Consider the following 144,179-nt stretch of genomic DNA (forward strand, 5'->3'; position numbering starts at 1 on the left):
CCTTCATAATGAGCTAACTGCTCAGTCAAATCCCCAAGCCATTGCCATTTAAGTTTCATTGGGCCACATTTCCCCATTGTAGAAACCGGCAGACTTACATATAATTAAAATACACACAGCATACTCTAGGTACTGGGTTCAATCTCCAGCACCAAAACCATTTTCTTTAAAGGACACTGAAATACAAAAGTGCACACACTCTCAAGAAAATACACCGGGGTTGAGGCAGAACGTAGTATAGTGGTAGAGACTTACCTAGCATGCTGAAGGCCCTGAGTTCAGTTCTGAAGTAGGAGGTGTATACGGGTAGGATGCAGAGCTATGAGAGAGTGATAGATGATGGAAAAGCCCTCAAACAAAGCAAACAAAAGAATGACGTTATCCATGTGCTTGTGAGGCTCACCTTCCATCAACAAAAACCCAAACACAAATATTTTGTGAAGATGGATTTGGAGACCAAGGTGCGATACTTTCTATTATCTATAATTATGCTTATTCTGTTGGAACCAGCCTGTTTCCCAACCTTTGGAACCTCTTTGGATCTTGATTGTTAACCTTTTAAGCTATGTGTCTTCTAGAGCTAAGGGAAGCTGGGTTCCTGCATCCTCTTATGAGTTGGTGATTAAAATGTTTCTCAGGGCAGAGCCTCCTTTAGACAATTGAAGATTTTTGTTCATCAAATCGGTGATTGATTAGCCACCATATGGTATTCTCTTCTTGAAACTATCTGCACTATACTAGAAAAGCTACTAAGAATCAGGAGCCTGGTGAGTTAGTTATATGGCCCAGAAGTCAAAGCACTTGCTACACATGCCTGAGAACTAGAGTCAGTCCCTGGAAGCCATGATAGCGAGAGAGAAATGGTTCACCAACATTGTCCTCTGATCGCTGCACGTGTGCCAATAACAACAATAATAAAAGTTACTATCAATCAGAATAAAGACTCAGAGGATCTGAATGTGAAAACCCAAAGGCCAACTCTCAAACGTCCCATAGACTAGTGACAGAACTATAAAGATCCTTCAAATAAATCTGAGAGAGCCAGATGCATATCACCAGAGCTGCTTTCATGATCGAATGCCTAACCATTGCCTGTTGGCCACTGAGCTTCATAGGAAACTTCCCATTGGAGTTTTGACCTGATTTTTCAACCTGATTGCAGAACGAAGTAGTTGTAAATTTTGACTTTAGCATTTGGGGGACAGGTTGCCAGAGACTTTCCCAGCCATTTTTTAAAAGAAATCTTTCTTTATTACATTTATGTATTTGTGTGTAATAAATTTATGTATTTGTGTGTGTGTGTGTGTGTGTGTGTGTGTGTGTGTGTGTGTGTAAGAGAGAGAGAGAGACAGAGAGGGGAGTGAGAGAGATTCTATGTGATGCATGTGCCATGGCACACAGATGAAGGTCAGAGGACAACTTGCAGGAGTTAGTTCTCTCCGGCTACCTTGCAGGTCCCAGGAGTCAAACTCAAACCATCAGACACGGTGCTGAGTACCTTTACTACCCTCTGAGCCATCTTACAACCTCCAATTCCTTGTCTTGTGGGATTAGCTCTACCTCCTATGTAGAATATTCAAAATATTACCCTTAATAATTTGTAATTTTTCCATGAAAGATAGCTAGGTATATGAATTCAGGGTAGGCTTTCAGACAATTGTAGCAAGTTTTCCATCTCTGCTGAAAAATGTGGTTAGAGGGAGGAATCTCAAAGAAAAATCTAATTGACTATTAACATCTCTCTAGATAATAGATGTACTATTTTCAAAATCATGAAGTCTTCAGTACTACCATGATTTAGTTTCCCTGTCCCTTTACCCTCTTCATAATTGATTTTTTTCCCTCATGGGGTAAATGAAAACATTTTAAAATCATCACCTCTAACCTTGTCAGTTAAAAGGACCTTTCTAATTTCTTCCCTTTCCCCTTAAAGTTGCAACATCTCAAATCACTATGGAGTCCAATGCTACCTGCCAACTCAGCCGTGGCTCAACTTTAAATTCTCAAGAGAAGATGGGGGGGGGGGTGCGCGACAGACTAGGCAGTTTGGGGCTGAGCAAGCTGAGAACATTTTTTAGGCCAACCTTTCCCTCCTGCAGGGTGAATGAACAGAGCATGGCCTTGTGGCATTCGTTAGAGTCAGCTACAGGCAGTTGACAGCCTCATGTGGTTTTTAAGGACATGAGAGCTGAGAGACTGAAAACTATGCTTAGACTAGAGGACAGCAAGGGAATGCAGGTGGGTGCCAGAGAGGAACAGGATAACATGGTGTCGAGAACACTGCTTTTCCATTTCTTGAAACCTGTGGTCTTCTACTTCACTAACACCATAATTATGGACCATTTGGTAGAAAGCCCCCCCCCCCCCGGTTTCTTCACCCTAGCATACCTAAGAGGCTTGGTAGTATAGCCTAGTGGTAGAGCTCTTTCCTAGCACAATCAGGGCCCCAAGTTCTCGAACTAGTACCTCAAAAGAAAACAGAAAAATCACACGGCTAAGAGTATTCTGTGGAGAGAGGGGCTGTTTCTTCAGTTTTACACATGGAAAATCTCAGGCAAGGAGAGACCGAGCACTTTCTCCTTTCTCTGAGGCTTCATTTCTCACTGCTGAAGATGGGCTCATCAAATGGTTCTCTATGGATACCCAGGGCTGCCTGGACTGGGGGGGTAAATAACTGGTAGCTCATGTCACCTGAACAGCTCGTGCCCACTAGCTCTGTGTTAGTAACAGAATGATGTTCTACTTTTTGTCCCAGGAATTCTGGAATTTATCAGCTTGGCTGTGGGGCTGATTAGCATCCGGGGAGTAGACTCTGGCCTGTATCTAGGAATGAACGAGCGAGGAGAGCTATTTGGATCGGTAAGTTCCAGCTTTTCTATTTATCAGATGCTATGACCACCAATGTTTGGACAGCCGAAGGCAAAGAATAAAATTGTTTATCAAGCACTTGAGAGCCCTTTTATGACCATAAAGGATTGGAGTCTTCTTGTTCCTGGCTGCTCAGGGCCTTGCTCCGTTATACTGCTTCACTTGTTCAGGCCTCCATCCAAACAAGGTTTTCTGGAATCCATTTGCTTTCACCATTTCCATTAGAGGGCCTACTGGTGCCATGATAAGAGGAAGCCATTCTGGCTTGTCAGTAGATGCTCTCGGGGTTCGGGGTATTAAGTCATCTAAAGAGCACATCTTAGTTTTAATGGATACCCATGAACAGTAGCTGGTGAGTAGGCACAAAAGAACATACAGTGAAAATGCCAGCCTTCCAGCAAGGGTTCTGAAGTTAATAACCCAGCCTCTGGTTTCCAGATTACTTCAGCTGAGCCCCAAAAGCCAAATAACACCAACAAATGAAGAATGAGGGTTCCAGGGTGTAGTGACAGCCCCAACCCCGAGCAAGGAATGGGCTGGCTGCAATACATTTTTTTTTTTTTTTTTTTTTTTTTTTTTTTGTGTTCTGGAAGCTGGCCCGGCACTGGGACATAACTTCACTGGCCTTAACCCTTCAGGAGATCCCAGTATTCTGGCTCAGACTTTTGAGTCACATAGCATGCTTACTGGCTGGCTACACCCCATGAAATCAGAACACATTTTTCCCTGACACCTAGAAGATAGTCCTGTCCCCAGCACTCAGCATCGGGCACCACAGAAAACAGTATGGCAGCCTGATCAACTCTGAGAAGGGCCAGAAGCAGAAGACACAGGAGCTGCCAGCTTGAAGTAGCCAGATTGGAGGAGCTTTTTCAAGCAGATATTCTCTGAGCTTTCCAACTGACAGGCCGCTCATTAGGAGAGATCACGGCTCACCTCCCATGCAGCTTTATATAGACCCATGGCCTTTGCCTGCCAGTTGATGTGGGTGACTGTAATCTCAATGCAGTCGAACATTATTAGCCCCAAGTAGGAAGTGAGCTCAGTGGGTGCCAGAGGGGCATTGGAAGGCCATAATGAAAATTCTAGGGTTTAAAGAGCCAGCCAAGCCAAGATATTTTTATTTGGCTTCCGAAGGATGAAGAAGATACGCCCAGGAGGGGTTTGTGCTGCTTGGGGAAAAAAAAAAAAAAAAGACACCTTGGTCACATAGGAAGACAGGACTGAAATTTTCTAATCTCAGTGTGCTGTTGCTATTTCAGGGTTTCTCCACCAGCACGCTGGGATGGGAGGAACAGTCATGTAATGGGCTCTGCTTTATTTTCTCACCCTCACAGAAGAAACTCACACGTGAATGTGTTTTCCGGGAACAGTTTGAAGAAAACTGGTACAACACCTATGCCTCCACCTTGTACAAACACTCGGACTCGGAGAGACAGTATTATGTGGCCCTGAATAAAGACGGCTCACCCCGGGAGGGATACAGGACTAAACGACACCAGAAATTCACTCACTTTTTACCCAGGCCAGTAGATCCCTCTAAGTTGCCCTCCATGTCCAGAGACCTCTTCCGCTATAGGTAATGGACCTCTGGTACCACCTCTGTGACCCATGTACTCTGTGACCATGGTTGGCTCTGCAAACACTATACTCATAGCTTTTCAATCCTTCCTTCCTATCAATTAGATAACAAAGAAGCACTTACTGTTCAACATGACCCAGCTGTCCCCTTGTTCAAAGTGTATATCAAGCTTGGGTTATTTTGGGGAGGGAAGTGGGGGGAGGGCTTGTTCCAAGGGAATCTTGTATATACTTTTTGTTTTACTCACGTTCTTTCCCATGAGGTAGCATGACAAAGAACAAGGGCCCCCACTAAGGGACAAGGCCGTCTTGCTTCACAATCTACCCAGATACCTTGAGATGGGGTACAAATGAAAGACCAAGGAATCTGCCACAGATGCTACCTAAAGAGTTTCGGGAAAGTGTCATTTGGAAAATCCTAGGGGCTCCAACCCTGCTGCCAGCCATCCCTACCCTGGCTCTGCAGATCTCTCATTCATCCTGACAGGCAGTTTTCCTGCCACCAGAAGTGGGAGATATGGGGTAGGTTGTAAGGAAATGATATTAAAATATAAGCATGGATACTGTGCATAAGGACAAACTATTTATGAAATGTATATGCTATTTATTTTATATATTTATTTATTTCAAAATAATTTTATTTTTAATGAGAGATGCTATGACTGGATTTTCTTCAGAAAGAATAAGGTCCTACTGAAACAGGAAAAATGAGTTATTAAAGGCTTTTATTTGGCAATAAAAATTGTCTTTATGTTATAAAACCAGTGTCTACTTCTATTGCTTTCTACATCCAGTAGAATGAATAGGCTGGCCAGCTCTTTTTCTCCAGATAAAATCCCCAATGGCAGGCTCATACAGCTTAAGCTGGGTGACTTCATCATCCAGTGTCATAGCATTATCCAGGATCCCCCTTCAAGACCTAGTGCTCTTTTCTGGTCCCATGACTTATAGGAGCTTTAAGAAGACCTCAACTAACAGCTCTTACTGAAGCTCCCATTTGTAACTCTTAGGATTTGGCATAGAGGAACCTTTCTTGGGGATGTGAGGGCCCAGAGCTCTCTTCTAAGAGCAGAGACCTAATCAGTGGATCTTTATTTCAGATGTGAAGGTGAAGCAATTTAAAATAGTAGTCAGCAAAGAGAGGAGTTTTTGAGCCAGGCAACTTCTCTGCTAGAAGACATCATCCTATTGGCTGTGACCATCCCCAGCATCCTTTACCAGGGCTTCTCCTAGAGGATTCTGTGAAACTCTCAGCACATACCTTCAGAGCAGCTCTTGCCCAGCACCATCACCTGGAAACAGCTCAAGGATAGAAATCAGCAGAAACTTGGTTCAGGGCCAGGGCACTTTGCATGGTACCAAGCTTTTCAGAGAATCCATAAGCACATCACATGATACATGTGATCCCTAAGCACATCATGATAGATTTTTGTTAATGGTTTTTTTTTTTTTTTTTTTTTTTGCAGCCAAATGGTTCATAAGTGAATTGGTGTCTATGTGTTAGTCCAGAGAATGAAGGAGAACTAGTTTCATACCTCAGAGCTCTCCCTCTCTGAGATCAGCCCTAAGGTATCTTGGCTTCAAATCCATGGACTCTTGACTGGTATTTCCAGAAGTAGGGGTGCAAGAGGTTGGCATCAAAGTGATAACAGTCTTGTTGAGCACACCAGCAGTATGAAAAGGCCTGAAAGGCAAAGGTTTGGAATCTAGGATAGTTCTTCCTCATCCAGCCCATCATGTAGGCATTTTTCTAACTAATTAATTGTAGCTGTGAGTCAGACAGACACCAGCTCACATGCAAAGCAAACCCAGTGGTATAGATACAGATCAATGGTGAAGTGCTTCTTAGCATGGGACAGGCCCTAGATTCCATCCCTCCAACACCACAAAAAAAGCAAAACCAAAAGAGCTATTAAAGCTCACCCCAATTTAAGTACCCAAGAAATAAATCAGACATGTAGGGATACTTACCTGGAATACCAAATAAGACTGTGGTGTGAGCTAAATTGAGGGCTGGGACTATAGCTCACTGGAAGAGCACTTGCCTTCCATACATGGCTCAGTTCTTGGTGCTGCAAGAAATAAGTAAATAAAGACAAGAACTAATGAACAAAACGTGGTCATTGGCTAGCATGCTGACTGGAAGAATTCCCCCAGGTCGACATTTCAGTGGGCTAGGCTTAGTAGGTTATTTTCCAGTGGAGATAATGTTTGCTTTGAAGAACCAACAGGATTAAGGAAGGCAAAACATTGTTTATGTTGAGCTATGGAAAACAGACGTTGTCTGTAAAATTCTCCAAAATGAAAAACCCGCTACAGAAAAAAAAAATGTTATGTACTTTTGAAACAGGTTGTCTCTGTGTATCTCAGGCTGGCCTAGAAACTTTCTATGTATCCCAGGCTGGCTTCAAACTTATGATCCTTCAGCATCAGCCTCCTGAGTGCTGACTTTATAGGTATGTACCAGACCATGTGGATTATCATGTCAGCGGTGAGCATCAGACCTCGATGGAGGTTTTGTTTGTCTGTTTAGTTGTTTTCGTTTTCATTTTTATTTTTTGTTTTGAGATGGGCCTTTGCTATGTTGTCTTCAGACACTTTTGATCAAATCATCTTTCCTGCTTCAGCCTCCTGAGCATTAAGACCACAAATGTGGGGCTGGAGAGATGGCTCAGTGGTTAAGAGCACTGAGTGCTCTTCCAGAGGTCCTGAGTTCAAATCCCAGCAACCACATGGTGGCTCACAACCATCTGGAATGAGATCTGATGCCCTATTCTGGTGTGTCTGGAAGACAGCTATAGTGTACTCATATACATAAAATAAATAAATATATTTTAAAAGACCACAGATGTGAAATACCACACCCAGTTTACACCTTCATAATTGTGATTTTTGTTATTGGTTTCGGTTGTTAGGTTAGGTTTGGTTTGGTTTTCTTAAGACAGCTCTTTATATAACCCAGGCTTGCCTTGAATTTGATTTACGGCTGAGGGTGACTTTGAATATTTGACCCTCATTTCTCTATTTCACAAGTGCTGAGATTATAGGCATGCACCATCATGGCTGGCTGCACCTTGATTTTATTTTTTAATTTTAATGGTTGTATGCTTTTATTATTTTTTAAATTTAGTGGTTGCACGCATGCATGTGTTTCTGTCTGTCTTCAGGCATGCACGTACTATGTGTGGAAGTCAGAGGACAATTTTCGGGACTCAGTTCTCTTAATTCTTTCACGTGGGGCCTGGCTGGGGATTGAATTAAAATTGTCAGGCTAGACAGCAAGAACCTTTACCCCTGAGTTATCTCATTTACCCCTGAGTTATCTCACTGGCCCTAAAACCAAAACATTACCAAGGTATCTATCGGTGTTACCTAGAACTTTTGATACCCCGACACAATTTGTGAGGCCTTATGAGATACACGAAATATGCTGTAGCCAATAAGAAAATGACAGCTCTCTGCAAGCAAGTCCACTGTTACTTAAATGGGCCCATTAGCTCTGGCTTGGAAAGACCACAGGCACCGTCATTGCACGGCAGGATGTGCAAGAAGAATGCCATAGCAGTGACACAGGGAAAACCCTAAATGTCAAGTCAGTCCTTCTTCCCTCTGGATAGAAAGAAATGAAGGAGACAAGACTAGAAGAATGCGCCAGTTTCTGCCTGTGCCTGGAGCTGACCCTGTGCTACAGCTCTCTATATCCAGAGCCCGCTGGGAGAGAGCTGGTCCCCCAGAAGTGCTGACACACCTGGGAGCACAGGTAAGACCACCATTTCTGCTCCGAGGGTTCTGCCCTGAGCCCTCAAGACACAGGAACCAAGGAGCAGTCTGGGACTGGATCCTTCCAGTTTCCACCTATGCCTGGAGCTGACCTGGTGCCAGAGCACTCTGTACCCAGACCCTTGATGGGAGAGAGCCGGTCTCATGGGAGTGCTGACACACCTGAGAGCACAGGTAAGTCCACCACTGCTGCTCTGAGGGACCCACCCGGAGCCTTCAGGACACAGGAATTGAGAATTAGTTTGGGACAGGATCCTCCAGTTTCTGTCTGCACCCTGTGTCACAGTTCTCTCTACCCAGATCCTGCTGGGAGAGAGCTGGTCCCCCCCATAGTGCTGACACACAGGCTTGCAGGAGGGTCAAGCCACTGTCAGAATCAACAAGAATAGCTAATACCAGAGATAAGCAGATGTGAGAGGCAAGGTCCAAAACATAAGCAACAGAAACCAAGGCCACTTAGCATCATCAGAACCCAGTTCCCCCACTACAGCAAAGCCCACAGGCTCACGGGCTCCAGTCAGAGACAGCAAGACCAACTAACATTACAGAAAACAAAATGGCAAGAGGCAAGCACAAGAACCTAAACAACAGAAATCAAGACAACTTGGCATCATCAGAACCTAGTTCCCCTGCCACATGTTGGATACAACACACCAGAAAAGCAAAATTCTGACTTAAAATCACAACTCATGATGGTGTTAGAGGACTTTAAGAAGGTCATAAATAACTCCCTTAAAGAAATACCAGAAGAATGACACAGCAGGGGGCTTGCTCTTGCTGATGAACTCAGGATAGCAATCAATGCAGCATGTGGCAATAGACTAGTAATCCCAACTATTCTCATTTTTAGAAAGAGGGATAAATTCTGGAAATGAATGTCAGATGCATGAGCTAGTACCACTTATGTCAATCAACAGCAGACTGGCAGTGTATTACCAAAGTGCTAAAGCAATGGGTTATGTTGCACCAACCTAAAGAGAATTCTAGAAAAGTAAGCTCTGCAGCTCTGGCCTTGGATGAACCTGTGTATTTTAGTCATTTTTGCATTCCTTCCCCATGTTTAGACTATTTCTGGAGCAAGACAGGCTTTTGGGAAGTCTTGAATAAATGCTAATTGGTTGAAAGAATGAATGAATAATTGGGTAAATAGGCAGAGCCATACATGTTTCTTGTCGTGTATACTTGTCTCTGTATATATGCATACAAATGCTCCAAATCCTGGATGAGGAAGTTCTTAGGTATTATATAATAGAATAATCTAGAGTGCTATGTCAAGTTCAAAGTATACCTGAAGGGGATTGAGACAAACCTCAGTGAGTCAGCAGAAAGAAAATGAGTTCCCTGTCACTATAAGTGTTTAGGCAGAGTCTACAAAGCACATGACAAGAATATTGTGTCATTTAGTATAAACAAGGTAATACTAGATAAATGGTAGGGTGTAGCTATTAACTTACCACCTATATATTCTGCAAGGCTTCCAGAATTCTCCTGAACACCAACGGTGATCCTAGAAAGAATACACAAGACCTAAAAGTGCTGCCAAATTGCTGTATGTGCTAAGGAAAATGGTGATAGTCAGAGATCAACCTGGGGGTTCATGAGGTTTATAATAATCCAAAGGAGACCACCTGGGCATGAACTTTCCCAAATAATATGTGAACCTATACATATATTTGGTCCTAGAAACATCCTTCAAGATCTAGAGATGACCATCTTAAGAGTTTCTACAGCCAGAAAGCATCTGGCATAAGAACTGGTGGCCACTGTCATGCCATGTGAAAATGCTAATAAAATGATGGCTGCTTGCTTACCCCCAAAGACATGGGTCTTACTTATCTCTGGTCCTCTGAAGGAGAACTTCAAGTTTGACAAGAAGTTACAAGGCATGGAGGACAAAGCCAGCCCTGGTAGCAATGTTCCACTCATTTTATTGTCCCCTACTTTCAATGTCCTTAATGTCTTGCTCTGATTTTTTTCTCTCAGCTTTTAATTATTAGTTTTTAAGTGTTTTTTATATACATGCTTTGCCTGTATGTATGTGTGTACCTGGTGGCCTAGGAACTCAGAAGAGGGTGTCGGATCTCATATAGCTGAAGTTACAGTTGGTCGTGAGACACCATGTGGGGGGCTGGGAATCAAAGCCAAGTCCTCTGGAAGAGCAGCTGTAGTAACAATTGCAGTATTTTGGTTTCTTTAAAAAATACAGAAATATTCTAAGAGTGAGTTTTTGTATTAATCCCAGGTGTGAAATACGGGGCTGCTAGGGATCGCCCTCACAGCTGACGCTGATTTGCCTGGTGCTTTAGCGGAGGCATGGTTTGCTAGCTGCAGAGAGTTTCTGCGATTGTATAATGTTTGGAACTCTGGAAAATTTTCAGAGGGTATATAAGTGCAAGAGCCCAGAGAGGCAGGTCTGGTGCTTGGTGGCAGTTAGTTAGTAGTCCTGCTCAAAGAAGAAACAGAAGGAACGCAATTAGGTTCAGATCTCTCCCCCCACCTTCCCTCTCTCCTCTATACTTCTTTCTCTCCTATCTAGTGATGTGGGTAAAACTGGGGAGATAAAGGGTGGGTAAAAGAACCCACAAAGAAGTAGCAAAGCCCAGCTACAAGCAGCCAGTGCTCTTAACTACTAAACCATCTCTCTGTCTCCTCTTGCTCTATTATCAATTGCAATAACTGGACCAGAGACTAATTTATAAAAAATAAATATTTACTTGGCCTAGGGTTCTGAAGGCTAAGGAATTCATAATCAGATAGCTGTGTCTGGAGGCCCTCTACACTGGCAGGAACTGTAGGCAGAATCCTAAGTGACACAGAGCATCACAGTGCAAGACAGAAGCCATCTTCATTAGTGCTTTGCCCTTAACATCTCCTTAGCCTTAATCACCTCCATGCCACAACTGCCACCACCACGCTCCCACCTCACCCTACCCCACTGCCACCAGATACCACAATCAGATCAAGTTTCCAACTTCCATTTGTTAGTTTGAAAGACCCTTGCTGTATAGTCCAGGATGACCTCAAACTCTAAATCCACCTGCCTCAGTCCCCAGATGGCTGAAATGACAAGTATACACCAACATAGCTAGTGAGTAACTTCTTAACATCTCAAAGTGAGATTTAAACATCTCAAAGCCACATGGCAGAGGCTTCCCAAGGGAACTTAGTCAAAGAACATGAAAAAAAAAAAAGACCTGAATTGCTCTTACCTCCAAGTCTCTGCAGTGTGCACCACCAAATCCACGGGAGCACAGAGATAAACACGGCAGGCTCAGGACTTACGATTGGGCCGGGCTCAGTCCAAGTAGTCTGGAGGGCAACCTAGCCTTCTTCTTCCTCAAAAGGTTAGTTCTCTGCCTTCCTCCTCTCCTAAATAGCTAGAACTACTGAACCTTCCCCAGCTCTTCATAAGCTCAGATTCATCAAGGAGGACCAGGGAGGCAGGGGAAAGAGAAGCAGACAGGAGAGGCTGAACACCCACTACTAGGAAGATACTAAGAGTCTGGTGCATCATAGAGGGAGGGGACAGGAATGTGACTCAGAGAAGAAAGCAGTAGAGCAGATCTGCAAGAATGTGTTGTGTCCTTCCATTGCCCAACCCACCAGCCTAAAGCCCACCATGCATCCCAGGTCTCTTTTCAAGCTGTATCCTATAAGTTTCCTCAGCTTCCCCCCTTTGGTTATTATGTCCAGATCCCAGAGGTGCCTGAATTCTTCCCCCCATATAACCCAGGAGAAAGCCTCTCAGTGGACAACCTGAATGTCAGCCATATGTATACAGTACAAGGTGACTTTATAAGCCCCATCTAAGCCCAAGTTGTTTACTGTACCTACTTTCTCTTTCTGTCCTTGCACTGCTAGACACAGTTCATCAAACACTCACTACCCACACAATAGCTCCAGGGGACCAGCTGTTTTCTGCCTGACAGTCCTGGTTCCTCCAGTTTTAGTTCCATCTGGTAACCATAAACGTTCCTAGCATTTGAACACCTTTACATTGACTCAGCACTAAGCATCCTCCGTAAGTACCTGGTACAATTGTCCCAAAATAGTCCAGGGCCCCAAGAAAGACATCTTAAATCAAAATGTCCACATTTGCTCTTGGACAAAACATGAAGAAGCCATCTAAATTACAAATTGCAATTAAAATGATTGTTTTTCTCTCTTGATAGTTCTCAAGTTTTTGTTCTCAGAAACCCTTGCACCCTCAAAAATTACTTGGAGAACTGTGAGTAGTGGTATATGCCTGTAAGTTCTATAAAATAATGAAATGATATTCAGTAATATAAGTAATATTTAATAAAATGACTATATTCTCAATAATTCAATTGAGAGTGATAGCATTCTACATTTTTCATTCTTTAATGTCTGTCTTTTCTTTTATCAAGAGGTGTGTTTGTGTGTGTGTGTTTTATATGTGATACATGTATGTGTATATATATTCATTTTGAAGAAGGCACACAGGTGGCATAGAGCTACTTTTCAGGAGTCATTTCTATCCTTCCATCTTGTTTTGAGGCAGAGTCTTTCTTATTTCTATTGCATTGCGTGTTTTAGGCTAGCTAACTCCCAGCTAATTCTATCTCTGCCTCCCATCTCACCACAGAAGTACCAGAATCACGAATGTACACCATCAAAAGCAGCTTTTTACAATAGTTCTAGAGACTGAACTCAAGTCATTAGGCTTGCTGAGCATTCACCTTTACCCACTGAGCCAGCTGCCCCCTTGGGCCCACAACAGATATTTTAATGTTTTTTTTTTTTTTTAACATTTTGATGATTGCTTAGATGGCCCAGGTTAGATCCCATAGGCCACAAAACAGAATGGAAAGGCATGGCCATTGTAAAGAAAGGGGGTTTGATGGGTGGGTGAGAGACAAAAGAGGGTAGGAGGTAAGAGGAACCAGAATGCCTTATGCGAATGTGAAATTGTCAGAGAAGTCATTAATTTTAAAAACCTTTCCTCATTGGACATTTGATGGAATGTTCTTGTGTGACATAATCTTTAGAGGGAACTGAGCTGTACAAGTTGTAGATGCTAAGGCACCCATGGACATGCACCCTTTTCTCCTGCCAAGTCTCAGTTCTGCAATGGTCTCAGCAGCCAATAGACAGTTTCCACTTTAACCAAAAGTCATAGCATTACAAAAGTTTACAGAGCACCCATCTTCCATCATCTTGTTAAACTGAAAAATTAGAGTGGCAGAATTGAATAGAATTCAATCTCTTACTATCTGTTCTTTTGGCTGAAACATAGAAAAACAATCCAGCTAGTTTCAGAGCTATGTGACTGGAAACTACAGGGCCTCATTGAGCCCCAGGACTCCTTGGACAGTACTTTGAGAATCAGTGATCTGAATGGTTAACAAGTCCCCAAGTGATTCTTATCATGAGAATGGGGCATAAACACAGCATTAGTTCAGCCTCATTTGTCTTGAGCTCAGCTGCTGCCTGTTCTGGATCAGAACTCTGGTCTCTGAGGATGAGCCTCCCTCAAGTTTCACTGAAGTCAAAAGCCATCCAATGGGAGTTTCCTATCAATCATTATTTGTGTGTGTGTGTGTGTGTGTGTGTGTGTGTGTGTGTGTGTATGTGTGTGTGTGTGCGCACGCGCACACACACGAGTGCTAATTTTGGTTTTATTTTTTCTTTAATTAAAAATAATTTTATTGTGATAAAACATACATAGCAAAATCTGCCGTTTTAACCATTTAAAAATATATGCACTATAATATTAATTATACTTTCAGTATTGTGCAACTGACACCATGATACTTCCAGAAGCTTTTCCTCACCACAAGCAAAAACCTCTGAAACCATTAAGCAACATCTACTCATTACCCTCTTCTTCCAGCCAGCCCCTGGTAACCCCTAATCTACTTTCTGTCTCTATGGATTTTTTCACTTCGGATATTTCATATAAATTGAATTTTAAAATGTGCAGTCTTTCATGACTGGCTACTTCTCTGTAACACAATGATGTGAAGGTACATCCATTTGTTGCACGTATTAACACTGCATTCCTTTTTATGGTTGAATAGTATTCCTTTCTAAGAATGTACCGCATTTTACCAGTTGCTAGGGATTTAGGTTAGTTTCTAATTTGTTGCATATGGAAAATAATGCTGCTATAAATATTTATATACAAGTGTGTGAGGATGATTTCATTCTCTTAGGTATATATCTTGTCACGTTCAGCTCCAAGAGGAGCAGCTTTGTTTGCAACACTACTCCATTTTGCACTTATACCAACAATACACAAGAGTTCCAGTTCTTTCTTTTGTTTGTTTTTACCCCTTATTTTTTTTTTTTTTGAGACAAGATCTCACTATATGGCCTTGAACTCACAGTCCTCAACCTTCCCAGTGGTGGGATTACAGGCTTATACCAGCACACCCTGCTGGCTTCTAACACCTCTAAGGCCATTTGTTTCCCATCATTCTCACAGTCATACAGTTAGGTGTGAACTAGTACCTTGTTACAGTATTTTGAATTAGTACTAGTTTTAACTGACAAATTAGAGTTGCATATATTTATAAAATGTAATATGAAAATTTGATATTCGTGTACATTGCTGGATGATTGACTACGAGTAATCGACATATTAAATGCCACACTTGTTTTGTAGTGAGACTTAACATATAATGTTATTTTGATTGTTTTTAGGTCGATTTGTGTATTTTCTGTGTATCAGTGTTTACCTGCATGTATCTGTGTACATCACGTGCGTGCCTGGTGCCTGAGGAGATCAAAGGGGGCATCTGATACCTTGGAACTGGAGTTATGGATGGTTCTGAGCCACCATGTAAGTGCTGAAAAGCCAACTCAATGAGTGACCTTAACTGGTGAGCCACCTCTCCAGTTCCAAGTGTTGTCCTGAAATACACATCGGTGTTTGTGATCATCGTCCCTACTGTATCATAGATTTCAAAAGGTCCACTGGAATGTTTCTATCCTTACATCAAGTCCCCATACTCCACCCCCATTCCTGATAACTGTCATCTTCTTTTCACCTTGAAGCTTGAATTTTTTTTTTTTTTTGGAAGATGGTACATATAAGCAAAAGCAGATTTCTCTGTTTGCCTGCCTAGTGTACTTAGCACAGGTTCCTCATGTTGTCACAAACATCAAGATTTCTTTTTAAGGCCAGACGTGATGGTGCATGCCTTTAAATCTCAGCATTTTCGAGGCAGAGGAAGGCAGGTAGATATAAGAATTTTAGGCCAGCCTGGTCTATGTAGCTAGTTCTAGGCAGTCAAGCTACACAGTGAAATCCTGTTCACAAACAAACAAAATGCCCCTCCTAAAAAAGATAATTTTTTTTCCAAACTAATATTCTTGGATATTAATTGAGAATGTGGGTCAGGTAATAAACTGACAGGGAATGCTCCTTCACATGAAGCCAGGTGAGGTGATTTGAGCTGGAGGGAGATGGAGGCAGGATTTCCAGAGCGAATCTCTAGCTTGGCTATTGCTGCTAGTGCTACAGTGAACTCAGAAGTGCGGGTGTGTTTGTCTATCAATTTTACATTCTTTTGTTTCTCTTGGATAGACTTCTGATAGCAAGATTCCTGACTATCGTGTGTGTGTGTGTGTGTGTGTGTGTGTGTGTGTGTGTGTGTGTGTGTGTGTCTGTCTGTCTGTCTGCCTGTCTGTGTATTTGTGTATGTTTGTGTCTCTCAGTTTGAGAAACAGCCTTGCCAGATAGCCTACGTTATTCTCAAATTCATATTCTTCCTGCTGTAATTTCCTATATGTTGGTCTTACAGTTGTGGCACACCACACACAGCCAGCAATTCCATTTTAATTGTTGCTGTTAATGTTTTGAGACAGGGTCTCACTGTATAGTCCTGGCTGGCCTGAAACTCACTATGTAGACCAAGCTGATCTCAAGCTCACAGAGATCTGCCTGCCTCTGCTTACTGAGTGCTAGAATTAAAGGTCTGTTTTAAGGGTTCAGAATACTGCTTTAACTAATAGCTATACTAATGTGCATTCCAACCAATAGTGTACCATGTACAATGATTCGTTTTCTTCACATCCTCAGTAGCACTTAGTCTGGTGTATGTGCATGTTCTTATGGGTGTGTACCATGTATGCACATACATCTGGAGACCAAGGGCTGACCAATGGCTTCCTCAGACACTCTCCATCTTATTTCTTTTTTTGAGACAGTGTCTATCACAAAACCTCTACTCACCAATTAGGCTAGGGTGACTGGCAAAGGTGACTCTCTGTTTCTCCAGTGTTGGGATTACCAGTGGGGCAGCCTATTGTTTTAAATGTGGGTGCTAGAGATACAAACTTAGTTTTCATGCTTGCAGCCATATCTAAGTCATCTCACCCAGCCCACCTCACTTGTATTGGTATAGAGTCCAGGGGAGACTTACTCTTTTTCATATCCATTGTACTGTGGCCAGATACATGGTGGTTTTTAGGTTACTATTTGCATTCCCTGAGAGTTAGTGATGGTCAGCTCAGCATTTTCTAATACCTTCTGGCATATAGTCTTCTGAGATGCACTTGTCCATCTGGTCAACCCTTTCCCCTTTCTTTTGCTTCCTTTTGTTTGGCAATGCCAGAAATGGAGCCCAAAACCTTTTGCTCTAATAGCTATAATAATTTTATCCCTGAGCTATTCCCTCTCCCACTTTGTTCGTGTTTTAATTGAATTGTTTATTTTACTCCTATTGAGTTGTTTGCGTTCCTTACATGTTTTGCATATTAACCTTTTAGCATAAAAATTGTTTGCAAATGTTTTCTTTTACTCCATATGGTACAATTCTTTCTTGGTTTCTCCTGTCCTTCTTTCATTGCTCCCCACTTTCTTTTCTTTCATTCTTTTTTAATGAAGTCTCAAGCAGCCCAAGCTGACCTTGAACGAACTATATAGTTGAGGATGATATTAAACTCCTATTGACTTTTTAGTTTTGGAGGGGACAAACCTCACCATGACATACTTGATCCAATTGCTAGAGTAACAATCCCCTCCCTCCTTTTTCTCTCTTTTCTCTGTGGATCCCGTGCTTTCTGAATCATATCCAAAGAACCCTTGCCCTGTTCAATGTGAAATGTTTCTTCTATGTTTTCCTATAGTAATTTTACAGTTTCAAGTCATATAGTTACATTTTTAATATATTTTGAGTTGATTTTGCAGATAGTATGAACTAAAGACCAGATTTCTTTCTTTTGTATGTGAATATGCAATTTCTCCCACACTATTTATTGAAGGGATTATCCTTTCTCCAACATGTATTCTTGGCAACCTTTTTGAAAACAAATTAACCATCAGTCCATGGATTTATTCCTGGACTTTCAAATCCTGTTCCAGTGGTCAGTGTGTCTGTTTTTATGCCAGTTCAATGCTGTTTCAATTATAATTCCCTTATAATAGATCTTGAAATCAAGGAGTGTTATGTCTTCAACTTTGTTCTTTTTGTCAAAATTGCTTTGGCTTCAGGGAGTAGAGATATAGTTTAGTGATACAGCATTTGCCTAGCATGAACAAGGCACTGGATTCTATCCCTAGTACATCTATCTATCTATCTGTCTATCTATCTATCTATCTATCTATCTATCTATCTATCTATCTATCTAATCTATCTATCATACCTACCTAACTACCATCAACCTATCTCTGCCATTTAAATTTTTTAGTGATTCCATACACATCCAAGAATTTATTTTACTCTTAAAAAAAGCATTTTGTCCTAGCACTTGGGAGGCAAAAGCAGGAAAATCTCTGTGAGTTTGTGGCCAGCCTACGTACATAGTGAATTCCAAGACAGGCAGGACTACACAGTAAGACCATATCTCAAAAACCAAAAAGGTAGAAGTAGAATTTGGGTAGGGGTTACACTGCATATATAGATCTCTTTGAGTAATTGTGGCAGTTTAACATATTCTTCCAATCTATGGGCATAGGATATATGTACACTTCTTTGTATTTTCCTTATTTTTCCCCAGTAACTTGATGTGATCACTCTCAAGTAATTTCATTGCTGTTACTTGTAGAAATGTCTTTTGAGGTCCTTTTCTAGATTGCTATGAGTATATAGAAATGTTACTGTTTTTTATCTGGTTTTCAAAGACAAGGTTTCACTATGTAGTATATGGTAGGCTCAAATTTGTGACCCTCCTACCTATGTCTCTGATTGCAAGTGTGGGCCAACCTCAGTCAGCTTTTGGTGCATTTTTAAGTGGGTTTGTCTTTTGTTATTTATATAGTCTTGGTTTTTGAGACAAGGTCTCATTATGTAGGCTGGCCTGGCCTTGAGCTCACAATTCTCTGGACTCAACCTCCAGAGTAGTAGGTGTAAACCTGTCTTCTAGTCATGTAAATCCAGTATTAGGTATATAATTTGTTCTTCAGTGTCTGTCTCTCTCTCTCTCTCTCTCTCTCTCTCTCTCTCTCTCTCTCTCTCTCTCTTTCTCTCTCTCTCCCTTTCCCTTCCTCTCTTTCCTATCACTCTCTTCCTTTTCTCCTCACCCCATATCAAATTCAAGGCTTTGCACTTGCCAGCAAGTACTCTGCCACAAAGCTAAATCCCCAAAACCATCATTTTCTTGATAGTGTCATTTATGGAGGCAATGCTTAAAACAGAATCCTTCAATGTAGCACAGGCTGTCCTGGAACTCACTCTGTATGCCAGGATAGCCTTAGATTTGTGGCAATCTTCATGTCATGTCCACTCATATGTTAGTTAGGTTTACAGGTGTGAGCCATAATACTTGGCCTAAACAGTATTATGTAGTACACAAAAGTTTTAATTTTAATGATATGCAGTTTATTTTCTTCTCCTTATGGCTTGTATTTTTGGTATTTTATATAAGGCACTGTAAGTTAACCCAAGGTCTTCTAACTTTACAGTTATATCTTATATTCAGCTCATTGATCATTTCGGGCAGATTTTTGTATATAGTGTGAGGTAGAGAAGCAACTTCCTTATATTGTATTGTGTGTGTGTGTGTGTGTGTCCAGATGTTTCTGCAACATGTGTTGAAAAACCTCTCCCATTAATTAGTAGTGGCATCCTTATAAACAAGATGATAAGAACTCAGTTGTAGAGCATTTGCTTAGCATGCCTAAGATTATCCACACAGTCCCCAGCAACACACACACAAATCAGTGGAACAGGGACTAGACTCTACTTCCTGCTCTTGTATACATGCAAGTAAAACACCCATATACATACCATACAAATAAATACATCTTTTAGGAATTCAACTGACCAAAGATATATACATGTGAGATTGTAATTGTGATTATCTTTGCCCCCACATATGATTGCCATAGATACCCTCCCTCTTAACACCAATATCCTTTTCCTGTGCGTCTACACATAATTCTTGTACTTTCCTTATGGTGTGTTCAGCTTTCTCTCCAGTTGCAGTGGTTTGAATAAGAATGGCTCCCATAGGCTCATATATTTAAATGCTTGGTCACCTGGGAGTGACACTGTTAGAAAAGGATCAGGAAGTATGATGTTGTTGGGGGGAGGAAGTGTGGTCTTGTTTGAGGAAGTGTGTCACTGGGGGTAGGGATGAGGCGCTTTTATGTTTATAAAGCTCATGCCAGTAGCTCTGGCTCTGCATACAGGTCAGGATCTAGCTCTCAGCTATTGCTCCAGCACCTGCATGGATGCTGCCATGCTCCCTGCCACGATGATAATGGACTATGCCTCGGGAACTGTAAGCCAGCCCCAGTCAAATGTTTCCTTTCATGAGTTGCCTTCATTATGGTGTCTCTTCACAGCAAAAGAACAGTGACTAAGACACTGGTTATTGCAGAACTTACTAAATATGTCATCAAAGGATAAAAACACCAAGAAAACATTAAGAAGTTCGACACTGCTAGATATAAAAAGTAACAAAATAAAAAGGTAAAAGAAACATGGTGAGACATATGCCACAAAATAAAAAAGTTACTTTTGACATGCAGAATATAGGACTCATACACATCTATAATACAAGCTATGCTTCCAAAACAAAGCACAGAAACATTTTACCAAAGGAGATATGTAATTTATTTTAAACATATGCTCCAAACAAAACAATTAATAAAGTATGAAAAATGAGGCAAAGCTTTTCCATAACATTAAAAAAGTTTTGGTGTTCTCTTTTTGGAACTTTTTTTCAAAAAGTCTGGTTGTTTAGCTCAAGCTGGTCTCAAACTCCTGATCCTCCTGTCTCAACCTCCTAAGCATTAGCATGGCAGGTATGTGGTGCCATGTTAAGCTCAAACCTTTCTTTTCCACAATTATTTATCTCAGGTATTTTGTCATGATGATTGGAAGTAGACTGTTGCAATCCTTAAAATCAATGAAGATATGAAGAACTAAATAAGCAAAATCATGTTTGGAACAAATACATATAGTCATATATATGCATATAAATGCAAATACATATACATACTTAGGCATATATAATGCATACACATATACATACACACTGGTCCAGTAACTACCTACATGCTGCATTGCTCCTCACCATGATGATAATAGACTGTGCCTCGGAAACTGTAAGCCAGCCACCAGTTACTTTCTTTTGTAAGAGTTATCTTAGAACTGCAGACATAACCCAGGAGGAGAGTATCTACTTACTATTCCGGAGACCCTGAGTTCAAGCTCAAGCACTGGGGAGGGGGGAGGAAGAGCTTAAAATGATTGTCTTTTAACCAGTAAATCTACATCTGAGAATGCAGATTCATAGTCTTATTGAAACACTGTGCATAAAACTCCACATTAACTTTCAACAGCAGAAAAAATAGCTGCAAGTCATGGTATATCACTATAACCAATTATCTCTCTGTTTGTTTAGTTAATTAGTTTTAGAGTCAAGTATCACAGTTTTGTTGGGGATTGTATTCATGTGTATCCAAAGATGTGCTTATGTGTGGGCACGTGGAGGTCACAGGCTAACCTTGAGCATCATTTCTTGCTTTTTTAATTAATCATTTTATTTGTTTACATTTCAAATGTTATCCCCTTTCTTGGTTGCCCCTCCGGAATCCTCCTACCCCATCCCCCTCCCCCTGCCTCTATGAGAGTGTTCCCCCACACCTCCACCCACTCCCTCCCACCTCCCTGCCCTGGCATTCCCCTATGCTGGGGCATCAAGCCTCCACAGGACCAAGAGTTTTTCCTCTCATCGATGCCAGAAGGCTATATATAGATATATCTTCTATATATATAGCTGAAGCCATGGGTCTCTCCATGTATATTCTTTGGTTAGTTTAGTCCCTGAGAGCTCTGGGTGGTCCAGTTGGTTGATATTCTTTGTATGGGGCTGCAATCCCCTTCAGCTCCTTCAGTTCTTCCCCTAGCTCTTCCATTGGGGACCCTGTGCTTAGGCTGATGGCTGGCTGTGAGTATCCGCATCTGCATTGGTCAGGCTCTGGCAAAGCCTCTCAGCGAACAGCCATATCAGGCTTGTGTCAGCATGCACTTCTTGGCATCAGCAATAGTGTCTGTGTTTGGTGGCTGCAGATGAGATGGATCCCCAGGTGGGGCAGTCTCTGGATGGCCTTTCCTTCAGTCTCTGCTCCACACCTTGTCCTTGTATTTCCTTTTGACAGAGACAATTCTGGGTTTAAAAATTTGAGCTGGGTGGGTGGCCCCGTCGCTCAAAAGGGGGCCGCGACTGGAGGTGATCTCTACAGGTTCTATCTCCCCTTTGTTGCGTATTTCCGCTAGTCATCACCATTGGGCCCTGGCAACGACTTTAAAGGAAACACTTGGCAAAAAAGAAGTGAATGGAACTCAGGTGGCTATCAGCTGACTTTCAGATGGAGGAGAGTGTTCTAGCTTGTCTCAGTGGGTCTATCTACCTTCCGTCTGTTCATTTTAATTGTAACAATCTTACCGCATTTTTAACAATAAGAGCCACAAAATCATATGAATAAATGTTTCAAATTGTTGCTAACTACAGAAGAAACCTTAAAGGAAAACAAAACAAACAAGCACCACTGAATTACCTTCTCAACCTCTGACATCTTTGATCATTCCTAGTTGGAAACTCTTTGTAGCAGAGTAATAGGTATTCCTTTGCAGCACTATGTGACCCCATTGTTTGACTTCATTATAGAGTGACCCTCTTCTGCATCGTCTAGTATGAAGATCATGGACCCATCAAAACCAATAATCTACCCCTCTGTCCACTTATTCACTGCCTCATAGAGCCATAGTTGAATGTGAGTTATATTTTTGCAAGTGTATGAAGATGAGGTTGATTCTGTTCCAATACCTTCTGGTCCTGAGGCGGAAATCACAAAGGCCATAAAAAGGAGAAGCTGCCTTGTTTTGGGGGTGTCTTAGTCTGGGTTTCTATTCCTGCACAAACATCATGACCAAGAAGCAAGTTGGGGAGAAAAGGGTTTATTCAGCTTACACTTCCACATTGCTGTTCATCACCAAAGGAAGTCAGGACTGGAACCCAAGCAGGTCAGGAAGCAGGAGCTGACATGGAGGGATGTTACTTACTGGTTTGTTTCCCCTGGCTTGCTCAACCTGCTTTCTTATAGAACCCAGGTCTACCAGCCCAGGGATGGCACCATCCACAATGGGCTGGGCCCTCCCCCCTTTGATCACTAGTTGAGAAAATGCCTCACAGCTGGATCTCATGGAGGCATTTCCTCAACTGAATCTCCTTTCTCTGGGTTAACTCCAACTTATATCAAGTTGACACAAAACCAGCCAGTACAGGGAGAATCTGCAACTTGCCAGCTCCAGGGATCCACCTGGTATCACCTCCCTAGGACTGGGACTAAGTGTGTTCACTGTCCCTGGCACATTATGTGGGTACCATATATTGCTTATAATAATGAAAAAGAAGACAAGGACTAAGTGGACCGCTCAGCTGGTAAAGAATTTGCCTTGAAAAAAAGGAGATTTGAGTGCAGTCTCCAGATTCCATATAGAATAGGTAGATGTGTTGGCACAGACCTTTCATAGCACTTAGGAGGCAGAGGCAGGAGGATCATAGCAAGCCCCAGGCCAGCTATGGCCCCAATAGTGAGGTCCTATCTCCAAAGAAAAGAATTTAAATGCTACTACAAAGCCATGTGTGATGGCCTATGCCTATAACCCTGCACCAAAAAGGCTAGGCAAGAGTATTGCCATCTTTGAGGCTAGCTTGAGCTACATAGAGTTCCTGTAGACCTGACCAATACAGTATGACCTTGTCTAAAAAAAAAACCAAAGTTTAAAATGAGATCCATGAATATATTGAATGACACTGGATTAGCCCGGGATAATTTAAAGGGGAAGCAAGAGGAAATTGTGTTGCACTATCATTTTAATCATGTCCCTATACAAATACAAGCAGACAGGAATAGGAAAGAATAGTAGTAAAAAGGACAAAGGTTAGAGGTTGTCAGCAATAAATCCTTATCTTCTGCACTTGTCTGCCTCCATTTTCAAGTGCTTTTGTGATTCTTTAGAGCCATGTAGACAAGCTGGGCTGCCCACCTCCATCTCAGAGTCAACCTGCACCCATAGTCCCATCCACAGCCTGAATTCTTTCTTGCCTTGTAAAATAACATATTTGGCAGTAGGCTTGTGCTGCAGATTGCCATGCTGCCTGGACCACCATTTAATTACACATGCTGCACCGAGGCAACTACTGGCTTAGTGGGGGCTGTGATCTTTTGTGCATAACAGTCGGCCATTTTTTAGAAGAAGCCTATTTTGAGTTCTGTTCTTTGATGCCTGCATGTGTTTTATTGCCTCCCTTGTTCTTAATCTCTGTGTGTTCCTGTTCTAGATGCCACCCTGACTGTCTTTGTTTGGACTGTGGGAAGGGAACCTGTTGTGCTAGACCAGTGCTCTGCAACTCCATGACAGTTGGAGCCCTCTACTTAGCTGTTTTCTTAATTAATTTAGGTTTTTGAGGCAGGCTGTTTCTGCGTACCCCTGGCTGTCCTGGAACTCACTCTGTAGACCAGGCTGGCCTTAAACTCTTGATATCCACCTGCCTCTGCCTCCCCAGTGCTAGAATTAAAGGTATGTTCTACCACCCAGCAATTTATTTGAATTTTTATTAAAGTTTGCATTTGTGTGGATCTATTTTAAGGTTCTTTCTTTTGTTTTACAGACCCAGCCAGTGGTCTTTTTATGAATGTCCTTTGTTTACACTAATTTGAGCTGAATATTTATTCCTAGTAACTGAATTTAAATTATTCATTTTAACAAGTTTGTGTGTGTGTGTGTGCGTGCGTGCGTGCGCACGCGAGCACACACAGATTCCAGCCAGCGACCAGAAGAGATTAACTTGAAATTAAAGTATGCCACCTAAGTTGAAGACTGGGAACCAAACCCAGATCTCCTGTGAGCACAGTATGTGCTCTTAACTTTGGAGCCATCTCTGCAGCCCAGTCTGCAGTTTTGGAGTCTTGTTCTGTAGTCAGGCTGGTCTACGAACTCATGGTATCCTGCTTCACTCTCTACAGTGAATACAGGCCTCTCACAAGAGTAATCTTTACTGGGTAGAACCAGTAATAACCAATTTGTTCAGAACACTTGACTCTTTAGGCTTCTCAAACAGTGACTAATGGAGTTCATGAGGAAGTATTAAACACTGGCAGAAAGATTACTTAAACCCAGGAGCTCAAGACTAGCCTGGGCAACGTAGTAAGACTTCTATGTCCAAAACACTGAGTTGTGACATGTGGGGATGCTTTACTCTTCCTTTTTGCTTTTTTAGACACCTGTTTTGATCAAGGAAGGAAATGAAGGGAGAAAAGCAGCACCCCCCCAACACTCTGTGCTGCTTGCAGGGGGCCCCCCCAGGAGACCCTGAAAACACCCCTAGGGAGGGAGATTCTAATTTGTTTCAGATAAAAGATCAAAGGTAAAGGACTGTGAATAGCTTTCAGAGGTAGTAGTGCCAGGAAATATTTCTGTCTTGCTCAGCCACAAAGTTAGCCATGCGCTCTGAAACCTGCCTCAGTTATCATGGCACTGTGTAAAATTCTATTATTTTAAACCCATTTCCTCACCTGTAAAACAAGAAAAGCAAAAGGCAACCGAACATATTGGCTGTGATGTTCACAGCATTCAGTAAAGCCTGCTTGCTGTGCGAGAGAAGAGTCTGAGCCATGACATGATGAAAGAACTCGTTGGGGGGTGATTGTAGCATATTAAAATTGTTTTGCAGTCTAAGTTCTTTACAAATATGTAAGCCATTCATGGTTATTACAGCACATGTCTATTAACACAAGAATAGCGCTGCATATTCTGATATTTTTTTAGATTAAGTTAATATGCAGAATGTTTCACCTGCATAAATGTATGTGCAGCATATGTGCCTGGTGCCCACAGGGATCAGAAGACGATGTCACATCACTTGAAACTAGAGTTTCAGACGATTGTGAACCACCATATGGCTGCTAGCAATATAAGCCCAATCCTCGGCTTTAAACCACTGAGCCAACTCTGTAGCCCAATAGAGATTTTTCTTAACGAAGAGCCTGCATTTGTCCCTGTAACTACATCAACATTTCTGAGGTCTTTGCTACAAAAACCTGCCAGGCCTGAAGAAGGCGGAGTGACTCCATCCTGGGCACCCAACACAGAGATGCACAAAACTATCAGATCCTATCAGTTTAGCCCATGCTAAGCGTGGCGAAAGAACAACCTTTTAAGCAAATTAAGTATCCCTCTGAAACTAAATCCTGAGGCCAGTGGGCTGGATGCCAAATTAAAGGCTTAGGGGGTGTGCCGGTGTCCCCCCTTCATGGCCGTGTAGTGTTTGCTGTTCACACCCCTGCCCCTTCATTCTGGTTCACGGGTTTTCCCACTTCCAAAGGGCAGTGCTCATTTGAAATGTTTAGTTCAATAAAATTGACTCTGAAAATGAATCTAATATTGTCTTGAATAGACCGGAAAAAAAATGAACCACGTGGAATTAAATGTAGTATTAAGTGTAGTAAACACATCTGAAGGGAGTCAAAAATGAACTGCAATGGGAAAAAGACATAGGTGTGGCAGGTGCCATGTTCCCTTCCTTCGTTTCCCTGCTTATAAAAGGTGAAGCTGAACTACTACCGTTCCATCCAGCATACTTTGATTCTAAGAGAAGGCCTCATGTGGGGGAATACAGTATGGAGAAGTAAAGGGTAAAGCCTGGAGGCACACACTTGGTTTCAGCTTAGCACATCCAGGAGCAAGAGGTGAGAAAAGAGGCAAGAACCAAGGGTGGAAAATTGTTTCCTTTGCTGAGGATTCACTCCAAGCAGCACTACTCCACTAAAGCCTTTGAAACCGAGCCCCTCCCAGCTGTATTGTTGTAAACCTCAGAGCAGGGGATGAATTAACAAGAACTCTGGTGGATCTAAAGCACAGTTCAAGTCTCCTTTTCCTAAGTTTAGTTTTGTTTTCATTGAAATTTATTCAGCAGGCTCAACACAGGCTTTTACCTGCTTTCCTGCAGGCATGCCAGGACAAGCATCTACAGAAAAAAAAAAAAAAAACACCATTTATATTCTATTAGTTTGTTTCGTGTTTGGTGCACGACTGGACTATGAGCCTACACCTCAAAAAAGGTACATGCTGTTAATATCAATGTAAACATTGCCTGTAGCTCACTATAAACTCTATCCAGACAGGACCGTTTATATGCAATTGCTCTAAGCTGGACTCCTTTTTTTTTTCAGTTGTGAACAATGGAATGGGAAGTTACCAATTATTTGCTTTAAAAGCTGGCTTTGCAAAGGCCCATTTACATTTACCTCAATATTTTCTCACACTCATTCCAACCACGAAGCTTGGATCTAAGAATCAACCCCTGGGAAACATGTTTTTTCCATTTTCTGCAATGAGTTCCAGAGGCGGTGAGAAGCACACAGCTCTGGGAGTGCCTCTGGGCAAAAGATAAAGGTTACAGCTGGTGGAAGCAGTAATTAGAGCCAATTACAACGTGACTTATCTACTTTGTCATTAAAATGCCTGTCAGACCTCTCATTTTTCTAAACAAGAGGAAAAGAAAAGGTATAGCTTAGTGGGGGAGAGGGTTAGCCAAAGGGAAAGGATTTCTAATGCTGTTCACAAACTCACCCTGTAACCTTAGACAAACAGCCTTTTTGGCTTCACAATGCTTTGCTCACTGTTTAACTCTGAGAGTTGAAAGGAACTTGGGAAATCACGTGGTCCAACCCCTTGCCTTCTGGCAGGTATTATAGCCCCGCCCTTTCCAAATGAGACAAGGATCCAGACTTTAACTGGAATGGCTCTTGTGCTTCCTATGTGCAACAGATTTGACTTTGGTCTCTTTTTAGTTTGTAATGAGAACTATGGAATTCTTTCCTTCACAACTTCCATAGTTTAACAAATGCTAACCACAAAGTACATTCAAAATCTTCAGAGAAACATTTTTAAGTATGCATGTATGAGAGATTGTCAGAAACACCCCTCGAGGTAAATAGATGAGTTTTCTGAAGAATTGGCTTGATGCTGGGCATGACAACTCACTTGTAACCCCTGTACTTAGAAGGCTGAGACAAGAGGATTGCTGTTTTGGGGTGAGCCAGGGGTGTATGTATACTGAGACCCTGTACCTGAAGACCAAAAGCAAACTTGAGAAAAGCTTTCTACTGGGGAGCAAAGATCTCATTAATAGACATAAAATTTTAAAAGAATAAACAGCATGTGAAATCTTACATGCAAAGCTGGAATTCCTGACATCTGGACTGACAGGTAAAAGGAAGCAGTAGGTTTTTCTTACACTGTTTGTCTCTATCCTATAGAATGCTTAAAGCTGGGTTCCCGTTGTCCTTCAAATTATCTGTAGTCTGGTCACTGAGTACCAGGACTCATTATCTTCTACTCTCCAATCTTTCTGCACATTGCATTCTAACCCTTTCAAATGACCCCACCCTAAATCTCCATCTTTACCAGCTTTACAGAGCCTAGTTATCCTGTATTAAATTATCCCAAGGCCTTCAATTTACTTGTGCATCTTTCTCCGTCCATGCTGACCTTTGATCCCTTTGTTTCAATACACGTTCTCCCACCAACTCGCCATCTGATAAGCCCATCGTGGTTGTAGGCCAACACCTATTTAATCAGGACTGTAGGGGTAGAGCTGGGCACTCCAGGCCAAGTAAAGGTCTCTTGGTAGTAGTCATCTGGTCCTTCAGAGATGACAACCAAACTCCGGCCCTTTCCTGGTTCCTCTGCCAGGGAAGGGCAGCACAGGAGCACACCACACACTGTCCAAGCAAAGGGAAAGCACAGACTCACTCAGCACACTGCGATGTAACCTGAGAATTAAGGTTGTTTTCCTACTCTTCCATTATGAGCTCTCTTCCTTGATAAAGGAATGTGCAGAATGGTCACTAAGGGTGATTCCCTTCACTGAGAATTCTGGTGTCAGGTAATTCCAGAGAGGAATAGGTATCCTGAATATATTTGTGGCAGTGCAGACCCTGAATATAGACACTCTTGCGATATTACCCCATGCTTAGATCCAACACTAGTGATACTGAGTTTAATTACTTGGCAGATATTAAGCATTGAATTTTAAAATCGTGTGTGTGTGTGTTGAAAACATTTCTGTAACCTGGTAACTTTTCTGGGAGTGGATCAGTTAGACTTTAGGAGTGAGGCAGGGAGAGGAATGGTGAATTTACTTCTCTGAGAATGGGTTTGATTTTGAGGACCGTCAAAAGTTACGTGAGATTAAGTCTGGTGATACTGGACTGGTTATGACCTGAAACATAACTTTGAAACAAAAATGTAAAAGAACTAACCTATTTTGCTTGAAGAATCACAAACATGTGGTGCCTTCTTTCTGAGGAAATCCTTATTAATTGCTTTTAAAGTTTTGTCTGAAAAAATACTGCATTGGGCTAGAGAGATGGCTTGGTAGTCAAGAGCAGTGACTGCTCTTCCAGAGGTCCTGAGTTCAATTCCCAGTGGCTCACAACCACCTATAATGGAATCTAATGCCCTCTTCTGGTGTATCTGAAGACATCCATGTGTACCCATACATTAAATAAATAAATACAATTTAAAAATACTGAGATTATGCAAAAAAGTGGATTGTGGTGGGCAATGATCAGCAAGTCTAAAAACTGTTTTGACTTCTCTAGAGGTTCTGTGCATACACTAGGACTTATGGGCAGCAATCACTCAAAACAAAATTGGGAAGTGGCCCTGTTTGACATGAATGGCACAGCTTCGGAGAAGCAAGGAATGTTGCTGGATTTCCAGAGACAACCAAAACTCAAACGACACAAACAAGGCTTCCTGGTATGCAAATTCTTTTTGAGGTTAGATATCTCCTTTTACAGAATTTAGTATATAACAGATTCAAAAACCAAACTTCTTTACCTCCCAAATAGTAAACAACTAAATGTGCAAAAGAACCACCATTAAACAGGACATCAAAAGCTATACATTTCCTATGAAACAGTATGTGCACAGATTTTTCAAAGCTGTGAACATGCAATAAAGAGCACAACACATTTTGGTCACTTTATTAAATGACATTAAATAGTTTAAGTTTCAACTACTAAACAGCACTTTGAATGGTGAAAACACATATAGTATATTGTCATACTTGAATGCTTTTCTTTAAAAACACAATTCCAGTCCTTATATATATTACAAAACAGCCTTAAAGGAAGAAGTGACATCTTTTCTACAGTACTTAAGATACTCAATACAGAACCAAAAAGCAGTCTAACAGAATTAAAGGCAAGTCTTCACAGCTGTATGATTTCAGCAGCCAAAGCTGGATGATGGACTGAAACATTACTATACAACTGGGACGAAACATATACAATAGCACAAGTCTAGGCCAAACGCTTTACACCCAAAGAAATAAAACAGGTTACAAAATGTGGAGAATTTAGCAGGCAAAACTGTATTACAAGCAACATTTTAAATCGTCATTTAAGCCATTGCAACTATTTAAAACATCTAAAACAAATATAAAATGAGCCTTTTAGTATCTTATGTGATTTTTTTGTCTTTATTTGTTAAAACTTGATGTTATACTCAAAGTACATATATCATGTTGCTAAAATATCAAGTGAGAAGAGTGTATGCAAGTGGTCCAAGATCTATTCAAACTCTCTGATTTCCAATGAGTCCTTCTAATTACTGTTTTTCAAGTTATAGTTTCATCCATTGTAAAAATGGACTATAACGTTGCCTAAAATTTTCACATCTATGTCTTTGAGTAAATAATTAGACCATGTAAAAATTCCCATGTCTAGTAAATCAAGTATTCTGCTAACAGTTGGCCAGAGCATACTGCTTTCAAATATTTATCTCACAAGTCTTGCTTCTTTCATTTCTTACAAAGTAAATGCACATCTGCTCCCTACCCCAATTAAATAAGCTTGATATGGCTGGCACAATATCCAAATACATGGAGTCATTAGTGTATTTCATTATGGGAAGGTGGAGCCACCACACTTCACTTATTCTTGTTCCAGTGTGTGTGGCTATTTTAACCACTAGTTCTTACAAGATGAAAATGGAAATCTTTTATTATTCAAACAACTTAAACCATTTTAAGCACATGTTCAATTCAATCTCAATCAAGTCCAGTGATGCCTAGAACAAATACTGCACCCAGCCTTTCTTTAGCTGCTTCTACTACTTGCTTTACATCATTATTTCAAAAATGATGTCGCCACGATGAGTTGAACCATAGTCAGACACAATCTTCTTACTGAAGAAATTTAAAATAATCAAATTGAACATGAATGAAATTAAAGGTTTTTTCACAATCCTGGATCTAGGAAAAGAAATACACTAATTTTTCTATTTAAAAACAAACAAAACAACAAAAAATAAAACCTCTCTTAAGAATAGTAGGTGAGTTAATTTTATCCAAGAGGAGAGGAGGAAGAGGAGAAAGATGATGAGGAGGAATGAAAAGAAAGGAAACCAACTCAGAGATCAAAACAGGGTGGGGGGATCAAACTGGAAAACAATTTACTAAACTGTAAAGGAACTTGGATGAGGGAAGAAGGTGGTGAGTGAAAAGAGCGTAGAAGCTAGTGATCCATATCTTTAAGAGGAATTATTTCACAATACTGACAGTACTGGAGACTATTAAAGCACATTCCTCATAAGAACTTAAAGTCAGTAAAGGTTCTGCCATTTTGATGTTGTTTATAAAACAGGGTGTGAGCCTAAAACCACAATTTCAGCGCAACTCTTCAAGCGCTCGAACTTGGTTTTCTTAGTTTGCATCCCACTGCCAGCAACAGGATGAAGCACCAGCACTGGCACCATGGCGAACAGACGGACGTCCATTGGTGCCAGGAGGAAACTCATATGCAGAGGATAATCCACAACCCTGAAATCTTACTAGTAATTATTTCAGCACATACAACTGAAAATTCTTAAAAAATGGCAGAAAGACTAAAAAAGAAAAGGAATTTTCTCGTCTTAGACTGTACTTAAGGCTGTTTATACAATGCTAAGATGCAAGGCTCCTCCAACTTTAGAGTAGTAGTATTTAAGAATATTGCACACGCTTTTAATCACAGAGACAGTATTTAGCAGGAGCCCAGTTTCAAACTTCAGTCAAAGAATATTAAGACCATTTCAATCACTCTAATCAAGAAATGGAATTAGTACAAAAGTATTTTATAACTTGAGGAATCAACTCTAAGAACTCAGCTGTGTGTTTTTATATGTAAAGAGCGAATATATAAATCTTTATTAATTTCTAAATTCATTAATTTTATGACAATTTTATGGTTGCTAAAAGCAGGCATAAAAATTTAGAGAGGAAATCTGTGGAACTGTAATGGAAGGATTTGTTTTCACTGAAAACAATTTGAAATATCTTCTGTACTCAATGTGTGTAAGAAGATTGCAGGCAACATCACTGACAAATGTCAGAGAGAAATGGTATGCCCTATTTAAAAAAAAATTTAAACTAATATCGAAGATTGGCATTTAAGGGGTCCAAACTATTTATACAGTTGAGTTCTGTTAAGTCATTGATTCCTAAAAAAATAAAAGATCTTTCTATGATTTTAATAATCCTTTAAACTTTTAGTGCAAAATCACATTGATTTCCCTGGGGGAGGTCCTGGATTTTTGCTTCTCATTGGGGGCGGTGCACGCTGTAAGGGTGGTGGTTGATACATTCCTCTCATATCAATCTGCTGGTAGCTAGAAGGAGTCATGATTAAATTTGGAGGCTTTGGCATCATGAGGTGACTCAGTGTTGCTTGCTGATAAGTCAATTGTTGCTGTTGCTGCTGACTGTATTGCTGCTGGAGCCGTCTGTTCATAAGTATTCGCTGAACACAGCTGATTAACTGGAGAGAGAAAAGGGAGCTGTATATATACACAAGTGTTATGTCCTGCCTCAAAGAGGCAAGTATCAAGTTTTGAGTTAAAATCAATTCGCTAAGGGAGTACCATACCAAAAGGAAAACACATTACTGTTATCACCATTACTAATTTGATGGCATTCACAGGACCATTACTGTAGAAACCAGTTAGTAACACCATTTAGTACTAAATTCTCTTAATGACTTGACTATTGTATTGCAGACAGCATATAGGCTAGTTGCCATAGTAACCTGTCCTGCACTGTGATTAGTCTCAAGTATTAGTTACAGCACTTTTTGTCAGGTCTCCTTTCTTTGTCATTCTTTTGAATATTTCACATGATGACAAATATTTTAGTGATGAACACCAAGGGGAAAATCATTTTAATAGGAATAATTCCTACCTAAAGGTCTCAAATTCCCTAAGACAATTTAAAAGCGCAGGAAGCTACAGTGCTTCCTAGTAAAATCATGCCACAGAAACTGATTCCCTGGTGACAAGATTGTGCTGGGAAAGATGACCAGGATCATGGAATATGGATGGCAGTGTTCAGAAGATGCAGGCCATTTAGTAGGTACTTATACATTATTCAGGACAGTCTCCAAACAAATACATCGAAATGTCTACTTTGAGAAGATATTACACTGTGACAGAAGTAAAATCTTAAGACAGTTCTAAATGTCCAGAAGAGAGAAAAAATAAAATTATAAAGAAACACATCCTATAAAACCATCAGAGAGAACAGGTTGTAGCATCGCTCGTGCAGCCAAATCTCTCCTAATACTACTAGTTTTTAGCAAAACCTGAGAATAATCTATGATCATTCATCCTGTATGGTTATTCCACTCATACCAACTCATGCAAACAGAAGAAAATCCAACAGAGCCTAGAGACGGAGTTCTCACCATCTGCTGCTTTGTCAATACATCGTTGTAGATTGCTTCTCTTCGTTTCACATCAAGCTCCTGGCTGGCTTGTCTACTTAATGCCAGTGCTTGCACTTGGGCCTCAGAGAGATTCATGTTTTCTTTCCACTAAAAGAAAGATATTTCTATTTACTCCATATAACTGCACAACTGAGAGGAAATCATTAAGGTGCTTAGTATGTTCTGGATTTTTCAAACCCCATTCCTTCTTTCCTTTATTCATTTCTAAAGAAGCCAACATTAGGAGAACAGGGTGCTAAGCTGTCCATTGGTGTATATGGGCTGGCTTCCTCTGGAGGAAGAACTGTTTGAGTTTAACATTGTGGAAACAATGCATACATTTGTTACTATGCTTGATGATGCAATTCTTGTAATTTACCCATTCTTTCTTATGTCATCATTTATGTGAAATGGATAAAGGACAGTTTCAGACAGTTACACAGCTTACTGGTATTTTACTATTTTGAATCAAGTTATACGTATTATGAGATTTTTCCTACAGAAAGTACAAAAGTGACCAGAAGTTAAAACAAAGGCTGTGACATGCACATAGACTGCAGGTTGAAATAAGGTAACTATTGTTGGCTTACTACAGTTGAAATGATGTCTTCAAGAGGCTGAATCCTGACCGCTGTCACACTGTTCGTAGCTTCTACAACTTTTTCTCTTCCTTGATTAATAAGGTCCTAGAAGGATATAAGAAATAAGGTACATGGGGCATAGCCTTCCTCCTGCCACTTTATAGCACTAGATCTACAACCTAAGCAATCTGTAAATGGAGTAAAACTCAATGTGTAAGACGTTTTAGGAAGATACAAATTAGGGATTTGTGGATACAATTAATTTAAATAAAATCCACAGGTAAATTTTAAAAATGAAACCACAGATTCAATTAAATTATTAACCCACTGATAACATTCTAAATATTTCCTATTTAATACACATTTTAGTCCAGTTTTAAATCACACACTTCATCATGGAAGACATACACCTACCAGTAGCATACAGCACCTCCACCTTGCAAGTAGACTCACAGATAAATTCAACCTACTTGCAAACATTAAGCAAGTACATTTCCTTTTCTGGGTATTTTATAAGTGATCAAAATGCTATTTCCCTAGCCATTCAGCTGCCCTATTATCCCTTAATTAAAGTAATTCAAACTATATTAATTCAAAAATTGATTCCTTTGTGCTCTGCAAAACATCCATTTTACTATATTAGGTTGGTCCAAAAGGTCAACAAATAAAAGAAAAATGTCTTGATCTATTCAAGGTAATCTTTTAGGGAATGGGCTATTCCTACATAGGGAACCTGCGACAAGGCAGCTGGAACTGCCTTTAATTCTCATCCAACCACCTTTGTCCCTTAGAACTCACCTCCAGCTGCTGATTACTCATTGCAGACAGGGCTCCCAAATTGAAAGGAATATAAGGAGTTTGAGAGGTGAAAGTGACAGGGGGTAAATTGGTCCCAGTCGGTATGTTGAAACGCATGGTCAGTCCCTAAAACAAAATATGCACTTTCACATTGTGATTAAAACTTGCAGTTCTACATCACCTACTGGTTTAGTAAAGAATCTACTTTCTCAGATCTAGGAAATTATTAACACTCTTCCACACACAAACAAAACACCCTTTTTACCTGAAACCAAGATCTTCTTACATGGAAAGGTTTAACCCCTAAAGGTGTATTCTTTTTTTCTTAGCTATTACCCCACCCTGAGGGGACTCAGTGAATTCTGATGAGACTCAAACATCATATTAACATTAAAGAAGCTTGGTACCGTGAGTTAGGGGTTTGAAAATAATTCAGATTCTAAGATAAGGTTTTCTATATTCAGGCAAATTTTTGCTCAAGTGGGCTATAATTTAAAACAGATACAAATTATTTTAAATAAAGTTGCTGGTGGAACCTGGCATTAAATGTACAGTTTTTAATTCAACAAGGGCTAAGCAAAAAAATAAGCATTTTTCTTTGAAGTATAACCTATGATCTTCTCCCTATTCTACTACTGAGTACAGCCAAACCCTTAAACTGAGATTTCTAACTAGGGAGTCTATACCTGAGGACCTATTACTTTAATATGTCTTCCTTCAAATATGATACCTCTCATACTTCATGGCTGTCCAATGGCTAACATAAAAACAGAAACCAATAAACTATTTTGTTTCTACTCTGTTAACCAGATCCGTCTCCAAATGTTCTCCCTTTCCCTAACATCTGTCTCCAGGGAAAAGGCATTTTGACCGAAATACCTTCTTTTCTGCTTCATATTCAGCCCAAGCTGCTTTTCTTTCTTCTTCAGTCAGCTCTTCTTCTTCTTTGTGGTCCAAAAGAGAATCATGTTCATGATATCCTACAATGTGCTCTTTATGTATCTGAAGAAGTTCTGCAAGTATGGTATCCTGTTTGTTGAAAGTGAAATCATAATTATTTTCCCCTTCTGGGACATATCTTCCTAGTTCTAGATAGTTAAAAGTATAAACTTTTTCACATTTCCAGTGTATACTATAAGTTACCTGGAAAACAGACCTCACATCAAGATTTCATGTTAACTTAGACTGGCCTCTAATTGCTATGTAGCAAAGGATGACCTGATCCAGCTATCTGTTGTCTCCAAGAAACACAGACTAATAGCTAAAGTCAGTCTATCAAATGAGCAAGAAATAAGCTGCAGTAGCTATTTCTGATATCTGAGAAAGTAGAATTTATTTTTTTAATTGAACAACTTTATTTTAAAAAACAAAGATAAATGTACAGATTTTAAGCATTTTTGCATAAAAGTATACAAATACATTTAAAGGTTTGATAGTGTACATTAAGAACTTACTAGTTACCATGAGCATAAAGTACATGTAAAACAAGATGTAACCTGGAATTAGTCAAAGTTTTCTTGGTGTGTAAGGATTGAGCATAATGGTTTTTTCATTTCTTTATTTGTCCTTTGTTTTTTCTTGAACTTCACAGTCTGTGAGTTGTTTCTGGGGGTGTTCAGAGCTTTCTGGGGTTAGTATCCAATTATCAGTGACTGCATATTATGTCTGTTATTTTGTGACTGGGTTACCTCACTCAGGATGATATTCTCTAGATGCATCCATTTTCCTAGGAATTTCATAAGGTCATTGTTTCTGATAGCTGAGTAGTACTCCATTGTGTAAATGTACCACAATTTTTGTATCCATTTATCTACTGAAGGACATTTGGGTTCTTTCCAGCTTCTGGCTATTATAAATAGGGCTGCTATGAACATGGTGGAGCATGTGTCCTTATTGGACACTAGCCCCAGAAAGCTCTGAATACCCAAAAAACAACTCACAGACCATATGAAGCTCAAAAAGAAGGAAGGGCAAAATGTGGAAGCCTCGGTCTTTCTTAGAAGAAAAAACTAAGTGTATAGCACCCTCTCAGAGTATGGTGCACCTATACCTTAAATCATTAATAACTCAAGAGCTAAGAATGTAGCCTTGTGGCCATTATTGGTATTTAAAAATCACTGTTTCATCTCTTTACACACCAAGAAAACTTTGATTATTTCTATGTTATGTTTTGTTTTACATGTACTTTATGCTCATTGTAACTAGTAAGATTTCAATGTATACTATCAAACCTTTAAAAAAAATCAAGTACTGACAAAAATGTATTCATATAGTTTTATGCAAAAATGCTTTTAAAATCTGTACATTTATCTTTGTTTTTAAAAATGAAGTTGTTTAATTAAAAAAAACCCATCATGTCAACTCAGTATGTTCATTTCTCAAGCATAACACAATTCAAACATTACTTGTTTACTGTAGTGCAGCTTTTCCAGAAATGTGTATGTGTGTATACACACAGCAAGTTTTAGCAGGTTAGTCCCTTAGCATCCTATAATTTCAATCCAAACTTGCTGACTTGAAATTAGGAGAAGTTGAGGACCAGGCAAGTGACTCTTCCAATTACACAAGGGATGAGCTGGGACAAGCAACTGAATATCCCAACTCTTATCCAATAATTATTATTATATCACACTGCAGAAAATGCTTGCTTTCATGAGGTTTGGCTCCTGTTTCCTAGGGCTATACGCTTTAAGGTTAAAAAACAATCTCTTGAAGGATTCTTGGAAAGAGAGAAACAGCATAAGGTCTTTCATTTTTCTTTACTTTTAACTTTTTTGAGCTTTCTTTTCCTTAACAACTATATGTTAATGTTTTAAACATTACCTGGAATTGAAATTATAGATGGTTTTAAGCCACCATGTGACTGGATACTTAGAATTGAACCTAGGTCCCTTATAACAACCAATGTGATCCCTCAATAGCCTCTGTGTAAGTGAATTTAATGAAAGAAAACATAAAAATCAAAGCAAAAATCCCCAACTTGTTAAAGGCTAGTTCATGCTCATACTAAAGCTGACATGCACTATTTTCATTCCAGATTCAAGATTTATTTTATCAAAATGAAACATGATCACCTAATTAAGGTCAGGTAATAGTGAAAATTCAGCCTCTGTCCAAACAATACTGTCCCTCCTTTTGATTTATAGCCAACTGAAATAGCAGTAAGTTACAGGAAAAGTTCACATAATTTGATTTCTACAATTAATAAAATCTGGAGCCTTACTAACATAGTCCATTGAGCTAAAATTCAAAAACAAAAACAAACTAAAAATTCCTTACATTTCTCTAATGAATGGGATAATTTCTCTTTTCAAATAAATTAATGAAAGTAATACTAATATCTAACTATATAACCTGAAGACAACTGTCAATAACATGTTATATATTCCTCCACATATGTATACATGCAGCTTTTCACAAAAGTGGAACTATGTTATCCTTAGCTGAAATGTACATTTCTTCCTTGATATCTTTGTACTTTACACCAAATACAAACCATTGTTTTTGATGGATGCACAGAACCTAGATTATATTAGTGGTTTTCAACCTGGGTGTTGTAACCCTTTGGCAAGCCTATATCTCCAAAAATATTTACCTTACAATTCATAACAGTAGAAAAAGGACAGTTATGAAGTAACAAAAAAATAATTTTATGGCTGAAGATCACTACAACATAGAGAATTGTATTAAAAGTCTGCAGCATTAGGAATGTTGAAGAGTCAGTAAGTACACTGTATAGAAAAACCTTCATCAACCGTTCCCTTTAAAAACATTAAAATTGTTTTCATGTGCTGATTATTATGACACCTGCAATGGAATGAATTAGTGGATATACTTTAATAATATCCTCATATATTGATTATGCTGATAATACTCAAGCCCTTGGACACACACATGTGCTTTAATCATCATTTTAAGATCCTAGAGAGGTGACTGTTTTGGTAATGTGCTTTACTTGCAAGCATGAGACCTCAAGTTGAGATTTGTATTTGGTTGATGGCCCTGGGAGGCCCACTCTTTTCTGAGGGGAGGTGGTTCTGAGGGAAGGAGAGGAGGGAGAAAGGCTGGGGAGGTGAGGGGAGGGGAAACTGCAGTTGAGATGTAATATATAAGAGAAGAGGAAATGAAAAAAATTAAAAAGAAAAAAAAAAGCCTTGGAAAAAGGAGCCAGGAAGGGGGCTAGGCATTTCTGTAAACCCAGGACTAAGGAAGAGAAAGGAGGAACGATAGGGCGCACTGGCCAGCAAGCTTAGTGCGCCAGCTAGCTTAGTCAAATCTGTTAGCTCCAAGTTCAGAAAGAGACCCTGTCTCAAAAAAAAAAAAAAAAAAAAAAAAAAAAATCAATATGCAAAGGGTCGACCTCTGGTCAGATGAGCAGTCACCTGCACAAATTCATGCATGTAACTCCCTGTACTCTTCTGTGTTTTAATAAAAATACAATGCGCACAAAGTAAGCCCTGCTTTAAAAATAGAAAATAATATAATTCAGAAGGAAGGCAGCAGACACCATTCCCATATCTTTGGCTTTTAAATTAATTGTAGCATTCAATCTATATAAGAAACGAATAATGAGATTAGGAAAGCCAAAAAGTATTTGTAACAGGATCCTCCGACTACTTCTTTAGAAAAAACAATCCTGCAAATCCAGAATAAACTATGAAAGTTAAAGTTTTCATCCCATGTAAGATACAATCAGTAGAATGGTTTTTGTTTTCCTCCTTTAAAGCAGCATTTATATTTGTTACTATAGTAACACTATTATTGAAAACAATACTGGAACAGAATCTATAATCACTAAGCCAACAGTCATCAAAATGAGGTTTAAATTACATCCAAATGTGTACCTTTGCTTGTCTTTGTTTAAACTTTACTTTTTCTTAAATACGGTTTTTTTTTTTAAGATGCCTACAAACCGAAAAAACTGTGGTCTGTATTTCAGCTAACCACCTAAATTAGTTTAAGCTTTAAAAGTGACTAGTTCAATTAATAAAACAAAAATAATGATAAATTAAAAGTTTAAATTAATTTATTTAGAAGTTTAAAGTATTTGGCAAGCTGACAAAAATCGCATCTAATTAATTCTGAAGTCCAACCTTGAAAATAAAATTGTTAAAAAATAATCAAGGCTTTGCCTGGGGGTAGGGTAGGAAGGTTTGCCATATTTCAAAAATATTTTGCTTACCATCACTTTGAATTTGAATTTTATAAAATCTGGAAGTAAAAGGTCACTAGAATATTTAACTGCCATATGACCCACTAAAAACAACTATGAAAAAAGTACCTTTTATTACTTGAAGAAGTCTAGCATTTTAGTGAAGTCCTGCTCCAAAAGCTTTTACTTTCACATTTGAAGTCAGTTTCTTTCCCCAGACTGCAGTAGGAGAAAAACTGTAGTGTGGAGTAAGTAGAGAGCTAACTGAATGAACCTGATACGTTTGTGTCTGTGTTTGAAGTACATAACCTGTGCTAAATAAAGAGCATTAGAAACAGGCCCAGATGCCCAGAGTATTGGTGTGAATTATTAACAACCATAGAATTTGTCACTTTCATGTCTGCCAAGCTGACATTAGCAGAGGGCAAAGTTTTTTGGTAAAAATGTTTCTTCTTTAACATTTAAAGAACCAGATACTATATTTAACATGTAAACCTCAAAAAATGGTTGTTGGGTTATAATGATTACATGTGCTCGAGTATGAGATGGAGAGATGTCATCATAGATTTCCTATGACAACAATAGTTCTAGAAAGTACAGTTTTCCAAGAAAATAATAAAATGATATAAACACTTAAAAACATAAATAAGGTGATCTAATTCTTATACCAAGCAAATAAATCTCCTCTGCACCTTCTGTTCTTTTAAGGGTTCAAAATAATAAATGTAATACAAAAGATTAGCCATATAATCTAGTAATGCCTCTAATTTATGTTCTACTTGGAATACATAGCAGTTGGTCATGGTAACTACAGATTGTTTTATGGATATTACATTTTTCTGGCTTAAAAATTTTCATAAGCCAGGTGCCATCATGCAAATATTTAATCCTAGCACTTGGGAGGTAGAAATAAGCAGATCTGTGGGCTAAAAATAAAGTTCACAAAGGGAAGATATTCAAAATTAACATATTAATATATAATTAATATATATTGCAGTAAGGGAGACAAAACACCAGACTGTCAAAGGGAATTTTGGGAAACCTTGATCTCTAAGAGTGGGTCAATATATTTACTCCATGAGCCATATTTTAGCATATCAGAATAGTATAGTGTTATAAATTTGACATGTGGACCTATGATGACCCACTGTAGAATTTTCTGAGCTAAACAGAATGTGTGCCTGTGTGGCAGCAGTATTCCAAGAATGTCACATGGAACATCCAATGTTTATATCTCTAGGAAGACTGTATATGATTAGACCCATATTAAGGATCACACTTCAGAAATGAACCAGCATGGGCCTTGAGCTTGCAACTGTCTTGCCTCAGCCTCTCAAACTAGGATCATAAGCATACATCATCAGGCTTAGCAAGTGGTAAATATTTGTATGGTATCAAACTCACCATAAGGAAACAATTTCTGAAGTCCAACTCAATCATTCCCCAATAGAATCTTGCAAAACACCCTGCTAAGCAAGGATACATTATATATGATGCAATTTACACTGCCAATACTTTCTAAGGCAGTGTAGCTTGTCAGAATTTGGGAATATGTTGTCTGGAGGAAACACTGGCACCACAAGCCCTGTTACCTAAAGAAAAGACTTGGCTTCTTACTAGAATTTCTTGTTTAAAAAAAAGAGAAGAAAGAAAAATCAAAAAACAAACAAAAACCACACTAAAACAGCAATAGTAGCCAAGCATCTTTTGTGTAGTTTGTAGAAGGATACCAGAAGTACTTTATTTTAAAAACTCACTGCAAAGCTACTTGAAAACTGAGATTTTTTATTAAATATGATAATTTAAATACCAAAACCCAAATGCTACAGAAACATTAGACAGCTAAAAGGTAGTTCTTCTCATATATTGTGTAAGGGGGAAAGAAAACCCTTAGTTATTGGGAAGTGTGTTCATTCCCTGACAAGTCCATACAGATTCACCGAGTGAGTATCAGTACTTAGTAATTACTATTAGTATTCTGATACCTGGTACAATTCATCTCTAAGGAAACTCAAGCCTTAAATTGTTTCTTCCACAGTGTGCCCAGGATTATTTCCTTTGTCCCCTGAATGTTTTTATTCATACAGCAAACTTTGATCTTATAAGGATAAATATCTCATAGGAAGTTTCTTTCAAAATTTATATTGCTTTCAGAGAAATTAATTTAGCAAAATGGTGATACTGTAACAACTATTGAAAGGAAACTCTCAGTGAACATTGGTACAGTTACTGTGTGTGTCTATGAGATCTCTGTGAGGTGTAGGTATTGTTATTTCTTGAGAATTTTGAGGATCAAAAAGTTTCCTTAAAAGCATTCCCTATGAGCCAGGCGTGGCAATCCATCGCTGCCATCCCAGCACTGTAGAGACTAAGGCAGGAGGAATGCCATGAAATTTATGCCAGTCTAGTCTACATAGTGACTTGCATGATAGCCTCAAAACAAACACAGGGCTAGTGAGATAGCTCAGTCAGCAAAGGTGCAGCAGCGCAATCCAACTCCTCCAAGTTGTCCAAATACTGTGGTGTCTCCCCGCAACAAGCAAATATATTTTAAAGAGTATTTAGCAGAAGACCTAACACAAAACAAGACACAAATCAGCTATTCCTTCTACCTGGCATCAACTATCCAAACAAACACCAAATAGATTTTAATAACCTACAAACTACTGATATAACTGAAATAATGTCTCGTAAACTTGTATTTTTTACTATTCTATTTTTCCCAAGCCAGGGTTTGTTTCTCTGTGTAGCATTGACAGTCCTGGAACTCACTCTGTAGACCAGTCTGACCTCGAACTCACTAAGATCTGCATGCCCGTGCCTTAAAAGTGCTGGGATTAAAAGCAGGTACACCAAACACCCAACCAACTAATATAATAGTATTATATTACTATTCAGATAGAACTTTTGTACCAGAAAACCTGTATGAATGAATAATACTAGACTTTGCTTTATTAAACACAAAGGTGACTAAACACATAATAATAGAGGCAGAGAAGTAACAGCTGACATTAAACTTCATATTTCAATTATAAATGTGGCTTCTTAATAGATGTCAGCAAAAACTGGACTCATGTGCCACCATACTCAGAGAAAGTTTTATGCATACTCAGAGAAAGTTCCTGAAATAAGCTCATTAGCTATTTCATGCTTTACATCAAATTATTTTAATGGTATTCTACTCTAGTGTTAAGAATGACAAACATAAAACCTTACTTTATTGTATGCTACCTAATAAAACTGTACAATAACATCTGTGTTCAGTAAACTATGCTTCGAGATATTAGAGCTTGCATAAAGGACTGAAGTCTAGGGAGAAAATTGCACACAGAATCAGGGTGGAGAAAGCCAACCTAGAGCCTCACTTAGGGTACTTTAGCTTAAATCCCCATTTTGTCTTCCCTACAATTACCAACATGCAGTCCACACTTAAAGAGACATAAGTGGCACAGTGCTGGAAAAGGGAAATGCAGAAACGCTTCTATGCCAGTTGTACTGACTTTTGTTTTCTTAATAAAGGGTGCGGAACCCAGGCTGTGTACACTGTACTTAAGAGGAACAAAACACCTACTTAAGTGTAGTATGAAATGTGGCCCTGGCAAAGCTCAGCTCACTAAAAATCTATGCAATCTATAAATTTATTGCCAGAATATTTATATATGTGTTAACAAAGGTGATATTAATATTTAAGAGACAAATAGTTGAGAATCAGTCACCAACTCAGTAAGATTTGGTGAAGAACATTACTCTGAAAAATTAAAAGGATGAATAGAACCTAGTATCTCAATTATTTTTTAGTGTGTGTGTCAACTTGACACAAGTTAGAGTTATTCGGGACAAAGTACCTGAATAGAGAAAATGAGAAAATGAATCCTCCGTTAGACTGCCAGGAGACAAGTCTAGTCTGTATGGCATTTCTTCACTGATGACTGATGTGGACTGGGCCAACCACGGTGGGGGAAGAGTGCCACTCCTGAGCAAGTGGTTCAGGGGTATATGAGAAAGCAAACTGAGCAGACCAGAGTGAGCCAGTAACCAGCACTCCTTCTCAGTCTCTGTTTCAGTTCCTGTATCTCAGTCTCTGCCTTGAGTTATTGCCTTGACTTCCCCAGATGAGGGACTCTACTAAACCCAGAAACTAAATAACCCTTTCCTCCCCAAGTTGCTTTTGGTCATAATGTTTTATCAATGCAAAAGAAACCCTAACAAGAAAGCTGGGTATTATGGATGATTCGTACAGGATGCTGAAGCAGGAGGACTGCTAGATAGATGTTCAAGGACACCCTAAGCTACAAAGTGAATTCAAGGTGAACCCAACCTATACAGCAAGACTCTGTATCAAAAAGCAAAAAACAGATCAAAAGAGATGAAGAGACACTTGGCAGACATGATTCAGAAGATATTAAATTTAATTCATTAAAGTCTGGCTCCTGCTCTCACAGCCACTGCAGTACGTTGAGCTCTATGGTGACAGCGCCGGGGCAAGTGATAACCAGGCAGGCACTGGGCGACTCTGTGCCTTGCAGAGGAAAGTCACCTAAACATGGGCAAAGGAGATCCTAAGAAGCCGAGAGGCAAAATGTCCTCATATGCACTCTTTGTGCAAGCTGGCCAGGAGGCTACTTTCAACTTCTCAGAATCCTCCAAGAAGTGCTCAGAGAGGTGGAAGACCATTTCTGCTAAAGAAAAGGGGAAATTTGAAGATATGGCAACGGCTGACAAGGTTCGTTATGAAAGACAAATGAAAACCTACATCCCCCACAATCATATGAAGAACTAATGTGCTTTACAAGTGACTGAAGTCACTCGGGTGTAGTGCATGGTACCTAACTATCTACTTTCACAACTGTCTCAATCAAGATTATAAGAAAAGGTGCATGTATACATAGTCTTCTTGAGGATCAGAATGGGACTTGTAGATATGGACACACCCACGAAAGAAAGTCTCACTAGCATCAATGTTATAACCCATTACTTCTAAAACCTCCATCCTCTCTACTGCTGCTATCTTTTGATGGTAAGATCACTTTTAAGATTTACTCTGCAGGCAACATAAATCTGTAACATATAATACAACTCTAGAAGGAATTTATCTTGCCCGATTGAAGCTTTGTGTCCTTTGACCAAAAGGTGCCCATTTTACGCATTCCCTAGCAACTACCACTTATTTCTCTGTGAGTCAACAAAACAGGATATTTTAGAAAGCTCATAAGGGGAATCATCTTACATCTGGTGTATTTTAATTTGCATAATGTCCTTTATATTGTTGTGAATAGTAGGATTCTGTTACTGTTCAAAGTGGGATAATATTTGATAGTAAATATTTATGCGTTTAGATTTCTTTCATAGCTAATTACTGTGACTAAGGCCGCAGTAAGCACAAAACCAGTATTTAAGATAGCTCAGTATCCAAACGTTTGATTTCTTTTGATATATCTAGAAATGACACTGTTGGAATATATGGTAATTGTATTATAATTTTTTAAAAGAACATCCATACCGTTTTGAGTTGTGGCTGCACTAATATGCACTCAGACCAAAAGTGCATAAGGGTTTCCTTTATCCACATTGTCACCAATACTTACTACCTTTTATTCCTTTAATAGCAACAGGCACAAGGGAGTATCAATCTCACTATGGTTTTGATTTACAGTTGCCTCATAATTAGGGATGCTAGGTAATTTCATGGACCAATTTGCTGATTCTTAATTGCCCTATCACAGAAAAGAAGGTAAAGAAGAGACAGCCAACTTACTAGTACAGTTAATTAAATACGCATGCGCTCAACTAGAAGCATAAGAAAATACAGTCTTCATGATTTCTACTCAGTATCTATCTGCTCAGATTTCTTTTTCTTTCTGGGAGCTAGGAATGGTATTTATATTTAACATAGAGCGTGCTTTTCAGAAATACTATCTTTTATAGTGCCTATGGAGAAGCAATCAGGCACCCTGGCAATTATGATATAGATTAAAGCTTAGTAAATATAAATTAATCTCTGAAAATATGTGAAGTATGGTCTGTAGTAGTACAGTTTTCCTTGGTCCCTGTTAGCATTTCGTTTGTTAATTAACCTAATAATCTGAATAAACATACCTTCGGCAGCATGGGGGTATCCCTTTTCTTCTTCTTTTCTGAATTAGGATCATCTAATAAGTCTGGCTCAAAAGTATAAAGTTCAGTAAGCTCATTCATGGTAAAATGCCGTTCAACCTGCTGTTGATCAACAACTCGGAAAGATAGTGACTGCTTTGTTACCTGCCGATCATAAATCTTATCTTCCATGGTTCCCTTTGTTAAAAAAAGAAAAAGTAATTATACAAATAAGGAAATTTGGTCTACAGGAAACTTCAGATAAATGTAATTACTGATCAATATAAGAAGGTGACAATTCAAGGTCATGTGCTGCCATAAGGAATACCTAGCAGCGTTGCTCCAGTCATGACAGAGCTCATCTGGTTAAGAAAACTTACCATCTAATTTATCATCAAATTAAGAAAAGTAGGCTATGGAGAGTCATTCTAAATTATCTAACCAAAATGGATCTGTGTGCTGAACGGATCTGTGTACTGCCTTGAGGTATTTCTGTACTTGGTGAAAGCAGGCAGGTATCAGGACACACAGAAGAGGTACATGAAAGAAAATTTAGATGTACACTGAAATTAGAATGCAAGAAAGCAGGTTTCTGTGTAATAAATAAAAAGCTAACAATAAGCAAAATGTCTCTTATATCAAATGTTACTTTCTTTAACCCAGATCAAGCTAGCATATTGACATATAGTATTCATTGCCTATAAACTAAAATATACAGAAACTGTACATTTAAATAATAGAAAAGAGATAATACCCTATGCTACACTGAGGAAGACCAAGTAAGGATCTGCCAGTAAAACCAAGGCTGTAATTGTGAAAAGACTCACTTAGGTGCAGGTGGAGTGTACGTCACACCTGAGGCAGGCATGCTACCAGTTAAAAAGTACAATTTAACTCTACAAATATAAATGAACTTGAAATACACAATTTTCAATTTTATTTTCTTACTTCTGAATTCTGAAGAGGAGTTGATTTTGTTTATACACAGGTCACTATGGAAACTACCAATTTCCTGCCTGCACATCCTATGTGTTAGAATCACAGCTGTGTGCCAACATGTCTGGCTGTTAAGGCTAACTTGACTTCTGCTTTATTTACAGAATAAATTTCTGTAACATTTAATAAATTTACCGTATTAAAAGGTTCTGTACTTTTCGAATATTATTAGCTTCATCCAACACTTTAATATCAAAGAAATGTAAATGGCAAACCTACCTGAGCTAAGAACCTATACACATAAACAGGCTTAGTTTGTCCAAAGCGATAAACTCTGAATATACTCTGGATGTCATATGATGGATTCCAAGAAGCATCAAATATAATCACTCTATTAGCAGCTACCAGGTTAATGCCAAGAGATCCTGCTTTAGTGGAAATGATAAATAATCGCCCTCTAAAAGTGAAAATATAAAATAAATGCTTAGCTATGATATGACTAACATTATAACAGTACACAAGCAGAACATACTTTATCTACAGTGGTTTAAGTAGGATGAATCATCTTTCCAAAACAAAAATCAGAAATTACTAATTGTGTTCATTATTACACTAATTATAACAATATTATTAACTTTAAAACTTCCAATAATTTATAATTATAGAGGACTTAAAGATTCAGAAGATTTGGGAGAAGGAAAAGAATATAATCAAAATAGATGTCAAATTATTTAAAATAAAAAATTACCAATACACATGTAAGTCTGTATGATTTATGATTGGGGAAAAGCAAATTAAAAATCACATTAAGATTATTTCTCAGCCTTTTGGCTAAAATCAAGTGTAGTGTGTTAGCAGTGTAATATCCGATGTATGCTCTATTCAAGGCCAGTATGTTACACAGATTTTTGAAGCTAAAAGATGGAATAGGAGCAGTTTCTGTTCACTCCATGCATCGACCTGGTATTTCAGTTCCTCCAGGAACGGTGCACCACCTTTGGAGAATGTGAATGAATGAATAAACAAACTAGCTTTGGAAAAAAACTTGACATTAGTAAAAGCCAAGAAGATTGCAGAACTGGAACTTTCCTACACTGCTGGGAGGAATACAAGGCCATAGAGCCACTTTGGAAAACTGACAATAAACGTAATCATACAAACAAACCAGCATTGAAGGTCCTAAGAATTACAATAAGGAAAATACTGATGATGACAAAAACTTGTACAAGAACATTTAGAATAGTTTAAATTTTAATTCCAAAACCTGGGAACAATTCAAATGATGCTGAGAAGGCAATGGCTATGATGCGCCAGAACTCAATAAAAGAAAGGAAGCATGAATCACAAATAATCTCAAGACAGAATCTTACAGTGTTGCCCTTGTTGGAGTACAATTTACTATGTAGACCAGGCTGGCACTGACCTTACAAAGATCCACTTGCCTCTGCTTCCCAAAAGCTGGAATTGAAGCATGTGCTACCCTTTTTGCTCCAATCTATTTAGTAAGTGATGCATGTAGATGGAAGGCTCAAATGGCTACAATTTATTAAAATAACAAATTTTACTGAACCTAAATTTAAAATAGCTATACATGCATAAAATGCTTCCTACCTCACATTGGTTTCATCATTAAATTCTTCAGCCCACTTCTTCCTTGACTGTGCATTAGTAGAACCATCCAAGCGGTAATAGTCAATATTTCGGAGCCACTTTCCTTCACCTGAAAATGTAGTAAGAAAACTCAAAAAGGAATTTCATGTGTTACTCTTTTATAATTATAGATTTCCTTTCTTGAGTACCACTTAAAGGCAAGAAGGGGTAAAGGTTCCTGCCAAAAAGCTTGACAACCTGATTTTGCTCCCCAGGACCTATAAGGTCGAAGGAGAAAGCTGTCCCCCGAAGTTGTTATCCCACTCATATGCCCAAACATCTACACACACACACACACACACACACACACACTAAGTAAACTTAGTAAGAAAGATTTTAGTAAGAAAGGTGATAAGCCAGGTGAAATAGTACATGCAACACAAGGACTCATGGATCCTTGGTACGAAATCAAACCAAATGCAGTACAGGTTGTATGCACACAATTCTGGCACTACTTGGGAGGTAGGGGCAGGAAGATCAGAACTTTAAGACCACGATCAGATACAGCGTGTATTTAAGACTATACTTAGGAACAGAAACTAAATGTTAGTTTGTGGGTAAATGGCTCAGCGCCTACTTTGCAAATATGAGGACCTGGGTTCAGATTGGGCATGGTGGTAGGCACCAGAAGCTAGGGACTCACTAGCTGTCAGCCTAGCTGAAACTGTGAATTCTAGTTCAGGGAGACCAAGATGACTGAGAAAGAGACCTCTGGCTTCCATGTACTCAGAGGTCCATGTGTACTTACAGGCACAAAGACACACACATATAACAACCGAAACTGAAAGGTGGTTTGTATTACTGGAGAGAACTCAGTAACGAACTCAGCTAGCATGTGCCAAGCCCTGTGAGTCCATCTAAAATAAACAGAAATGGGGTCTGTATATTCATTTTGTCAAAAATGTATTCTCTTATCACTTTTCAGTGTTTTCTTGAGGGACAGTTTCACTCCATAGCCAGGGTTGCCAACTGAGCACGAGTTATATGACTCTGCTACTGAACAAAGCGGAAAAAAATAGTCCTTCTTAAACAAGGGATAATGAATTACACCAGGAATTAATTTACCACACCGCCTCATGCCTGTAATCCCAGTACCTTATGTAAATAAAAGGTGGAAAGTTCCAGAGAAATGGCTTTCAAGGCTGTCCTCTACCCACCCTAGCCTGGGACTTTGCCAAAATGGTCAGCACCTAAAACTCCCAAGATTTGGGAATGCTCTGAATTCTGGCATACTGCAGAAACTACTAGATAATAATTCCTAATCTGAGTCTGATAGCCTTAATTAAAATCCACACTGTTCCAAATTCTGATACTTCCCCAATACACAGTGGCAGTCCTAGCAATAGTAATAATAGTTACTTAGAAGATTTCATTGGTAGTTAAAGCCAATGCTTGAAAACACAACTTGTAAAAGTATAAACTGATAAAAACAAAAACAGTTCAAGTTTACTAGTGAGCAGAAGAATAGAAATTAACCAAGTATGGTGGTACATAGATAGCATCACCTGGTAAGACACTAAGTAAGAGCACCTCCCCCAAGGAGGCGGAGTAAAATGGTGATATATACGCTATCTCTGAAATAGGAAGGAAGAATCAGAGTAACCAAGGGCTTCATTCTGAAGAGAGAGGGAGGGAAAGCATCAAAAACCATGAAAGAGTAGGCAGGATGGCTGAAAATCATAGAGGAAAGAGGAAGGCTACACAGAAAATTTGAGGAAGTAACTCAGAACCTGAACTCACAGCTCAGCCTCCAGAGATGCCTCCCCTATGCCCAAACAAGCTGCTTTTCTGTTTCTTGTGGTCATAAGGCTGAAACTGAAGGCTTTGTACATCCAAGTTAAGGACTCATTGAAGTAGATCTCCAGAGACTTCAATGAGGTTAGCAAAGAATCACTCTATAGAAATTACTCTACAGTCTGTAATTCTGTTCAAAAGCTCAACATTTACAACAGTCTGGATGTGAAAATGTCCCCATTATTAAATGAATGACTGACCAAAATATAAAATCAGACACAGGGGAATATTAGATCATAAAGAAGAGTAACATAATAATGTCAGCCACAAATATGTTAACACTGAAATTAGTTCATAAAGTGAAATAAGCCAGTAACAAAAAGGCTATGTATTATAAATTCCCACAGTAGGCCAAAATAAGTCATTCAGAGAAGGCATGTAGATTTCTGGTTACTTAGCTGTACAGAAGCTAAGGAGTGGGTGGGATAGGGAAATAATAATTGAAGAATATAGGGCTTCATACAAAAGTGATTAAAATAGTTAAAATTTGACTATGGTATTAGTTTCACACACCTAAATATTCAAAACCAGTATATTTTTCACATCAAGTAAAATGTTAAGATATAAATTAAGTATTCATAAACTTATTTCGATGATAAATTAAATTGCCTATCATTGTAATGTTAGTTATTAGTTTTTCTTAAATGACAAGAATACCAATAGGATGAGTGACACATTAATGCACCAAAATGTAGTCGCTGATTTCCTATTTGTTCCCAGTGTCACCCTGCAGACCCCAAAAGTACACAAGAGAGGTGTAAACAAGTGGAAAAAAATACAAGCCAAGCACATTAGCCACTGTGTAATCCCACCATGAGAGACCATGAATTTGGCCATCTTAGCGAAATGTCATGACCCTGCATCAAAAATGGGGATTTGGGGGTGGAGATAAATAGAGACAGAATGACCAGATAGATGTCTGTAGATAAGACAAGAAGAAAATACAGAATATTTTGAGATGACAGGGTGGTGAGATACTGGGTTATTTTGTTTTCTTTATCTTTAAAATGTTCATTATGTTCAAGTGAGTGTTTTAAAAGTTATAAGATGATATGCTTATACCTTACCTTTATAAATAAGAGGTTTATCTTTATCTTCTGTTTTCTCCCTACTAGCCAATTCAAGAAAATCTTCAATCAAGTCCAGAGATATGAGCGACTGGCTAAAAACAAGACTTAAAAAAAAAGATTGGTATTCATGGATTAGAAGATCAATCCTATAAAGCTATTACTTTTCCTAATAATCTATGAACTTAACATAAAACTGTATAATCAAAATCCAAAAGCCTCAACAAGATATACTTTGCAGAAATGAACCATCTGAATGTAAGATGTTCTGAGGACAACAACAGTACAAACAACCAACACAAAAAGGCAAATCAATTCTATCTGGTAGTATATCACTGAAGGAACAGGAGATCAATGCAACAGGGTCTAGACACAGCCATAGCAACACTTAAGTTGTCTCAGTTGCCTTCCCCAGAATCAAACAAACTTCAGTGAAGTCACTCAAACAATTAATTACGAACTATAAACTTCAGGACTTTAAGTTCCTAGAAATACTACTTAATTGATATTGATACAAAATTTGGACTATTAAGCTGGAAAAGAAGTCAACTAAATCAATTAGCAATTAAGACTAGTCTAGAATCACTGAGCTATATGTATCATGCAAAGAAATTAAGAGTCATTGTGAACAAATGTCAATATACTAATGTCTTCTACTTACAAAGAAAAGTTGATCAATGATTGATAAAAATACTCTTACCTGAATAAGCTATTTTGGTTTCCCCTGCTTTATTAGCATTTCACATGAAATTATAAAAAGCAATACAAGGCTGGCAAGATGGCTCAGTGAGTAAAGGTGCCACCAGGTCAGGGAGCTTGAATTCAACCTCAGGATCCCACATGGAAGGATAAAACCATCTCCTAAATTTCTTTTGTGACTTCCCCACATGTGCCATGGCACTGGGAACACACACACATGTAGTTAGAAACTTTTTAAATCAATACTTGCAGAAACCGATGGCTGGGGTAGATGAGCTTTATCTACTTCCTGGGGTCTGTGAACAATGGCTGCTTCATATTCCCTCTACCATGTCTACTTCTTTTGGAAAGATAAACTAAACTCCCTCTGCAACCATAAGCCAGAGTAAACCTCTCTTCTTTTAAGTTGTTTCTATTGAGTGTTTTGTTACAATGATCAGAAAGTAACTAATAAAGATCATATGCAAATAAAAAATTGAAGGTGCTAACAATCAAACCTTGTACACACTAGGCAAGTACTCTACCACTAAGCTACAAACATCATCTGAACTCTCAAATTTTAAATTGTACAAATTGATAACGAAAACAAACAACAAACATGTATAAGAATCATTTTTCCCCTTATAGGAGATTTAAACTCAAATATCTAGTTCCTACTTTTCATCTTTCAAGAACATGTAATTCAAACTTAGACTGGCCCAAAGAAAATGCTATATTTCTTCTTCTTTTTTTTTTTTAAATATTTATTTATTTATTATATATAAGTACACTGTTATTTCCTCAGACACCAGAAGAGGGCATCAGATCTCATTACAGATGGCTGTGAGCCACCATGTGGTTGCTGGGAATTGAACTCAGGACATCTGGAAGAGCAGTCAGTGCTCTTAACCGCTAAGCCATCTCTCCAGCCCGCTATATTTCTTCTAATACTATAATGTACTAGTCATTGAAGTTACAGAGCTAGCAGTCACTCTGATTATTTATTGCCTGTATTTAATCTACCAATTCCTATTTTTCTGCTACAAAACATTTTTACCAATTAATCCCAGTAGCTGTGAAGCAGAGGCAGAAAGACTGCTGAGTTTAAGACCACCCTAAACTGTACAGTGCAAACTTCAAGCACCAGAGAAAAAACTTGATTATATACTTAGAAACAGCCGCTTATGAGGAGGGTAGCTGGTTGTACTGGCATGACAGTGTAATAATCAAAGAAATTACAACTTATCATGGGAAGAAAACATATCAGACTTGTTTAAATAAACTCTATAAACAATAGTATGGTTACCAAAAAGTTAAGTTATAAAACAGATATTAAAAAAGCTTACACTTTATCCCCAATTTCTTCTGCCATTCGAAGAATTTCAAAGAGAAGCACCATTTTTCCAGAATGTTCTAAAACCTCAGCATCAGCATCTGTAACAAAATCTTTGTACCAATCTGGAGCTGGGCTACTTGGGTTAGAAGTGGAAGCAGTTTTACCTAAATAAAATAAACAAGATATAAGTAAGTACAATAATCAGCAAAAACAAAACAAAACAAAACAAAAAACCTGAATGAAAGCAAACAAGCTAGAATAAAAAAGCTAAAAGACTGATAGCTACTTAGGACAGAGGAAGGGAAAGGACAGCGGATGAACATAGAGAGAGAGATGCCATCACAGGACAAAGAGCTCTACACTGAGAGCAAGGCATAGAATGGAGAAATGAAGGCACAGTGAAATACAAGATGACAGCAAGCAGAAGACTGATTCTGACAGAGTGCAAGACAGACCCTACAAGCAGGGCTGAGGAGCTCAGAAAGAGACCAATAAAGAGATGCAAATCCCCCAGACCTCAAAAAACTAAATCCCTGAAAATATACTGTAAGAGACACAAAGTAACAGAGACAGAGAGATCAAGGAAGAAAATCTCTTCACTGGGCTACTAAACCCAAAGTCTGATCTGAAAAAATGATATCACCCAATCATACTGAACTATTTTGTTATTATTTTAACAAAAAATTTGACCATAAAGTAAAATATATAAGAAGTAGTCTATTAGATAATGTAAACATAATGTGAATCAAAGTAAAAAAAATAATATGCTTAAAAGGCTTCTACATTTTCTCACAATTGTCTTCCATTGAAAAGTATTTAAATTTTTAATGTTATAAAAAGCAGGGTATAATATACAGCTCTGCCTCCATATATCATGCTAATCATAACTGAAAACTCTACTTGATGCAGGTAAAGTCTAAAGGTGGTCTATTCTCTCTTTTTCTAAGGCCTAGCCAATACCCTACTTTTATATAAATTTGTCATTTCTATTTCACTGCAAGTACATCCCTAAATTACACACCCATGGCATTTTAGGCCATGCACAAATACTAACATACTGTTTATACCATACTTAAAATTTTGTTCAGTACGGTTTTTCACTCACTCAGATATTCTGCAATGTACTATACCACTACATGATTACATAATCATTACAATGAATATATGTACATATGCTTATTGGTATGTTTCCTAGCTACCATACATTTTTACCTGTTTTAAATTTTACAACACAAAGATATGATTTTTACTGTAATTCGACATACTGATTTCACAGACTTTATACAATGTTTACATAATCTCATTTTCTTGAGAATCTAACCCTGTTGTTTGTTTTGTGAGCTAACTTTCCTCAGGCTGTTTACTAGTATTTTTTGTCACTACATTTTTCTAAAGTTGCTTATTTCTAGTATTTTACAAGTATCTTTGTTTTAAAAAAATCAAAAGTGTATTTACTATTGTATATAATTGGGGGGGCACACACGTGAAAGGCAGAAGCCAACTGTGCAGTCTTTTCCTCCTTTCACCTTCATGTGGGAACATGTGGTAATTGGATGTTAGAGAAATTCGTTCTAGAGGTCTCCATAGGTAGTTTAGAAGTTTCTTCTGGACTTTACTGCTTGTGCCTTTTCTCTTGGTTGACTTTCTGTTGTAACTTTTGACTATAATAAATTGTAGTCTTGAATATGTCTATACCCTGAAACATCAATTTCTACCTTGAACATAATCTTAAGAACCCTGGCACATAACTTACTAAACAAATGTTAACTAAACCTTTTATAATTAGTCACCTGGAAAACAGCCAATGCTTCTGGAGAATAGTGCACAAAAATAATTTAATATGGCTGAAGAGTGGTACTGCATGCCTTTAATCACAGCACTCTGGAGGCAGAGGCAGGCAGGTCTCTGAAATTGGGGCCAGCAAGGTCTACAGGGATAATTTCAGGACAGCCAGAGCTACAAAGAGAAACCCTGTCTTGAAAAACCATGAGGAGTCATTGTTGTCATCATCATCAATATCAGAACTGAAAAATGCCAGCAGAGAGTAAAAATGTGAAGTTAAATATAAAATGCCTAAGTTAAGAATCTGTGATAATTTCTATGCAAATGTAATAGATTCCACTCTTGGTGCATGGCTAGGGAATCCAATCCAGGGAATCCTGAGTGCTGAATATGTAGCCTACCAATGACCTATTACTGTAGCCCTTCCATTCTACTTTTGATCCTACTAAGTATAATAACAACTTCCAGTAAAATCTAAAAGAGCAAAATGTAGAACTGGAACTGTAGCTCGTTTGGTAAAATGCTTCTATAGCATTAAACTCTGGATTTTATCCCCAGCACTGCAAAAATCAAAGTATTGTGGGATATATCTATAATCCTAAAATTCTGAAGGAGGAACAAAAGTTCAGGTTTTACTCAGCTATATAACTTGGACTACATGAGAACATTTCTTTAAAATAAATAATCCAGAAACCTGTGGGCTATTTCAATTACTATATACTCTAGCCAGGCTGCTGAACCTTGTCTACAATCCCAGTAGTATGGAAGCTAACGAAGGCCTATCTCAAGCTCAAGGCCATCCTATATTACTTATCAAGTTCAAGACTAGTTTGACTACACAGAAACCTTGTCTGAAAAAAACAAATCCTTAGCAGTGTATGATATTAAAATTTGCAATCAAATATTTATGCTGACTTTTCTGATTTTATCATCCATATACATTAATTATAACTTCTGTTACAATTCTGTGCTGTGTGTGTTAAAAACAACTAAATGTATCCAACTACGACTTTATATACATTCTGGACCCCACAAGAATCTTAGAAGACACAAAATATAATTTGAAAGCAATATGCTCACTTCTTGATGTCTTCTATATTTAAATAACTAGATTACTGCTACATTTGGAATAACATAAAATGTACATTTTAAAGGGGAAAAGGCATAACTTGTTTCCAAAACATCTGTACATATAAAATAAATAATAGAGAAAGGAAGGAGAAAAGAGACAAGAAATAAGCAGGAAGTTTGTGTGTGTGTGTGGGGGGGGTGTGTAGAAAAAGCAAAGCAACAACAGTGTGGTGCTGTGAATTGGAACATGATTCGTCTTCACTAAAACACACGTTAAATTTTGATTCTCAAGAGATGATCAGGTTGTTAAGGGAGAATAAGTTGTCTTCACAAAGGTGCACTCCCTTCTAATCCCTCTCTCCACCCCACTGCCTTGGCATTCCCCTACATTGGGAAAACATGCCATCTCTGGAACAAAAGCCTCTTCTCACATTGATGCCAGACACTGCTATCTTCAGCTACATACGCAAATGGATCAAAAGGTTTCTCAATGTGTGCACAAAGGTTGGTGTTTTACTCCATGGGAGTTTTGGTTGGTTAATAATGTTCTTCCCATGATGTTGCAACCCCTTTAAGGTCCTTAGGTCTTTTCTTTAGCAACCTCATTGGGATCCCCAAGTTCAGACCAATGGTTAGCTGCAAACATGCTCAGCTGTATCTATACGACATTAGCATAGTCCCCAAGGAGGCATCTCTATTTGGTTCTTGCCAGTAAGTACTTTTTGGCATCAGCTATAGTGCTTGGATTTGGTAGCTGCATATGCGGGGGACCCCAAGATGAGGCAGCTTCTAAGTAAAAAACTACTTCACACAAGCTTTAAAAAGCAAAAGCCCTAGATTGCCAGTCAACGTATGACTTTTTCAACCTTATCAAGCACACAACACACAACATCTACACCTTGGCCCAATACTTTCCAAGCCCTTCACAGTATCACAACTGAGGACACTATAGATAGCACACCAGAAAAAATGGGACAGCTAAGTATTCTAGAAGCAATGCAGCTACACATCCCACCTACACTTCCTGATAATAAAAGGGATGTCAAATTTTAAAACTGATTAATAGTTTATTCCTTGAGAATTTCATACATACATCAAATTTACCCCTTACTGCCTCCCCTTCAACTGCTCCCCATTCCTCTGACTTGCATACAATTTATTTACAGAACTGAACATATTCTTTCTTTGCATCCCTAACAGAAGAAAAGAAATTCAGTAAGACTACTGAAATATAATAGATCTTCCCACAAACACACATATACAGGGAGAGCCTGCAGAACTGTAAGTAGAAAGGGTGGAAGAGAGCACAGGAGGAGATAGCGAAGCTTTTCATTGCTTTAACTCTATAATCACAGTTTTCGCTGTGTTGATGAAATACTCTTTAATTCGACTTGAAAGATGAATGCTGATAAAGCTGCTTTAATGAATGGAGTAGCCAAAGAGAAGAAGAAAGAGGGAAATTTTGTAGTTTAAATTTCATGACTCCCCTGATTTGGAGAATCCAGGGTTTGTAGTTAGGCTGCCACCTGTCTACTCCACAGAGGTACTGAAAAGAGAAGCGTTTATAGAGGAATCACTGTGTTAGTCAGCTGCAGACCTGAGCTCAAACAAGATCATTCAGCTGCCACCCACATTGCTTTCCTCCTCACAGATGGTTAACTGTTTTGCTCTATAACACCCCAATGCCAAATATTCAGAGCCATTTAGAAGTAAGATATTTGACATATTCGGATCTTTGGTCCCAGCTTTAAAGCTCCTAAACACAGTCAGCTCGTTCTAAGAATATAGAATGGCTGAGTACCAACTCTTAAGCATATATAAAGGAAGAAAAACTGAAGCCACTGGACAGTAAACTTTTACTTTCATATAAAAGAGAAAAAACAGAAAAATGAATTGTACATGCTTTAAGGGGAACCAAAGCACGTAATTATAGATTATGAAGAAATAGAAAAGAAAAAGTCTAAATGATTAAAATTCATTCTACTGTATACATTTACTACTTGAAATGCTTAGAGTTTTTCTATGTACTTACATGAATGCCTACAGACCTGTTAAGATTAGACGTTCTAGCATGAATTCCAGTTCTAACATTCATTTATAAAACTAGATTTACCATCTTCACCTCAATAACACTAAAGAACGACACATAAAAGCTATATGCAGCAAAGTCAGATATAGTTGGATGAGGGCATACACATTTAAATAAACAATTAGCTTTCCATTTCCTTTCCTCCAAATTACCACACAGAGCAAATTGACTTGCCTACAATAAAGCATCAATGATTTGTTCTAACTCCTCATGCTCTCAATACCCCAGCAAAGAAATTCCTTTGCTTCAGTTCTCTAGGATAACAGGACAAAGCAAACATGGACGACCTGATTTGTTCTCAGCCAATGGACTACAATGAATGTTCAGGACACTCACTTTCATCTAGCTTCAGAGAAACTGAAGGGTTGTTTCCCGTCTCATCCAAATTTCCTTCTCCACCTCCTCTAGATCTTGAATTCCAGACTTTTATGACTTCAACATCGTTGTCACTGCCACTCCCGCTTGAGCTACTGTCCTTCTTCCCCTTCTTTCCCTTTGTTTTCTTCTTTCTAAAATGAAAAGGGGAAGGGGGGGGAGGAAGGGAGGGAATGAGGGAGGGAAAGAGAGAGAGAACTTTGTTAGGAAAGTATATTAAGTAAGACTATAAAGCCAACTATCAGAAGACCACCCACAAGTACAGGCTTTTAAATGTACCAGCATAGGTAACAAAAGGACTCAATTTACTTTGCATACTCATCTGAGCTTATACTCATAGAGGTTTCATCAGAATCTGAAGCTATAAATTCATCCATACTATCTTCATCAAAATAACCCTAGACAAAAGAAGACATGTTTTAGTAGCCCGTTTCAACATATATTGGAAAGTCAAATATTTCATTTCACTTAAGTGATATAAAAAGAATTGGGTCTAAGGAAGTATAGAAAATTCAAAGAGATAATGGTGATTTAACAATATTATAAAACAGGAAGTCTTAAATGGGATGAAGAAAATGTGAAAAGAAAGCAATGCAAACAAAGTTTAGTGTATTGTACCAAAGTAAACTTATTGTCTCTGATAAGTTACTATGACCATATGTGATATAAAAATTAAGAGAAAGTGAATTAAAATACGAGGCTGGAGAGATGGCTCAGTGGTTAAGAGCACTGGCTGCTCGTCCAGAGGTCCAGAGTTCAATTCCCAGCAATCACATGGTGGCTCATAACCATGTGTAATGGTATCAGATGCCCTCTTCTGGTGTGTCTGAGGACAGCTATAGTGTACTCATATAAAATATGAATAATCTTGAGTCATTTTTCTATAAGCATAAAATTGCATCAAACTAAAGGAATAATTAAGACAAGTTCTCAGCAAAGGTTGACCTGACCTCCCAAGGCTGGATACCTCCACCCTTCCAGTGCTGAGATTACACATGTGTGTTAACACACCCAGCTCAGATCCTCTTACTTCCAACCTCCCAAGTGCTAGGATTATATATAGATATATGTCACTTTGCCTGATTTGTGTGGTCCTGGAGACCAAACACAGTATATCACATATGCTAGATACTGTATCTACTGAACTGCATCCCTAGCCCAATTTTTAAATTTTTACATTATTTTCACTGTGTGTGCTCAGGTCACTGGAAATCTAAACTAAGGGTCTTGTGCCTACTAGGCAAACATTCAATTAGTGAGTCACCCCTCGAAAAAGTTAAAGGAGCTCAATACAAGAACATTTAAAACTGGGGGTGTAGGCCCCTTGGGTTCAAATTCCAGCACATAAACAAACATTTAACGACCCTATAAGCATAATGAACTCAAGATACAGAAATAAGCAAGGCATGGTGGCATACACCTATAATGCCAACATTCAGAAGGTAAAGGGAAGAAGAAGGACAAAAGCTGGAGGTTAACACGGACTACACAGTAAGTTTCATGCCACCTAAGGATACAGAGTAAGTACTCATCTCAATGACAACAAAGAGATGAGTGATGTGTGTGTGAACTAAAAATAAAAGAAGCTGAATTAATGAAATAGAAAGTTGCTTCAGGTATAAAGAATATAAAAAGTAGAATTTAAACAATTTGAGGTACTTGCTTTACCTTATTTTCTTTGCTAATATAGTCCAGTTGCAAACACCAAGGATGAGTCCAGATTCTACTTAGCATCTGGAAATCTTGGAAGAGCTTTGCACCTGCCTTTCCTCTTCCACCTTCAGTGCTATTGCCCACACCTGACCAAAAGAAACTATAGTTGAAGCCACAAGAAATCTCCATTTCTACCATGGTGATTCTGTATTAGATTATCTATGACACACATGCTTTTCAAAGTATCAAAAGTCTTATAAAATCATTTTTTAGTAATAGTTTGAAACACATGCAAGGAGGGTTAAAAAATACATCCTAGAAAGCACAAAAAATTAAGCATTATACAACAAACCCAAAAGAAGAGAATCATACACACAAAATTCTACCTCCAACAACAAAAATAACAGGATTTAACAATTATCTGTCGTTAATATGTCTCAACATCAATGAACTCAACTCCCCAATAAAAAGACACAGGCTAACAGACTGGATACATAAACAGAATTCAGCATTTTCCTACATACAAAATATACACCTCAGTAACAATCAGTCACTACCTCAAAGGAAAAGCTGAGAAAAAGTTTTCCAAGTAAATGGTCCCAAGAAACAAGCAGGAGTTGCAATTCTAATTTTCAATAAAATTGACTTACATCTCAAATGAGATGGGGGGGGAAAAACTTCATATGCATCAAAGGAAAATTCCACCAAGAAGAAGAAGTGTCAATGCTGAACATTCAAAGACCAAGTGCAAGGGCACCCACATTCATAAAAGAAACTTTACTAAAGCTCAAAAACCACATTGAACCCCACACAATCATAGTGGGGGACTTCAACACTGCACTGTCACCAATGGACAGATCATTGAGACAGAAACTCAACACAGACACACTGAAACTAATAGATGTTATGAACCAAATGGATTTAGTAGACACCTACAGAAGATTTCACCCAAAACAAGAGGGTAGTGAGCACCTCGTGGAATCTCCAAAATTGACCGTGTAATTGGACATAAAACAAACCTTAACAAATACAAGAAGATTAAAATAATCTCATGCAGTCTATCAGATCACCACAGAATAAATAAGGCTGGTTTTCAATAACAACAAAAACAACAGAAAGCCTACATATTCATGGAAACTAATCAACTCTGTCCTGGATGCAATACAGAAACCAAGAACATTATACAATTCAATGAAAATTAAGACAATCATACTGAAATGCATGACAGAATGAAAGCAGTGTTAATAAGAAAATTCATAGCACTAGTGCCTTCATTAAGAAATTGGAAAGATCCTATATAAGCAACTTAACAGCACACCTGAAAGCTCTAGAACAGAAAGAAGCAAACACAACCAAGGAGTAGAAGGAAAGAAATACTCAAACCGAGAGGTGAAATCACCAAGTAGAAACAAAGAGAACTAGACAAAGAATCATCAAAACTGAGAACTAAATCTTTAAGAAAATCAGTAAGATAACCCTTTAGCCAAACTAAAAGGTACAAAGATAATATCCAAATTAACAAAATCAGAAATGATAAGGGAGAGATATAAAAAGAACCTGAAGAAAATTAAAAACTTGTCAGAACCTACTACAAAAGCCTATACACTACAAAACTGGTTAGACAAAAATAGATGATTTTCTAGACTGATGCCACGTACCAAAGTCTAAATCAAGAATAGGTAAACTATTTAAACAGTACCATAACCCCTAAAGAAATAGAAATAGTCATCAAAAACCTCAAAACCAAAAAGTCCAGGACCAGATAATTTTAGTGCAGAATTCTACCACAACTTCAAAGAAGACCTGAAACCAATATTCCTCAAAGTATTCCACAAAACAGAAACAGAAGAAGCATTATCTAATTCACTCTGTGACACTGCAATTACTGACACCTAAACCACACAAAGACTCAGGAAAGTAAGAGAACTTCAAACCAATTTTGTTTATGAATATCGATGCAAAACTACTCAATAACATTCTCACAAACTGAATCCAAGAAGAACACATCAAAATGATCATCCATCACGATCAAGTAGGCTTCATCCCAAGGAAATATATATATGAAATCCATCAACATAATATACTATCTAAACAAACTGAAGGAAAAAAAAACATATAAACATCTCATTTAGATGCTGAAAAAAACTTTTATAAAACACAACACCCCTTCACATTAAAAGTCTTAGAGAGAGATCATGAATTCATGGCAAATACCTAAATATAATAAAAGCAATATATAGCAAACCAACAGTCAACATCAAATTAAAATGGAGAGAAACTTAAAGTAATCCCATTAAAATATAAGAGAAGAAAACGGTAGCGCATTCTCTATTTATTAAGAAGAACTCACAAAGTTATAACTAGAGAAGTAAGACAACAAAAGGATATCGAGGGGATAAAAATTATTAAGGAAGAAGTCAAAGTATCACAGTTTGTAGATGATCTAATAGTATATATAAGCGACCCCTTTATTATTTAATGTATATGAGTACAGTATGGCTGTCTACAGATACACCAGAAGAGGGAACCAGACCCCATTCCAGATGGTTGTGAGCCACCATGTGGTTACTGGGATTCGAACTCAGTACCTCTGGAAGAGCAGTCAATGCTCTTAACCACTGAGCCATCTCTCCAGTCCTTGCCTTGTATTTTACCTTCAAACTTTGTGAACTTCATGGATTTAATCTATGTACTTTTCAAAAACAATGTAGCTGAATATTGTAAAGACTACTCTGGAATTTTATTCTTCCTCTATTGCATATCCTTCAGAAATACTCCTTTGTCTCTTTTGTTCAAGACAGGGTTTGTCTGTATAGGCCTGGCTGTCCTGGAACTCACTGTGTAGCCTACCCTAGCCTGGAATTCAAAGAGCCTCGGGCTGCTACTGGAATAAAAGGCATGTACCATCATACTTGGCATAACCTAGTTCTTTTTCATTTTTTTAATAAATAACTTAATTTTTCATTTTATGCACCTTGGTGTTCTGCCTGCATATATGTCTGTGAGGGTGTCAGATTCCCTGGAACGAGAATTACAGACAGTTTTGAGATGCCATGTGGGTGTTGAGAACTGAACCTGGGTCCTCTGGAATAAAGGCTATTTTTAATCACTGGAACATCTCTCAAACCACACCCCCACACCCCCACCCCCGGTAAACTATTCTTAACAAATTAAAGGCTTAGTTACAAATTATACAGAGAGATTTATGGGTATTTTCTTGTGTATTTGGAAAAGAGGGGGCTGCAAAAAGTCAAGTTAGGTCCCATATGTACAGGGTAAGGGCACTTCTACTAAGCAGTATTTCATTAGCCAGGGGATAGTAATGTAGTCAGGGCTACACAAAGCAAGCAAACAGAAAACATTATTGCTTTAAGTTTGTCCTTTGAGTTTAGCATTCATAGCAATTTTAACAATAAACATTGCAACTTTAGCCATATTTTGTTCAAATAGAAAACTAAAAAAAAAAAGAAAGAAAAAAACATGGAAAACTACTAAGACCGTATTTTTCAGAGAAAGAACATACTCATACAGATTAAAACAACTGAATGTATTTGTTACCTGTTAAATGATCTAAGTAGTACTGATAAAGCTTGCACTGAATAGCAGTCATTCTCACAGCTAACACATATTCATGTTTTGGAGGCAAGAACTTTGTTAATGCTGTGTAATCTTTCCTCTGCAATTAACAAGACAAAAAATGCAAATCAATGATCTAACTATTATGTAACCAGAATGAACTGCTTGAAGAACTGTGGGTTTTAGGGCTGAAAGACACAGTCAATATTTTCTTAAGAATAGTTTCCCTCTCAATTCATAACAGAGACCACATATACTTATATGTCTCACATGACTAGATGATAGGTTACATTGGTAAAAAAGATACTGCAACACGGCCATCGGGTTTTAAATTCAAGTATCATATGATCACTTTTTTAAAAAAATGCAAGTTTTCAAGATATCTGTCTTCTTTATATTTAAAAACAATGGCAAAAATTTGGTGATGTCACAAGTCATGTGAAAAGCAATACTGTCAAAAGTAACATGGTTTTCACATAGGAAACCATAAGAATAAGTTCCACATAGTCAAGTGTTGAAGTACATCCCTATGATCCTAAAACTTGAGAGGCTTAGGCAGGAGCATCGAGGGTTCCAGGCCAGCCTAGACTACATAAAAGAAAACCCTTCTCAGAGGAGAAAAAAAAAAACGGAATGAAAAACCCAACATTCAAAATTCTAATGCAACCTGAGTTGTATGCCAAACAATAACTTCTGAGGCAATGTTTGTACTCTCTGAGAAAATAAGACATGTACAAAACACTAATGAAATAATTTTATTAGAGACAGAAAAATTCACAAATACTAATACTTATTAAATGCAAATATCTACTTATTAAATTTTCCATAATGATTTTATATTGCAATAAAAATACTCTGGATATACTGGGTTAAAGGTATTAAGTTTACCCTTACTTAGATAACATTTTGGAATGATTATGGGAACACTTTCAATCACACATATGGCTTAACCTGAAACCTGGCCTCTGAGGACCCTGGTGCGAATGAGATGAGGAGCCCCCGTGCCTGTTTCCCTGGACAAATAACTACTTAAACAGAAAAACCAACTTACTGCTCGGGTAATAATGGGAATACAGAAGAGTACCGCTTAATAGTATATATAGTCAACATATCAGACACGATTCTCTGCTATGACAGCACTATTATCATACTCGGGGCCAGCCTTTTATGTCCCTATAGAACATTTTTGTAACTACCTTTACTGGTCTAGTATCTTAAGAGAGAATATAGATCTTGAAATCACTGAATAGCTCCATCTCTACATACTTACCTAGATCTGTACATTTAGATTCACGGACAGTCTTATTTTAAATAACATTATTAACCTGTTCAGTATATCAAGTAATAAAACTGGTGTATGTACAAGTGCATGCATGTGTCTGTGAAAGGATATATGAACAAAGTGTGGATGACTGTATGAACTGTGTGTGTGTGTGTGTCACAGCACCCATGTAGAACCCAGAGGACGACTCTGATAGAGCAGGTTTTTCTCTTTTCAATTTTACATGGATTCCAGAAATTAAACTTGGGTTGCCAGACTTGTTAGACAAGGACCTTAACCCACTAAGCTTTGTTGCCAACCTCTAAAACTGTTTCTCAGCAATCACGTTAAAAATAGGTCCTTTCTTAGGTCAGTCACACTAGCCTCTATGACAGCTATTCAAACAGTGAAGCTCTGAACATCATGTCAAGTATACAGAATTTCTTAACCATAACATTTGTGCTGGTCTTCAGAGCCCCCTGCTCTAAGAATGTGAACCTAAACATGAACACAGCAAAATATAAGAAAGTGTATAGATCAATTATGTTCTTAAACTGTGAAAGGTACTACAAATGTCAATAACTGGTGAATTTTTAAATCAATGCAAAAAGTTATAATTATTAAATTTAAAAACGAAAATGAAACGAAGTAGCTCAAGGCTAAAGTCAAAAGCTGATTTGGGACTCCATTATCTCAGTTGCTGTGGAGCATCTCTGTACCTGAACACATCCGGCTAACATCTCATAGAGAATATGAGCACGTTTTTTCATCACTCTCACATCTACCATGGTAGAATCTGCACACTGTCCGTTTTGGATTGGATTTATAAATCTATTCCTGAATTCCTTGATGGATCCAAGCAAATTTTCCTTGATAAAGTTAACCATGCAATGATCTAAGAGACAAGATATTAATTCATTAATAACGTTAATAATAGAAAGACCCAGAAAAACTCTCCAAAATATTCCTAATGCTAAATGCTAATCTTATAGAAGTATTATCAGGAAGGGAAGTGAGAGGCAGTAAGGAGACAAGGGGGGAATCTACGCTTAGGATGAAATCCAGTTGCAAATCTGTTCTAGAACTAGATAAATCATATAAGAAACAGAAAGGATCATCCATAAATCCTACACCTATTTATATAAAACAGTTGATTCTAAATTACTATTCATAACATGTAAAGCATAAAACAAATATATGTAGCTGTAATGTATACATAACTGCAATAATGATCTTATGGTCAGTGAGAGCATTTTGCAATGAAAATATTAGTACCACATAAAAATAATACAAATAGAGGACAAGCTACTGTGGCTAAGTTATACAGCTAATTCAGTTCTTGATTCAGCTGAGGAAGTCTTTAAATATGTCATCAACTATCCTATAAGAAGCACAATCAATGTAAACCAGCATTTCTGTAAAGGGAGAATAGGAAAATAGAAAAAAAAACAAATAAAGGTCTAACACACTAAAAAATGTGCAATGCAATGATGCCAATTGCAATTTGCTAAATAAGCACATGACAGTGAGGGAACTTCACAAGGCACTGCTCTGTTTTTCCTTTGTCTTCAGTCTGAGTAAATGCTACTCAAAAAAAGATTTACTGGAAGTTCTTTGTATTCTTCATCTCCACTTTCCGAAATGTTCGCAATTGCCATGTCTTTTTTATTTGATTTTTGCAGGGGGAGACAAAGTCTCACTATTGGCTATTCTTGAACTTACAGAGATCAACCTGCCTCTGCCTCCTGGGATTAGAGATATACACTATCTAAGCGAGACTCTTTGTGTCCTTATTGGTACTTCCTTCAAACTGTATATCTATCCCTATTAGACTTTTTCAATAATACATACACATTTGTATATTTTGACGCAATCGCTAAAGAATTCTTATACTTTTTAAGTATTTCTAGTCCCTTATTCATATCTAAGCAATGACAATGGCACATGTCTTGACAGTGGTTTGCTTCCCATACAAAGTATTTCACTTGAAAAGCATTCTAGAAAAGAATTAACTATACTCTATGGTCACAAACTACAATAAAAAAATGGTCAAATTTATAAAAATATATGAGTCAATGGCAACATTCTACAGCAGAATGATGTAATATTAATTAACTCACACTCAATTAGGTTATTTTGAAGTGGTGTTCCTGTTAAAATAATCCTCCTCCTCGATTTTATAGAGTTCATAGCCTTTGAAACAGCAGATGCTTCATTTTTTAGAATATGGCCTTCATCACAAACAACAAAATCAGGACCTACAAAATCATGTATAAAAACAACACTTAATTAAAATGACACTAAAACAACAAAGCTAAAAACGTTGCTCAAGGACGTGTATTTGGTGCATCACTTTACACTGCTGATCTTGAAAGATAAAGCAGTATCATTAGAAACACATTCATTTTCTATGTGCCACTGTGCATGACTGAAAAGGCACTAGTTAGCATTTAATCAAGACGACATAACCAAATATTAAAGTACTTCTAAAGACCTACAAACCCTGTGAAGAACAGAGCCTAAAACTGTTACCAAGACAGCCAAGCACGGTAGTACAAGCACCTAACACTAGTACTTAGGAGACAGAGGCAGACTTGTTCCACGGGGTTCCAGGAGAGCCAGGGCTAGTAGAGAAAGCCTGTGTCAAAAAAACAAAAACAAAATGGAGAATAAAATACTAGTAAAAGATTATCCTCAACAGATTTGGGTACTTCATAAAGGAAATATCTTTTAAGGGATTTTAAAAAACTTTAGAACTAAGATATGTTACAATGATTATATAACAGCATAACAATTAGAAGGAAAATATATTTAAAGCAATATTGTCGCATTAGATTAAAGAGTTTGAATATACCAGAAAAGAAAAATATCAAATGCTCTAAATAATATAGGGCTGAATGAAGATGTGGATCAGTGCTTATAAGAACGTGTTCTTCCATAGGATCTAGGTTCCACCTCGAACAGAATATGAAGTAGAATCTCATTTGTATTAAGCCGGCTCAGAATCCACTAAATACAGGACATGACTTGATTACTGGTCTTCCTGCCACCCCCTCCCAAGTCCTCGGATTGTAGATACGTGCCACTAAACCCAGTGTTGAAGTTTGTACTTTTAGGCAGTCTCTTGCTGAGCATCAGCAGCCACAAAAAATTTCTAAATTTGGAGTACAGTTCCTACTGAATACATGACTTTCACACAATTACCAAGTCAGAAAGAAAATGAACCCAACAAAAGCCATTCCAAGTCTGTAACTATTTAAACTATGAAAATCACTTGCATACAAAAACCTCAGATTGGTTGAAAGGCCAATACTACTTCACTGTTAAAATGCATGAACACTTAGGGGTGTGGGTGTGGAAATGTTGAAAATGATTGATTACTATAGAGACCTCCAATTTCCTGTCTTTCCATGGAACCATGAAAAATGAAAGAAACAGGCAGTATTACTAAAATACAACAGTGCTTTGAATATTGTTCATACATATACATGTATGATTTTGTCTTCTGAAGCTAAAAGTATCCTTCTAAAATCACTAAAATAAGAGAACTACACCAGACCAATTTAAGTAAATAGAAAAACACTTTTCAAAGTCAATTAAGGGCCAAATAAATGTATCATTCCAGTGTTTCTTTTTCAAAATGGTACAATGCCACCTATTGGTATTATTTTGAAAATTCAGAACCAAGGCTAGAGATGTAATGCAGCGGTACTACCCTACTGTTCCCTAGGTTCAATCCTCACCATCAAAAGCAATAGTGAAATGACTATAGTCACTTGTAGAAATGATTAAATACCAATCCAAAGCCATTAGACCAGTGAACCCACCTGAGATTGGCTTCCCAATAAACCTGCCTTTATATAATTAAAAAAAAAAACATACTCATTGCAATACAAATAGTTTGAGACTACAAGCCATTTCTAATCTTCAGAAAAGGGGACAGGAGAAAAGGATCAAAAATTCAAAGCCAGCCTAGGCAACACAGAAATCCCCTGTCACAAACAAAATACAATGTAACAGAACAATAATGAAGACACCAAAGTATTGTTGAAGTCACAATGAAGATAAGTTTGGTAGATAACTTCTAAAACTATCAAGTGAGAAGACTAAAGAGATGGCTCAAAGGCTAAGGGCACATACTGCTTTCACAAAGGGCGGACATTCAATTCCTACAACCTATATGGCAGGTCCTAACTATCTGTAATTTCACTCATGGGAGATCTAATTCCCTCTTCAGGGACCAGGCACACACATGGTGCACAGATATACATGCACACAAAACAGTTATTTAAAACTTTTCTTAAAAATAACTTAAAAATAAACTAAATAAGTACATTTTAAAATAAAATTAGCACTGTATCAGATAAAACCATATATAGAATTTTATTAAAGATTCACCATAACTTAGTTTTAGGCTACATCAAAACCAAAAACAAGCAAACAAACTTAAAAAAAAAAAATACCCACACACATTCATTTCAGATCATGCTGAATACTATACACCTAGCCTGGTTGGACTAATGCCTGGAACTATTCTCAGTGAAGCTAAATAATGATGTATTTAAATCTACAGAAGGCTTAGAACAGAAGGCATTTACATGGCTAACCAGTTCTTCCTGCTCCCATGCTCCTAAGAACTCTGTCTGTCCTCTGAATTCCTACTAGCTTCTCATAGGACTTTTGTCTTTTTTTTTTTTTTTTTATCTTCCTTTTATGGTGATCTGTCTCTTGGCCTCCAGTCTCAATCACATAATACTAAGTCTTGTTCCTGAATGTTTTGGGTGCCTCCTCTTAGGTCTGCCTTCTCTAAAAGTGAGGTGACATCTTTGGTGATTAGAAAGATTAGAAGAGGTTACTGATAAGTGGCAGCAAAGGAAGAATGTGCTCACAAGTTAAACGAATTAATAACTAAATTATTAGCCAAGATGCACGGTTAGGAACCAAAGACCACGCTGAAGAACATAAAAGTAATGAAGGCAGAAATATATGAGAAGTCCATGCTAGCCTCCAGTTTCCAACAGTATCAGAACTACTCTCTGTGATATTTTATAAAGTAAAAGAGGGCCAGAGAGATGATTCAACACGTCAAAGTGTTCATGCCCTGTTGCAAATCCTGAGCTCTATACCAGCCAGAGACACAAGGGTGGAACAAAACTGCCAAAATTTGTGTTCTGGTCTCTACGCATGCACACACCCCAGGACACAGATATTCGTTATTTATGCACTCACTCTGCTCATTCCCCCACACACTCCCACACTCACACTGCACTTAAAAAACTAAGATGAAATGTAAAAATACAAGAAATAAAGGCATCTTAAACTGACTCTGGAATCAACTCTCTTCTTGTGTCATGGATTCCAGACACTGAACCCAAATCATCAGGCACACACAGTTAACAGCTACTCACTAATCTACCTTGGTACACGCCCCTTTGTGTTTGAGATACACATGATTTCCCTGCCTTCATATCAGGAGTGATAGGATTACAGAAATGACTCCAGAGATAACTCCAGAAATGACTCATCAAGTCCACCATCTATATCTGTAAAGAATAAATGAAGGGCTGTGATGTGACCCAGCATGCATGAGGGTTGGGCTCACTCTTGTTTTACCACATCGCCCCGTGAATGAGATGTCACGGCATATGCCTGTACTTCCATCACTCAGGAAATGGAGGCAGAAGGACCAGAGGGTTATGACATATGAGACATGGTCAAATAGGATTGTCTACAATTATAAGCACACACCACCGTGCCTGGTTTTGAAAACTATTGTTTGAAACCGTTTCCCAGAAATCCTGTAAGAAAAAAAAATCTGCTGAAATGATGATACTATTCACTAGTTTAAGATTTCCTAATAACACATCAACCACAGATCCCAAAACACTGAGCTTCTGAACAATTAGTAGCATGAAGGATAGTTTTATATTATTTAAATTATCAATATTAATAATAAAAATAAAACCCCAAGGACATAGGAAACTAGCACCCAGCTACTTAGTAAGTGCTCGGTTATTTGTAATTTTTATGTCTGTTTAACACAGGGTTTCTCTGTGTATCTCTAGCTGTCCTGAAACTTGTTCTGTAGACAAGGTTGACAGCAAACTCAGAGATCTGCCCACCTCCGCTTCCACGGTGCTAGGATTAAAGGTGTGGTCCAGAATGCCTGGCTCAGAATTGGTAGTAACTTACCTGGATCAACTAAAGCTTTATTAAATATTTCTTTAAGTTTCCGGCTCTTCACATTCCTTCCTTGAGCAAGATTCCTGTACATTTCATACCCTATGATCATAACACCACCATCTTCTTGCCATCTCTGGAGCATATAACTTCTCTCCTGAGGACGCTTCACTGTTGCCAATTCAGAGACCTTTAAAAATAAAGATGTTTAACAATGGCTATTAAAATGAATTGACTTCTAAATAGTCCCATTCAAATATATTATAAATTAAAGACTCTTCTTTCCATATATGATTCTCATGCTATGCTTTCAATAGGAAACATTTCTAAATGTTACCTCAAGCTTTTCATCATCATTTAATCCCTCCTGCCACTTCTCAAATTCATTCATCCAATTCAAAGCAGTGTTAAGAGGACAAACGACTAAAGCTGTACTGAAATCCAATTTGTCACACAAAAGAACTGTGTGAAGAAAACTCACCACCTATAAGAAAGCAAATAAAGTTACATTTTCATAAGTATCCACAAAAATTTTTTTAAATCAAACAATTATGACTTAATAGTTTTACTTTAAACAATAAGCCAGCCAGCTGATGACCATAACTCCCAACACACACCAGAGAAAATATAATATTAAATCCAACACAAGAAATGAAGCAGTTTTAGTTTTACAACTAAGACTTTACATTTCTATTACAAGCACAGACTATTGAAAGTTGAAAGATTAGTTAAATTCACATATCCTTGAAGTGGTAGGCCGCCATCCCTCCAACCATGCTGCTTCAATGACATCAGCATCTTTGCACGACCATCACCTCTTTGTACTGCTATCATGAATGTTTGTGAGGTACTTTTTCTTTCACTTGACATTATGATACACTTGTATCATTTCCTTCTTTCCTCTGAATTTTCACATACACTTTTCTTTGTTCTCTTTCCAATCCATGGTCTTTTACCCATGAATGGTTATTAAGTATATATGTATGTATGTATGTATGTGCACACAATTACCGCCTCTTTAAAGATGCTTGCCCTTCTCAGTCCTCCCCTTTAAACACAGTATCAGGAAATACATTTTTAAAAACTCATTCTCCACCACAATATTCAATAATTAAAAGGGAATCGTGTCACTCTTCTTTACTGCTGAATCTCCACAACCTACCTAAGACACAGCATAATCCAATATATGTGCGAAAAATGGAAAGGTTTATTTCCTATAGTTCTTACCTGTAGGGTCTTACCAAGGCCCATGCAGTGGGCAAGAATACATCCTGAACCTGGAGATTTCTTTGTCTTTTTCACAGACTCACAGCAGCAATCCCACATAAACTGAACACCTAAAAATGAGAAATTAAAACTTCCAAGAAACACCAGAGTTGTATTTTTTTGAAAGATTTATTTTAAGGCCTCTGAACCACTGAGCCATTTTTGAAAGATTTATTTTAAGGCCTCTGAACCACTGAGCCATCTCTCCAGCACCTAAGAAACAGCATTCAAAAAACACTTGGAGCTAAAGAAATTCTTAAATCCAATTAGAATTGATTTTTCTCTTTAAATAAATCAGAAATAAAACAGAAGCAGACAAAATAAGGGTGTCTGTTCCGTTATCCTAAACTATCAAATTACATTTCCCTATATCTTAGAATGGCTGACAGAGGCAGAAGAATACTTAAAAACAGAAACCGTCCAGTAGTAGAAACTGAATAAGTATTGGTAATTCAAAAAGCAAAAACTGTTTTGAAGTAGTTCTATGCTAGTATGGCAGACAGTAGGGCAGTTGAATAATTTTTTAATACAAATGTATGAAAACTAATTAAACACTTACTTGAAAATGTTGAAATGTCATTTCCCAAAGAAATCTTTTTGTTAACTGTGTTTACACTTAAGTGCTCTAGCCAAGCACTATGTAGTACAACTCCACCTGCTATACAGATTCTCACTTGGAAGTAGTACCTCTTGCCTACTTAAAACACTATGCTTGCAGATACCCAAACTTGTTCTTCCTTACTTCCTTGTAAGACTTGTAACAGCTGGACTCATATTATTTTTGGTCAACAATGTATCTCCAGTGATTGGCAAAATGCTAGGCAAAAACAAAACAAAATATAGGTAAAATTTAGCTAAAAGTGATTGAATCATTTAATAGCTTCTTACCATCTACTTGATGGGGTTTCAATTTTATAACCATGTTTCTATGAACCTGCACTAACGGTTCTTTGGTTTCTTCATCTTCATCTAAAACCAATTTGGTTGTTATTGGACACTTAGTAGGTGAAGCATCCTCGATTTCTATTACCTACAAAAAAAAAAAAAAAAAAAAAAAAAAAAAAAGAGTCATTGATAGTTAAGCTCATTTAGATTTCTTTCAAGCAATGGTGGTATATCAATCTTAACAAGATAGATTCCCAAAACACAGGCTTAACTATTCCTACAGCCAATGAGTAAGTCCAGTTTTATGTTTTCCAGAAGTGAAAATCTATGTAGACCTGAAATCACTATAGTAATGTCAGAAATTACCTTTGACCCAGGATACCACCAAGAACAGTTGTATTAGGTAGACATTTGAGTAACTAGTTCTCTCAGTCAGTACAGTACTTGCTGTGCAAGCACATGGACCTGAGTCCAATGCCCAGAATACATGGAGAAGGGGGGGGGCTGGAGAAGGGAGGAAAAAATTAACAGTAGATTCCTATGACTCAGTGGGTAATTTGCATAGCCAAAAAACTGGCTCCAAAAAACTGAGAGTCTCTGTCTCAAAAGTAAAGTTGATGGTTCTTGAGGAATGTGACTCAAGTGTGAATTCTAGCCTCTATATACATATGTACCTTACACAAACAAATATACACTAACAAAAATATAAATGGACAAACACATACAAGTATAGTTATATACTTAGTTGTTTTAATTCTAATTGACAACTTATAGATGGGAACAAAGGGATAGATTTAGACCTAGAGAGGTGCTTCCATATATAGCCCATGATATTAAGCAAAAACAATACTGTTTTAACAAATGAAATGTTTGTGTGGATAGTGTTATTGCTTATGCAAAAAGAAAACCAAAACAAATATTCTTGATTTCAAAATTGTCAGGCTGAGGTATGGTTTGGTAATAGAGAACTTGCCTAACATGTGCCAGGCAAATGTGTTCAAATCTCTAACAGAGAAAACAAAACTTTAAGTGCCAGACATGGTCACACAAGCCTATACTATCACAACTTGGAAGGTGAAGACAGGAAAATCAGGAATTCCAGGACAGACGAAACTATATATTGAGTTCATGACCAAGCTGTGTTACATGAGACTGTGGCTCTAAAAACTGAAAAACTAAAAATTGTAAAGTGATAATCTATCTCCCCCGATCCTAAATGATTCTGAAGCAAACATAAGCTATGCAATTTCGTGAATTAAAGGTTGTCAGGGTCTCTTTAAAGAGATAACTTTAAAAAATCATGTCACCAAATCTGAAAATTACAATGAAATCACAAGTTTTTAATAAATTCTATGGATACTAATTTTACAAGACATTTGAACTGAAAAACACAGCTAGGATACTAGTGGGAGACAACATAGTTGAGAAAAACTACCGCAGGAATTTTATTACACTACGTAAATTTTCTTAGCTTTCATTTCTATACTTGAAAATATGACCTTAAATCATTAATAATCCAAGAGCTAAGATAATAAATAACCTTGTGGCAATTTTTGGTATTCCAAAATCATTATGCTTAATCTATACCCAAAAAGAACTGTTTCCATGTTACATTCTGTCCTACATGTACTTCATGCTTATGGTAACTAGTGGGATTTCAATGCATGCTATCAAACCTCTAAAAGTATTAAGTACTGACAAAAATGTTCATATAGTGTTATGCCAAAATGCCTTTAAAAATCTGTATATGTATCCCTATTTATTTAAAATAAAGTTGTAAGAAAATATGACAAGTATTTCAAGAGCCCTCAGGAGCACTGTAGGAAATAAATAAAGCAGCACACATTAAGAACTTAACACACTTGAAGAACTCACTAGTTAGTTTGTCCTAGCACAGATGATATAAAAGGCCACTAGAAAAAAAGTGAAATTTCCTAAAGGTCTTTGGCCTGCTTACATGATATGGTACACAGAATATTAATATGGTACCAGGATTCTTACATTTTGTTATAAGCACCTTGTATAATCGGCCTTCCTTGAGTCTATGCTGAGACCTATATATACCATGATATTGTTCCCAGATTTGAATACTCATAATAATTAGATTTGAATTAGGCTTAATCAAAACATACTAGAAGTGACCTTGAGGTATTCAAATGCTCTCCTATGGGCAGCAAAAGAGAAAGCAAAGTGCCATACAGTAGAAAAGGCCATGAATTGGAGGTAAGTGGCTACAGATTCTGATAAGCTAAAATAGTCTGTCACTAGGTAAGTTGTAAAATAATACAAACTTATAATTTCTTAAACATAGTGAAACACTGAACAGAGAATCAAGTAGTGCCATAGCCAACTTCTTTAATAATTGTAAGAGGTTAAGTGTGTGCTAACTTGTTCATAGAAGGGCGAAGCAACCCCACTCGCTCAGGCAGATCTGAAGTCACTGAAAGCAGTAAGTAATATATCAGGGTACTCCCCTCTACCACAGTGCTTTGCACGTTCCCACCCTGCAAACAGGACACACAGCACAGAGGGAGCACTCTTCACTTCAGAACTTTGCAATCCCTGCAGGCAAACAGGAACTGGACACTGGAGGAAGAACTTACCCAGCCCATAGTAGAAATGCTTACTGTGGCCATGAGCAGCACCATCTATTTAAAAACAGGAAGTTCTTTTCTTTCCTGTAGTAAGCTTTGTCTCTTTCTAAATTTATTCATTAATAATTACTTGTACATTAATTTTAACTTCATAGCTTACTCTAAATCATTCCTTGTGCTTCTTTTCTTCCTGTGGTTCTTGGTGGAGTGGTAGTTGGCTTAAACATTTTTGGAGACAGTTTCTGTCTAAGTGCTTGGATTAAACTTGTGTTTTTTAATTTGTTGCTTCAACAAATTTAAAAAGTATTCCTATACTCGTTTGATTTTGTGTTGATTAACTGGTCTCTGAGTGTTACTAAGGAATGAGCTCACCAGAAGGCCACTCACAAAGACCCCTGTAGAAAGCAAACAAGGGTATCCATCTCAAGAGATGTACAATCATAACACAAAAAAGTTAGAGTCATGAAAATGCAAAGCAAGACAACTTTAAAAACTTCCTCAAAATCCTATTACTTGAAGGAATAATGTTTAATATCATCTTGTACTAATGGGTAAAAGATCTGTCTATAATGCTATAATCTTAACTATTGATAAAAGATGATGCCATTGCTGGGAACTATCCCAAAATAATCTATAACTAAGTAAGTATATTAATCAAATCTAGCACTGTGAATATGCATGAAGCAGAGATAATAGAGAGATGACTCAGAAGTTAACAGCACATACTGATCTTGCACTGAGTCCCTAGCACACTTGGCTGGTAGCTTTAATGCCTACGCATTAGCATTCCAGGATATCTGACATCATAGTTGGGCCTTAATGGGCAAATACCCACACATATGAAACAAACACATGCAGACAGAGAGACAGACACACACGTATATGTAATTAAAACTAATGTTAAAAAATAAAAATATTTAATAAATATACAAAGGAATGTCAGGGATGGCCAGATAGCTCAGCAGAAAAAGGTACTAAGGTACTCTCTCTATATAAAGCTAACAACTGAGTTAGATCTAAGGATCTACATAAAGACAAAAAAAGGAGATAATTAATCACAAAGTACCCTCTGATACACATATGGGCATCATGGCACATATGTACAACCACATATACAATTTTAAAAATTAAAAGAAAATTTTAAAAAATATGTTCCTAACTAATTATACTACAATAAAGTTGGTGACAAGAGTCATACAAGAGTCTCAAGTGTTTCCAAGTACCTAATTATACATAGACTAAAAGGCAAACCATATTAGCACTGGTGAAAAGAATTTTCGCTAGAAATCTGTAGTTTATTATGACACTCAACTCTTGAAAATCTGTCTGCATCTATGGCACATGTCGATGAAAGTTACTTACTTCTCTTAATTTCTCTCTTTCACGTTCCCTCTCAGCAATACGTTTTCGTCTCTCTTCCTCTTCTTTAAGGGCATTCTGTGTTTCGGTTCTTAGTTTATCATCTTTAAGAATCTTCCGAATTTTCTTTCTGCCTTTTCCAGGTGACTTAGAATCATCATTTTCATCTTCTTCCTCCTCGTCTTCCTCATCATCATCATCTTCCTTCCTTTCTTCCTCAGAATGGCTCTGTAAAATTGAAACATATAAACAAAGAGTAGAAATGTTCTACTGCATTCAGTTGGTGTTCTGCTATGTAATGCTCCAACAGGAGGTAGAAGAAAAGCTTTCTTAATTAGATCTAGAAATAAAGAAGTATTACAAATCTCAAATAAACCTTGACAAAGGAAAGCAATGAGGGCAAAGGAGTCAGATAGGTATTTATTTTTAAAATGTACACAAGTGACCACCAAAACATGAAAAGTAGTTCAGGTCAACAAAAAAATAAAATTCAAGACTACAATAAGATACCATTTTATACTCATTACAATGTTATTAAATAAAAAAAGAAAATGTATTCATTCCAAAAAGAAACATTTGAATGGTCATCTCAGAATCTGATGAGTCAAAACAATTAAAAAGAAAAAAGCCATTAAGGATTATGGGGCTAAAAAAAAAAAAAAATCAAGAAAAAAAGACTCTTTCTACAAGTTTTAAAGGTAAATAAAATCCAATGTAATTACTGAATGAAATTCAGAGAAAATAGTGAATTTACTATTACTAAGTGTGTGAATCATAATTGAAGCAAACAATAAACATCATAAACCCTTTCTTTCTAAAAATAAATGGCATTCTACCTTATTTTCACTGGAAGAATCCTCTTGAACCTTAATGCGTCGTCTTTTCTTCTTCTGTTTATAACTCCGCTGATTTTCTTCCAATTCTGCTTTCTTTGCAGACCTGAAGAAAAATTTAAATGTAAAAGAAAATGCTTCCATGAGTTTCCTCAAATGAGTTATGTACTACTTCGGAAATAGTACATGCCATGAAATGTACAAAGCTCACTTGCCAGCTTAACATTTCCTAAGTGTATAATTTAGTAGTGTTAAGAACACTGACCATGTGGGAGCTGCTCAATATATATATATATAGCATGTGCAGAGCATGCATAAAACCATGAGGTCTCATTCCCATTACTACAAAATCTAGCAATTAAAAAAGTACTGAGGGGTTAGGAATGTAGTTTATGTAGTAAAACTATAGGGGACAGAGCCCTAGTTCCAACACCTACCATAGCATACACTGGGTATGGTGGGAAACTCAAGAAGTGAAATAAGAGTAATGATATTTGGGGCTGAGATGAATCAGTGGTTAAGAGCACTGACTGCTCTTCCAGAGGTCCTGAGTTCAAATCCCACCAACCACATGGTGGCTCAAACCATCTATAATGAGATATGGTACCCTCTTCTGGTGTGTTTGAAGACAGCTACAGTGTAACTCACCATATACATAAAATATATAAATAATTCTTAGAGAAATTTGAAAAAAGAGTAAAGTAACTTAATTCAAGGTCATCATGAAAACAGTAATAAGTTCAAGGCAACATGGAATAAGATCAAGGCCAGAAGGAAGGGGGGGAGGGAGGGAGGGAGGGAAGGAGGAAGGAAGGAAGGAAGGAAGGAAGGAAGGAAGGAAGGAAGGAAGGAAGGAAGGAAGGAAGGACTGAAAAAGAGGCTAATGATGATGGCTTGGGTCTGTACCTCAAACAGTACATTCTTTGCGAAGAACTAAATAAAAAGTATAACCGTTTTCTCAGTGTTTATCAATATCTATTCATCTGTACAATGTTTTGGATCTCAATTCATAGGGACATTTTTATTAAAGCATATCATGTACTCTGACCAAATTCATTCCCCATCCTTCTCCTGCTGTCTTTATTGGGTTTGTGTGTATGTACATATGTCAATTCTCTTTCCATCCAAACAGTCCCAAGGATCAGGCTTATCAGCAAGTATCTTTACCCAGTGAGCTTTCTCACTGGCACTGCTTTCTCTTTTATAAATTAACTTCAAATCAAAATATTATATTGTGTTCACTTAACTTTATTTGCAAGCATAGCTACTTTCAAAAATTTGAAAATAGAGTCAATTCATGTTAATTCTTAATATTATGCAGAAGAAGAGACCACAGCAAATAAGAGGAAAATGCAGCAGGAATTGGTTGTCAGCTTTACTTACTGGGCCATTTCTCAATGGCCCAATCTCTAACATTGAAAAATAAAGCAAACCAAAGAAAAAAATAATACTAACCTTGTTCTAGGCCGCTGTTCATCCTCAGATTCACTGACTTCTTCACTAACTCCTGACTCCTGAAAGTCAGTGTCTTCTGAATCCTCGCTGCTCACTTAAATTTAGAAAAAAATAAACCACTAAATATTTTTCAAAAGAAACGGACTCCACTTAGCAATTTCACATTTAAACATTAGGGAATTGCAGAAAGACCATCAGGAGGGGGAGGGAGGGAGGGAGGGAGGGAGGGGGAGGGAGAGAAAGGGGGAGGGATATGAATGCTCATTACAAAAAATAAGTGCCATTCAAGCATACTGCAGTGGCGCACACCTTTAATCCCAGCACCCAGGAGGTAGAGGCAGGCAGATCTCAAGTTGAAGACCAGCCTGGTCTACAGAGTAAGTTTCATGACAGCCAGAGGTTTATAGTGAAACCTTGTCTTGGAAAAAAAAGTAGGAACCAGATTGATTTGTTTGAAGTTGGCACATTGGGAAGAGTGTCAGAGAGATCCAGCATGCGTGGCCATACTGAGTGATCTCCTTTCTCCGCTGCTCCATTGATTGTTTTAACCTCTACATTTATTTAACATGTATGTACAAGTGTTTTGCCTGCATGTCTGTTTATGCACCATGTGCATGCAGTGCCAGAAGAGGGTGTCGGATCCCCGGGACTGCAGTGACAGAGAGTTATCCTCTGAAAGATGTAGTCCTCTGAAAGAGCGACCAACAGGCTTAACCAGGGAGCCATCCCTACAGCCTCTCTGTGTCTGATCAGAAGATCTAAAAAGTACTCCAAAATCTGAAGCCCATGATAAGGATATAACTATAAGCTATATACATGTGGTGTAGATGACACATTAATCAAGGTTGTGTTTTGACATGGATCCCTTCCCCAAGATCTCTCATTATGTACATACCAGTCTTTCACACAGACGTGCACAGACACATGCACACAAAAACCAAAGCATTTCTGGTTTTAACCAGAGCAGATAAGGTATATTAAATCTGTATTTATACATTCCTTCCAGACATAATTATTCTTCCACATTGAAATACAACTGTTTGGTAATATATGAATTCACAAAATGAGAATTAGCCATACATAAAATATGTAAGTGATAGCCAAGGGTAAGTTAATCAAAAATAAATGTGGCTACTCAAAACAAGTAAAGTAGGCTGCTGTAGATAAGTAAGACTATAAACTCTCTGGCAATGAAGAGAATTACAAAAACACTGCAGAACATAGAAATCAATGACCTAAGGACTCTAAAAGGAAAGCATTAACAGGTAGATTGGACATTGAAATCAAGACCTAATGACTATTCTATAAGGGGAGGACGACAGAAAACAGAAAAGCAGGTGAGTGTCATGGGTCATCACTTTCTTCCTGTCTTATTGGTTGTTTGGTTGTTTGGTTGGTTGTTTGGTTGGTTGTTTGGTTGGTTGGTTGGTTGGTTGGTTTGACAACTTGACATAAGTTTGAATCACTTGGGGAAAAAAGGACCCCAACTGAGAAAACATTCTCACTAGACTGGCCTGTGGGTAAAACGTGGAGCTTTTTCCTGATTAAGGATTGATTGGGGAGGGAAGATCAGCCCATTGAAGAAAGTGCTGCCCTGGGAAGGCGGTTCTGAGTTGCATAAGAAAGCAGGCTGAGCAACCCATGAGGAATAAGTGAGCCAGTAAATATTTCTTTATGGCCTATACTTCAGTCCCAACCTCCAGGTTCCTGAACATTTTCCCTCAGTTATGTAAGTGACCTGAGTTCAAGTTGTACAGTGAAATAAACCCTTTCCTTCCCAACTTGTTTTCTTTCGGTTGTGTTTATAACAGCAAAAGAAACCATTAAGACAGTCCTGGTTTTGCGTGGAAGACAGGTTGAATTCCAAAGCTACAGAAACTATTGATTGCAAAAATGTTGTGGTTTTGTAATCATTCACTGGGACCAAACATGAGATCAGAAACTGAGTGTGAAGGGCACCTCTAGTGCTGTTCCTCTTTCATTTCTGCATCAGAACTGTCAGAATAGAAACAGAGTAATTCCAGAAGGTCAATCTTTCTGGCAGGACACATAGGGCAAGAAAAGTAAGATGACCTTGGTACACATTACAAAAAACCAGAAAGCGAAGTAAAGCAGTGTCCAAACAATGATACATACACATGGAAAGGACACAGAATCCAACATGATGCAGAATCATTAAATCAAAGCAATTCATAATTCTGTGCTTGTAAACCACAATCACTTATTATTCCTGGGAAACTTCAACCTGATCTCTTCTAGATCAATTAGTATGGTCAAGACTGCTGTATAATAGAATAGAAAATTCTTTCAACAACGTGTTACCCAGCCTTCCTCTATGTTTGTTCCACTCTCCCTTTTTAAGCCTCTAATAAATACTACTTTCAAGTTTATAAAATTAAAATGTTAGCTTCTACATGAGAACATGCAATACTTTTTTTCCTGTCAGGTTTATTTCATTCAAAACAATATGCTCCAGTTTCATGGATTTCAGTACTCCCCATGTAAGTACAAAGGGAAAACTATTATATCAATTATTACTGTATTTATTTTTGTATTGACAATACTTAATACAGTCCTAGACACAGATAAGCACTTGAAATTTGCTAAGATTCATTTGTACAGGGCAGAGTGGCGTAAAGCATAACCTCAGTGCTCAGCAAGTCATGAACTTGATGTCAGACTGGGCTATAGTATAAGACTCTGTCTTAAAAACAGAAAGAAAATAAAGGACTCAGATTTCCAATACAAAGAAAACATAATCTGAGATGTTTTACATATAAACTCACAAATCTGCCCAAATTAATTCTATCATCTTTCAGTAGGAAATCACCAACGTACTGATACTGTCTTAGGAGCAGTGTGATTAAATGTCTGGATAGATATATTCAAATTTCAACAGTAGACCTCATCAACAAAACCAGTATTTTCTTTACATTCAAAATTAAAATGTCTTACCCTTCCTTCGATTTCTTCCTTTGGCCTCTTTATGCTCTTTAGGCTTTGTTTTTTTCTCTTCTCCAGATTCTCCATCACTCAAAGACAATTTATGCCTCAAAAGTCTATGTCTGTATCTTGGCTTCTTAGATTCTTCAGAATCTGAATCTGATTCAGAATTGACTTTATTTGGGGCTTTAAAATAAAGAAAATACATTAAAGCAGCACTCTTTCAACAGACTTCTTTTAATGCTTTTATAAGACTACTGTGCGTATTCACGATGGCTATAATTTATAGAAAAGTTCCTTGATATCACCAAGCTGTGTACCTCAGTATCACTGGTGAAAAGAGGTAATCTCTATCAGCCATGGTCACTGAATACTGGCCTTCATCAGTCTATTATTTTGAAGCATTAAAAGTTTTCCTTACAGTTTGTTGTCAGGAACAGAAACAACTACAATAACGTACGCAATTATCATTAGGTAAATAATTTGCCATAATCAAGTTTTGAAAGCTTTTTAAAAGCTCAAATGGCATTTCCTGAAATTTCTTGGCCACACATTCTTCAAAGACTAAACGGTTAGTAAATTATAAAACCAATACATAACTTCTCTTTGGGTAGCTCACCATCATCGCCGGGCGTTTCTTCACTCTGTTTCCTAATTCTTTTTTTCTCTCCACCTTCAGGTTCATCATCCGAAGATCCATCCTCATCAGAGGAAAGATTGGCTTTAATTTCTTCTAAAAGCATCTTCTTAGCAATTCTTTAGAGGAAAAAAAAATAAAAAAGTATATTTTGGGGGCTGAAGTATACTGAATTAAAAACAAATTCTCTGTATCAAAATAAGAATGAATGTTATCAATAGACCTTATTCACACAAGTAAGAGACTGGCAGAAACCATGTTTTAACATAAGCTACCAATGGGCAAAAATGTTCACTGCACTCATTTCAATTCCATACAAATCTTCAAAATACTGAGAACTTTCAGGGATACATTTTATTAATGTTATTAACCAATTGATGCTGCCATCCTCCACGCACTACCATGGGGAGATAGGCTAACAAGAGTAAATTCATCTATCCAGCCAAATGGCATTCCAAAATAAAACTCCAAAGGAGAGATTTTATTCAACAGGAGAACAAATTCTCAGAAAATCAATGTGTAATAAACCACTTTCTAATAGGAAACAGCATCTCTAACTACAGAGTATGTTTGGATGTTAATGTCACTTACACCAAAATATGAAGTACTGAATCAACCATCAAACATTAGTAATAGTCAAGCTGGGGCAAAGAAAGGATATGAGTGCTCCTTAATATATGGTCAAAGAACACAAATTATAAATAAATTCTAAGTTTCAGAAAAAAAATATAGAACAATAGCTTTGCTCACACAATTTCTCAAAATGCTTCTCAGCTGATTTCCTAATTAAAAAAAAATTGTAAAGAGAAAATACAGCTTTTACTAGTATCCTAAAAATACACTCCTAGGAAATCCAAGTTTGTATTAAAGAAAATTACCTCAAAATGTAAAATAAAAAGCAATAATGAAGTCTTTGTAAAAGGCATGGTCATAGACCAGTCTGAGTATCCTTTTGCGAGGAATTCATGATCACAGTAAACTAATAAAAAGAAACTCTGATAGAAAAGCTCACAAAGAAGGTGGCAAGATCCTAACAGCTTGCCATGGCTTGACATCTGTGAGATAAGCATCTACTCAGCAATCAAGACTGACCAATTGAGTGAAGATGGTATTGTTGGAACTATGGAACCTTTGTTAGCTTTTTTGTCATTGTTTGGTTTGGTTTGGTTTGGTTTGGTTTGGTTGGTTGGTTGGTTGGTTGGTTGGTTGGTTGGTTGGTTTGGGGATTTTTGAGTCAGGGTATCACTATATAACCCTGGCTGGCTTTAAATTCACAAAGGCCTGCCTCTGCCTCCTGAATGCTGAAATTAAAGGTATATGCTACAAGGTTTGGACACCTTTGTTATTTTTTGGTTTGAAATGAGGTGGCTTGGTAGTTAAGCGCACCTACTGTTCTTCCAGAGTTCCTGAGTTCAATCCCCAGCAACCACAGAGTTGCTCACAACCATCTGTAATGGGATTTAATGTTCCTTTCTTGTATGTCTGAAGACAGCAACAGTGTGCTCAATGGGTGAGTGAATGGAAAAAAAAAATCAATGAATGAATCAACGAATGAAAAAGAAACCCTTTTCTTCCTTTCTTAGCATGTGGTTTCATTTCAATCAAGAATTCACCCCATGTTAAGAAATATATATATATATATATAGTAAGGCCTCTGTTTTGGCAGACAGAATATTTACAATCAAAATGCAGAGCAAGCACACGTAGGCTGAAATAAAACAGAGAATCACTTCCTTAAATACTTATTATATGGTATTTTGTACTTTCTCCTAAGAGTCAAATGATGTAGATGAACATGACTTTACTTTTCTGGTATTTTCTGCTCTGGTTTCTTTTTAATTAAGTATAGATATTCTTAACATTAAGAAAGCAAGCTTTACTGTTCTACATGGACATGAGTGGTGTTGGTTTGTACTGCACATAGGAAGCATTTAACAAACAACAGACTAACTAAAGGTTGCAATGTCTTATTTTTTACAACAAAAATGAAACATATATCATTCATTCTGATCAGTTTATAAAGATTATCTGATCCATTTTCCTCCTTAAGACAGTTAGCCATTACAGAGTAAAGGGAAGCCCTTTAAAACTGAATCAAAGAGTATTTAAGGAAAAGTTACATACTGTAACAGTACTTCTCATAAACCAGGAAAATCTTTCAAGTTAAACTAGCTATTGCACTCTGGATAAATGAGTCTATATGTATGAAGCTTGTACATGAAGTGCTGAGTTTTAGATGAGAAATAAAAAAAAAAAGCTATTTCACTAGAAGCTGAATCATTTGGAGAAGACATAACAGAGCCAACAGAATCTATTCAGTATAAATGTCAATACAGTCCTCTGACTACAGTTTGTGATCACAAATTTAAAACAATGCTAACTATAAAACCTCATTGTTAATTGTAAGCAACCACATAATTTATCCTCTCTCAAATTCTAGATTTTTAAGAATATGTCTAACTTGGAAGTCAGAATAGATAAATCTACCTAATTAATGCTCATGGTCTAATGAATATTAATGTAAATAATGACACAATATTACCTAATAAACTGTACAATAAATCACAAAAAATAAAATCAAAGACACATTAAAATTATAAATTGCGAACAACCTTCAGTAATGCTATACATAATATGGGAAATAACTATAGTCACTTTAGAAGCAAACAAATCACAAGGTACAGAGAACGGTTGTTTTTCTCCACCACTAGCAAAATCTACACTAGTGGAGACTCATTATTTTACCAAATGTTACTGTTATATCAAGCTTACGAATAGTGCAGATTCATTTCCCCATAAATTACAACGGATGGAGAACTGGAGATGTGAGGCAATAAGTAAGCACAAGTACTGCTCGTCCATAGGACATGGATTTAATCCCAAGCACCAACATCAGGCAGCTCACAACCATCTGCAACTGCAGCACCAAGGGCACCCAACATCCCTGGCATCTGTGGGCACCTGCACTCATATGCACATACCCAAACACAGATATATGCATAATTGAAGATAAATTTCAAAAGCAAAAACCAATAATGAATGGCAACTATAATTCTAACCTACAACAGAACCTGCTATATGCCAAAATTATAATTTAAAGGACCTAAGTAAGGGCTGAGGCCAACCTTCAACCTGAGTAGTCAGCAAGCATACCTAGGTGAGATAGAGGTGTCTCACCTACAAAGCCTGCTGTGAGATGCTTTAAAGGGAAACTCCACTACCTTAACTCTGGAGTCACGGGCCACAGAGACTTCAAAGACATCATCACTTGAGAACCAGCTGAGGCTGGCAAAGCATCATTTTGGAGGCCTCGGCTGAACCCATGCTGGTATGCATGTGATGGATGTATAGTCATGATCCCTAGTTGATTCTGTTTGCTCTGAAGTTTCCTTTCTTGAGGCTTTCCAGGACGTTTCTGGGAAACTCATCCAGGCAATAAGGTACTGCCCCTGGAATCTCAATGATCAAAATTATATCTTGGGACAGGTAGAGCATCCAAAGCAGTCAGGATTCTTATCAGAAGCATTAAAGCACAGGCTATGCCACTCTTGTGGAAGCAAACCTGGGCAGAGCCCAAGGTAAAAAGAGCCTCCATTTTCCTAAAAGGGAGGGAAGGGAAAGGGGAGAAAGCAAAACAATTTGGGAGGGAGAGTAAAACCCACAAACAATCAGGCTGATGCATGAGAGGATAGGATCCCGAAATCCATACAAACTGACTCTTCTAAGTGTGAACACTAAGATTATGCCTTAGTACACCTCATCTACTAAAGAGAAAGCAAAAATAGGAAGTAAGCCAAATAACAATCAATCAGAAAAACAAAATTAAAAAGCAGAACAAAAAAACTGTTAGAAATTTTGATCCTATCGAGAAATGAAATGAGTAATGAATGCCTTATTAAAGTGCTCAAACAGGAAAAAGAAACTTCCTCTTGCTGGTAGGCAAACCAATAGCAAAAAAAAAGTACATTTTTTAATAAGGAAGGATCTCCTACATCATTGAGCTTTAGAAAAAAGCATAACGAAGGTGACACAGAATTATAGAGCCAGAACTCAGGACCTAACATTCCAGTTAGAAACAACAAATGATGTAACCAAATAAACAAAGACAGTGTGACAAAGCCAAGAAGAGAGACAATGACCCTATGTATCCCATTTAGTTTCAGTGAGTTAATGCTATTCTCTCTAGTCATTAACTACTTCCGTGATAATGCTACCCTGGACAAACATATAGTCATTCTAAAAGAAAGGGGTGTGTGTGTGTGTGTGTGTGTGTGTGTGTGTGTGTGTGTGTGTGTTTGTGTCTGTGTGTGTATGTGCGCAGGCTCGAGAATGCATGCTTGCTTGTATACACATACATTCATTTCAGGAATACCCAATTTTTAGGACTTTATAAATAAGATTCCAAGTTTTGACATTCAAAGGTTTTGTTTTTTTTTTTTAAAGAAGAACTCTAAGCATCTATACTCCACTATGTCTGTATCTCTAAAATAAGAATGGCAAGAGATCCGATTATGCATCTCGTAACTACTATTTTCCTATTTAAGTCTCTAAAAACAGGCTTAAGAAAACTGTCAAATTAAAATTACATTTTATAAGGCAATGAATTGTTTATCCATTAATAAAAGCAACAAAATATATTAAGAGTTATTTGTGTCTGAATAACATATCACGATAGAATATATAGTTAACAAAATAAGATCATTGGCTTAAATGCCTGTTCTTTAGACAACATTGTTTCTAAGTAAATGTAACACAAAAATATGACATTATACCAAGATTTTGAAAAACAATTCAGAGACAAAGCTATGTAATGTTCACTATTTTCACTGAGAAAACAATGGTAAATACATGTCCTTGCAGAAGAGCGTAAGGCATTGTTTTCATGGATGTCATGTTCTTCGGAGGTTACATTTTTTTAATTCATAAATTATAGGAATTTTAAAATTTTATATTAGTATATTACTTTAACTCAGGTTCAAAAGGGTAACTAAAGAATGAAGATCTGTAGCCCAAAATGACAAAAATCATTAATAATTTAGTAAACAATCAAAAGGTAAACAACAGTTATAATCACCCTTCAATCACATGTCCTATAAAGTTTCTATTTAGTGACAAGCAGCCCTGTTTCTTTTTTTGTTTAGAGTACCAGGAAAATTAGTATCAAAACTGTTTTCTAAGAAGAAACAACCAGGACTAGCTGTGTGAATCCAAGATGGTGGGTAGCACATGCCTTTTAATCCCTGCACCCCAGCAGCAGAGGCAGGTGGCGCTTTGGGTTCAAGGCCAGTCTTGTCTAAACAGTGAGCTCCAGGTCTTAGGAAGTGTTTAAGAAAAAATATTTAAAAAAAACAAGAGCCCATGATTGTTAATATTTTATACATGGGCTATTCTACTTAAAACACACAAATTAGAAAATGAGTATTTCAGGTAGCCAAGGTGGTGCACACCTTTAACACCAGTATTCAGCAGGCAGAGAGAGGCAGATCTCTCTGAGTTCAAGGCTAACCTGACCTACAGAGCATGTTGCAAGACAGCCAAGTCTTCGAAAATTTAAAAAAAAAATTTAAGAGAAAAGGAAAAGTAAGAAATGAATGTTTCCTGACTTTATTTAAGAAAAATAGGGGGCTAGAGATACAGATGGCTTAGTGGTTAAGAGTACAGTTTGCTCTTCCACAGGTCTTGAGTTCAATTCCCAGTAACTACATGGTAGTTCACAGCCATCTGTAATGGGATCTGATGCCCTCTTCTGGCATGAAGGTATATATGCAGATAGAGCACTCATATACATAAAATAAACCTTTAAAAAAATCTAGGCTTTTAGAGGAATTTTATTAAGAAAAATACATTTAACACCAATATAGAATAATTAATCATATTAAAAAATTTATTCTTTATTCAATATTCTTATACTGAAAAAAACAATTAAATTAAAAATCATAATTTTAAAGTATCAAATTTTAAAAAAAGGATATCAACTCACAAAAATGAGTTACATTTGCTAACACTAACTTAAAGACTTTCTTGACAAACTTTTTCATTTTCTCAAATTCCCAATATAACCAAACAAGAAAGTCTATTTAGTAATATCTAAGCACTACACACAGAATAAGAATAGTACCAATACTATTTCTTTCTTTGATGATCTGTCTAGTACAAAGTAGAAAGTTGGTGACACTTGCAAAATCAGTTTAGTTGTAGGCCAAAGAATCCTACCTATAGCTTTTGACACCTCCATTAAACTTAATTGACTATACTTACCAGAACCATATTAACAAAACATTGAAACAACGAATTAACTCAAAACCCCTAATACTTAAAACCTTTACCCCAACAGAAAGAGAAACAGAACTCTTTACTTCAAATGCAGTCTGTTTTTAGGTGCAATAAAGATTCAATGTACTTTTACTAACCAAAAAAAAAAAAAAAAAAAAAAAAAAAAAAAAAAAAAACCATTGAAATACAAAAAGCCACAGGAAAAAGTCTAGATTTAGCAAATTTGTATAGAGAATAAAGAAAGGACAGGGTCATCTGGAAATATATTTCAAATGAAAGCCATACTAAGGACTTGTGATACAATTATTTCACTAACTCTACTAAAACCACATAAGTAACCATTAAATATCTTCATTATATGATGATCAATATCCAAGAATCATTAGCCTCTTTCAAGGTATTAAGCTGTATTAACAGTACAACATCTTCATTAGTAGAGTATCCACTCCATGCAAACAGAAGTAAAAATAAGTTGTGTATTTCCTATGGACAAATGAAACAAGGGTCTCATTCTCTATGTACAGTAAAACTTTTATCAATAATCACACCATAATTTGCATTTATGGAAAAATTTAATGTCATCCAGAGAAAATCTGAGAAAAATTACAATATTACTAAAACAATGTATATCTTCTTGAAGAATAAACTAAGGATGTATGTGTTTGTGAACATAGACAAATATCCTATTACTAAGGCCCATTGACAGTGTAAGTTTTAAAATATATACAATGAGAAATGATTGGTTAAAAAGTTCCCAGATGAAAACATAAAGAAATCAAAATATATGTATACACTGAACATCCTAAACTTCAAAATCCGATATGCTCTGAAAAAAATTTGAATTTGTAGATCTGGGCTATTCAAACAGTAAAATCTAGGCAAGTATAAACAACATCATATAAAAATTTCAAATTCTAAAATACTTCTGCTCCACAGAACTTTGGCTAAGAATTGCAAACCAAATTCTTTATTTCAATTACATGGCTGTCTCTTCAAAGCAAGGAGTAATTTAAAACTAAACTATTATTCAGGGACTGGAGAGATGGCTGAGAGGTTAAGAGATGCTGAGTTCAAGTCTCAGCAACCACATGGTGGCTCACAATCATCTGTAATGAGATTTGGTGCCCTCTTCTGGCCTGCCAGCATACATGCAGGCAGAACACTGTATACAAAGTAAATAAGTAAATCACACACACACACACACACACACAAATCAAACCTTACAGTAACAGCACAACTTAAAAACCCGACAAGCAGTGGGTAGCACATTCTTTTAATCCCAGCACTTAGGTAACAGAGACAGGGTACTACTATATTTGAGTTCTAGCCTGGGCTACACATAGTGAGGCCCTGTCTCAAAAAAAGGAAACACACAGTATTTGGCATTATTATCATAATTCTATCCTTTAAGAATATGTAAACTCAACATGAAAAATCTGAGGTAAATTCTTAGTTGCATAAACTTCAAAATATAAGACCACTAAATTTTTCTTAAAAAAAAAAAAAAAAAACTCAATCAGAAAAAGGATAGGTATCTGTTTCAACAAACCATACTTGGTCACCTAAATAAAAATGTATAAATAGAACCCTTCTGATGCACAAAATACATTTATTTTTCAATGTTTAATATGAAGTTATTTATTTACAGTAAAATAGTGAAGATGGGGCACTTTTTTGGGTTTTGATTTTCAAAACAAGTTTTTATTTTTTCTGTGTAACTTTGGCTGATCTAGGACTCGATCCATATACCAGGTTGAAGACAGGAGTTTCTTAATGACCTCAAAAGCCTTAGTATTTTTTTAATCTCACAGCTTTAAAAGACAAAAAGTAAAAACAAGAATTGGTTGTTAAGCCTTCAGGAAAACACAAGCAATTGTGTTTTAGATATCTAAAGTACTGACTGCCTTTTTTCAGGAATGAGAAAAACTTCTTTGGCTTGCAAACTAGACCATATAACTTTATTCTCATGAAGTCTTACAAACTTTTATGAAAGACACACCATAATTAAAATTAAATGCTTGAACAAGAAAAAGTTTTACAGAAATTTATTGCATCCAAAGTTAAGCATTTGAAACAATACACTATTTACCTCTTCATAAACACCAGCACTGGACATGTGTTAACAATACTACCGAAAAAGCAAAGCATATAAAATTTATACACAATTCACACACAATTATACAATTGTGTACAAATTTACATTTACAATATGCTCTCTACCATAATACATCTCACTCAAAAAATATGAAATTAAAAAAATGCCAAGATTTAATCATGATCTGCAAACAAATTTTTAGAAGTTGGTTAGTGCATATTTAAATATGCTCACATATTTTTAATCTACTAATAGTGCAAAGAGGTATCTGTATTCCCATCTGTGATATCAGTGAGAAATACCATGCATATTAAGATGCTTCTTTGGTATAGTGGATATTAAACAAGTTATAAATTATAAAAGCACATTAAAATGATTATAAAGGCATGCTCAAAATAAAAATCATTTCCTCTCCAAAATAACCACAAGGGTTGCATTTTTTTAAATCACAAATACACAATTGAATTAAAGAAATTATCTGATAAAATAGTTATCAGTTACAGAGAGATAGAATCAAATCACTTTAAAAGTAAAAAGGTTACTAGTTTTTTGAAAAGCTATAACAAAATTTATACCTTGACAACATGCTTGGTTGGTGGCTAAATATAAAAGTTCATCTCTCATAGTTAAAGTAGTAGGAGTAACACCTAGTGACACTGGAAGACTTGTGATTCACAGGAAACAGCAGCTTATTTACGTGAAAAATGAAAGCATTCTAAAAGACAAAGTTCTAACTGTTTTCATAATCTACCAATGATGGTATACTAAAATCCCTGACTAAACATTGTATGCTTTCATTGTGGAGCTAATCTATACTATCCCATCAAATAACTTGGACAGACATTTGTAAGAAAAAAAGTAAATGGGAGAGCAGAGGCTGAGTCTTTGGGTTTACACATGAGCTCTAAGTGCAGAAGCAAATGTGACCTTTCACCCTAATTAGGATATTCAGTCTACTAAGAGAATACCAATGGCTGAAACAGAAACCTATCAGTAGCAGCAAGCCATAAAACAGGGTCTGAGAACAGATGTGCTTAGAACACTTGGTTCATCTCCCACAAAATTATGACAGCAAGCACATATTATTTTCAGTTTCTTAAAGCTAGAGCTTTCTATTAAGACAAGATGGCCATTTTAGTGCTCTTTAATAAGATCATCTCCAGGCTATCACATATTTTGATACCAGAATTAAGTAGAGAAAATACTATCAACTTTTCAATATTAGAGACTATAATTATAGCAAAAGAGGTTAAAGTCACCAGCCTGAGATCATATAATTATTAAATGGTTAGAAGCTGTCCATCCACTATATATATGATGCTATCTCTCCTTGAATAGTATGACTACTAAAGGATGGGAAATGACTAAAATGTATATAGAAACATGTTGACATGATGTGACAGAGATGTCTTTCTTTCCTTTTCTCAGCCATCCCTTAGATTAAAATTATATAAGCTCCACTGTTTACATTTTAACCAATTGTTTAAGTCTTAGTGAAGTTACTAATGTCATATTACCTACTTCCATTGTATTTTGGAAATAAAGATTAGAAGACAAATCTGTCTAGATAACTTATCAAATGGTACTTAGTTTGAAATCAAATTCCGATATGAATAATTTTTATTTACTCTTCACAGATCTTCATAAATAGGACTACCATGTTGAATGACAAAACAATAATCCAAGAGAGATGTCTGTTGTCATTTATTATTATTTACTTGCATTAAAATTAATCTGTCAAAATTGTAAGTCTCAAAAAATTATCACAGTTTACATGGAAACATAAATTGACAGTTCTTTGTTTATAACACACCCTATGCTAGGTGTGTTAATATTGATATTTACTTTCTCTTAAGGTTTCTGAGATTTAGCCCATTTTCTGGCCTTTCTTTCAGACTTGCAAGAAGACTGTGCTCGAGTCTTTCTAAGGCAGGAACTTCTGGATTTTATAACCTGGTTGTTGTTCAGTTGTTGTTGTTTGTGCCCATGCCTAGGGTGTGTTATAATCTTAAGTTCCTTAGGGATGGAATCATACCTATTCTCAGGATCATTGTCTTCATCATCATCATCCACCATGGCAGGCACTGATTTAGAGAAGGCTTCATCTCCTAGGGGGAAAAGTTAGTTTTAATTGTTAATTAAACAATTAAAATTAGTTTTGAATTGTCTATACAAGTAAAACTGTAGAAAGTAAAATTGAAATCCAACAAATCGTCCAAGCTCATTATAGGAAGGGACATTTTTACAATATTCTAAATTTGTCACATAAAATTAAATTAGACACAGAAACTGAATACATTTAATATAGTCATATCATGGTGAACATACAAGTAAATTAATTCTTAAGCAATGTGTTTTATGCATTGTACCTAGGTTTATGTTCAGAAACTGTATTTTGTAATATCATTCACTTTCATGACTTTTTATGTTCTCTTGTATTTGGATATTTTTATTGATAAGCCCCAGGTTTTGGTAGGAAAAATTCCCTAGCAAATTTATCTTCCATTTTTTTTTATCTCAGGCGTTCAACTTGGTCCTAAAAGATTCACGAAACAAGGTTTGGCTCATAAGAGCTGTTGAAGGAATAGCATCTGATTAAGTGACATATTCTCAAGCTTTTTCAACATATAACCCTAAAATTATCACCTAATCAGCCCACTGATCCTTCATGTTCTATTGGACAAAAGAACAAACCTTATCTTCTGGCCATTTAATATAAAGTTCTGGAGATGTTCAATGTGATACCACAAAAATGAAAAAGTGTTTCATTGATTACACTCAAGAGAAATCAATACTTTAGATCAGATTTTCCTATCAAATGAGAGAAGATAAGGTTTGTTCTTTTGTTAAAACATGACTAAAGTTAGTTCCATTTTAAAAAATTGGGATAAATGAGAAACTCCTAAGGTATAAAAGAAATTTTCTAATTTTTCCCTAAACTGAAAACAGTTTTCTATGAAATGTACTTATATATTTAATGATTCTAAATATGCTTAGTAAATTGGCAGTGTGTTAACTAATTAAAAAGTAAACGATATAATCAAGAAGGTCACATATACAATTCAAGTGATTATTAGAGCACTAATAAAAATTAAACACTAAAGTATTATTCTTGGTATTAAGGACAAGTTGATCCAGTTCTAATTCATCTGGGTAGGGTAATATGGGGGTTTCTTTCTTCCTTTATTTTGGTAGTGTTTTTAAATGAGAAACATCTATTCATATCATTAGATACAAGTTGTCAAGATAAGAATTATGATAAATTACAGTGTTAAAATATTTGTCTAGTATATACAAGGCCCTGGGAATGATTACCATGTAATATTAAAACAAATTACTTCAGAAGTGACCAGCCTCAGTTAATTTGGTTAGTTAAACTGAGTTTAAGACTAGCTTTGTGTATAAGCCCATCTTTTAAAAAAAAGTTTCAGGGAATTTGATGGGACACAAAACTATGTTTTGACTTAAAAAAACAAAATCAGAGCAAAGCAGCCCAAACTTTTATATGCCATGCTATACCAGTATCAAACACTCACCACCACTGCATGAATACCTATTAAGTTACTATTACATTACTGACTTGTAACCAGACTGGCTGAATGAAAATGGACACATTAAGTGTCTCTCAAGCAGACTACTGAAAACTAGACCCAAGACATAGACATTTCCCCAGAAATCTCCCATTTCCCTAGGAATCTAATGCTAGCACAAGGAAAAGGCTGGGAGCTTGGAACTAGCCCAAAGGAGCACTTGGCTCTGGCAAAAGAGGTTCCATAGCTCTGAGAACTTGTCATACCACCAAGGAAGTGCTCGAAGCAGCAGTTCATTCACTAAAATTAGAATGGTGCAAAGAAAAATTAGCACTGCCCCTTCATGAGGATCACACACAAATTCATGAAGCACTCCATCCTTTAAAGACAAACAAAAGAAGAAAATGCCTTGTAGGATAAGACTGACTAAAACCTAATGGATGGGTCAATAGTGAGTGGGGACCACAGAATAACCAAGACGACTTAGACACGCATATATCCCTGGCCCTTTATAAACCGCAATCTCACTTCAGAAGACGAAAAAATGGATGAGGGGAGAGGGGTCACTGAGTCTCTGTCCCTCTTCCCAATGTGAACAAAGAGAATAAAAATATTCTGGGTTTTTTCTATGAATTCCTATATTTAAGATGGCATCTGCAGGGCTAGAGAAATGGCTCAGTGGTTAAGAGTACTGACTAGTCTTTCAGAGGTCCTGAGTTCAATTCCCAGCAACCACATGGTGGCTCACAGCCATCTGTAATGGGATCTGATGCCCACTTCTGGTGTGTCTGAACACAGCTACGGTGAACTCAAGATAAATAAGTAAATCTTTCAAAATAAAAAAAAAAGATGGCATCTGGGAAACAACAGCAAAACATGGTTTCTTGGGATATGCCAAGTTGGGTAACAACATCAACAATATTTACATTCATGGACTACTGCACATTATTCCAGAGAAACACATTAAACACTAAGTATTTCTGTTGCTTACCCAACAATTTGGTGTTCCTGACGATGCTTGAAATTCCCTCCAATGATGGTGTCCAAATAAACAAACATCTACTATAAATATCTACATACAATTTAAATGGGCATTTCTTTAACACTAACTCTGCATTTCACCTCAAGGGAAAAATCAACAATATGAAACCCTAAAAGGGGGCAGATTATAAATTCTAAAGTTGAAAATTATTCTTCCATACCTGAAGATTGACAAAATCCAGCGTGTGAAGGCAGCACTAGATTTTCAGTCACAGGTTTGATTTTCTGCTCATCGCTGCTTTCCTCGCCTGCAGAATTCTGATCCTCATCTCCTATGTCAGAAGATGAAGAAGTAATGTCTGCTTGCTTCCTTTTGGTAGTAGTTGCTCTTAAGGAGTTTCTCTTTTTCTCCTTGGTATTGCCTGTCTTCTTTTTGACTGAAGTTCTCTGTTTCTTCTGCTTTTTATTATCTTCTGAACTTTCCTCAGCATCAGAAGATGATGAAGCACTCTTTACTTCCTTGGTGTTTCTCTTTGAATTTGAGTTTCTTCTTTCTCTTAGGTCAATCCTTTTTGGTCTCTTTTCAGTGGAGTCACAATACTCTCCTTTCAAGGATCTCTCAGTATCTGATGAGGAACACTCTGGCCTCTTCCCTGAACTCGTTGCAGAAAAGCTAAATTGCTTCTTCTCTCTCAGAGACACTCTATTCTTGGTTTTCATATCTTCAGAAGAGTCATAGCTCTCAACTTTACCTGGCAATTTGTCTACACTATCAGACAGTTCTTCCTTCTTTTCCCATGATCGATCTTTCCATTTTTTACCTTTCTTTTCTTCATTAGCTGTGTCATTTTTACTCTGCTTTCTGTCTTTAGAGAACAGACCCATGTCTTCTCCCTCAGGCGATTTCTCAGTCCCATCAGAGGAGGACTCATACTCCTGCTCTCTCTTCATGTTTGCTTCCTTTAAGTCTGTAGTCTTCTTTCCTTCTGTTCCACTTCTCTGTCTGCTTTGCTTTTCACCTTCAGAAGACTCATCGCTCTGGTCTTTCTTTGGAAATCTATCAATGACATCAGATGAACCACTCTTGACTTTTCTACCTGCTCTGGTTCTTACATGCTTACTCTTTACTTTAGTTTTAGGAACTCTTTTGTCTTCAGGAGAATGAACATTCTCCTCTTTCCCTGAAGGCTTTGCAGCACCATCAGAAGAAACACCAGGCTGCTGCCTCTCACAAAGCATTTCTTGGGATTCCACTACACTCCGACCTTTCTCAACTGAACCTTTTGCTGCGGAGCAGCTCTCTCCCTGCCCGCCTTCAGCATCACCACTGTCACCAGTGTCATCACCAGATGAGCCTTCCTGTGCCGACTTTGCCCTCACCCTCTCACACTCTCCATTATCTACAACTTTTTTGCTTTGTTTTTCATCTTCAGAGAAATGATGTTCTTTCTTATCTGAAACACTTTTTCTGGCAGCCCCAATTCTGCTCATGGCTCTTATCTCTCTTTCTAACTCCGAGTCATAGTTAGAAGACTCTGAGTAGTTTTGACGCTTCTTTTTAGAGATAACAGACCTTTCGGCCGATTTTCCTTTTTTAGTGTCGAAATCTGACCCAGAAGTAGAACTTTTCCGTTTCCTTTTTCCAATGTCATCTTTCCCTGTTTGACTTTTATGATTTATTTGTGGTTCATTAATGTCAGTGTCTGAGGAAGAACTGTGGCCCATCAGGCTTGCCTCTTTGAGGACTGCTATCATTTCATCAGAATCTGAATTCTGATCCCCAATGCCTGGTCGCTTTGCTTTGGGTACCTTAGTAGGTTTAGGGTTATCAATAGCACAGCCAGATGAGTTTCGCTTGTCCTTTTTTCTTATTGGAACTGACAGCTTTTGTTTCCCCTTCATAGTTTCATTACTTTCTTCATCTGAATTCGACATTGCAGGGTTGCTTTCTGTCTGTCGTCTCAGCGGGGTAGTCTTTACACGTGGGGATCTGCGAAGATCGGCATCTTCTAAAAGCATTGCGGCATCGTTTTCGACTGAAGGCTCATTATCACTATTGTCCTCTCTGGGTCTACGTTTCTCTGAGCTGCAGGCCACTCCAGAACTTTTACTGCCATTCTTCTCTTGGGAAACTTCCTGACAGTCAACACCTTTAATTGGAGAATTAGAAAGGGAAACTGGGGTGAGTTTAACATATAATTCTTTTTTTACTTTTGCTGGGACTTTTAACTTAGTATTTCCTCTGCTGTCTTTTGAAGAAGAATTTAATTTTACAGATGAGCTCTCCAGTTCTGGCTCAGTCCCACTGTTGCCATCTCTATGATAATCAGCTGAACTCTGAACTTCCATAGCACTCTCAAGGCTCTCAAAAATGTCTTCTGGAACTGAGGAAGGAACTGACACAATATCCATATCTAAGTCCTCAGAAGCATTAGTGGGTTCGTACTGAGGGTCATCTTTCCCAGCCGAGCCCGTGTGTTCACCACTAGCACTTTTCTGTGCTTTGTGCTTTTCTCCTGGAATGCGCTCACTATCCATAGCCTTTACTGATGATCTAGCATCTAATTTTAAAAATTCTTTCTTTTCCGTATTATAGAATTTTTCCCCCTTTCGCATTTTTGTTTCAGACTTAGCATCTGTGATTTTAAGCTCTTTGGTATTTTTTTCTTTGTGTACAGCATCCAAAGCTTGGATCTCTGAATTCAAATCTTCTTCTAATGCAAGATGAGCCTTCTTGATATCAGCCAACACAGATTTAAAAGCCTTAAGCTGACGTAGCTTCATAGCAGGACTCATTTCTGGATTATCTGCTGCCTGCTTTAGAAACTTAATGTAACTAGAGTTCATATTGGATGTAGTCTCGATCAGTTTCTTTGTCTTCTTAATCATGTCTTTGGGCACAGTTAGTGCTGAGGAAGTGGAGGTTACAGAAGCAGGACATGACTCCTCCGATTTCTTTTCTTCTCCATTACAACTTGAACTACTCTTCTTTGGAGAAAACTTGGATGTTTGCTCCCATCCTTTACCACTCTTTTCACTGTCAACCTTTACCTTCTTCTTATTTTGTTGCAACAACTGCTCTAGATTCTCAAATACACTGTTACATGCAGTAACCAAGTCCAACAGAGGCTCTGGTTGGCAAATATAGCAATACCATTGATTGTTTTCATCCATTATTGAAGATAACTCCTTTCGACCAAGGTTGCGCAGGATGCACTTCTTACAGAAGGCGTTATGGCAAAAGTCACAACAAATCAAGTTTCCACCTTCTGCACACCATCTGAAATGATTTAAGGATTAAAATGTTACTTCTAGTGAAAGTAATTTCAATGTCTTTGTTGATAAAAGAATTTAAAATTTCCTGCCAGCATTTCTAAAGTAGTAATTTAGATGATCTGCTTACTTCTATCTGAAATATAAAACTAAACAAGTTTTTATGGGAAAACACGGCCAACAACTGAACATAGTGATGAAAACTCTACAAAACATGGATCTACTAGGGTTCAGTAATTAAGAGAACATAGTGCTCTTGCAGCAAAAGGAAGTTTGGTTCCTAACACCCATATCCGACAGTTCACTAGTGCCTGGAACTCCACCTCTGATTTCCACACAACTCCACATAATCACACAGAAACACACATGTACAAAGACACATGATTTTAAAAATATAATCTAAAGGATAAATCTAACAAGAGTGGTAAGCCATGCCTTAAATGACAACATTTGAGAAGCAGGGCAGGTTAATCATTGTGAATTCAAAGCCAGCAAAGTCTACAAATCAAGTTCTTGGACTGCCAGAACTGTTTTACACACACACACACACACACACACACACACACACACACACACACACACGCACGCACACCATGTCTTAGGGAGAAAAACATACATCTAATAAAGTTAATAATTACCCCAAATAGACAACAATTAATATTAAATGAGAACTTATTACCTACCTACATTGTTCATCCATTCCATCTGAGTCACGGCTAATGTCATCACTCATATAATACTTATAACAGTTCTATTCAAAGAAAAGAGAAGGGAAAATTTAGGTGATAAAAGAAACACTGTGCTACCCAATACTAATTATTTTCTAAACATAGGCCTATTTCAAGAAACTGGCTCCTTAAAACCTTGAAATGGAATTCTTATCAAAAACCACTACTCAGGGCTGGTTCAGAGCACTGACTTCCAGAGGTCCTGATTTCAATTCCCAGCAACCACATGTGGCTCACAACCATCTGTAATGTGATAGGATGCCCTCTTCTGGTGTGTCTGAAGATAAGATACAGTGTACTTATATATAATAAATAAATAAATCTTTTAAAAAGAACCACTACTCTTATATAAGAAGTATACAAAAGACAATTTAGTAAACATTTATAATCTCATACAATTAGCTATCAAAGTTCTAAATAAAAATGTATGTTTCTGCTACTTAAAATATTTAACAGTTAGCATATATAAACACCATGTCTACAGCTAAACAACTAACAACATACAGTATTTTAAAAATCTCATGGGAAAGTCTGAGGTTCATTAACAGGTAAGTGATGTCCAATAATATCTAATATAACTTGTTAAGAGGCAATGAAAGTATTCAAATCCAAGTCTCATTAACCCAATTCCTTTCCAGTGGGACTAGGAAAGAGAAATGACTTGTTATTTGTGACATGTCAGTAATCAACACATTGGCTCCACGGAGAAAGAAAAAGTCAAGTGTATAAACAAAGAGAGCAAGTAGCAAACCCAATGACAGAAGAGTTAACTGTCAGAACTTAAAACTCAACACTAAAGAAAAGGTACATTAGATAGGGCTCTGGATCAAATTAATTCAAGAAAGAGGGGAAAGAGAAAAACCTGTAAGGAACAAAATTAAGTGTGGTAGAGTTGAGGGGGGTCAAAATCCATCAAACCAGAAATCCGGTTCATACCAGAAAACATAGGGCATGTTTTCATATGGCTTTCCTCTGCATTTCAAAAGGTGGTTTTTTTATTTTAAACAGGGACTAACTGAGGACCTCTGGCTGACCTTGAACTCACTAAGTAAACCCATCTGGAATGGAATCCCCAGAGATCCACCTGCCTCTGCCTCCTATGTGTTAGGATTAAGGTGTGTGTCATCAGTCTTGGCTAAAGGAGTGCATTTTTATTGGGAAACAAGCTACCCTAATACTACTATTAATACAACCTGAGCTGATGATTCTGAAACCTTGGTATTATAGATACCTGAAACTAAATCCAGGTTCTTCCTAATAAAGTACAAAAGTACTGTTAAAACTATAATTAACATACATGAAACACTTTTAAATCTTTTATTTCCTAATCATATTAAAGACATATCTGACATGGAGATTTAGAGAAGTAGAATATGCAAGAAAGTTAAAAAACACATATATGACCACACAAGGAACTGCAGGTTTTAAATACGCTGAGTCTCCCGTTCACCTCCCATAAGCTGAACACCATGACAATCATCTAGAACTAAAATAATCCCAATTAACCAAACTAATTCTTACTCATCTTAGGTATCAATTTATATCTCAAAAATTTTAATAAAAATTCTAATGATACAAGCTTCTTATAAGACCATGAGTACAATTTCTTTTATATAGTAGTCATTTTCAGGAAGTCTACATATACTTCTGCATTCCTCATACTCTGTGAGCCCCCCAAAGGGCAAAAACCCTTATCAACAAATCTATACCTACCTTACAAATAAGGACTTTCAGTGAAGGGTGTCTATAAATGGAATCTTTTTGAAAATGATTGACCTGTTGTCCACAAGCTGTGCAACTCACGATCCCATGAAGTCCATCTTCTAGGAGCAAAGAGTGAACATGACTCACACATTTACACTCACATGCTATTAGAAACAAGAGTTCACAAGCCTTGAGAAAATGTTTTAGACACTGGTTAAAAAGGTAATTTTACTGACCTTTTAAAAGACCATAACAAACTTGACCAATTCTGAGATATAAATGCATCATACAGATGCAAAACTCACTTATTACAAGTTGACATACTCTAAAGAGACCATAAAAAATTCCTTAAAATGAAAATCAAAAAGCTCTTTGTTTTTTGAGACAGGCTCTTGCTAGGTAGCCCTGGCTGGTCTGGTACTTGAAATGTAGGCTGTGTTGGTCTCCAACTCACAGCAGCCCTCCTGCCTCAATCTCCCCAATATTGGGATTATAAGCATATGCCACCACACCCAGATTCAAGAGCTCTGTCATATGCTATTGCCTTGCAAACAAATTCAGTATCAGTTCTTAGGGAATGGAAAAGTAAAGGGCAAAAGAGAAACCAAGTCTTCTTCAATTTTATAGTTCAGTTAGACCTGCCAGGAAGGTTTGGATTCTTAAATGCAACTATTTGCACAGATCCTATCAATGTGGTATAGAAGAACTCAGTAATTTATGATGTTACCAATTCCCAAAGTTTACTTCAAACATTATTAACCACCAATCACCTTCCTTCTATGTTTACTTAATACCTTTACCTTATTAATAATAATGTCTACTATTTGCAAACATGAAGTTGTGACAAATGCAAACATGACATCTTCTTAGCAACAAGCAGAATTCCTGAGAGGGTAGGAGAGGTCGGCTCTATTTTATATTTACTGCAAGGAAATGGGTTGAAGACAACTTATTCAACAAAGTAAGAAACAGAAAACCTCACCTGTCTCATATTTTCTCATAAACTTTCTATTATTGTCTGTGTGTACAGGAGTTTTTCCTGTACTACTTCTGGTAGTCTTAGAGGCCAAAAGAAGGTATCAAATCACTTGTGAAGCACATGGATACTCTTGAAGAGCAACCAGTGCTTTTAACCACTGAGCTCTTTGGCCCCTCCTGCTTTACTCTTAATCTCTAGTTATGCCAAAGCAGTCCTTCTCATTCTGAGAATATCAAATAATTACAAGAATCTTTAAGAATAAAACAAAACAAAAACAGGCACAGACCTGGAATCTCAGCAACTTGGGCAGCTGAGACAGGAGGATCACTTAAGCTCAGGAATTTGAGTCTAACATGAGCTACATAGTAATGCCCTGTCACAAGAGACAGAGACAGAGACAGAAAAGAACAAAAACAAGGTCAAGAAAGAGAGAGTCAGACAGTAGACTGCAATTCCCTTATCTAAACACTACATTTAAACCTCCTAAGACAATTTTTACAGATGATCTTGATATTCAATCAAGACCTTGATCCAAATCACATAGTGTGACTATCCTTCAAAGTAAATCAGTGCAAATGTGGACATTCAAAAATAAAAAGGAGGCAAATGGTTATGAGTGACCATCTCTATCCCTAAATGAAGGACAAAACACCATGTATATTTCTCATCATTTAATTATGTTATGTAATTTTGTTAATTTTATGGTTCAAAGCACCCAAATATTACTGTATCTTTATTTTTTTTTAAGTATAAGGACACACTAACACTTTTTCAGAAAGAGACTTTATATGCTGCAAATATTTTATGTGAAATCAGTGTCATGTGTCAAATGGTTTTCATCTTAGATATTTGTAATCTGTTATATTTTTTATAAAACAAACATTTTAAATACTGGTTTAAGATGAAGATTTTTAAAAAGCTTCCGTTTGAAAATTCATCTAATGTTAAAATCTATTCATTAGACGTCAAGGTACTCTTGTGTATATATTATACAGGTGAATTTATTTCTTTGAAACTTGGTGGTTCTTTGGATGGTTTTCTGTCATGTGCAAAAGGACTCAGAGTTGAGGACAGGCACTGTGTCTTCTTTGAGAACTATACTTGTACAGCATTGTATGAACGCAGAAGCTAAACCCATGTAGGTATTAGCATGGATAAATTTCAAAAGAACAATGCTCCCAAAGCATATAAACAGCTTGCCACTTTTTATAATGTTTTTTGAATGAAAACTGCTTTGGACTCACATTGAGATATAAAAAGCCATGTGTATACATGCACATGCATAGAACTTTAAGATAATCATTACTTGTCGGGTAAGAAGAAAGGAAAATGGTTGCGAAAAGGACTGAGTCAGTATTTTATTTAAGTGAGATCTCAAACACATAGGTAAAATGTTGAAAAATTATTTTATGTACTTGTTTCTGTACATGTAGGTTGAAAGTTTATAAAGTATCTTAAAGAGTATAACTGTAAATTTAAAGGCACTTGCATTTCATAGTTTAACATATTTTAGAAGTTTTAAGAAAAATATTTTTGCAATGTAGAAAAATTGTGTAATAAACACTTTAAATAACTTAACTAGACAAAGTATATTAAAACAGGCTACGATTACATTCCTTAAATGTATTTTTGCTTTGCTATTGTGACACAGTTTTGTTCCAAATTAATTTAGGATTATTTGATATAGTATATATCCTTCACAGTTTTCTAAGTTCCTGTTCCATTTGGGAACAAGCTGGCCAGAATGCCTGAGCACTAACTATAGCCATCCTTTCCCTCAAGCCACTAGTTTATCCACACAAAGGTATTAGAAATCCTAAGATTGTATGTATCTTCTGAGATTTCTGACAGCTTAGACATAAATCACTGAGATGGAAATAAACATAAAATATTTAGGTACAACCATAACACTACAAAATAAATACACCCTTTAGCATGATGTAGATATTCTTATGATGAGTATCCAATAAAATTTCAGGAACACGTGTGCTAAACCCAAGTACTCCAGCATACCAAAATGGCACCAGGAATGAATTCCCTCTCCGGCAACAGTGGTTCCTTCTTTCATTCTGCCATTCTGCCACAGCTCAGATACTGACTGATCTAATGTGCCTTCCCAAAAGACACCAGCAAGCATTAGTGTAATACAATGCTGTCCAGCTATCTGATTTTACTACAGGATGCATGAACAAAAGAAAGAAACTACTATTGATCCTTACCCATTACTATTGATGGGGTGGTTAAGGTTGAAAAATAGTATCTTAGCTTTTTGCTGAAATGGCAGCTTCCCTACTATAAATTTGAGGAATCTGATTGTAATCTTTATGTTTAAATGGGGGAGCACCCTCTTATGAAAAAAAGACTAAACAAGAATCCCTTGATTTCATCTGCCACCTAACAAAATATTTGATAAATTGATATTACAGAAAATATTTTACTAGTTCTATTGACATAATCATACCATAAAATAAGAATCGAAAATTTTCTTTAAAATCTCAATATAAAATAAAAATCTGAATTTTTCTTTAAAAATCTCAATATAACTTCATAATTATGCACTATAAACAATATTAAAGGGACACTTCCATAACACTTTTACTTGCAGATTTATGTCATGTCTTACTTTTGAGAGATTCATCCCTCTTATAGTTACAGATTCTGACTGTTCTTCTGCCCAAAAAGTATATATTGGCACTATTTAAAAATCACACACAAAAAAAGTGGGGCACAAAGTCAACTGTAATAGATCTCTAAGTAAACTGTCCGGATGCTCTTTCTATGGATGGCTAGACATTCTGGTTCTGGCTGAAGGAAAACCAAGAGTGATAGGACTGAACATTGGAAGGAGTTACTATGCCAGCTACTCCAGCTCCCATCTCCTCAACTTCTTGTGGCATTGAGTTCTATGCCGTTCATGAAGAACAAACTGGGGCATATTCTTGATCTCATCCAGAAATTCTACCTTGTCAGGGATGAAGGGGTTGGTATTTTCCACAAGTACTCCAAGTAATATGTAATGCAGTGCACTATCACTGTCCATAGCATTGTCCTGCGCATGTATGAAGTTACCTGAAGGCCACAGGCAAAATTTTGCACAATTTGAAATTGCTTCCACTGGAGGGCACACTCATGTTTTTCTGGCATATAGGTACTCTAGAACCAGTTATGTGGAGAAGTGCTAAGTTTCTTGCAACACTTAGTAGCCACTGAAGGCAAAGGTGTTTTTGAGAAATGGACTTTAACCTTTTCTGCTTCAGAGCGCAAAGAGAAACAGAAATTATTTTTAAGTAGTGCTTTTAATAAACAATGGGCAGAAAAGTGGAGGTATTTTTAGTAAGCATATCAGATTTTCCAATATGGTCATAGACAGCAATTTAAACTCGTTTCATTTTCACTTGTATTTACCTCCGCGTTTTTTGAGATTTTCAGTTTTCATTTTACTTCTGCTTCTAAATTCAGGCCCTTTAAAATCATCTTTGTCTTCATTCAGCACTGGCTCTGGTTGTACAATCACTGTACCTAGAATGATTTCATTTAAAAAACCAATTACACATATTAAATGTGCAAGTGAAGTGCAAGACTTCAGTTCAGATAAAGCCAACATTGCTGGTACACAATTTGTTTCTGTCAAGCTTTTAGTACTCAAATAAGGACCACAGGGGAGTAGTAAAAGGGCCAAGTGTCAGCAATCAAATGACTTGGTGAAGTTTAGTTCATAAAAACAGGAGGGGGTATTACGAACTAAAAGAAATGTGTCAGTCAAATAGAAAGCCTCAGCCCAGCTCACAATGTTTATAGTGTCTATGACAAAAGCTGTTATGAAATAAATGTTCATGCTAAGTTCCCTAAAACAGTCTAAAGTAATTGGCAGGAGGGGAAAGACATCCTATTTTTCTCACAGTGCAAATTAGAAAAAGAATTATAAAGGTTTTTAACATTGCGTTGGGGGAGGGGCTCCGGGATGGTGGAGAGTGAAGCTCATTCATTCTATAGCCGCTGGACAGAGCCAGTCTACACAATCTCCCCTTCGCACATCAAAGCTTCACTAGCCTTCAAAGTCCTTGAAGAGCTTTAAACCGAAGGTCACTGTAAGACTCAAACTGAAGTAGTCAACTGGTAAATGAAGTCATTTATTGATATTTATTAAAAGGTTTTAGAATGACTATCCTTCCATAACTCTAAAACCTCCAGGCTGAGGAGAAAACAAATAAAACAAGCATCATAAAAAAAGGTCCAAGCCTCAACATTCATGTACATTACAGATATTTAAAAGTACCAAGTAGGTTTTGGCAAGTTATTGCCATCTAGTTGGCAAATAATATTTAAATGGGGGGGGGGTTTAAAAAGGCTGGGAGGGCACAGAGGACTGATTACAAATGATTAAAGACTAATTCAATAAAAGCGTAGCTGGAAATAACAGTCATTTCGTGTATATGCTTTCAGAGAAGCCCAGCATTTGAAAAGAGATCAAGATTTACAAATGATTAGTGTTCCTACCTGGAGACTGTTCTAAACTAAAGCAAAGCTGTAGTATAAGAGGACCCACTAACACTGTATTAAGACAGGCCTGAGCTAAACTCTGTGTTTCACAGAAAAGTAAATTCCTTGCACTCTGAAACTGATCCTAAAGTTCTAACAGTATAGAAGCAATAACTACTATATTGCATTGTTTAGCACAGTGGTTCTCAACCTGTGATTCACCACTCTGGGGGTCAAATGACACTTTCACAGGGGTTGCCTAAGACCACTGGAAAATACAGATATTCACATTATGATTCATAACAGTAGCAAAATTATCCTTATGAAGTAGCAATGGAAATAAATTTATGGTTGGGGGTCACCACAATATGAGGAACTGTATTAGTGGGTGAAAACATTAGAAAGGTTGAGAACCACTGATTTAGAGGATTAAATGAGGTAATTCATTAACAGCTACATATGCATATTCAATACACTAGCAATGAAAATAATCATCCACATGTGTGCTTATAAAACAGTTCTTGGTATTTGAATATGAGAATTAAGCTTAGCTCAGGTTGGTTAACATCATATACCAACTTCTGGCTACAGTCCCATTAAAAGAGATGTTTGGATTCCTAGTTCTTCCAGAGACCCAAAGCACTCCCAGTGACAAGAATCAAAAGTGAGTAACCGCCATTAGGACTCAAACTCCCACATTAGTGGTTTCTGCTGTCAGCCAACAAAACAAATGCATGAAATTGCTACAGAGAACTTGTTTAAAAAAAAAGGTACATTACAGCCATCGTCAATTCTTCTACCCGTTCTTCTTCGCATCATTCATTTCATTTTATTCATTTTTCTTCATCTTATAATTCCTAGTTATCCTAGCTTAAGTGAAGCCCAATCTCTCATACTCACATTCAACAAACTTCCATAATTGAGAAGTCATAAAGCATAAATATAAACAGGTTTAGTTAATACTGCTATAAAACATCTGCTAAGAGATTAGAACATATTATTTAACAAACGAAAACAAAACTAAAAGTTCCAATCTGAAACACCATAAAATCAGCAAGACATTTATCACCTCTTCTCATCTAATTACACTGCTCTCACTCTTTAACAAAGTCCAAGGTTTCCATTTGTCAGATTTTTCCCCCTCTCCAATCTAACCAATGAACATTCACAGGTAGGACTACCACAGTCAAAAGGTCTGTAACAAGGCTTGTTTAAAGAATAACTTCAAGGGCTGGAGAGATGGCTCAGTGGTTAAGAGCATGGACTGCTCTTCCAGAGGTCCTGAGTTCAATTCCCAGCACCCACAACCATCTGTAATGGGATCTGATGCACTCTTCTGATATGTCTGAAGACAGCAACAATGTATTCATATATGTAAATTTTAAGTGACTTCAAGAAATCTCCCTAAATCTATTGAACAGCTTACATTCTTAGGGAATATCAGAATGCAGTAAGACAATAGGTAGAATTAAGCATGCAAAAGGCTCTGAGCATAATGTTCACCACTACACAAAAACAAATTCACTAAGATTAGACTACAAAATATTTATGTTTTTAGGAACAGCCATTATATTGTTAAATAACCAGGATCACTGACATGAAAGTCAACACTTAGTATCTAAACCTATAAACTTACTTCCATACTCAACCATAATTTGTTAAGTTTGTCATCCCCCTTATTTAAAAAAAAAATCGATGAAAAAGTTTCTTTTCTAAACTAACTGAATTATCTACCCTAGCTGGATAACATGCTTTCATTCCCAAAGTACACATTATTTCCAGAACACTAGAAATGTATAACAATGGTCATAATAAAATGTTTCAATTAAAACTTCATGTGAATAATACAGATTACCTTTTGGCAAGCTTTGCATAGTAATATCATTTTCTGAATTCTCAGTAGCAGCTTTTTCATTTACATTCTCATCCATGGGTTTTTCATCATCAGATTCTACATATTTTGTCACAACTGAAGGTTTCCTATGAAAGAGTTAAGGACATAGAATTATGGGCCTTTCCATCCATTGGAGCAATATACCAAGACCACAACAATCATGTTTCAAGACAATAGATGACTCAAAAGCATCAGAGTCACTAATGGAAGCAAATATCTCTTTATCATATCACTAAAGATTCTAACTAAACACATATTTTATTCTGGTAGCAAGTGCACTTTTAAGGAAATTAGAGAATAAATCATTAATAAGTAAATTGTTTTTTAATAAGAGACAGTAGTTCTAGTATAAGAATGGTATAAGCAAGTAGTACTACACAGACATTTTCTAGAAAGGACTGCCTCCCCGCGGAATATTGGGTCTTAGGTATTTTCCTAGAAAAGATTCCTTCCTTATGAATTGCTTGAACTTCCTATAATATAAAAATGTAATGATTTCTTCCCTCCCATGTATCAGATAACTCTTAAATCTCTTAAAAACCCACATTGTTGAAAGAGAAATTTAACATTTCTTTCTGTTCTTTGTAAAACACTATATATTACAAGCCATCACTAATAATATAAATCTTCCTTAAAATTTTGTTTCAACTGAAACCACAATACAGCAAATCTAATGGAATTTATTACATTATAGTACTCATGTCTAAGCATCTCAATTTATATAACGGTTTATTTAAACAATGGTTAAGTTCATAAAAAAGACTGTTTTTAGAAATAATAAACAAATTAACCAAAATTTAAAAAAAAAACATTTTATTCCTTTCAACATAAACCTACCTCTTTGATCTTGATGATCCTGAAGATTTGGGTTTTTCTGAAGTGCTAGTTCCCTAAACATGAGAAGAAACAAACAAGCACAAAGAAAGATGAGTAAAACTGCCCCAATACCTCTACAGACAGATATTTTGTCTAATAATATAATAAATTATTTTTATGTGGAAAGTCTTTTTCTTTCAAAAGCCTTCAAAATCAAATTCTGAAGCTGAGAATATACCTCAGTGGTAAAGCTGTAAACTCCTGGGTTCAGCCCCAATATCACCAGGCCACCAACCCCATTCCATCCCCACTCCCACCCCCATCTTCATCCATAAAACCCCTACTTCTCATCACAACTGAGTTTCCTTGAGTGATGATTAAATTTGTCTTTTTTTTAAATGAAGGGGTGAGAGATTTAAACCAAGACATCTAGCATGTGTTCTTCTATATATTAAGATATTTTATTCTTTGAAAGTTTCAAACATTTGATAATTTCATATATTTACTAATACAGTAGCTGTGATTGTTGGTCAAATATCAAGTCAGCAAATCAAACTTGCAGTGCAGCTCTTGGCCTCTCCTGCCCTTGTGCTCTTGCAGCCTTGCTCTCCCATTTCCCTTCCCCCCTCTCTCCCATGTGCTCATGGCCGGCCTCTACTCCTCTACTTCTCTCTCTCTGCCTCTACCACCCTCTTAACTCTCCCATGACCTGAATAAACTATTCCGTACTATACTGTTGTGTGGCTGGTCCCTCAGGGAAGGGATTCCCAACATGGACCCCTCAGAGGCATCTCCCTTGCCCTCAGGCCTCGCCGCACCTCCATGGGCCATATGCCCCCCACTCTCTTCATCCTTCCCCTAACATTGGTGCCGTGACTCTGATCGTGACTCGGATCGTTATCCTTTCACAACATTGGTGCCCTGTGACTTTTCCTTTCATTGGTGCCCCGTCATCTTTTCCTTACATTGGTGCCCCGTGTGAGGATGTTAGATTTCCTCACTACCAGATCTCTCTTTCCTTTCATTCTGTGACTTTTAACAACCTTGGATTGGTGCCAGCGCGACTCAAGAAAATGCAGGTTCGCATCCCCGACACTCACTAGCCCAAGACCAGGTAAGCTCCCTCCCCACATCGGTCAGAGTAAGCATCCATGAAGTCCCAGGGAAGTGTTCCTGAACTACCCCTGAGGACAGATGCTTTTACTGACCGTCATTCTAGGGCTTTTTCCCTTGGGACCCCCCTCCTCTTTTTACTAGACCCAGGCCAGGCCTGGATCTCATTCTGGAGCACCTCCTCCCCTTTAACCCCATTGCTGACTCTCACCCATGGGCCACCTCCGTGGAGCACAGCCTCCGAGTTTTGCGCCCCCATGGCAGCTATACCTACCCTCAGCCATGGGATTGTTTTCGCCGCCTTTGTCCCTATTTCCTGGGATGCTTTAGCTTAATTTACAGTGATCAGAAACCAATAAACTGCACTCCCTTCCTAGCTATCTGTTCTGTGTGAAGGTCTGTCCCTGCTCCTAGCCTCTGCTTGAGACTGTCTGCTAGACCTAGCTGTTCCCATCCCACGTGTGCTTTCTCCATCTGGGTCTCTGTCCCAGACTCTCTGTCTGCTGGGACCCAGTGGGCAGGCATCTGGTCCTGAGGAAGGCTCAGACTTGGTTGCTTGGGCCTGCAGCAGGAATCCGGAGCTAGTAGAGCCTACCCGCAGGTGGGCTTCCTGAAAGGAGCAGCAGCCTGGGACACAGCTCCGCCGCTCCAGCAGGAGCTTCAGAGCAGGCTGATGTGCTGTGGGCCTAGTGCCCCAGGCTCCGGCCGCTCCCTAGGGGCAGCGAGCAAAAGGGTGGCGATTGGGTTTCTGCAGGGATCCTAAGCAGCCGCCTGCCTAGCAGATCACACACGTGGTCCCCTGCAATGGCCCCCTGCCATGGCTGCAGCACAGGTACTCCCCCCTGGCCGGAACACCTAGCCTTGCCCTGCTGCCACCATACCAAACCCCCTCCCTGTATGTGAGTGCCTCCAGTGCCCCAACTGCACTTTCTCACCTGTGTGCAATAGTGCCTGTCTCGGGCATGTTTTGTTTCCCTTTATTACTTTCAATCGTATTCTGCCTGCTAGATTAAAAGTTTTATTTATTCTAAGCCAGATTTCTGACTGCATTGACAGCTAAGGTAACTGCAGTTTAACTAAAAAAAAAAAAAAAAAAAAAAAACATTTCTATTTTCTAACAAGTAGCTCAGATATATGGTTACTTTCTTATGGAAGCTCTGGTTCCATTAATGCTTCATGTTTCCTCTTGTTAAACTTCCTTTTCCACTACATGTAATTCTTGCTCCTTCTGCTCCATAAAGGCTCATCTTAAAAATGTTTATGTTGTTAACTCATGTTGTTATCTCTTATAAACTGATAAGCTACAATCAGATCTACCTCCAATAGACCAAATAAGACTCCACCCAGATAAGTACATCTGCCTAAAGCTCTCTACCTATTCTAAAAGGTGGGATTCCTCTAGATTTCAAATGTGGGTTTCAAATGTACATCTTTTCTTTCTTTACTGAGATAGTTAAGACAAACCCGCACAGGGACCTAGATTTTCTTGCGACCAGTCCTTGCCGGCCACCACGGCCCACCCCATCGGGCTCGGCATAGCGGCAGCTACATGGCTGGCGCTGCTGTTGCCTATTCCTCTTAACCGATGCCACTGCCTCGAGTTCCCTTACTGTCTCTCGTTCCGCTGACTGCCGCAGTGACCGGCTCCCGCCGCCGCTGCTGCTACCGCTGCCGCCGCCATGTGCCACAGCTGCCTCCCCGTCTGCCGCCATGGCTGATCTGCCAACAGCTGCCCAACTCACAGGCTTTCAACACGTGAGTTGTTGCCATTACTGCAGCTCTAGACTTGCTGGCCACTGCTCCACCATGTGTGCCAGTAGCTCCCGCCACGTGGGCTGCTGAGATAGATCAGCCACACACCACACGGTTTCACTTTTCCTGATACCAGATCATGGCTAAGATTCCCGCACAAACATCAGCAAATTGGTAGAGATTATCACTCCATTTGGCAGAGAAAATCCCCAATTTCCCAAAAAAGGCCTGGCCAGCCTTTGCGGGCAAAGAGGGTTACTTCTCTATAGCCACAGTTTTGAGACAGACATTGACCATTGAGAAGGTCCGGTCGGGAGTGCCCTTTACTCTTTTTCCCTTCCCCCAGGGCTCTTAGCAGCAGGTTCACTCAGCCTGGCGAGGGCACTCTCTGCCAGATCCGGGATCTGGCGAAGCCACCAGGAGTCCGAGTGACGACTCGAGACCCCTGTGCATAGGCGAAACTTTTCTACCGAGTTTCATCCACTGGGACGCTGGATTGGATGGCTCCATAGCCCCCTCCCTGTACCTTCCCAAAGGGCAACTCAATGTCTCAAAACAGGTCACCAGGCTCCCCACTGGGATGTCTCCTGGAAAATTCCAAATCTCTAACACTGATACTGCTTTACTATGAGTCTCACTAATAATTTACTTCCTGAGGAAAGCCAGCGAGTTTGGGAGCAGAAAAAATGCATGCAGACGAGATCCATCAAACAGATAGACACTAACTTAGATCCTAAAAACCCAGAAGGTAAACAACTTCTAATGACCTATTTCTTTACTCAGAGCTACCCCGACATAAGAGACTAGCTTAAAAGCTTGAGAGGGGACCCCTAACTCCACAGACAGAAGTCTTGGTGCTGGCCTTTAAAGTGTACCATGGGAAAGGTAAAAAGGCTCACAAATACCATATGCTGGCAAAGGCTTCCTGACCAGCCCCAGCCACTGCTACACCACCGTGCCCCTGCTACAGATGTGGTCAACAGGTCATTGGGTGATAGCTCGCTCCAGCCCTCACAAGCCAAGAGGCCATGTCCTAAGTATGATCCAGAGGAACATTGGGCTGTCGATTGCCCTGTGTCACACAAGACAGAGGGACATCACGCCCAAATAACCCTCCAGCCTTCTAGGCTTGGCTATGGACAACTGAAGAGGCCCAGGCTCCCTTGACCTGACCACTGCCATCACGAACAGGGAGCCACGGGTAGCTATCATGGTATGTGAGCAGCCCATCTCCTTCCTCTTAGACACTGGGGCCACTTACTCGGTTCTGACGGAGTTTTGGGGACCTACTTCTCCCTCTCATTTTCCTATTGTTGGGTAAGAAGACACCTTACCTTCCTCACTAGATTCCAGCACTCACTTACATTTTTAGGGGTGTACCTCTCAGTCATTCCTTTTGGTAGTTTAGTGCCAACATGTCCTGTCCCTTTATTGGAGAAGAAATCTAGCTAAGTTGGGAGCCTCTATTTCCTTTGCTCCCCCCCCCATTTGCCTGAACCCAAGCTCGCTAGCAACCCCTCTGCTTCTTCTATCCAGTCAACCTACTAACACAAACATGTTTCCTTTACCAGCTTCTCAGGTAGACCCCCGAGTCTGTTACTAAACACTCTTCTGTTGTCATCCAATTACTAGACCCTACCAGGACCCTTTTAAGGTTATTCTTGAGAAGCCTGCAGCTCTTACCACATACAAGATCCATGAGATCCCAGGTGGGAGACAGAAGTTGTTAGTAAGCTCTACTGTAAAAATCCAGCCAGAGTCCCTCCTGTAAGTACTATCAACATTCAGCTGCCCTGACTCTGACGTTGCCATGACTCCACACCTTTCCCCTATCCCTCTTCATGGTATGGCAAGCCATTGTAAAATATCCCGGACACATTATAGTAATTTTCTCCGAACCTTATCAATCTTCTGTCTACTTCAACGACAGACAAAAAATTTCTAATCAAACAATTAATTAGTTCCTGTTACAGGACTACCAGCCACTGTCCATAGAGGAGCCTGATGTGAACATCTGCCAGGTGGATCCCGATGGTGAAAGCCAGCTGCACCCCCTTACGACGCCCCAAGACAGCAGGAAGTAGCCAATGAGACTTGACGCCCCATTCCCCTTTCACCATCGGCTTCCCCCTCCCTTTTTCTCCTTTTTATAATAAGAAAAGGGGAGGAATGGCAGCATTAGGACTTCTTCTGAAAAATCTTTATTTCTTCCAAACCAAATGTACTTAATCTCTACCTATAATGTATACATATGTGTGTTCCAGCATCTTGTCAAGTCCAGGTGCTTATTACATCTAGAACAGCTCCAGAGAAGCAACCTACAGATGCTTCAGCCTTCTCTAGCAGACACAGACGCTTCCACTGGACCTGTTACTTCTGACCTATCCTCAGATGGTTCCACAGACCCTGGACAACAAGAAAACAGCCAACTCTTAAGACTAGACAAACATCCCTACCCCCACTTTTCTGGACTCTCTAAAAACATCGCCCCAAACAAGCATGAAGCAGTTAAGAGATCACAACGACCCTATTCCTGGTCCACCATCGCCTCTAATTTTTCTTTTTTAATTAAACAAAAATGGGGGAATGTTGGGATTCTGTAAACCCCACCCCTCAGTTACCTAGCAACAGCCAGGTATACCCCACCCCTCAATTACCCAGCAGTGGCCAAGTATGCTCCGCCCCAGTGACCTGACACTATAAAGGAGCTGCTTGACCCCTCCTCTCTCTCTTGGCCTCTCCTGCCCTTGTGCTCTTGCAGCCTTGCTCTCCCATTTCCCTTCCCCCCTCTCTCCCATGTGCTCATGGCCGGCCTCTACTCCTCTACTTCTCTCTCTCTGCCTCTACCACCCTCTTAACTCTCCCATGACCTGAATAAACTCTATTCCGTACTAAAAAAAAAAAAACTTGCAGTGCTAATAGGGGAATGGCCCAAAGGCCCCAACTTTAGCATATGTTCTAACACAAAACAACACGATAGCTCTTCCATTTTATTTTTACTGCTAGAGAGTTTTGTTTTGAGACAGAATCTCAGCTGGCCTGGAACTTGCTATGAAGACCAGGCTGGCCTTGAACTCAAGAGATCGGCCTGCCTCTGCCTCCTGAGTACTAGGACTGCTACGATTCTTGATCATTCTGAAATTTATTGTTTCTGGCATTGGGGTGTGTGGGGATACAAAAGCACTCCATCACTAAGCTTATTCTCACCCTATCATTGAGCTAATTCTCTTGAAATAATTAAAATTCCCAGTTAAGAGTGTAAGAATACAATGTTTACCTTGATCTCTTTAACATCCAACAAACACAAAAGAAAGGAAAAGAACTAAGTTTATGAGAGAGAGGAGCTTTTTAAGGATTTTAAAAGGTACTCTTCTTCTCTAATAAATGGAAAAAATAATTTCTCTTAATATGTAGGCCTACGTGAAAGATGAAGGCCCTCAGTATATGTTATTAGGATAATGCTTAGAAATTCTGGATATCATCCTTTAGAAAATGTTAAAACCAGCAGGGCATGGTGGCAATACCCTTAGTCCCAGCACTCAGGAGGCAGAGGCAGGTGGATCTCTCTGAGTTCCAGGTCAGCCGGGGATACAGAGAGCCTGTCTAAGGAAAATAAATCTCAAAATTCTAAAACCATTTCCACAATGATAAAGTATATTAATGGTTACATATCTTATTAATTGGCAAGTCTTTTCTGACCTCAAGTAAACTAGTAAAGTGAACTGTGTGATAAAGATGAACACCTCCACAAATTAAATAGCAAACTTGAGTTTCATAACAATGAGTGCCTGCAACAGTAGCTTTAAATGCTAGAACACTGGAAGCACTAAAGACTGTTAACAATTAATAATTATCTACAAATGATTCAAATTCTATTTACCTCTTCCTTGTTATTGTCCATCATATCAGAATTAAGTCCAGAACCAATGATTTTATCTAAAAAATAAGAAGGAATAAAGAATAATTATCATCACTTCAATATATTAAACACCAAACATGGCAATGTGGCACATGCCTGTAATTCAAATACTCATGAGGCAAGGACAGGCAGATTAACACAAATTTGAGGCCAACCTGACCTATATAGCAGGTCCAAAGTTAGCAACGATTACAGAGGAAGGGTTACTGTCTCAAATAAATAAATAAATAAATAAACAAACAAACAAACAAATGCAAAATGTGAATGCCTACAGTCCCCCCATTTTGATGCTATAAAACACAACAATATTAGTAATATTAAAAGTATTTTTTATTTATTTTTTGGTTTATTAAGACAGGGTTTCTCTGTGTAGCTCTGGCTGTCATGGAACTCACTATGTAGACAAAGATGGTCTTAAACTCACAGACATCAGCCTGCCTCTGACTCTGCACGTACAATGACTTTTAGCGAGCTACATTTCTCATAAAATGTTGGCAACAAAAGCTGGAAAGATGGTCTAGCTTAGTTCTAGCACTGGCAAGACTCAGATTACAGGATCCATAGCGGTAACACAATCCTTTAATAAATAGCAGCACTTGACAGATGGGAGAAAGGAAGATCTCTGTGGGTTTGCATAGTAAGACTGTCTTAAGTAGAATATTTCAACGACTCAATAAAAATATAGAAAAAGATTACTAGAACTAATTACTAACTTCAACAAGTTTGGAGAATACAAATTCCGCATAGAAATGTCAAATGAGTTCCTAAACATCTCAAAACAATAGATCCCTTGAAACAGATGTATACTCTAAGCAGAGAATGTCATACTTGGGAAACTAAAACTGAAGAATGAAGTACTAGCCTGGCAACACAGCCAGGTGCCCTACTTTACCATCTCAATGAAAAGGGGTAGAGAGGGCTTAGCAGTTAAGCTTTGAGAGGACCTGGGTTTAATTCTCAGCACCCACATGGTAGTTCACAACCATCTGTATCTCTAGTTCCAGAACATCTTCTTACCTCTGTGGGTACCAGGAATGCAAATGATACACATACATGCAAGCAAAACACTCACATTTAAAAATAAATCTAATTTTTTTAAATCAGAGGGCTGGAGAGATGGCTCAGTGCTTAAGAGCACTGTGTTCTTCCAGAGGTCCTGAGTTCAATTCCCAGCAGCCACATGGTAGCTCAAAACAATCTGTAATGAGATCTGATGCCCTCTTCTGGTGTGTCTGAAGACAGCTGCAGTGTACTCACATAAATAAATAAATCTTTAAAAAAGATAAAGCCGAGTGGTGGTGACCTATATACCTTTAAGCTTAGTACTCAGGGGACAGGGGTAGTTGGATCTCTTGAGTTTGAGGTCAGCTTGGTCCTGGTATACAGAGTAAGTTCCAGGACAGCAAGGTCTACACAGAGAAACACTGTCTTAATAAACAAAACAGAGGAGCTGGAGAGATGGCTCAGTGGTTAAAAGCATTGGCTGCTCTTCCAGAGGTCTCGAGTTCAAATCCCAGCTCACAAACCATCTGTAATGAGATCCGATGCCCTCTTCTGGTGTGTCTGAAGACAGCTACAGTGTACTTATATATAATGAATAAATAAGTCTTTAAAAAATAAATAAACAAAACAGAGGTATGGCTCAGTGGTCAAGAGCTCTTCCAGAGGTTATGAGTTCAATTCTGAGCAACCACATGGTGGCTCACAACCATCTGTAATGAGATCAGATGCCCTCTTCTGGTGTGTCTGAAGAGAGCTACAGTATACTCATATATGTAAAGTAAATAAATAATTCTAAGTCTTGAATTTAATTCCCAGCAACCACATGGATCTGATGCCTTCTTCTGGTGGGTCTGAAGACAGCAAAAATGTACTAACATAATGAAATAAATAAATATTTTATTAATGAGACATTCTTAAAAGATTTATTTATTATATACACAGTATTATTCATATATATCTGCAGGCCAGAAAAGGGCATCAGATCTCATTACAGATGGTTGTGAGCCACCAAGTGGGTGCTAGGAATTGAACTCAGGACCTCTGGAAAAGCAGTCAGTGCTCTTAACCACTGAGCCATCTCTCCAACCCTCATTCTTTATTTTTAAAGGGACCCTGTGCAGTCTTTTCTCCTCAGTCAGACATAGTAACACATATCTGTAATTCAACCACATGGAAAATCCTGAAGAGATCCTGTGTGGCTGAATAGTTAACTGAAATAAAAAGCAAACTCTACACAAAGGGGACAGCAGAGATGTGTTCTGTCTTTTCAGTCACTGCCCAACTGATAAAATATCCTGCAACAAACCTCAGTTCTTCAATCTGTGATCATGGCTTCACTACCACAACTGTTTTTGTAAATTGGTACAGTTAACCTTAAAAATTAGGTGGTGGCACAAGCCTTTAATTCCAGAACTCAAGACGCAGAGTCAGGTGGATTTCTGTGAATTTAAGGCGAACCTGGTCTACAAGTTTGGGGAGAGCTAGAGGTACACACAAAAACCCCGTCTCAACAATAGGTAAACAGATAAGACTGTCAGGAACAATGAGGAGTGAAGCTTGAGACCTTAGAACAAGGAAATTTCATAGTAGCACATATCCTGAGATCTAGGCCATGCTCTCCATATCAGGTTCCGGGCAAGCTAGGGTTACATAGCAAGAGCCTGTCTTTTAAAAATCCACCAAAGACCAAGAAAAGAAACAAGCAAAAGAGTAAGAAAGATTCAAGACATGAGAAAAACACCGTGTGTTGTGCTGACCTTGCCAAACTGGGCTACATGATAAGAAATGTAGACATGTAAAAGGAGCTTAGGGAAAAGATCCTGGCCTATAGGAAGTAAAGACAGAGGGTTCTCAGACCACAGAGAACTGAATTCTGCCAAAACCTTAAAAATTGAGAATACAGTCTAGCAATGAGCTTAAAAAAATGAACAATTTGCTGCTGACACACTGACAGCCTTGTGATGCCAGAGAATTTACCAAAGCCCACCAGACTCCTGACCTACGTTGCGGAGAGATGACAAATACGGATTGCCTAAGCCACCTAACATAATGATTAAGTTAAAATTGGATGACAAAAAGAATAATTTCAAAATATTCCTGATCTCATTATTAGTTACAAAAGATATATCCTAACTTTATAGTAACCAAAGTATAAACATAACCTAATAACATTATCAATGAACAGACAAATTAAACTATGTCTTGTGATAAAATTCACAGAAACATATTCTCTTGGTTAGAATTACCTATCTATCTATCTACCTATCTATCTACCTACCTACCTACTTATTATTTATTTATTTATTTATTTATTTATTTATTTATTTATTTAGTAAACTTGACACAAGCCATGGTCATCTGGGAAGAACTATAGTATTACCACTGTTCCTTTGCAAGTAATACCACTTTTTTCTGGAAAGATTACAACTTTTCCCTTAGATTTTCCCTCTTTAAAACAGTTTGACTATTAGGTGATGGTACATGCCTCTAGTCAACACTTCAGAAGCAAAGTGTAGGAAAAGGTTCAATCCTAAAGTTTACAAAGCAAGTTCAGGCCCCCGGGGTTAAAAAAAAAATCTAGTAAGGACTAAGTATAGTTTTTAAGAAGAGTATGTGTGTGGTGGGGTAGAGTACATTAGTGGGTTAGTACATGTGCCATGGAACACGTGTACAGAGGGTAACTGTGGAACTAGGTCTCACACTCCAATTTTACTGACTTCCAGGGATTGGGTTATCAGACTTCCAAAGCTGCAGCAACCAACCTGACTGACCCTACTGCAGGATTTCTGTCCTTCTGAATCCTATTGAAACCTCCTGACTTTGTAGCTTGCTAGCCTAAATTTTTAAAAAATGTTTAGCCAGTGAGTTGATACTCTACTATACGGTTAAACTTTTCACTATGATCTTTCTAATATTTTTACATTATATATGTGCATATACACGCATAAGCTTTAATGTTGTGTTTGCTATATGTAGTAACCAATCATTATAGGATATTTTCAAAGGAGTTTACTATTATAATCTCAACATTTAAGAGGCTTAAGCAGGATGATCACAAGTTCAAAGACAACCAGTGATGTATAGCAACATCCTGTCTAAAACTTGTTTCTTAAATGAAATAAAGGAGGAAAACAAAAAAGTCAATGTTTTATGAATATATATATATATATATATATATATATATATATATACCAAATCCTTTAAATGTTGTTTTTTTAATGGCTGCATCCAGGCTAGACTAAAACTTACTGTGTAACCCTATTGGCCTTGAACTCAGTCCTGTCACAGCCTACTTGTCTCCTGAGCACCAGAACTTTACTTATGAGACAGCATGTCCAACTTCATCAAGTGATATTATTAAGCAACAATTTAAATTCTAATACACAAGTAGCCACTAGAATAAAATATTTCTACACTTGATTAAGCACACAGTTATGAAATATGTGCCTAGCATGCTTAATGGCCTGAATTCCACACCAGAAACGTGTACTCCTCATACCTCTCCTAACTCTTATCACCTCCTCCACCAGAAGCTTCCATTATATATCAAGCACTATTAAGTGGTTCACTCTCTCAGCATCCCTTAGTTTACATCAGTTTACAAATTTCTATTTTCCTTTCCAAAATTAAAATCTCACAGCAGATACTAGTAAGCACACCCAGTCTTCTATAAATTTGCTAATCCAATTTTCTATACAAATTGAGTAGCTGCTCCTGGACAGATGGCTCAACAATAAAGAATGGTTGCTGCTCTTGCAGAGGACCCAGATTCGGTTCCCAGCACCCTCATCAAGTGGCTCACAACCACCTCTATCCAGTTCTAGGGAATCTGGAAGTATGTTACAGAGGAATCCAGTCCTCAGGCTTCATAGACAACAGCATACATACAGTGCACATAAACTCAGGCAGTCTCACATACATAAATAAAAAGAAATCTTTAAAATAAATGAACAAAAAATAAAACAGGACTACATATGGCACACTCATTTTTAAATTACCTGTGCTTTGGTTCATGACAAGTCGTGGAGAAGAACACGCTTCCTCAGATTCTTCTGATGAATGTGCTAAGAAGTCATGAAGCTTCTGCACCAATGTATTCAACTTGCTTTCACTATCAAAACAAAATTTTAACAATGTCCTTACAATAAATATAAACCCCTAGCAAGCAGTGAAGCCTATTTCATAGTCTTATTAGTCTTGAGCATATACATGCTCAAAGTCAAAATTAAAGGCAATAAATTGTATTTTGCTGAGTATATGAATATATAAATAACATAATCTAACCATCTGCTCATGGACAGTCTCAAAAATATCACAAGAAAAATGCTGACACTATTCACCAAACATTTCCAAGATATTTAAATCTTTCAATGTGCTAAATATGGTATGTTTAAATATAAGTTACATTTAAAATAATTTAACACAAAGTAAATCTTATCATAAAGCACTAGGAATGAGCATGGGCATCGAAAATATTTACCTCACATGCACAAGGCCCCAAGTTCAACTTCCAGCATTTCTTACCCCCCCCACACTCAAAAAAATCACCTATTTCTTTTAAAAACACAGCAAATTTTAAAACCATCCTATTTAAATTTTATCCACCTTTTGCCAGACATAGAGATAGTGGTATATGCCTTTGATCACAGCACTTGGAAAGCAGAGGCAGGTGAATTTCTATGAGTTTGAGGTTAGCCTGGTCTACAGAGTGAGTTCCAGGACAGTCATGGTTTCCAGAGAAACCCTGTCTCAAAAAAACAAACACTAACTTATCCACCTTTATTTCATAATGTCTAGCTGACCCCTGCATGTATATCATTATCACTAATAACCTTAGTAATTCTTTTCTTATACATAAGCCATATCTGCAGAGGCCTCTGAACTAAAATACTAGTAGACTACCTTTGCAAGAAATCTTTTAAACTTCCCAACATGCAAATTATGAAACATTTTTCTTCCTTTACACCAAGAAAATCAGTAATTTAGCAACTATGTTTACTACTTAAAGTCTACCTGTCTTACCAGGTTTTACTTATTCTATCTTCTACTTAGCATAGAATAGTTGTATAACAGACTGATACTAAGATAAATAAATTATGTACTTTTAAGAAACCAATAATAGAATCATCAACAGAACAGACCATTAAGCTGTTTAATAACTAAGGTTGCCAGACATGGTCACACCCTTTTAATCCCAGCACTCAAGAGGCAGAGGCAGGCAGACTGCTGTGAGTCTGAGGCCAGCCGGGTCTACAGAGTGAGTTCCAGAACAGCCAGAACAAATAGTGAGACCCTCTCTCAAAAACAAACAGCAACATTAAACAGTAGAGACAGAAACACAGACAGACAAATGATAAAAAATAAACTGAATAGGGTTCTTATGAGTTCAAAGCTTAAAAGCAGAAATTAAACATTTAATCCTTTTTTAATGACAAGTTTTCGAGAGATCATCCTGCAATGAAAAGCACTTGTGTAATCATGAGGTCAGAGTCCATATCACAGCGTGCATTTGCATTTGCAATTGCAGCCACAAGGGAGCCAGAAACAAAGAGACTCATGGGGTTCGCTAACTTCTAAACTAGAAAACACAAGCTCCTAGATCAGAGAAACCCTGCCTCAAAGGAATGGACAAAGCATAATAGAAAAGGACACTAATAACATCTTCTGGCCTCTGTGTGCACACGGGCATGAGCACATAAAACACACAAACACAAATAAAGTATACACATACAATATATCAAAAAAATCAAGGGAATTGAATTTTTAATGAAGATTTTATAATCTTAAAAGCAAGACAGAAAGTAAATCCTGACATCATTAAACTTCAAAACAATTATATCAAAGAATACCATGAAGAAAATAAAAAGTACTGGATGATAGTGGTTCATGCCTTTAATCCCAGTGTTCCGTAGACAGAGAAAGATGGATCTCTAGCAATTAGAGGCTAGCCTGATCTAGAGTGAGTTCCTGGACAGCAAGGAATACAGAGAGAAACGCAGTCTGAAAAATAGGGAAAAAGAATACAATCAAATTAATAAAATGAAAGGGCTGAAGAAATGGCTCACTGCTTTTTCAGATCAAAGTTCAACTCCCAACACCCACAGAAAAGTGCCTGTAAAATCCCACACTCATATACACAGACAAACATGCATACATACATGCACATTACAAATAAGGGGGCTGCAAACAACCGAGAGGGAGTAATCCCAAAAGCTGTTGCCTATCCATGAAATAGGTTCTTCTTGCTGGGCTACCTTCTCTGGCCTCAGGAAGAGAGGATTCACCTTGCCCTGAATCTTCTTGATGCATGAGGGGGTTGTGTACCAAGGGGGACCCCCCTACTCTCAGAGGAAAGGGAGAGGAGGTAAGGATAAGGATTGTGGGAGGGGGTGACCAGGAGTAAGGAAGTGAGATGGATATAAAGTAAGTAGGATATAAAGTAAGTAAGTAGCTGAGCAAACCACGAAGTTGTGTTCCTCCATGGTCCCTGCCTTTCTCTAAATTCCTTCAATGGTGGACTGTTATGGGAATATATATGCCAAATAAGCAGTCCCCTCAAAACAGGAGGGGGGCCTGAAAGAACAATGCAGTCCTTAAGAGCACTGGCTGCTCTTAAAGAGCACTTAAATTCAATTCCCAGCAGTCACAAGGTGGATCATAACCATCAGTAACTCCAATTTGAGGAAATCCCATGTGCTCTCCTGGCTTCAGCATGTACCATGCAAGCATTCGGCACAGAGAGAGGCACACAGACAAATACTCATACACATAAACATTTTCTATGTAGCTAAGGATGATCATAAATTTCTGTTGCTTCTACCTCTAGTTTTAGAGGAATGGGATTATAAACATGTGTCCCCATATGTAGTTTACCTATATAAACACACACAAGAAAGGAAGGACGGACAGACAGAAGGAAGGAAGGAAGGAAGGAAGGAAGGAAGGAAGGAAGGAAGGAAGGAAGGAAGGAAGGAAGAAAGAAAGAAAGAAAGAAAGAAAGAAAGAAAGAAAGAAAGAAAGAAAGAAAGAAAGAAAGAAAGAAAGAGGGTCTGGAGGGATGGCTCAGTGGTTAAGTGCACTGACTGCTCTTCCAGAGGACCTGAGTTCAATTCCCAGCAACCACATCATGGTGGCTCACAACCATCTGTAATGGGAACTGGTGTGCCTGAAGACACACCTACAGTGTACTCATATAAAAATAATTAAAAAAGAAAAGAAAGGAATCAAGAAAGAAAGAAGATGGAGACTAAAAGACCAATACAAAGAATCATAAAACAAAGAGTCGGGGGCAGGGGATGTACTTGACTAGCAAACAGATCCCAGGTTTGATCCCCAGCAACAGATAAACTACAGATAAACAGGGACACATGCTTATAATCCTATTCCTCTGACTATAGAGGCAGAAGCAACAGAAATTTAAGATCATACTTAGCTACACAGAAAATGAGGCAAGCCTGGGAAACTGAAACCCAGCCTCAATAATAAAAAAAAATGATGAAAAAAAATTAAAAGTTGTAGCTGGTCTTCTAGAGGACCCAATTCTCTAGACCCAAGGGATCCTACATCCTCTTCTGGCCTCCCCAGACATAAGGCACACATGTGGTACACAGACATACATGCAAACTGTTCATACACAAACCACCAAAAAATAATTTCTTAAAAAGAAAAACAAAAATCAATAAACCCAAAGACAAACAAAAAAGATTAAAATTAGAAATTAAATTCAGTGATGCTTAGAAAATATTTTGTAATTTTATATTCCGAAGATCTAGGAAACCTAGAAGTAATAGATTCCTAGACACATGTGGCTACCAAAAGTAAGGAAGACAAAAATTAAGCAGATTTGTAACAAGTGATATTGAAGGAGTAATAGTCTCCAACAAAGAAAAGCCTAGACATGACCAGAAAATTTTACTACCAAAATCTAACACCAATTAGTCTCAAACTGTTCCATAAAAATATAAAAAGAAGCAAGCAAAATGGTTCGTAGGGTGAAAAGATTTGTGGCCAAGCACATGGCTGAAAAAGAGAACCGATTTTCAGGGAGTGTCCTCTAACCTCTGCACATAGCGAGGAATACCCATGAGGGTACTCAAAATCTAGCAAAAGCTCAAGGTCAGTCTTGGCTACAGGGTTAGTTTAAGACCAGCCTGGGATACATGAGATCCTGCCTCAAAAATAAGTAAATAAATTCCTTGATCTAGATTGCAAAACATTTTCAGTGTATTTAAATACTGAACGTTTTAAATTTTTAAATAGCTAAAATGGTGTTTTATGCTATGTGAATTTTATTTCAGAAAAAAAAAATGTCCCAAGTCAGGACAGAAATTCAAGAAAACACACTCCTATTAGAAACGTAAGAAAACTGTAACATCTTCAAAAAATACCCACAACGAAAATTTAAGAAGCATACTAGCATAAAAATTTACATAAAGAAATAAGCATTTATGTACCAGGACCAAAAAAAAAAAAAAAAAAAAAAGAACAAAGAAGCTCCTAGGGCTCTTGTTTTCAGCATGCATGTGAGTTCAAGGCCAATCTGGGTTGGGGGGAGCAGTGAAACCCTGGATGGGATTATGCCTATAAGACTAGGTGCTTACAAGGATTCTTCGGTGATTCATATATAGCCACACCTTCTCAAGGCCTGTAATCAAACACAGCACCAGTGTCCAACCAGGAGAAGCAAGCACAGCGTGCTCTCACTGGCCTATAGGAAGGAACATAGTCAGGGGCTGGACCTATGGATCAATAGATCTCTGGAGCCCAATCTGTCTAAACAGTAAGTTTCAAGCCATAGAAGTACACAGAGGACGTAAGGAGGGCTAACTAACTTTTTTGTAGTTTACTCTTGTCAGTACACTGATGCGATGTTCCTGAACTGAACTCAACAAATGAAAACTCCTAAAAAGACAGAAAGCTTCACCATGCATCTACTTAGAGACAATATTATGCCAACCTCCAAACTACAAAGAGAAAACACTATAGATACTGCATGGTGCATCACAAGACTGTGAGGCGGAAGGGCCGAACAAAAAATGCATGCAGTGTATCAACTTTTTCCACTCAAGAATCCTGTTTACATATCTCCATTCCTTCTGCTTGGATTTATTTCCTACAGCAAAGGAAGTATTCATGTGTATGGGATCAGCTGCCTATGTTCTTCCCCACTGCAACTTGGGAGAACTACACTCCTTGGATTGTGTGCAGTTAGTGTCATAGAAAGGTATTAATAGCTTCATTTTAAGCATGACACTTGTGTAGAGGACTAAAAATGAATCTGGCATTTAAGCAATGTGAAATAGTCCCATAAATGATGGCATTTTCTATTACTGTAACTGGTAAAGCATGCTTTATGTGACATTTTCGGTTGGTTGGTTGGTTTGGGGTTTTGGTTTTCAAGGCAGGGTCTCTCTGTGTAGCCCTAACTGTCCTGGAATTCACTAAATAGACAAGTCTAACCTCAAACTCAAGAGAGTCACCTTCCTATATCTGTCAAGTGTTGGGATAAAAGTATACACCATCAAAACCTAACTCTACATTATTTAACTTCCGAATTTGCTCACTTACTTTTCTTTGGAGGGTTTCCTTTTAAAAAGCAACTGTTCATGTTCTGTTTTCTTTTTTATTAGGAATCAATTAGTATTATATTAACCCTGCATGGAGGTTCATAGGGAAGCAGAGGCAAGTCGACCTCGGAATTTGAGGCCAGCCTGGTTTACAAAGCAAGTCCCAAGACAGCCAAGGGTATACAAAAAAGCCCTGTCTCAAGGGTAAAAGGGGGAATGAGAAGAGGACCGACATAGTGGTAGCAGCAGTAGTAGATCAAGTGGGAAAGCACTTGATATGTCTAGGCTGGGGTGGGGTACAAAATAAAATACCTCCTATCACTTAAGTAGTCATGTCTGTCTGTAACAACAGCAAGTTTCTGTATTTTTTCATAATTTGCCACTGTGTGATGAGGTCTCTTCTCCAATTAAAATGCACCTATGCTCCCCGACTTTGGAGTTTGGTAATTGCTTTACCATGTCACAGATGTCACATATTGCTGTCAAAAAACAAGCATTGCTCTTAGCCAATTAAAATGCATGTGTAGCTGAAGTGATGGCTTTGTGGTTAAAAGCACCTATTGCTCTTCAAAGAACCCGTGTCCTATGGCTCACAATCATCTGTAACTAACTCCAGCTTCAGGGGTTCTGATGCCACCTTCTGGCACGCACAGGTACCTGCATGCACATGTGCATACACACATGGACACCATAAAAATTAGGTTTTTTAAAAGCACATTTAATTTCTTGTACTTCTAATTTCCAATTAATATATTGGAACAATAGATACTGAAGTCTAAAGCATCAGTACTTTTCCTTTCAGACTTTTGCTCTTCTAAGACTTTTGCTCAGTAATAGTTCATAAAGATAAACACTGTTGTGTTACTGATTATTGATTGTAGACCCCCTAAAAGTCTTGTCAAAATGTGATCTTCTGGCCAGGTATGGTGGAGCATGCCTTTAATCCCAGCACTTAGGAGTATATCTGAGTTCAAGGCCAGTCTGATCTACAGAATAAGTTCCAGGACAACCAGGGATACTTGGGAAAACCATCTCCAAATCTATATAACAAGTCATATTTTATAAAATCAAAAAATTACACAAAATGGCTCAAACCTGATTACCTAAGTTCAATTCCCAAGCCCAACATGGTATATCTTTCCTCTGGCCTATACACTGATACAGGCAAACACATTCATAGGGGCAAGTGTCTGCCACATACAAGATAGACCGACAGACAGACAGACAGAGACTGATAGACAGAGGAAGGAAGGATACAGATAAACAGAGAGAGACACACAGGTAAAATAAAAGAAATTTAGGAAAAGTAACCATCTGTTGTAGGACAAGGTGCCCTGAAAGATACTCTTACACATGGCTTATCATGCTTCTATAAAACAATTCACAATAAGCCTCAAGATTCTTCACCTAAGTATGCCTTTTTTTCTGGCCAAAGAAAATAACTCTAAGTAAATAACTTTACTCACAGCTATACTTTAAAGATGAAACAAACCCCAGGAAATACACCACAGTCTTGGCAGAGCCATTGGATCTGGCATGAATTTCAGACTTTGAAGTAGCCTTTTGTTAGTGACTGTTATCTGGTATTTTATGGGGTTGTTCCTTTGAAGATTCTCAGAGATTTTGCATAACTTAGTCCCTGAGACATACAAAAATTTGCTTAGGTGATGGTTCCTTCAAGACAACCCCTACATCTGATAAAGGTTTTGGTATTCGGAAATAAATGGCTAAAAGTGCCTTTTGCCTTTTGTATAAGGATTAAAAAAACTGTTTCTAGGACCCGATAGCTCAGTGCTTGAGAGGCTGACCCCCTGCTGCTAAAGAAAGCATGCATTCATCCTGTGATTCTTCTTTTTTAGATCAATTTTCCCAAGTAACCCAGAACACCACACCAACAATAAAGATGTGTACTCTATGAGGTAAATTATCAGATCTGTCAGATTATTCTCTTCCTGGGAGACACCTCTACCCCTGGCAGTTACTCCACTGGCACAAGGGCTTCAAGCTGGTCTCATCTGTTCGGTGGAATTTGCTGGGATTTAAGAGTATTTGCTGCTTTTGCAGAAAACCTGAGTTCAGGTCACAACATAGAAACTGAGTAGCTCAGAACAATCTGTAAGTCCTAATCTAGAAGGTTCACTGTCTTCCTTTGCCCTCCCTAGGCACCTGAACACACATGCACATACCCCCATACAGATCCATAAAGTAATAAAGATTTTTTTAAAAGCTTCAGATTCTGGAGCACTTCAAATATTGAAAAACTAATGTTCAACTTGAATGAACTACAAGGCCAACCAAAAGATGCAAGCTACAAATTATCTATAAAATATATTAGTTCTTAGATTTTAAAAATACATATACTACTATAAAATACCCAAAATTGGGGGTGGGTGGGATAGGGGATTTCTGGAGGGGAAACCAGGAAAGAGGATAATATTTGAAATGTAAATTTAAAAAAAATATCCAATAAAAGAAAAAAACAAAAAAAATTTTTGATACAAAAAAAATCAGAAATTGTGAACAATGGGTGCCATCTAAATAAGTTCATGCAAGTTGTGAGTCAGATGTGATCACATAACCTTGCCATCATGACGGACTGGAAACTCTGAAACCATGAGCCCAAATGAATCATTCAAGGAAATGAAAAGCTCACTGAAAAATAGAAGTGTTTAAAAAAAAACACGTTCTTCCTCTGGGGGCTGGATAGATGACTCAATGGTCAAGAGCACTGATTGCTCTTCCAGAGTTCAAATCCCAGCAACCACATGGTGGCTCACAACCATCAGTAATGGGATCTAATGCCCTCTTCTGGTGTGTCTAAAGACAGCTATGGTGTACTCATATACATAAAAAAGATGAATAAATTTTTTTCACTGACTATCATTTTTTCAAATCTATGTATTTCTATTATACACACACACACACACACACACACATATATACACATATAAACACACACACACAGACAGACAGACATGTGTTTTATCTGAAGTGTGCTTGCCTGATGTCAAGAGAAGCCAGAAGAAGGTACTAGATACCCTGAAACTGGAGTTTTAGATAGCTGTAAGCAGCCATGTAGATAGATGCCTAGAACCAAACTGGAGTCCTCTACAAGAGCAGCAAATGCTCTTAAACTCTGGGCCAGCTCTCAGATTAAACACTTAACATTGCCTAGCTTTCTTTTTCACAGAAAGTCTACTGTGCCTATTACACTATCCACTAAGTATAATAGTAACAAGACAGTGTTAACAATTAAAACAATCATTTCAATTCCTGCACTGGGGATGAAACTCAGTGGAAAAGCATGTGCATGAAGTCCTGAGTTTGCTCCTCAGCACCACAGAAAGAATAAATCAGAACCTATAGGTGTTTTACTTGCATGTAAGACTACACCAGGTATGTGCTTGGTGCTGAAAGAGGCCAGAGGGGAGCACTGGATTCCCTGGAACTGGGTTTCATATATACATATACATATATATACATATATATACATATATATACATATATATATATATATATATATATATATATATATATATATATATATATATATATATATATATATATATATATATATACTGCCACTGGGGTGCTTTGTATATATTGACTTTATTTTGAGCTGGAGATTGAACTAAAGGCATTATGCAGCATAGTAAGCATGATCTTTATCACTAAGAACACTTCCAATCCTGAGTTTATAATAATAAAAATAAAAAGGTTATCTTTTTGTTCTATCTATTATTATTAACTGCTCTATACAAAATGTTCTTTTATTTATTTTTTGTGCTCTTTGTTTGAAATATTTGTGGAACACTTGAATTCTTAGTCTTTTGTGAGGAGCAGGTTCTAATTCATTCTTCAAGGGAGAGTGAAGAGGAAAACTGAACTGAGGATTGTTAGCTTATCTTAGATCCATTAGATCTCAAGTCCAGGGCAGAACACACACATACCACAAAAACCCTAGAGACAAGCAAATACAAGGAGCCATTGTTTACCTGAAACAGAGTACTTAAAATAGCTTCTGACAAGCTGCTGGAAGCCAAAGACGGATTGAGTGAAGAGTTAAAACCCTTGTAGCAGCAGCTGGAGACAGCTGGAGAGATGGTTCAGCGGTTAAGAGCACTGGTTGCTCTTCCAGAGGACACAGGTTCGACTGTAAGTCATAGAAAAAGATGAAACCACCACTTGGCCTCAAAGGAACACCCATACTTTGTCAAATTTTTATTTCTAGGAACTACCTGGTTTTTATGAGGACTTCATTGGAAACATTTGAAGAATGAACTTCATGTCTTTAGCAGAAATGAGGGAAAGTATATCAAAATAGATAAAACATATTAAAATATGCCCAAAGCATCATCTACCTCCTTGGAGGAAAGAAAATAAAATCTCCCCAGACTTTTCTTGCCTTCCTGTTTTACCCAAGTGATAATGAAACTCAGGAAATATTTCTGAAGGTCAAAAACAAGAAACTTGGGCTGGAGAGGGCCACTCGGGTTAAGAGCACTGGCTACTCTTCAAGAGGACCCTCATTTAGTTCCCAGCATGTACATGACAAAGTCACAGCAGTCTGCTCTAACACTTGTGTGGCAGATGAGTCTTAAGTTTGATCAACAGTGGTACCCAAAAAACCAAACTGCACACTAAAATCCAGCGGGTTACCTCACTTTGTCACTAGCTTCCAACTACAAAGACAAGGCAGGCTGGCTAAGGGACAAAAATGAAACAAAAAATAAAGAGTCAAAGTAAACTCAGATATGATGGAGAATTTGAAGTTATCAGATCAAGGATGTAAAATAACTATGGGTAAAACAAATGCTGTATTGGAAAACAGCTGCCAAATATAACATCATGAACAAGAATTTCTGGCCTGACAGTAGTGGCACACACCTTTAAACCCAGAAGAGGCAGGCAAATCTGACTTCAAAACCAGCCTGTTCTACAGAAGGCCAGCCCAGGCAAGACAGAAAAACACTGTCTGGGTGTTGGGGGGGTGGACTAATGCTGTCTTTGCAAAGGCTGACTGATTAGAACTTCATGGAGTCAGAGGTGAGAATGTTGCAAGTCCAGAGTCTTGTTACAATTTATTATCTTGGGCTGTAGAAACTGGAGCGATGGCTTAGCGGTTACGAGCACTATCTGTTCTTCCAAAGGACCAGGGTTCAATTCCCATCACCCATATGGCAGCCTATGACTATCTCTAATGCCAGTAAATCTGGTGCCCTTGCACAGACATGCACTTGGGCAAAACTCTAATGCACACAAAAGTAAATTTTTTATACCCCCCAAGGAACTGTTCCTTGTCTACCTCTGTGTGGGACCTAACACACTGTAACTAAGAAGGAAAACAATAAAACCCTATGCCCCACAAATCAAAGAACTTACAATGCTAATAATAAATGTTAATCCCCAAACTCTAAAGCAAACAATAACAAAAAAAAAATGTAAGGGCTAGTGAGATGGGTCATTTGGGAAAGGTGATAACCACCAAACCTAATGACCTACATTCAATTTCCAGGACCCACAAGCTGTTCTGTGACCTTCACATGTGCAGTGAAGGACATGAGTATGCATATTCATGCATAAATAAACAAACATAATTTAAGTTTAAAAGAAGTTCCTTAAAGTTAAAAGAACTACAGGAAGAAAAGAAACATTAACATAACAGTGAAACTGGCCACCTATCCCAAGAATGCCTGGCTAAGGAGATACTACTGGTAGTGGTGTAGCTCACTGACCAGGACCTCATTGTGACCTCAGCCCCTAATTAAGTAGGCCATCAATAATTGACCAGGCCCCACCTGAAGGGCACACCTAGTACCTTCAGAGATGATGGAATATGCCTGCTATGCCCAGCCTTCTCTTGGACCTCTACTGCTCCAGTGTGCTACAGCTGGAAAAAACTATCAGTAAAAGGATTGATTAATCCCATAAACAAACCAGAAAAAAAATAAAGGAACAGTAGACTAGAGGCTACCAAAGGTCTTGCCTTAGGGGAGTGCATTAAGAAAGTATTGCTTAATAGGTACTATAAGATTCTGTTCCAAATGTTTCCATTTTTTAAATTTTTTCAAAATGTTTCAATTTTCAAAAAAAAAAAAAGCCTTTATGGGAATTGGTAACAGTGACATAACTCTGGGAATACACTTAATGCTAGAAATCATACACTTTAAAAAACGCTTAAGCAGGGTGACACTGATACAACTGTGAACCCAGCACTTGGGAGGCAGAGACAGAGGGAGGTGGATCTGTGAGCTTGAGGCCAGCCTGGTCTACATTGGTGGGTCTACAGAGATCCAGGTCAGCCAGGGCTACACTAAAACCTCTATCTTGAAAAACAAAAACAAAACCGTCTTAAGAAACAAGCCAGATGTGGAGGCACAGTTTATTAATCCCCGGGCTTGGGAGCCAGAGACAAGTTTATCTCTAAAAATTTGAAGCTAGCCTAGTCCACATAGCGAGCTCCTGGCCAACAAAGGCTACATATTGAGGCTGTCTCAAAAAAGAAAAATGACTAAAACAAAACAGGACATGGTGGTATATACCTGTAATCCCAACTTGTGAGAAGGAGGCAGGAAGATCAGAAGCGTAAGGTCATCCACCACTACAATATCTGGCTGTGCTACATGAAACCTCCATTTAAAAAGAGAGTAAAATAGGAAAAAAGAAAAGAAAAACAAGAAAAAAACCAATGAAAATGAAAAAAGGTTAAGATGGCTAACTGTGGTAGTCTCACCTGTAATGTCAACACTGAAGACAGTAAGGAGGCTTGCTGCAAGTTCAGCACCAGACTGGTCTATGTTCCAAGAGAGCCAAGACTAATCAATGGAACTCTCAGAAAGGGTGAAATGTTTAAAATGGTAAAATTTGTTCTGTGTATTATACAATTAATAAAAACTCAGCAGCAAATACAAAAGCTACAGCAAACTTGAGTAGAAAAAGTGGCTCTCAAATATAATGAAAAAGGTATAAGCATGCACATGCCCTAAAAGAGCCATTGAGACATGAGAACTCTGCTCTGAAACACTAGTTCCAACTGAAACAATTTCTACCTAAGAATGCATGTGAAAATGTCTGGTGATTGCTTTAAAAAGTAAGTTTCAAGGTTTTTTTTTAAAAATGTATTGATATTAAGTAATCATTATTACTGTATATATGTGTGCATAATGCATGTGTGGAAGTCAGAGGACAATTTCTGTAGTTCTCTCCTTCAACCTTTACATAGATTCTAGGGACTGAATTTGGGTCACCACACTTGCATAATAAGTGCCTTACTGTTTCATTTTTTTCTTTCTTATGTACATTTTATTTAGTGTGTGTGTCCACGCATGTGGAAGTCAGAGGCAACTTGTGTGAACTGGTTCACTCCTTCCACCATGTGGGTCCTGGGAATTAAATTCATGTCTTTGGTCTTGGCAGTAGGCACCTTAACCAACTTAACTCAGACCCCTAGTTTCCCTTTTTGTTGTTTTTGAGGGGATTTGGTTGGTTGGTTGGTTGGTTGGTTGGTTGGTTGGTTGGTTGGTTGGTTTGGATTTTTTAGTGTTTTGAAACAGAGTTTCTCTTTATAGCCCTGCCCCTAGAACTCACTTTGTAAGCCTAGCTAGCCTCCTTGAAGATTGGCTTGCCTGTCTCAAAAGTGCTAAGATTAAAGGCATGTGGCACCCTGCCACCACACTTGGTTTCCTTTTTTATTTTTTTGAGACTCATTTATTTTATGTATGTGAGTACACTGTCGCTGTCTTCAGACACACCAGAAGAGTACATCGGATCTCATTACAGATGGTTGTGAGCCACCATGTGGTTGCTGGGAATTGAACCCAGGACCTCTGGAAGAGCAGTCAGTGCTCTTAACCAGCCCTCAGTTTCCTTTTTTAATGCATGCATTTGGTAGAGATTTCAAGAGAGAAGGCTTAGTTCCGCAGGCTAGACAAGAACTCATGATCCTCTTGCCAGAGTTTCATGAATGTTGAGATTTAAAGACTTGGGTCACCACATATTTAGCACCTATGTTGTTTCCAACGTATATCTGATCAACAAAAACAAAAACACATAAAATGTCTCAGATTTTGAGAAGATATGCAAACTTTCTTTTTAAAGTAGTAAGCACAATTCATAATTACAAAAATGAGAAGAGCAAACTGTTTTTGGGACTTGGTGTTTGTTTGTTTGTTTGTTTGTTTGGTTGGTTGGTTGGTTGGTTGGTTGGTTAGTTTTTCAAGACAGGGTTTCTCTACATAGTTTGACTGGCCTAGAACTCACTCCATAGACCAGGCTGGCCTGGAACTCAGAGATCTATCCACCTGCATCTGTGTCCCAAGTGCTAGGATTAAAGGAATGAGCCACTACTGCCAGGTTGGGAAGATCAAATTGTAATTCAAAGATGAATTTACTACAAACTGTCTCGAAATAGGTTAACAACAAGAAATGGCTCAACAATGTGATTTACAGAGACCTGGTCAAATGTTGATAATTTACTGTTTTCTATCATGGTGTTTTTAGCCCTTTGTTTAACTTATTTTCATATCTACGGCCCGTTATTGTTTCTTCAAAAGAATAAATTTAAAACTTTTACTTCCTGGGACTGGAGAGATGACTCAGTAGTTAAAAAGCACTGGCTGCTCTTGCAGAGGACCCAGGTTCGGTTCCCAGCACTTCAGGGGATCCGATGCCATCTTCTAGACTCCATGGGTACCAACCAGACATACATGTGGTATACAGACATACGCATGTAGGCAAACACCTAATACAAATTATTTTTAAATAAATTTCGTATATTTACACATACCCCACTTCAAGGCTCACAACTTAGCTTATAGGCATAATTTTTTTTGCAACCTACTTTTAATAAGGGTTCTATTTCTCCTCTAACCAAGCAGAGGTAGAGGAGGAGAAAAGTTATTAGGATAGGGGAAAGTGGACTTGTTCAGCAATAGATTTTGGGGGGCAAGCTTGATCTTCTTGAGCAGCAGTTCAGTCCCTTCGCAAACACGAGGTATGACTTAGCAGCTGCCGACCAGTCCTCTAGGCAGGAGAAACCAGGCACGAACCAGCAGCTGCCAGACAGCAGCTGCAGTCCAGTCATTTCAGCAAGCAGACACCAAGCAGCTGAAGTTCAGTCCTGAAGAAACCACCAGGCTCTCCCGCTGGCCCGAGGCAAGGTTGCTGAAGAGGCAAGCTGCCACACGAACCAAAGCAGTTCTTGGGTGTGTTTCTCTCAATGGAGGTGTATCACAAGTTGAGCTCAACAATGCTTATGTGAGACAAACCAATACATGCCCGCTATACCAAAATGGGGCAAACCAAACCAAGGCTCTCAGAACTCATCTCCTACTATCTGTGGGGTCATATTTATACTCCTTCATCAAATGTCCTTTCAAGTGTCTGCTATAACTGAACATTCTTTCACCTGTGTCTGCTTCAGGAAAAATCTTTCTTTTGTTTCCTTTAGCAAGACATCTTTTCACATGTGTGCCCAGAAAAACATCATTTGGCATACTTTCCAAAGAACTAGAAGTTTCCACTTCAATAGCTCAATAACTAAGGACACTTGCCACCATGCCTGACTATCCAAAAGAATAACATACTGAAAGGAGAAAACAGACCCCTAAAAGTTCTTTGACCTTCACATTCACATCACAGGATATCTCCCCCACCCCTCTTAAACACACACACACACACACACACACACACACAAAACTGGACAATTTTTTCTTCAGTGCCCTCTTTGACAGCCTTTTTGCTGAGGTTGGAATGATGCAGGGAAGATTACCATGGCCTCGGCAAAAATGAATTACAAATTCATGAAACAGTCAAATTTTTAAAACAGAAAAAGTGGAACAGTTAGATAGCAGGTAAAGGTGCTTGATGCCAAGCCATGGGACCCAAATGGAAGGAGAGAATGGACTTTCACAAGTTGAGCTCCATTATGGTGGCATATACATATCCATACATAGAAAAATAAGTACCTGTTGAAATTGATTTTTTAAGATAGAAAATCCCAGTACCTAGGAGGCAGAAACAAAAAGATAGCTGAAAGTTCCAAACAAGCTCTAGAACAACTGGAATTATATATCATACTGAGAACCTGTCTCCTAAAATAAGGCTGGGGATGTGGCTCTCTTGGCAGACACTTGCCTAGTAGCATGCACCAAGCCCTAGGTTCCACCCCTAGCACTGCATAAAGCCAGGAGTGGCAGCACATAACTATAATAATCAACACAAGGAAGTGGAGGAAGAAAAAGGGGAGGAAAAGGAGGAAGAGGAAAAGAAGAAGAAAGGAGGTCATGAGAGGCTCACCTGAGTACTGAGCCACGAAATACCACCTGTTATATGCAATTCTGCCCCAATTTCTCAGTCTCTTGAAAGGGCTGTAATATATACAGGCCTGGGAAGGCCAGAAATGTGCTCCCTTCATTTCCGTGGCAATGAGAAAACTATCATCTCTGAGGGATAAACAGTTCCCAGTGCATCCTCTTCTTGGGAGTACCCACACTCCTGTAAATATCCCCTTGAAGGAAGTTCAATAAGCTATTTCCCAGGTAAACTCTATGAGAAGAAGTAGACTTGTTTACCTCTCCAGGAAAGGAATTTTTTTTAGGAACACTTGGGTGGTCAGACTTGCTCAGCAAGCATTCTACCAGCTGAGACCCAAAATCAGTGAGTTTAAATCTCTACCCCTTATTGATTTCCTACTTCATAGACTAAAATTAGCTTAAGTCTAATGTTCACTATACACTTGCAACACTGGGGGTGAACTGAGTTGGCAAACATTCTATCACTGAGCCACAACCCTAGTCTGTTTTCACTTCCTTTGGGAGATCAACTCTAGAGAAATTCCCCAGGTTGGCCTTGATTTTGAGATTCTCCCAGCAGTTCCCTAAGTCCCTGAAGTTACAGGTATTTGACACCATAGATAGTGTCCCCAGTTTTCGTCATTTCACTATTTCATTATGACATATGACTCCTGCTCCCACACCTTCCACTGCCTCAAAAGATTCAGAAAAATAAAAGAGAGCAAGAATACTCAGCAGGTTCGATCCCTAGAACCCATATAAAAGCAGAAGTGACTCCAAGTTGTCTTCTGACTTCCACAGACACACAGTGGCATGTACTCCCCCAACCCTCACAAAGAGATACACATATATGCATACATAATGCACACATACACACAATAATTAAAACAGAACAAGTTCCAGAAGAGCCAGGGCTACAAAGAAAAACCCTGTCACCTTTAACTCCAGTTCCAGGAGCTCTGACACCCTGTTCTGACCACCATGGGCACTGCATGTACATGATGCTCATACATACATGCAAGCTAACATTCATACACATAAAGTAAAAAAATAAGTCTAATTTTTTAATGATAACAGAATAAAGCTGGGAAGTATCTGTAGTGGCTTGGCCTAATGCTGCTTATATTCTAATGCTAATTTAGGACCTTTGGGACCTTTGAGATCCTGAAGAATGGCTGAGACAAAGAGTCTGCATTTAAGACATTGAGTGACCCTGTCCCCAGTCAATTATGATTGATAAACAAACATGTCAACAGCCAATAGCTGGACAAAAGAGTCATAGGTGGTGTTTAGGTTTCCCAATTTTGGGACCTCAGAGGAAAATAAACATGCATAAGAGGAAAAAAGGGATGGAGAAAAAGGAGAAGCCACTATGGACCAAAACAGCATGGCCAGGAGAAACCACAAAAACAAGGGGTGTGATAACTGGAGATTAACTTAATATATTAGATAATATATCTTATATCTAGATTATGTGTTTTTTATACAGGCTTATTAAGGTTGGAAATATCAACAACAAATTGGTGCCCAATGCAACATAGAGTGTAGACAACAGGCTTAAGCAAACAACTATTATACTGCTTAAGATATATTACAAAGGCTATAAATGTCTTTATCCAAGAACTCAATAAGCATAGCCCTACCACATCCTAGGTCCTAAGTTTAATTCTGAGCATCACAAAAAAGAAGAGGTAGGAAGCCAGATGAGATGACTCTGCAGTCAAAAATACTTGCTTTGGGCTCAAGAGTTGATAGCACAATGGTTAGGAACAGTTGCTGCTCTTCCAGGATCTGGTTTAGTACCTACCATCCATATCAAGTGCTTCACAACAAACTGGAACTCCAGTTCCAGGGAACCCAACACTCTCTTCTAGCCTCTGTACAAACAGCACACATGTAGCATACACTCACACTATACCCATACATTGAAGCATAAATAAACCCATGCCCTCTGCTTAGACTGGCTTATCTTGTTGATTTTCTCAAAGAACCAGCTCTTGGATTTGTTGATTCTTTGTATAGTTCTTTTTGTTTCTACTTGGTTGATTCCTGCTCTGAGTTTGATTATTTCCCACTGTCTACTCCTCTTGGGTGTATCTTCTTTCTGTTCTAGAGCTTTCAGCTGTGCTGTGAAGTTATTAGTGTATACTCTCTCCAGTTTCTTTTTGGAGGCACTCAGAGCTGGGAGGCGGAGGGAGTTGGTGAATGGGTGGAAGCAGGAGGAGGGAGATGGGATAGGGGGTTTCTAGAGGGGAAACCAGGAAAGGGGATAACATTTGAAATGTAAATAAGAAATACCCAATAAAGGAAAAATATTTTAAAAACCCTAAATGTTAGGGGAAAAAGAGTACTTGCTGCTTTTACAGAAAACCAGAGTTAGAATCCCAGCATGGACATCAGGTAGCTCACAAAAACCTGTAACTTCAGCTCCATTCTCCTCTGGGTACTGCAGGCACCAACCACCTATCCATACACATACACGTCCACATACACATAAAAATAAGTAGAAACAGGAAGAGGGAGAGAAAAAAGAAAGGTGGAAAACTATCATTCTCTATACTGGCAGTTTAGCCCATGGTAAGCACACAGGAAACCCTGCCCAAGGCTCAATCCCTAGGACACGCATGCAAGACACTAACCTTAAACTCTTTATCACTTGGGTTACAGCCATGTCCTACCAACCTCAGGTACAACACTCATTTTAAGTAAATATATTTTTTATAAATGAATATTAAAATATCTTTTTCAATAACATCAAACCATTTTCTGGGCAGAGAACTGGATTAATAAAAAGATATATTAGTACAGTTTTATATTATTGTATGTTGATTATATACAATAGTCTATGATTTTCACATGTACATATTTTTACCATATTCATCTCTATTGCTAACCCTATACCCTATTCCCTTTCAGTTCTCACTTATTCCCTCTATCTTCCAAACTACCCCCCCCCCCCCGCTTCTAGTTTTCAGTAGTTTTGGAAGATGAAGGTTACTTACAAGTCCTAGGTGACAGATTATCACACACCACTGAAGAACTCTCTCTCCCCACTGACAGTTAATTGGCTATTGCTAAGAAGTGGTGCCTCTGGAGCTCATCTCTCTTAGCAGTCATTTTCATGGTGGTCTAACCCATCCCCACCCCCCAAAAAATCCATAATGCTGTCAGGCCTATACCTGATCCCACAACAGTAACCATAACTGCTATGGGATCAAGAATGCCATAGCAGGGCTAGAAAAATGGCTCACAAGTTAAGAGTACTTGCTACCCTTACAGAGGACAGAAGACATTCCCAGCATGTACAATGGGCATCTCATATTCGCAATGTAACTCCACCTCCAGGGGATACAATGCCCTCTTCAGGCCTTCACAGGATCGCACACATGCAAGCACACACACACACACACACACACACACACACACGCAACATACATATGCATAAATAAAAATCAACCTTATATATAAACATACAATGATGTGAAGTGGAAACTTAAGGGTTCTTTGGAAAGTTAGGTGTGTCACATGGTGTTTTTCTGGGACAAACACAGGAAGGAGTCTTATCCAGAGGCAGACACAGGTGAAAGGGTGTTTCAATGTGGCAATTTCAAGAAGGAATGTTCCACTGAAGCAGACACAGGTGAAAGTGCTAAAGCAGGCATGAAAAGGGACATTCGATGAAGGATTCTTCTCTATAGAAGAAACCCATGTATTAGCTCGCCTTACATGCATTGTTGAGGTCAATTTGTCATGACTCCATAGAGAGAAACGCACAAAAAAAAAAAACAAAAACAAAAACAACTTCTGGAGAAGTTTTTGTGGCTTCTTGCCACTTCTCCAGACTTGGGATTAGCAGAGTGACATCAGCGGATACAGACTCACCTACTGAGGCAAGACATGTGGTGAGGCAAGACCCTTGAAGGATATGTGATGTTCGGAAGGAGTGAAAAAGGAGTGAATAGGACTCAAGGGACTGTAAGAGGGACTTGACTGTAGAGCTGGCTTTACAAAGCTTCCTGGTCTCAATCGCTCATCTTCGATTCCTTCAGAGAGGCACAAACTTCTCCAGGCATCCCTACTGGTCTTATCCCTTCTGCTGACTCCTGCCAATTAAGCTGAGGCTGGCTGTCCCTGCTAGGTAGTGTCATAGCTGCTGATTAGTGTTTGCTATCCTGACTCTATTGAACTGGAATGCCGATGTAGCCATGAAGTATGCAAGTGGATTGAGCTGCCTCTACTAGCCTGTACACTGAACTGTTTTCCAGACAACACTCAAAGAACCTTTCTAAACAGGTTCACTTCCCCATACCCTTTCTTTTCCACTACCTCTGGTGGGTGGTGGGCTACAAGGGAGGTTAAAGCATTTAAGGACCATTATTAAAAGTAGACATTGAAAATATTAAAGCTACAGTGATATGTTCTTACAAAGTTCTATCTCACTTCACTTCCAGCATTTTTTATGTGTATGAGTCTTTGCCTGTGTATAGTGTAAGTGTGCACATACAAACTCATTCTCTGGAAGGACAGCAAGTCATCTCTGTAGCTACTACTTCTAGTTCTTACATCCTGCCTGCCCCGTTCTGTAATATTCTCTAAGACTAACAGGAAGTGATACACAAGTACTACATAGGCTGAACATTCAACATTCACTTATTTCCACTAGGCCTAACAACTTGAGCCCACAGTTTCCATCACTCACTGTAGAAAAAAAAGAAAGGTTCTTGCAGGAACACTAATCTGTGGGTATTAAACATAATTATTCAAATGCCAATTAGATAGGCACATCCTACGAGATTTGTAAAAGGACAATGTGAACTCTGTGGGGCAGTGCTCCTATCCTTCATGTTCAGTGTATTTAGAACATTTTCTGGTACATGGCAATAATAATCAGTAATAATTTGAGAAATTATTAAGTCTGACGCTAATCTGCTTTATAGCCAATAATTTCCTTGACTTTCACAATACTCCTAAAATATCTGATGAATCAGTTACTTTTACAGAATAGCAATCACAGTAAGTCCAATAATATAACAAATCAGTTCCTGAAAATACTAGTGCTAAGGTGGCTAAACAGACTTGATCCCTGGAATCAATGGAAAGGTGGAAGAAGGAACTCATTGATTGCCAAGCCCTGACAACTAGCATTCAGTGCCATGGACCCATAGACTAGGAAGAGAGAACCATTATGTATAAGCTGTCCTATGAACTTCACATGTGTGTCCCCCCATACATGCACCAGGAAAGTAATAACCATAACAAAAAGTTTCTAATCAAGGCCAAGGGCTCAGTGAATAAAACCATTTGCTGCCCAAGCAAGAGGACCAGAGTCCCATTCCAGAACCCACATAACAGCTGCGCAAGTGTAGCAGCTGCTTGTGATCCCACTGTTAACACTGTGAACATGGGACATCTCTGGGGGAAGCTGGAAACCTAGAGTAGACAGAATCCAAGACCTCTGGGTTCAACAAGAAACCCCGACTCAATATAATGGAGAGATATCAAGTAAGACACCTAACATCAGCTGGGTAGCAATGGCACATACCTTCAATCCCAGCACTCAGAAGGCAGAGGCAAGTGGATTTCTGTGAGTTTAAGGCCAGCCTGCTCTAGAGTTCTAAGACAGAGCTACACAGAGAAACCCTGTCTCAAACCAACCAAACAAACAAACAAAAAAACTGTAACATCAACTTTAGGCCTCCACAAGTATGTGCAAATGTGTGCATACACGTGCGCACGCATACACAAAGGAATATTCACACACATACCTGCAAAATAAAATTCACCAGATAAGAAAGGTAAGGTGATTCATACCCATAATCCCTGAAGCTGAGAGGCTTGAGCTATTAATATTCAACAAATTAGTTAGAGGCAAGCCTAGTCCACATAACACTCTGTTCTCAATAGATAATAACAACCACCATCACTAGAAGATTGAGGTTGTTTTCTTCAGTGGTATAGCTACTAAAAAAAAGATGCCTGTGTACCAGTAGAGTTCCCATCCATTTAAAGGTGGGGAACAAACCTTTAAATCCAGCACTTGGGAGGCAGGGGCAGGCAGAGCTATGAAAGGCCTGCCTGGTCTACACAGCAAGTTCCAAGTCAGCCAGGACTACAATGTCCTTAATAAACACTAAAATCAAATAAAATCAGTAGACCATGCAAATTTGTGCAATCAACATCAGAACTCATAGGAAAAATGAGATTAGAAGCACAATACACAAAAACACCTACCAGAGAGTAAAGCATACTATTTCATACCTGTAATCCTGACACTCAAAA

General features: G+C 38.0%; 2 protein-coding genes across 2 annotated transcripts in view; one reads left to right on the forward strand and one right to left on the reverse strand.

Moving 5' to 3' along the window:
* FGF16 (fibroblast growth factor 16) overlaps positions 1-4,451 on the forward strand; it is a gene marked incomplete at both ends in the record, with an annotated part of 9,493 nt that extends 5,042 nt beyond the window's left edge. Inside the window, 2 exons of the mRNA XM_080910806.1 lie at positions 2,756-2,859; positions 4,206-4,451. Coding sequence (XP_080766932.1) covers positions 2,756-2,859; positions 4,206-4,451 — 350 coding nt within the window. The remainder of the gene's footprint in view (positions 1-2,755; positions 2,860-4,205) is intronic.
* Positions 4,452-29,567: 25,116 nt separating this feature from the next.
* ATRX (ATRX chromatin remodeler) lies at positions 29,568-113,081 on the reverse strand (the record flags this gene model as incomplete). Its single annotated transcript, XM_080910106.1, has 34 exons — positions 29,568-32,518; positions 33,440-33,568; positions 34,051-34,146; positions 34,840-34,965; positions 35,719-35,868; positions 46,088-46,282; positions 47,300-47,477; positions 48,632-48,740; positions 51,532-51,638; positions 53,556-53,709; positions 58,824-58,996; positions 59,172-59,260; positions 60,531-60,661; positions 64,074-64,191; positions 66,072-66,247; positions 67,473-67,610; positions 71,545-71,722; positions 71,870-72,016; positions 72,760-72,869; positions 73,687-73,828; positions 77,640-77,864; positions 78,473-78,575; positions 79,925-80,018; positions 82,880-83,053; positions 83,487-83,623; positions 93,908-93,980; positions 96,605-99,663; positions 100,340-100,407; positions 102,098-102,207; positions 106,473-106,586; positions 109,402-109,526; positions 110,278-110,330; positions 111,965-112,081; positions 112,890-113,081. 34 exons carry the CDS (start codon positions 113,079-113,081, stop codon positions 32,261-32,263), a joined length of 7,548 nt encoding a protein of 2,515 aa, XP_080766232.1. The 3' UTR covers positions 29,568-32,260.
* Between the last annotated feature and the right edge of the window lie 31,098 nt (positions 113,082-144,179).

Source organism: Micromys minutus (genome assembly GCF_963924665.1).
Source record: "Micromys minutus genome assembly, chromosome: X".
In the NCBI taxonomy this organism is placed as follows: domain Eukaryota; kingdom Metazoa; phylum Chordata; class Mammalia; order Rodentia; family Muridae; genus Micromys; species Micromys minutus.